Source organism: Echiichthys vipera, assembly GCF_963691815.1.
Source record: "Echiichthys vipera genome assembly, chromosome: 17".
Lineage (NCBI taxonomy): Eukaryota > Metazoa > Chordata > Actinopteri > Perciformes > Trachinidae > Echiichthys > Echiichthys vipera.
The window spans coordinates 7,656,960-7,779,459 of NC_139842.1; the positions used below are offsets into that span (position 1 = coordinate 7,656,960).

General features: G+C 41.4%; 3 protein-coding genes across 3 annotated transcripts in view; all 3 read right to left on the reverse strand.

The window, feature by feature from the left end:
* Positions 1-4,105: 4,105 nt before the first annotated feature.
* On the reverse strand, positions 4,106-24,573 carry LOC310959766 (uncharacterized protein). Its single transcript, XM_083931225.1, has 19 exons — positions 24,051-24,573; positions 21,827-21,932; positions 19,674-19,722; positions 16,435-16,479; positions 16,241-16,329; positions 15,884-15,980; positions 15,564-15,703; positions 14,570-14,742; positions 14,381-14,484; positions 13,734-13,904; positions 13,216-13,379; positions 11,925-12,030; positions 11,743-11,806; positions 11,577-11,619; positions 11,194-11,487; positions 10,712-10,861; positions 7,562-9,715; positions 5,822-5,915; positions 4,106-5,704 (listed from the first exon to the last, which is right to left on the reverse strand). Exons 1-19 carry the CDS (start codon positions 24,214-24,216, stop codon positions 4,361-4,363), a joined length of 5,553 nt encoding a protein of 1,850 aa, XP_083787351.1. The 5' UTR covers positions 24,217-24,573; the 3' UTR covers positions 4,106-4,360.
* A 17,902-nt stretch (positions 24,574-42,475) lies between these two features.
* On the reverse strand, positions 42,476-70,448 carry cacng3b (calcium channel, voltage-dependent, gamma subunit 3b; the record flags this gene model as incomplete). The annotated part of the gene is made up of 4 exons (XM_083931474.1): positions 42,476-42,987; positions 45,493-45,633; positions 49,110-49,193; positions 70,232-70,448. 4 exons carry the CDS (start codon positions 70,446-70,448, stop codon positions 42,476-42,478), a joined length of 954 nt encoding a protein of 317 aa, XP_083787600.1.
* A 21,198-nt stretch (positions 70,449-91,646) lies between these two features.
* Positions 91,647-122,500, reverse strand: part of LOC310960221 (protein kinase C beta type-like) — a 92,851-nt gene continuing 61,997 nt past the window's right edge. Inside the window, exons 9-17 of the mRNA XM_083931851.1 lie at positions 121,333-121,473; positions 113,459-113,632; positions 111,439-111,530; positions 110,222-110,284; positions 108,802-108,940; positions 108,520-108,600; positions 107,571-107,678; positions 100,071-100,211; positions 91,647-96,501 (exon numbers count right to left, since the gene is read on the reverse strand). Coding sequence (XP_083787977.1) covers positions 96,325-96,501; positions 100,071-100,211; positions 107,571-107,678; positions 108,520-108,600; positions 108,802-108,940; positions 110,222-110,284; positions 111,439-111,530; positions 113,459-113,632; positions 121,333-121,473 — 1,116 coding nt within the window. The 3' untranslated portion in view covers positions 91,647-96,324. The remainder of the gene's footprint in view (positions 96,502-100,070; positions 100,212-107,570; positions 107,679-108,519; positions 108,601-108,801; positions 108,941-110,221; positions 110,285-111,438; positions 111,531-113,458; positions 113,633-121,332; positions 121,474-122,500) is intronic.

Consider the following 122,500-nt stretch of genomic DNA (forward strand, 5'->3'; position numbering starts at 1 on the left):
GAAAAGGAAGACAATGCAAAAAAAAAGAGAGGCTACAATAAGCACACAGGAAGAAACAAAGCGCAGCGGATGGAGAAATAAAGAAGGATGAAAGAAAGCGTACCTCGTTTTCTGATCCTCACCACACAGGGAGAGCAGAAGGGATGTTGCTCTTTATTGCTACAGGGTCCACCTGTCTGTGTGTCCTTGTCTGTGTGTCTGTGCATCTGTCTGCCGTCTGTCTGTCTGTGTGTCTTTCTGTCTGTCTTGCTCATATTTTCTAATGTGCCTTTGTGTTGTGCAGGGTCACTGCCCTGGTGTTTTTCACATCTTAATCTGCAGTGTATTGTTCTGTGTGACTACCTGTCTGTCTCCACTGGTCTGTATCTGTCTGTCTGTCTGTCTGTCTGTCTTACTCATATTTTCTAATGTGCCTTTGTGTTGAGCAAGGTCACTGTCCTGGTGTTTTTTACATCTTAATCTGCAGTTTTCAGTTCTGTCTCTCACATTTTATGCATCTTTTATCGCCTGTCTACCACATACAGATGTTACTTCTGCTACTGTCTGTCCGTCTGCAGCATCACCCCTTTTACAAACACAAGGAAGCACAGACTGACAGACAACCAATTTAGGCTAAATGAGATGGGTGGCAGGGAACCCGTGAAGTTTATCGGCCATCTTGGAGGACACGCAGCAGTGCACAACAAGCCTATGGGAGATAATACCTTTTGTTAAAAAAAGCACAAGAGATGCCCCGACTGTCCGGCGTGCACCCTCCGCCCAAGGTTTGGACACAAGCCAAGCCGGGCATCCCACACGACCAGATTTCCTCTGTTCAAACCCAGCATGCCTTGGCACGATAACGAGTGACTGCAGTCACAACAGCAAAACAGAGAAGAGACAGGGAGAGACACAGAGAGGCTGGATCTCTGCCAGGTCTTCCTTGTTGTGAGTTAATGAAGCAAGAAAAGCCTGGATACACTTCAAGCATCAACTTTCACGAAACACACACTGGGCACTATACCCCGAGGCGGCGCAGACAGCGGGCATATTGAACACATCTTTCATATTTATTTTAACATGTTCCCACCTCCTGCAGAAAAAAAACCCTCACAAGGCATACAGCCACCAACCTGTTCGGAAAACTGCACGTCTTTGTTTACGGTTAAATCGTGTTTGTTTGATGTCTCGATTAATGTTTTAGTGCTTTTCTAGTTAAAGCAGGATCATGGTGCAAAGAGGAAACAGTGAAAGCCAAGAAATGCATTTGTCGGGGAGGTGTTGTTGCAATCAGTGTCTGGCCGACTGTCTGAGATTTAGGGATGTCAGGGGGGATGGGAAGCCTACATGGTGTCGGAAATAAAGGGTGGAAAAGAGGAGGAAGAGGAACTGGAGATTAGAGAGATGACAACAAGCAGAGGAAGAGAGACAAAGAAGTGCACCAAGATGGAGGAAAGAGCATGTTACTTCAGGGGTAATTCATTAAACACTTCATCTGTAAAAATGTTTTTTCACCAGCTATTGTAGTCTGTATTTATTGATAATATCGGTTCAAACAATATAAGTAGTTGAATTGTTGTTGAGTAATAAATGCAAAATACACAACTTTAATCATGCTGAAACATAACTATCATTTGTAACCATGTTTGTTTTCATTTTTGTTTTGTTTATAGTGGTATGTCTCAACTTCAGTGATGTAGAAATAAAAAGTCCCAGACCTTTCAAAAGACAACACAAAGACCAAACTGTTCATGCAGAAACAGGGACAGACTGCAACAACTTCAAGAAAAGAAATCCATCAACCCTGGAGCCCGATGAGTGGGCCAGGAAGCTGAGCGACTGTGAGAAACAGCACAAGGTTGTAAGGTAGAGGTTCTGAAAGCTCACCTCCGGAGTGCAGAACAGCTTATTGCCTTAAGGACCTCTCCACCAGGCTGGAGACAGAGATAGATAGACAAAAACTTTACTGATCCCAAAGGAAATTCAGTGAAACAGAACAAGCCTCCCAGAGCTCTTGAAAGAGAGACCAAGAAAGAGAGAGCTGCCCATCGGCAACAACTGGAGACGATCAAGCTGAAAGGGTGAGTGAGGAAGTTATTGGTAAGCTGGTTGCCAAGCAGGAGACCCTCTGTCAAACGATGGAGCGGCAGTTAGAGGACCTGAAGGTAAGACCTCAACCAGGCTGAGAAAAAGCTCAGTCAGTCCCTCCAGGCAGAAACTGCTGAAAGAACAGGAGAAGACCCTTGTTGCTTCACAGGCCCTCCAACTCCTGCTAGAGGAGGACGTCTTTGAGAGGAAGGTGAAAAAAAGAGGAGCTTTGTGTGGAAAAGAATCACCTGCTTTTCTTGATTTGAGGAGGAAAGGTCCACCTCTAAGAGACTCCTCCACCTCAGGACAGACCCATGCTGTGTGTTCCTCTTCTTATCCACGAGGGTGTTCTCCAGTGCTGCCGTTCAACCGCGTATCCCACCAAAGCGTGAAATAGATCTGTTGGTCCACCTCGCAAAGCGTGAGTGTCCCATTTTATATATTTCTCGCTAGAAATTTTAGCCAACAAAAGGTGAGGGTTAGGCATGAAAAACACTTGGTTAGGATTATGTGCATGAATGCAAATTATAGCTCTCAAATATTAAGTGCATATAGCATCCACCAACGTTACCCATTAATCATAGACTGCCTTAATAAAAGGTAATGTTCTATTTTAATAGACATTTCAATACTACATAAGCAAACTTTGCAGCAAGGTGGAAAAACAGGTGCTTGTGATTGAGAGGTGGTTGTGCACCATAGGTGCGCACATGCTACCCCTCTGGCCTTTTGCTAGGTGCTCTGTGAGCTGCTTTTGATGTAAAAAGTCATTACATTTGTACATTTTTGTGTATTGTTTTTCCAGTAAACCCTTGTGGTCTTGTAATGTTATTAAATGTCATGGTCACAATCTTAACATGCTAAAATTTGCCATAACACTAGTGTGACAAAAAAATATGTGGAAATATAAAATAAGGTGGTGCAGGGGGGCACGGTGGTGTGGTGGTTAGCACTGTCGCGTGGTGGTTAGCACTGTCGCCTCACAGCAAGAGGGTTTCTGGTTTGAATCCCGGGGCTCTTCTGTGTGGAGTTTGCATGTTCTCCCCGTGTCTGCGTGGGTTTTCTCTGGCTTCCTCCCACAGTCCAAAGACATGCAGGTGTTAGGTTAATTGATGACTCTAAATTGCCCGTAGGTGTGAATGGTTGTCTGTCTCTGTTAGTCTCTATGTGCCCTGTGATAGATTGGCGTCCTGTCCAGGGTGGACCCCGCCTCACGCCTAAGGTCAGCTGGGATCGGCTCCAGCCCGCGACCCCAATAGGGACAAGCAAATGAAGATGGATTGCTAAAATTAGGTGCCTACTCGATAAAATGACGATATGGAAGTCAGAAATCAGAGATAAGATGTAGTGCAAAGTCCCTCCCCATCCAGTGGACCCCATAGGACCTTATTTCAGAAAAACACAAAAAACTATAAAGGCAACAGTTTTGATTTTGCTCCAACTTTTCATGAGCTGAAATCAAAGCTCAAAGACTGTTTCTGTATACACAAAAAGCCTATTTCTCTCATATTCTGTTCACATATTTAAATCTGTGTTAGTGACCACTTCTCCTTTGCTGGGATAATCCATCCACCTGACTGGTGTGGCTTTTTACAGAGCCTGATTATTGCACAGGTGTGCCTTAGGCTGGTCACAATAAAAAGGCCAGTTAGAAATCATAAGGACCCATGGCGATACGCTGTATTACAGAACAAAACAAACACATTTCATGGATGTTTCTTTTAATTTCCTTCAAAACAGGAACAACTAAAATTTCCTCTGGTAAATCCATCCAGCAGTTGTTTTTTAAATTAAACATTTACAAAAAAAAAACAAAATACAGCACAGAGGTAAATGTTCACAGTATGTTATAAATTAATCACAAACTATTTTCAGTAGTCTTCTATACGCACTCCTGTGCTTCTGTGAGAGGCAAATCAAATTACTGACTCACTTTTGTCTAAATGTAAGGTTTCCTCCATGCAAACTGTAACAATGCAGCTTCAGTAAACAACCGTAGTTGGTGGCAGCCATGAGCAAGTTTAGAGGCATGTGCAATTTCCTTGAACTTAAAAAAATTCAAGAGGTTTAAGGTTAACATTTGCTTTCAGTCACATTCATTTTCTTGTATTATATATTAAAGTGCTTTTCCTTCACAATTTGTTCACTTTGATATACAGTAATGCATATTCAAGATGAGATGTCTTAATGTGATACAAAAAGTATCCTGGGAAAATAAAATTGAAAAATTGAAATCCAGGCACTTTTTGGACAGAGAAAGGAAAAACATCATTCAAGTAAATTTATTTTTCAGTCAAGACCACATGACTGAGCAGAGCGTGGTGCGGTCGTCCACCTCTCCGCTGCTCTCCTCTGCCCTCCCATCTCTGCTTCTCTTTGAGGTCTTTTTCTTGTGTTTCTTCAGCAGCTCCGGGGCGGCTCTTCTCTTCTCCCTTTTGTGCATCTTATGTTTCTTCTTCTCCTCTTTTCTCTCGTCGTCCCTGTCATTCCCCTGGCTTGCTGATGAAGTGCCGCCGCTGGGCCTCTCCCCTTCCTCCAGATCTCTCCCTCCCTCCCACTTAGTCTGTCTGTCCGATTCATCGGCTTTGCCCTTCCATCGACTACCTCCTTCTCTCTCAGCTGCTGTCTCTAGATTTTCTCTCCTCCCTTTTCCTTCGTTCATTAAGTGCCTCAGCTTTCCCTCCACTTTTTCAACCTTGCTGTGATTTCTACTTCTGTTCTGTGTGAATTCCTGACCAGGGCTTCTCATTCTGGGCTTACTGAGCTCTGACCCGGAGGGGAGTGAGTCTCTCTCCTTCCCTTGGATGTGAGAGAGGCAAAGCGGGGAATGGTGGGTCCCTGCAGGTTTGTCTTGGTGTCTGTAGTTCCCTGATGGATCTTGATGATTGTGGTGGTAGTGGGGAGGTTCTTTGTCTTTAAATTTGGAGTCCAGTGATGTGTCTCGATATGATTTCTGTGTACTTTGATCAGGTGGTTCAATAGCGTTGCTTGTCACGTTTCTTTCCCTGTTTCTGCAGCCAGAGAATTTGACGCCGGGACCGGAGGAACTCTTGTTGCCGCCCGGGTCACCCCCTTCCTGCCTGTCTCTCCTGTCTGTGTGATGTGATGTCGAATAAGAGTAGGAGTGAGAGGAGGAAGGGGGATTCCTCTTCTGGGCAGAGGCAGTCCTGCTGTGGCCCCTCTCTCTCTCCCGGTGTCTCCCTTTCTCTTCCTCCCTTGTTCTCTCTTTTGATCTTTTGCTCTCTTTCTGCCTATCCCTCGGTCTCTCTCCGTCCCTCCGTCTCTTCATGTCCATCTCCATCCGTTCCCCCCCCTCTCTGTCTGTACACAGGGTGCTGTCAGTTCTCTCCTTGCCGCTAGAGGGAGCCACACTTCTGTTTGAAATGGACAAAGTGGATGGTTTCTCTCTCTCCTTGTCCCTTCCTCTTTCTGTTGCTCTAGCCTTGTCTCTCTCCATTTCCACTGACCTCTCTCTCCTTTCGTCATCCTCTGATTCCCTGTTGGTTGTTGTCTCTGCTGTCACAGACACGGATGGCGAAGGCAGAAACATCGCAGGAGCATCCGCTTGAACTTTGATCACTCCTTTATCCCTCTCTTCTTCCTCAGACGCTTCCTTCTCCAATTTGGAGAGAGGGACCTGAGACAGAGAGTGAAGATGTGACTGAGATGTCATGCAATTTTTGCTCAATCCGTTCCTGTAACTCATGATGCGTTCAAAATAATCTGGGTCCACAGACTGCACTCACTTACACACCTGTATGAGTTTGTCCTCTTTGTCTGGAGGTCTGTCCTGGGTGTAGTCCTCCAGAATTTTCATCACTCTTTTCTTCTCCTGATGATCCTCGCAGCTACTGACACACACACACACACACACACACGCAAATCAGAATTAGATAAGTCTGTTCATTGAAAGGTTTTATGTGTAGTGAGGAAATCATTTTTTAACTGTGCCCTAAACCCAAGTCAGGTATTTACCCGATGAGAGTTGATTAACATGTTAATAGTATCATTGGTTGCAGATGTTCGGGGTAGACAAGAAACTGAATAATAACAATTTATAGCCTGCATTTTTTCAGGAAAAAATTATTCAATGCATTTATATTTTGTATTTACCTCTCTATGTCTTAGTTTTCATTGTTAGTGGTGAAGCCCGTAATATTTCACTCTCTTTAAAAGTAATAAGCGTATTAAGTCACAGCTAATACAATCTGAAAATGTCCTTCCACTGCTGGTTGACATTATAAGCTCACCTGGCAAAACTATTTTATCATTTTCTGCATCTTTTGACAGCAGATCAGTTTTAAATATTGCATGGTGTAATGGGAGAAGAAGGAGCAGCCACAGCGAACTGTTAAAAGTGTAATTCCAGCGTAAAATCATCCTGTGAAGCGGATCTAACCGATTTCTCTGTTAATAGTTGAAAAAACTGTCTTGATGGCTTATTTGATGTATGTAAGTGCCGAAAAGACCATGGGATGATTTTACGACGGAATTACACTTTAAGATGGCACGGATCAACCGGGGCCAAGTGTGAGTGCGCCCTCACATTATCATTAGAGTGTGAAGAAGTAACAAAGTGTCAAAGAGCTTTATGTATTGTGCTGCAGCAATATCTGCTGAAATTAGCATGCTAACCAGCTAGCCCCAACCTGTCTTGTAACTTTGCTTGTGCCTTGAAAGGCAGTGAGTGACTGCAGTGTCCAGTCTACCTTGTGAGAGGATTAAGAAGTGGAGCTGCCCCGGCTCACAGAAGCTGTACAAAGTTTGCCGCTTCACACCTAAAACTAAAACGACCTACACCTGAACTGAGATTCTGCGTTTATGAGACTGATACAGTGCACGGGTCCCCGGAGAATCCAACTTCATCCAGCTGTGTGCAGCAGGTTTATGTGGGGCCGCTCTCAACTCTAGCTTAGATCACCTGGCTGGCATCGGCCTGCCTGTCCCTCCTCTCTGCTGGCTGTTGGGTCTGTGTTCGCTCTGCTGAGCGAGTAATCTCCGCCGGGATGGAGCTAGACTCTCTGGGGACCCTTCCATTTGCAACAGTCTCTAAAATACAGAATCTACTTTTTGAGGACATTGCGAGGTTTATTGCATGTCTAACTGTACACAATCTTAAAGATGTACTCCATAAGATTTTCATCTATTTAATTGTCTTTTAAGTTTCTTTATATCAAAGAGCGGTTGGTCTGCAGACCTTACTAGTCACTAGAACTTCCACCTTGTGTCAGGCTTATAGTAAGGGCAGAAGTGTAATAGCAAGATTTGTGTGTGTAAGGATTTAAGAAGGTGGAGAGCTCCGAGGAACAGGCTCGCCTGCAATTACATCTTACTGCGAAAGACACGCTAGAAATAACGTATCTCAATTCTTATGGAGTACAACTTAAATCATGAAATTCTTGCACAAGATGAAGAGGCTGTCCCCTAATTTTTGTGGTGGTCAGTAGCTACACATTGCACCTTTAAAGCGTATTTAAAGCAGAAGCATTCTGACCTTCCATCATTCACCGGGGTGTTTGGTCTGTCATGATGGCTCCCCTCCATCGGCTCTTCCTTTGGGTTTGACTCCCCCAGGGGGATTCCCCTGTTGTCTTTACATGTTCTTTCTCCCTTCCAGGTACCTGCGACTAACTCTCCCATCACTTGTCCTTCCTTTCCTCCCCTCACGCTCCTGTTGTTGTCTTGTTCACTTGACACCTCTTCTCCTCTGCTGGCCTCCATCCCGTCTCTTTCATCCCATTGATTTTTACTCTCCTCCTTCTCCTCCTCCACACTTCTGAGGGCGCTATGACACAACTCAATGTTCTCCTCTTTTTTCTCGCTCGCAACTTTTTCCAGCACCTCTGCCTCATCATCTCTGAAGGTGGCTTTCTCCCATTTCTGTCTTGCCCCTCCTTCATCTGGTTTTATTTTTTCTTCTTCTGTGAAGCTGCTGGATTCCTTTCCAGTTGCCTCAATGTCTGTCTCACCTCTGTTCAACTTCTTCTCCTCTCGATTACCAGCCTTCTCGATTTCTTCCTCTCTTGTGACACTCTCTATATAAGACATGTCCTGTATTTCGGTTTTCTCTTCCTTCCCTTTTGCTTGCAAATTTATGTTGATGCTTATCTTTTTCTGTTGTTTCACCTTTACTGATCCCTCCCAGATGTCTCTTTCTGTCAGAGGGAACGTTCTCCTCTTTTTATTCTCTGTGCTTGGTTTCTTTCTGTCGAATCGATTTGGGGATTCACTCTTGCGGCTTGTGGGGTCCTCTGCAATATCAGTTTTCTGGCATTTGCTGCTTTGAGTGCCCACAGAGCTTCTCTCCAACTTCTCCTCTCCTTTTCTTTTTCTATTCTTCTCTGATCTTGAGTCAGAAGCTCTGCTGCCTCCAGGGTATCTGTCTGCATCCACCCTGCCTGCCTCTCTACTCGGCTTTTCTTTGTGCCGTCTCCTCACATCCTGCCTGGAGTCTGAATGTTTGCCTCTTCTCTGTCCTTTCTCCATTTCCAAATTCCTTTTGTCTCTCCTTTTTCTTTCATAGTCTATGTCCAAACATTTATCTGGTTTCACACTTGGTTGAACTGATTCCCGTGCGGGGCTGCTCTCCTTGCAAGCATTTGGTTCAGTGTTGTGCCTCCTCTTGTCCTTTCCGCTCCCATCGGTTGAGTCTGCAGAATCGGGGGATGATGACTCCTCTTCATTTCCATCCATATGTTTCTTCATGCTCTTTCTATCATGTTTTAAGGAGCTGAGGTTCTCTGAAGTCTTTGTGATTAGCTGCTTTTCATCTTTACTTCCTTCTTGCAGTTCCACTTCCTCACTGCCCTTTGTAAGTGTGATACAGCTATACTTCTCAGTGCATCCCTGCTTATAGGCGCCTGGCTTAGCTGCGTCATCTGATGGTGTGGAGCGTCCATCACCGGATGACTGAGATGGAGAGGAGCGACTGTCACTAGACAACTGAGATGATGTGGATCGACTCTCACTTGAAGAGCGAGATGGCGTGGATCGGCTCTCACATGAAGACTGAGATGGAGGGGAGCGGCTGTCACTGGCTGACTGCGAAGAAGGGGAGCGGCTGTCACTGGCTGACTGCGAAGGAGGGGAGCGGCTGTCACTGGCTGACTGCGAAGGAGGGGAGCGGCCGATCCGGGCAGTGCGTCTACCTTGGAGTTGGTTGCAAGAGTCCGAGTTGGCACGTGAGTATTCAGCACTTCCTTCTCTGTCCCCCAACTGAGGAGGAGGAAGACTGAGGAGGGGAAAAGGCATCTGGTGGAAGTGTCCGACATAGCTGCTGAAATACTTATCACACCACTCTTTGTAATCCCTTTTCCACCTCAGGTAGCGCTCTCTGTCCAACTCCTGGTCACTACACAGATTTGCATGCTGAGGATACAGGTAACCAGCTAAATTTACCCCTGAGCCTCCTGTCTCCGTCTGGGAGTGTCCCCCTTGCCTCCTGGAGCTGGAGCTGCTATGAGTTGATTTCTTATGGTGATGCCGACTGTGAGGGCTGTTTTTGCGGTGATTTGAAGGTGACTTGGAATGGTAACCCCCTCGAGGTGAAGATGACGAGGACGTTGCGGGGGAACGCTTGTAACCATAGCTATAGGAGCGGGAGGAATGACTGTGGCGGTCTTTGTGGCGGGAGTAAGTTGAGTTGTGCCTGAAAAGGAAAAGAAAAACCATTAAGTCGAGGCATTTGTCCCACACATTTTAAGGCACTATTACCTCGTTATCGTTTAAGTTGTTTCTAGCTCACTTCCCTGTCACCTTGTCTTTGAAAGAAATACAGCACTTTACTACATACACTTAAAGGGGAATTTCTGTATTTTTCAACCTAGACCCTAGTTCCTCATGTATTTCTGTGTAAATGACGAATGGCAACAACTTTTTTTGCTGCAGTAGTGAGCGTGATTGCTGCAGCCTGGCCGACGGGAACCGTAAGCGATTGGGGCATCTGCGCACCAAAAATATACGTCCACTTAAAGTGTTTTGGTTTTTGCCACTGACATGCTCAGATTGTTGTTATAACTGTCTGACTAAATTATGGAAAAATGGTGAAGATGCATTCTAAAATCTCTAAAATCTTGACTTAATGACTTGTTGCCGGTAGACAGTTGTGTAGAACTTGAAGGAGTGAGAGAGAGATGGCTTTGTTGAGAAGCGTAGCTTAGTGACGTATATTGACGATCGCTATTGCCTCGTTCGATTACATTGCGGCCCAGTTTGTGGTGGCCAGGCCACAGTCCTTTTGCTAAATGCTGGACCAGTCAATTAGTCACTTACGCAGAGTTACATGGAGACATGGGGTCCAGGTTGACAAAAGAAAAGAAAAAGAAATTCCCTTTAATGTGCCGTTTATTTTACTGAAAGTTACATTGGATATTTTGTCCAATGTGAGAGAGAGAGCACTGAAGTTGAACTGTAAAAACATCCCGCTCAGTATGTGGCTAAAGGGATCTTTATCTTGATTATTTCTATTATGTGTTTAACTTTTTTAAAAATGACTACCAGTACCAATAAATTGTTCGCTCTATAATATGTGCATTGCAGGTGAGAACCTGAGGTTCAGTTTGGAGATAGGGCAACACAATAAATCTAAGAAAATCAAATAAATCTAATCTAAAAATAGAATTAAAACAAACAAAAAACAAAATACCTTATTCTGTCATGGGACCGGGACCTGGACCTGGCCCGGGATCTGGACCTGCTAGAAGAGCGAGAGTAGGAGCGACAAGTCTTGGACTTAGAAGACTTTGAATTGGAACGAGAGGAGGAGTGTCTGTGGGAAGATCCTCTGTGAGGTGACCTGAGTGACAAAGATAGAGGAGTGAGGGGAAATTAATGTTTCATATTATTATCAGATTACTATCATCATACTACAATACCTCTGCAGCTAAATCTGTTTGGAAAACCCAATACCCAAAGTAATCTCCTTAAAAACAGAATCTGCAAGTTTTAACAAGGCCACTTTAAAGTGTCTTTTGTTGCCTGGAATTGAGGTTAAGACGAATTCACAAAAGAATATTGGCAAATTCATTCTCCATACAACTACAACAATATGGTGAGTCATATGGTTTAAAACATTTTTAGCAACTTACAGATATCCTTTAAAGGGAATGACTGCTTGGAAGCCCTTACCTTTCCTTCTTTCTCTGATGCCTGTACCACTCCTTGGGGATGAGGGCTGGGATTGAGGTAGAGGGGCACAGAGAAGGGATGGGGGCACCCTGGAGGTTTGGGAGGGTCCAGACGGGCGTTGTAGGTGGGTATCCGTGGGGGTAAGTGCTGAGAGGCTGCTGAGCGGTGAGGAATGTGTGGAAATGGGGGGAGGGAAAGAGAGGTGGAGGAGTTGCTGGGTATGAGATGGGAGGAAGCTGCTGGGGGTTAGATTCGTTCCGGCCTCCGGTTGGACGAGCTGAGGAGGAAGATAAGCTGCAGGGGAAAGAGGAAGGAAGAAGAAATAATAAATCTCGAATAAGTGGGCAAAGTCCAATACAGACTTAAACACATGCTCAACTGACCTTTCCCAGCACATTGATGGCCCAGAGTGTCTTGGTGCTGGACCTGTGGATTCAGGGAAAAGACGGTTTAAGCAATATTTCTCACATAAAATGACAAAACACATGATGAACAGTATAGACATGTAATGAATGGACATGAAAGACACACAGCTTCTTAGGCACTCACCTGAGGAGGGCTGCTGTAGAGTCACACTGACTGCTGGCTGCTCTACCACTGAAGTAAGGTTAACCTGAGCAGACACAAACACCACAGATTTAATGCAGAGAAAATTTGCATCTTGCGCGCGTGTGTGTGTGTGTGTGTGTGTGTGTGTGTGTGTGTGTGTGTGTGTGTGTGTCCGTCCTCACCAGTGGTTTCAGCTGTGATGGAGCTTCAGCGGGGTCTTTGGGTGAGACCGGTACAGATGGGGCGACAGCAGCCACTGAGTCATCGCGTGTGTTTTCTTCAGCCTCTCTGGAAAAACAGTGCAGACATCACAGTACCACATGAACACAACATCAGGGTGATTGTTCACCAGTTCTTCAATCTCAAATCCAATGTGCCATATTTTGATTGCACAAAATTCAACTTCTGCAGGTAAACAGAAATAAAGTTTTCAGACCGACGCTACCAAATGATTTATTTAGGTTTTATAATATTTTTTAATGTTAAAAACCAACAACAATTTCATGTTTCTTTCCTAATGTCAGTCCTGTGAGGAACCCTATGCCACACTCAGGCCATCATTTCACACTTAAACTGTAAAAAACAAAAACAAAACAAGACCACATATTATTAAAAGGGCAGTTTCATGTGAAAACAAACTTTAGAGGTAAGGTATGCAAGGTACTTTTCCCTGGAGACATCTGTTTGCATTTTAACACCTGAACAACATCAAATCTCCTTCTTCATCCTCTTTACAAAAGTGTGAGTCTGTTCTTAACTTTTCTGCCACACAGCCAACGGTTATGACTCAGAATACATTTGTCCTCACCGTCACCTTTTTACATTTCTGTCGTCAGACAATGTAACGAGTATGAAATTCTCATTTATTCAGAGAAAGAAAGATTTGACCGGCTTAGTGTGGATGTCAAATTAATTTGTTTGTTGAAGCTGCTGAAGGCAGGGCGAGGCAGGTGTCATTGTCCTCACCTCATCCCATCAGCAGTGTCAAAAACCCGAAGTGCTATATGAGCAAAATGGGGCTTTCAATTTCTCTTGCCAATATAGATAATTGTTTGTTTATTAAGTATTACACATTCCATATGTAATACTTTTTGTCATTTTAACAAAATGCAGTGTAGAAACGCAAGAGACATTTGAATCACTTTGCCTTGTACTCCAGCAGGGGGTGTACATGAAATGCCACCATGACCAGCTGCGGATTCAGTAAACTTCAGTCTTTGGTTGTTCTCTTTGATAATGTGAGCTGGAGCAAACGGACTATCCAAACACCAAATATTCTGAGATGGGTTCTTTTCACCACAGATGGTTAAATCACAAAGAAGATTAGGCCATTTGCTGCCTTAATTGTAATCCTTAATATTTCAGTCCTGGGTGATTTTGCATTTAAAAAAAAACATTAAATTCTTCAGGATTAAAACTTTAAAGAGAGACAGCAGAGCACCGCAAATCATTTGACTGTGCGAATATGTTTACGTGTTTAGGGACTCGTCAGGTATCTCGAGGTGGCTTTGCCCAGGCTCGAGGGACGTGCTTAGCGTGTGTGTAGCAGAGGCGGGGCGTGTTGCTTTCGGCGGAGCCGCGTAAACCTGAGACGACGGCGGTGTCTCTGCAGCCTGAAAGTGGTGCAGGAGAGGGTCCTAAAGAAGGACGAACAGAGAATATAGAAGAAATCAGGATATAACAGATAAGCAGGTGAAAACCATAAGCAGAGACATAATAATTAACAATTAAATCAACACGACAACATAGATGACAATATATGTACACATTTCTTATCAGTTAAAATATGGAGAACGCTGTTTAAATTGTGCAGTATACTGTGTTTTCTAACATTTGTGTCAGGGGTTTTTTGAAGAGAACTATCACTCTGAGAATAGACGACCTGATTGTGGAAAAAACCCAGCAATTATCCTGTTTGCTCCTGAGTCACCCATGTACAGTGCTACTCTTATTTCTGCCTACCACATGGAACTCATCATTATGAGGTTTACCTGCTGTCTGGAGGTTGGTAGGAGAGGTTTTTTGGGCTGGATTTGCATGGTGAGAGGGGGCAGGTTGGGCACAGGGCTCGGCATCGGGGTTGGATTTTGGGATTGGGAGATAGAGCAACCTCTCCTCAGACTTTTACTGGAGCCTTGCTCTTTTTTAAAATTGTCCACAGCCTGTGTTAGGAGAAACAGACGGACAGAAAGTCTGTGTATGAACTATTGACGGAGAAATCTGTAGAGTCGCTAACAGCCAAACGTTGAATAACACTGATTAGCTTAGCTTGGGGCAGCACGGTGAAGGCATTAAACCGACTTTTTTAACCACCAATACTGCTAAAGTAACACCAAATCCCTATATATAAAACAAAGTACCAACAACGTAGTTAGTGAAGCAGGGGTTTATTAAAAGAGAAGTAAAATCCATTTAAGTCGATTACCAAATGCAATCCAAAAGGAAGGAGCCATCCGTGCTTCGTTTTATGTGTAGGGACTCTTCCCATGCTACTGCAGATGTTTGGTGTTTTTTTGAGCAGTATTAGTGGTTAAAAAAGCTGTTTTAATGCCATCACTGTAATGCCCCGAGCTAATCATTGTTAGTAATGTACGGCTGTTAGCGACTCTCATGTTTATCCATCCATCTGTTAATTCACCTGTCTGAGAAATTTATTGGCTATCAGGGTATCAGGTGAGACATCTGATTGGTTGCAAGTGGGGCAGACGTGTTCCTCGGAATCCAGTAAGGCCGTGCGAATACCTGAGCAAGCGACAAAGACGGTTGACATGTAAATATGGAGCCTGCAGCACCTGTAATCGGTTCATATGTTTTGATGGACACTCACAGTCGTCGCAGTAGCTGTTTACACAGCAGGGTATGTTCACGGCGTCACTCAGCAGGTCGTGACAGATCAGACAGAGTAGTTCCTCAGGTACTGGATCCTCCTCGTCTTCCGATTCAGGCCGCTCCCGTGAAAGGAACGGAGGTCTCTCCTTCTTGCCAATGGCGTACGCCTGACTACGGACAGACAATAATATACACACTGCACATTTGCTTTTGATGCATTTAGAGGATGCCTTTAACCGGAATGATTCAAGAAGTGTGAGTTTGAAAGAAGGTTGGTGTGAACAGCAGTCTTGCTCATTGTGCCAGTGATGACTCAGTGATCCAGGCCATAAGATATCTACAATACTTATACTTAGTATAGTTAAATATTTGAGGGAATTTGCTTATTTGCTGTCCAAGAGTTTAATGAAAAATAATATCAGTCTGATGTGTGTATTTGTTTAAGCGAACATATGATGCTCATTTTCAGGTTCATGCTTGTAATTTGGCTGATACTCATATTTCACTCATACTGTCCGTCTAAATATACCTGTATTCACCCTGTCTGAAATGCTCAGTTTGACCGCCTGTCTCTTTAAGCTTCCCTCCTGAAATAGCCCAGTCTGCTCTGATTGGTCAGAGTTTTTCTGGGTCTTAGGCATCTGCACTCTGCACCCTCATTATAGCTAGGGAATTACTGTAACGACACTATAGCGCCACACAGTATTTATGTAGCACCTCTACCTGCTTTACTGAAAAGATATGTGTTAATTTGTGAACTTCAGAGGTGCTGGTGGATGGAATTTGTCACGTCTGGATAGATCCAGGCTGGCTCTTTAAAGTACTTATGCTAACTTAAGCTAACAGGCTGCTGGCTGTAGCCCATATGTTTAACGTACAGAAAGCGGCATCAATCCTTTAACTTCCAGCAAAAAAATGTACAAGCGTATTTCCCAAAGTTTCAAACCATTCCCATTCAAGAAAAGATATAAATATTGACTCTTTTGTCTCACGCGTCTATGGCAGGAATCGCGAAACGTCCACAGTTGGTCAGCATGGCTCCCTTTATGCTGGGATCGTCCACCTCTACCATGAAGGAACGAGGGATGCCTGTGCTTTTCTTTATTCTCATAGGGGCCTCCATGTTTTTATCCTGTTGTCAAACACACACATCTACATTTAAGGCTAGGTGTACAGTCAACACCTAAGTACATATTGGAACTCAGCATACAATACAGTGCATACACACACAAATGACTAAAATATGTACCGGATAGCAGAAATATAAAGACTTCTAGACTGCAACAAGAGATACCACATGCCCTGCTCTTACCCCAGTGTTGGGACAGTTCCTGATGTGGTGTCCAGTATTTCCGCAGCGATAACAGGTGTAGTTCGCAGGGAGCACAGTACCAAAATTCTTGTTGTTACTAGTAAGAGAAAGAGACATAGAGTGGAACAGATAAAAATAACTGTATATAGAAGCAGGGAGACTGAAAAACATCATAAATAATGTGCATAATATAGGAAGAGGAACAGAATGACAGAAAATAAGGGAGGAATATAGAGTGCTGGACAAAGATCAAGTAAAGTAATGGATGCGGAAAGAAAAAGTGAGACATGGAGATAGAGAATTTAGGAAAAGACATGGGGATAAAGGAGATTTGATATGATTACAGAAGTTACTCACTTCATGGAGTCATTGGTGGACTGATTATTCAAAACTTTGAGTTTGTCCTCTTCTGAAACATCCGCTTCAGCCATGTTCACCATCTGCATCTACACATTTGTCAGGTCAAACAGGAGGATCAGCGTTTAATTAAAACTGACTTGCATGATCCAGCAAGATAATGTACAATAACAGACAGAAAGGAGGGAGTATACCTTGGCGAAAAAGGGTAAGGCTCTAGAAGAATTCTGGTCATCCATCTGTTAGAATTAAACACAATCAGTTTCACTGGCGATGAGAGCATCCAGGTTTTTGGGAAAAGACTTGAGAGCTCTAGTTTCATAAATATTGTAAATATTTGATATTTAAATAAACTAAGAAGGGTCAAAGATTTGCTCCAAATCAAGACCAGTATGTCCTGCCAATCTTGATGCTTTACCCCGTACCATTGGTTGTTTCTTTGCTAACATGGGGGTACAGTAAGCTCTGAATGTAAAATATTTCCTTTATAACACTTTGAGCGGAGATCCAGCAGTGATTTCCATACAGTACAGAGTGGATAATACATGTCTGTTCTCATCCCAGGATTACTGCCTCAGCACCTCCAGCCACCTCTCATCCCTTGCTACCCCGAAAATGAAGAAGCCAAGGATATAAGGCTCCCTGGGATTTTTCACCTGTAAGGCCAGCATTTTGTTTGATAAAAAGCATATTTTCTCTAATCATCTAATGTCTACATGACAGAGGATGAGGCAGTTTTCTATGAATGGCAATGTTGATCTGTCAGCCCAGACTGAAATATATTACGCAAACATCCGTGGTACCCAGAGGATGAATCATAATAACATTTCCATCAGCCTCGGCTGTGTTTAGTGCTAATGACCAAATATTAGAATGAACAGAGTAAGATTAAACCTGATTAACATCAGCATGTTCGCATTGTCATTGTGAGCATGTTAAATGCTCACATTAGCATTTAAATAGAAATAAATAAATAGCATTGAGAAATCACATCACATACAGACAGTCAAGTATTGTGAATTTTGCTCAAATATCCACAACTAACATATAAATAAATCTTAAATATTATATACTTTAAAACTTAAAGTTGCAACTTAAACCTCAAGGCCCTTGTTTCAAATCGTTTAAAATCCAATGTGCTGGAGTACAGACTTACTGCACTATAAATTTTCAGTGCGACAGATCTTCCTGCCCTGCTGTATTAAAACTCAGCCACATCTAATGAAAAAAGCTATTGTGCTGCATTATGGGAAATGAGGGAGCCAGTGTTTTTTAAGCTTGACCCATACTAGTGCAAAAAGTAAAGATACCTCTTTCTCTGCTGCATCGATTGTAACTATTCTTTTTTAAATGTCGTTCCCCAACTATGTGAAAGTGCAATACTAAATCGCTAAAATACTAATTTAAGCTTGCACAATGTCCAGTAAGATTCCAGCAAATGTACTATTTTGTAAAGTTTAATTTGTCTTTCCTGTGAAGTGAAAACATCCGGATGTCAGAAACCGAACATCTCCAAAATGTCTTATCTGTGTGTATTACCGTCATTCTCTCCAGTGAAGTCAAACACATAATCAATACATAAGACAGCTTCATACAAACAACTTTATTGGCAGAGAAACACACACAAAAAAGAAAAAAAGATTGTGTAGTCCAACAGACTCAAAGTACTAAGAAGAGAAACCAGAAAGAAAACCAGGTCAGTGTACACTAATTCAAGTAGAAGCTTTTGAGGTGTGTTGGTCCGACGAGAGCATAAACACTGCAAGGATCAACCAGCGTAGAATAACAATGGCGCACCACTTGATGTCTGAGGAATGGGTTTAAGAGAGGCAGTGTTTATTTGCTCTGACATGAAACATGAAACCTTATAAATCCAGCCTTGATTAAAAGTGCTTCTTACTCTGAAGTAAAGGAGGTGGCGTACAGTTTTTATTTCAAAACAGTCCAAACGCTTCCAAGATATTCATGTCTTTACTGAATTTGATGATGTATTTCTCCAGCATGTGTTCACTTCCCCAGAGTACTCTAGTATTTTAGATTATCCTTATATCGAGTATTTTCTCGAAGACGGACTCCAGTCCTATCTGGGGACTGGGTGAGATCCAATATACTAAAGTACAAACTGCCTTTAATGTAACTTAAAGCCTTACACCAGCACAAGCTGTCAAAGGAGGTGTCTAATATACATCTCTGAATGTTACCATATGTCTGTGAGCAAGTGCAGCAGCCAATGGAGAAGAGGCTACTGGGCACTGACTGTTAGCAGCTGATAAAACAACAGTTGAGATTATCAGATGTGAATAATTGGCCTGCACGATAATGTATGACCCGCCCCAAGCAACTCCTACCACCCACAGATAGATACTAAATGATTTTCTGGTGACCAAGCAGCTTGTTAAATTCACAGCTGATAGCCTTTATTAGATATAACATGTACAAATATACTTCCCCTTATGGTTAATAATACAGCACTGGCTAAATTGTATACGTCCCTTTTCTACCTTGTACACAGTCTAACTGCAAATACTACTTTTTTAATGGTATTTTTTAAATTAATTGTCATTGTAAAATATGCTTTATTTCAGAGCAGCAGCTCCCTGTAAATCAAATCCTATGAAGCACACTACTTCCTCTTTCCAACAGGAGCTTACACCGCGATAGAGGAAATAGAAGCTTTCAATGATTTAGATCATGTTTCATTTTGTGTAAACCAATCACAGCGAATCATGCATGCAACTACTGTTCAAGCACAGATATTAGGCCAAGTACTAGTGAGTGTGTTTACATGCAGAGCAGTAAGTAACTGGAGTACGGTCTAAACCCGTTTAAGTGAATAACCGTGATATTGCAGTTCTCCCCGTATACATGAGAGGGGAAGAAAGGGAAGAACAACGGGAGTAACTCCGGGACAGCAGGTGGCGCTTTTCCTCCAGTTGACAACACCAACTTGGAAAGCGGGGGAGAAAATGGACGCCTTTTTGACAGAATTATGAAAGAAATAGCTCTTCTAGTAGTGAGGTTACTTGCTATGGTGAAGTCCTCAGTCGGTTTAAAGGTAAAGCTTGTGTTGTTGCTGGGTTTTTTTGACGTTTTTGACAGTGATGCTTCCTGATCTTTTGTATTTCCGGGTCATAAACCGCTGCAGCGGAGTTGGGAGGGGCAGTTAGAACCTAAGGAGACTCATAACCCGCGCCTACCCCGGTTACGGTGTATATATGGGCGAATACTCAGGTTATTAAAAGGAGTTACCTAGGTCTGATAAACCGGGTTATGACAACTCTGATTTTAACCTGGATATGGTGTTTACATGGAGTTTGAGAAACCGTGGTATTGTCTTAACACAAACATAACCGGGTTTTTAAACTGCATGACTGTGTGTGTCTAGTGGGGCTGCAGGAGAAGAGGTGCAGTGGGATTTGGTTTGGTTACGTACTGCTTTGAGGGCTCCAAAGCCTTGGTGAAGCTGGACGTTTGATCGGTCACTGAAACACAAAAAGAAATCATGTTTAAACCAGTTGTCCATGACAATATAACACCCTGGAAACTGGGGGGAAAAGTGGATCACTTTTAATTAAAACCAGCCTTGTTGTGGTTTAGAAAGTTTTTAAGAGCAGTCAGTGGGAACATTTCTTAGCTTGACCCTTACTGTTTGATTCTAAAGGGCACCAAAACCTGTTTACTGTTGGTGTTTTATTCTGCGTCATTACAGCATCAAAACCCCAACGTCTGGCCTAGCTAACTACAATAAGATATAATAATAGCACTCCACCCTCTAATAAAATGACCCATAAGTCTAATTTATAATCACTCATTTCTGTTTTGTGTTTACAGTGAATCTTCCTTCTTTCCTTTAGTTGAGTTATTTATTTATTTACTTGAGTTTAACGTCAAATGTGGATGAACAAGCCTTTAAAATGACTCCAAGTAGAGGCTTACTTAGAAGCCCTTTGAAGCTCAGTGACTGTCAGTCTGCTTGTGCAGGTGGAGAATTGATTTGCTGCATTTAATCTTGTGGGCAGCGTTGCACCACTCTTTATCCCCCCTTCCTCTCCACCCGTCTGCATGATGCTGACGGGGCTAATCACATGACCGCTGGTCTGTTCCAGTGAGGTCTTTTCCAGCTTTCCATGCATAAAACCCACACCACTGCCGGCTGTCCTGTCTAAGCCTGACTAATATCTGGGTAATCCCTGTGAACGTCACCATGGAGTTACAGTTCTACTCTTTCCTCTTTTCCTGTGAGCATATTTTATCTTTATTTTGCATAGTGTTATGCAAAAAAAACCCTGTTTAATCAACTGTCTTCAATCAACTGAAAGATTCAGGCCTCTGTGAGGATGTTTATAGCATTGTGATCCTGCAAACACATGCTGCTTCTCAAAACAATCCCAACAGGCAAAGCCATCAAGAACCCCTTTCATGTTAATTTGAACTTTACTTTTTATACCACTTAAAGACACGAGATTAGAGCATGGCATCTACATTTATTGTAAAGAATGTAATGCAGGCCTTTAAAGAAAATAAAACACATTTTAGACAATGATTTACAATCATTTTCTTAGTTATAAATGTTCTTATTATTGACGCTAACGACTGGGATCCATCATCAGCTTCTCTTTTGATTACAACATGATTGTTGTAACAGAACTCTCATTTTTATATTACAATGACAGGTAAAATGATACTTGTTGGAGTCTGACACCACAACTCTAAGGGCCCTTTCACACCTAGCTTGTTTGTGATCCGGGCTCAGATTGAGCCGAACCAGGATTACAGGTGTGAAACCGCCCCCAGACTAACAACTTGGTCCACAAAAAGAGTCGGTCTTGGTCAATATCAAATCAAAGCACTGTTTGGTTTGGTTCTTGTATGACATTTATTTAGAAGGTTCGAACTTTCGGACCAATTACAGAAGTTCTGGCAGGCAAACTGAGCTGCGGTAGCACATGAGGAGAGGAGACAAATGTTCAACTGACTGTTTAACTGGTCTGACGACTTCATTAAGAGTCGATTGAGGAAAAACTCACAAATTAAGACACTTTTCAATAAGTAGAGGGAGATGGAGAGAGAGAGAGAGAGAGAGAGAGAGAGAGAGAGAGAGAGAGAGAGAGAGAGAGAGAGAGAGAGAGAGAGAGAGAGAGAGAGAGAGAGAGAGAGAGAGAGAGAGAGAGAGAGAGAGAGAGAGAGAGAGAGAGAGAGAGAGAGAGAGAGAGAGAGAGAGAGAGAGAGAGAGAGAGAGAGAGAGAGAGAGAGAGAGAGAGAGATCCTCTACAAGCCAATCAACATCAAGTACCAGAAGATGCAGCTCACCTACAGTAGGTGATGACGACACAACATAGGATTGTCATGTATAGTTATTTAGTGTGTTTGCATTTTTTTTGTGAAACCAAAACTAACTGGATCACATGTATAAAATGTATCAAAAACGCCACCCTTGGCAGGTTTCAGGCGTAAAAATAGCCTACAGTTAGACTTCCAGGTTACAGGTGGTAGCAGGGTTTAGTCTCTGCAGTGGCAGGGCTACCAACACTAATAACAGAGTAGGAATTCAGCTACAGTAGGTGCCAAACCAGGATGTAAACTTACACGTTGCGGATCTTGCTGTTTGAGCTGGACTTTGCACCGATGATTGGGATTCTCCTGACGATGACGGAGGAGCCTTTGGGGATCGAACCTTCATCATCTGTGTACTCTGAGAGGAACAGACGGAGAAAGTGAGGGTTGAAAGTGTTATGGAACAGCGCACACAAAATGATCTTTGTGTGGTAATTGCTTAACATTATAAATCTCAGAAATCTCTCTCTCTTCCAGGCTGATTGAGAAATCATACAGTTAATGTGAGATTCACTGTTTGGTACAGACTTGCAAGACCAGTCTGGGACAGACTTTGGTCTTGGCTTGATAAAATGATGATTTCTTTCATTAGCGAGTAATCTTCCCTTTATATATTTTTTTCTCATGAATTGATCGATATACAGTCATTAAATAGTATAAATTATGAAATATCGCAATTATCAAGAGCTTGTTTTGTCTGACCAAACAGTCAAAACCCAAAGATATTCAGTTTTCTATCATAAAGGCTGAAGGCATTTTGCTTTAAAGAAAAGAAAACCCTATTCATACCAAGAGTTTTTTTTCCGTGTAAAATCTATTAACAGAGAAATTCGGTAGAGTAGCTAACATCCGGATGTGGCTAACAGTGATTAGCTCGGGGCAGTACAGTGAACGCATTAAAACGGCATTTTTAACCACTAATGCTGCTCAAAATAACACCAAATATCTGCAGTAGCATGAGAAGAGTCTCTACACAGAAAACAAAGCACCAACGATGTAGTTAGCGAACCCGGAGTTTATTAAAAGAGTGTTTTGAAAGACTGACCAACTGACCCTGGTACCAGCTCCTCTCATAGTAAAGTCCATTCAAGTGGATCACCAAAGTCAATCCAAAAGGAAGGAGCCCATTGGTGCTTTGATTTATGTGTAGGGACTTTTATCATGCTGCTGCAGTTTGGTTTTATTTTGAGCAGTATTAGTGGTTTAAAAAGCTGTTTAAAGCCTTCACCGTACTGCCCCGAGCTAATCAGTGTTAGCCACGGCCGGCTGTTAGCGACTCTCCTTGATTTCTTTGTAAATAGTTGAAAAAAAACAAAAACAAAAAAAAACCCTCTCTTGATGGCTTATTTGATGTATGTAAATGCCGAAAAGAACGTGATGATTTTGCGCCGGAATTACACTTTAAGTTTCTGTTGATTGTCTAATCTATTTATCGAGGGTTAGGGTTAGTTGTTTCAGCCGTAGGTGAATAAATTATACATTTAGTTAACTCTCATGTGTATATCTGCTCATTTCAATGGGTCAGTAGGATCATTTCTGATGTGATGCGAAAGATTTTAGATACGATACATTTCTTAAAGCAATACAAAAAAAAGACTAATTATTCTTTTTATAGCCTGGTAAACGGTCAATACTTGCAAACTACTCTAAATCACAAATTGGGAATCAAACCAAAGTGAAGGAGCACATTTCCACACTTTGGATCCTGCCATGTGGTCTTCAGGGATCCAACTGCAGCATGACACAGCAGCATGACACAGCAGCATGACCAGTCTAACTCTCTTAACCCTCCTTTAAATGCGCAATACTCTCTTTTACTTGTTGTTTTTTGAATTCTTCTAATGCAAACTTTCTACAAACCCTTACAGAGCAGGAGTTGTATGTGCATCTTTCCCTTACACAATGGGTGGGTTGCTCTGTCTGTGGAAACATTACTCAACTTATGATACTGACACACTCTGATGTGATGCTTATCATTCATAACTAATCATCATGTTTGATCCGCATGCCTTTCATTTTCTTTCTGCCTTCTTCTGATTTAATGAAGTGACTTTTTATGATGTTTCGCATATCGATGATGATGGTGTGTGTGTGTGTGTGTGTGTGTGTCTTGTCTTGTATCTTATGGTCATGACTATGCTGTGCTCCTACCTTACCTTTGCTATTTTTAACCTCTCCTGGGACGTCTACATGCATGGCACTGACAGGGCTGATCCACCACCGCCACCAGGCCGTTTAACTACGGGCATGAAGCGTACATGGAGCAGGAATGTGGCCCATTCATTAGACCCTTTTTGTTCTTTGCTCGACTTTTCTGGACCCCCACCCCCAGTCAAGCCGAAAGAGGTGACACAACCCTCTCACCGCACAGCTGTCAAACGTCGACCACGTGTTTTCTTTCAAAGTTCAAAAACTGTCAGGATAAAAAAAACACACTCTTAATATCAGTCCATACGTGATGTTTGTTTTCAATTACCTTCTTTGTTCTGGGCGTTTGTGATCTGCAAGTCGCAGTCGCCTGCTCGGAGCTTCTCCCTGCCCATGATCTGCCTCTTCAGGTCCCTCAGCGTGATTTGCGGACCGTCGACAACCACCGTGTCGTAGCTGAGTTTGGAGGAGAATTTATAATGAACATGAGTCATGGTGAAATGTACCAAAAGCCTCTCCTTACACTGTCAGAAGTCCGACAGCAGACAGTTTGTCCCCGGTGACAGAACACCTTGTTTTTGTAGTTGCTATGGGAGTATAAAGTTAGCTATGATGTTAGTTAGCTACGTAGCTGGCTGCGTCGAGTGTCACCGGTCTGCGGTTAACACGCCAGGTCGTGAATGAACAACTCCCCGGTAAAGTGGCGTTCACTGGATGACATTTGCCGGCGTCTGGTGGAACAGCAGCAGAGACTCAAAATAAAGCGCACTCAACCACTTTCGACTCTAGTTTGAACTTTCATTCCTGCTAATGCTGCTATCTATCTACCCGAAGTGTCTGCTGACAGAAACCACCAGCTGTTTCCACAAGCAACGGCTCGTCAGCACAGTGCACGCTCCGTCTGATGCTGCGTTCATGTGATCCCCGTACACTCCGACTTTCAAGTATCGGCGTTACTATTGCAAACACATCCCTCGATATAGTCGGTATAGTTTTATAGTGATTGTTGGCCTGGATGTATTGTTCAGTTTTAGTTTAGTTTTATTTTACATATAAACAATATACAACTCATAATGATAAGACTTAAAGGTAGCCTACATGTGCGGGTGCAACAGAAACCTTTGCAGGCTTATATGAAAACCACAGCCCCAAAAAACATTTGAATATTTAAATACAAAACATCACTGAAACATGGTAATTGTTTTATGCTTATGTGTTTTAAGAAACTGTCGATTTTTCAAAGAAGTTGTTATATATCTGGCGTTTTGTTTATTCTTTGCAAAAGCTTTACTAACATATAGGCTACTATTGTATTATCGTATTAAGGTAAAGTGACATACTGTGATTGTTCTGCAGCTTCGAAAAAAAAAAAAATAGGCCAATGCAATTTAAGCATGTGACAATGAGAAGTTTGAAAAACAAATGGTATGATGACGCACAATATCATTTAGTCCGGATAGCATGCTGAAAAATAACATTAAGCTAAGCCCTGTCTTATGCAAAATACAAGAGCAAACAATCATTTGTGATAGCCGGATGTCTAAAATCCCATATTACTATCTGCATGCCTACCCCAATATCGCTGTCCAATTTAGGATTTAGACTTTTACAGATTTTCTCAATACACTTGAAGGCAGCACTTTGCCTCTCTAGGCGCTGAGCAGTGCACCTGTTTGAGCTCAGGGGACAGCGGCAGTCTGGCTCTAAGAAAAACAGATTTACACCCGATAACGATTACATACATGCTTTCAGTTGTGCACCTCTCTGTTGGAGATCTGACGTGTGACAGTCTTAGGTTGAGGTTGATTTTTAAACTGCATTGCTGTCTCACCAGGAGTCACACTCCAAAGCAGCCGAACTCACTGATAGGCCTTCACTCACTGACTTTTTATTCACAATTTATGTATTTTTTTTGTACAATCTTTATAACTAAACAAAATTGTTGACTGCACTTTTTTTGCTTGTATGAACCTAATTATCCACTAGATGGAGGCAAAGCTCCATCTCTGTGTGTGTGTGTGTGTGTGTGTGTGTGTGTGTGTGTGTGTGTGTGTGTGTGTGTGTGTGTGTGTGTGTGTGTGTGTGTGTGTGTGTGTGTGTGTGTGTGTGTGTGTGTGTGTGTGTGTGTGTGTGCGTGCGTGTGTGTGTGACACGTTTGGTCCACTATCTATGGTTTGGTCCCATAGCCATGGCAAAACATGCTTGATTGTCCTTGACTGAAATCAAACCCTGTGGTATTTGACTCTAGACTTTTATATGCAAACCTCTTCTCTCCAGTGATGGAGGCTGTTTGAGGGGCAGGGGTGAAAGAATAAAAAAGTGCACCAGCTGCATGCAGTGGGGCATCAGAGCGCAGAAAGTTCTCTAGCATAGGGCATTAGAGTGAGTGTGTTTGATGACAGTATCCTACAGCCATGAACTAATGTCCCAAATCATTCCTAAAATCCATGACAGTTGTATTTAATTTAAGTCTTCATACCAGTAATTGCATTCTTGATAAGTTGAATTATCTGCATTATTTAATACAATTCAATTACATTCTTCACTGTAGAAACATTCCTTATTAATTTCAATAAATATTCTTAAGGTAATACACTGACTTACACTTTTGTAAAAATATTCTTCTAACCTTTCTTGCAGAGAAAAGTGATAGGCATTCCTCTCTCATGTTTGTACCATAGAGTAAGATGGACGGCTTGACAGCTCCCCAATAGTGAAGCCAAAACATCTGGATCCCCCCTGGTGGCTGGCTGCAGTATAGGTCATGTTAGCAGATGGGACATGGGCCAAACTAAAAAATCAAAGTACACCTCATATATATTTTTCCCAAAGGTTTTTTTTTTGTCGATGTAGATGGTTCAAGTGATCATTTTTCTGATGCAGTTGGTTTTTAAATTAGTATTAAAAAAAGCTGTGATCCACTCATGATTGGTTAGGCGGGTGTATGGACTCGACTGCAGTGACGTGACTCAACTACCCAATCACTCCTGCACAGACTCTGGTTGCAAAACTACAACATGTCAGCCCCCATATCCGAGATATTTTGGCTTCACTTAAGAGGAAGTGGAGCCGCGTCATCTGTTGTTATAGTTTAAGGTTTGTATGGTAGATAAGTAGATACAACTAGCAGTGGGTTATGGTAAATGGTAAAATGGTAAATGGACTTGTACTTATATAGCACCTTTCTAGTCTTCTGACTACTCAAGACGCTTACACATTACTTGTCATATTCACCCATTCACACTGACATTCACACTGATGGCATCCACATACCATCTAATCTAATGTAACCATTCACACCACATTCACACACCCATGCGCAGCACGGGGAGCAATTCAGGGTTCAGTGTCTTGCCCAAGGACACTTCAACATGCGGACTGGAGGAGCCGGGGATCGAAACAACCGAAACCACCGTTATCTTAGCTTAGCATAAAGAGCTAACAAAATAACATGTCATATTTCAGTTGTTTAAGAACCCAAGTGTTTTACAGGCAGTAATCTGACAGATTTGGCTGTTGCCAGGCAACCAGCGGAGACTCCAGGAAGTTATCGCTCCCAACCAAGAAACAGGCTGTGTTCGAAATCACTCCCTACTTACTATACAATGCACTACAGTATATTTACTGTCCACAATGTCCATTAATGAAATTTATAGGGGCTGGTTGGTGGATTTAATTACCTTGGGACAGAGCCAGACTTGATGTTTTCAGTCGTTATGCTAAGCTAAGCTGCTGTTGTAGCCCCCCTTTATGTGGGCTGCACAGAGTCAATCTTCTCATCTGATTGTACCAAAAAGCAAATAAGTGTTTTTCTCAAAATGTCAAACTATTCCTGTATCCAGTCAAAACTGGACTATAACTAATTCTGACTGAATTTCTTATATGGACATATTCATAACAATTAAAACATCACATCACGCCAAAGAAAAATTAGCTCGCCACAGATTCATGTCAGTGCACTGAAGGTGTAACGTCAGAAATGTTGCCTACACAAATCTTGTGGGACAAGAAGTGAGGAAACAAGAGGTGCAAGCAAGTAGCTTAGGAAGCAGGAATCTTCTCTGACATAATCAACACAGGTTGGTGGGAAACACACACACACACACACACACACACACACACACACACACACACACACACACACACACACACACACACACACACACACACACACACACACACACACACACACACACACACACACACACACACACACACACACACACACACACACACACACACACACGCATGATGCAGCTAGAAGACAGAGGTTTACTGAAGACTGCAAGCTGATTGGTTGGATTCAGATAAATGGAGGGATAGAAAGGAGTGATGAAAGAGGAGTGTTTGAGGAAGTGTTTTGCACTCACTCCTCTCTCTCCTCGGCTCCTCAGTCTCTTGCTCGTGTCTCTCTCTCTCCTGCCTGCTCTGCTCAGAGGAGGGATTTGCCCTATCTTCTCTGGCTTAGCACACCATTGTGAAAGCAGTGGGAGGATGGAGAGATGCAGAAGGAGAGAGAGGAGGAGAGGATGAAAGGGAAACAGCTGCTGCCTTTAAACTGATGTTCTTCTTATCGTGATATGATACAGGACATGTTCAGTGACTCAGCCATCAAAGAGCTGCTTGGAAACAATTATATCCTCAGCTGTGTGTGTGTGTGTGTGTGTCTGTGTGTGTGTGTGTGTAAATTTTGGATAGAAAATGAAGCGTTAAAAGGGGAGTGTATTACAGTGTTCATGTGATGTCTGTGGAGGCCCATTACTGCCAGATAAAAGAAAAAAAATAGATCTTTGGTATATGACAGGAAATCACGATTGTGACACGGTAAATCAAAAGTTGCATTTATTAGTCATAGTAAGTCAGAATTTCTACTTCCTAATAATTTTAACTTACCATGAGTATTTTCATTTTGCCTAATTCTTCAGTATTTGTCAAAAATGGACTTCCAGTACTGCCTAAAGGTGCTCGTAACATGTATAATAATACATATTAATAATATAAATGAAAAATGGTTGAATCTCTTCGATCGGGACACTCATTTAATTAATCAGAAAAAAAAAGGTTGCATTCATACGGTTGCATACTGTAGGGAGCACGTTTTGTTTTGGGCGTCTTATGAAGTTCCACGACTGAAACGCTTCATCTTTAATGAAGTCAGTGCTGGAATTCAGCCAGTTCTTTCACAGGATTTCATTTTCCCACCAGGTGTACAGAAGATGATGATCGCTTTGAACATTTTAAATGAATCAGTCACTTTTTCAATTCATTGCCAAGTGTACAAAATATTAAAAAAATGACGAAACATGTAAATCACAAGTATAGAAGTATACTTATAAGGAGGATTTGTTCAGATTGCTGATTTTGCCCAGCCAACAGGTAAATCTAAAGATTTCACTTTCCGTTAATCAAATCATCACATGTGAGCAGCTTGAACCAGAGAGTTTGACATTTTAACCGTCAGTTATTTAAATTTGGGTTGATTAACTTGCTTATCATATTGTTTTCCATCTCAGTGTGGCAGGAAGGCCAACAGAGAGAGAGAAAATCCACTGAACAATGGGCTGATTCTATTTTTTTTATTTCCTTTCTTTCTATTCTTCATCCCTCCATCTCTCTGTATCTTGTTCTTTGACTTTCGTTTCTTTACTGTATCTTGATATCCCTGCTCTGAACACTTTTTTTCCAGCTCATTCTTTCTCTCCTCCTCCTCCACTCCACTTTACTCTCTCTCCTTCTTGTCTTTCTGCTTGAACAGCATTCACAGCTCCAAGGCTTCTTTTTTCACACTGCAGATGAAGGCACACACACACACACACACGCACGCACGCACACACACACACACACGCACGCACGCATGCACACACGCACACACGCACGCAAGCACCATGAAGCATTGCTCTCTTTGTCATTGACAATGGTTCAGAGTGCTCTTCACTCAGTTTGCCCTTCTTAGAGAGCAGAAGTGTCTCTAAAAAAACTCAACTTGGAGAAGATTTGTCAACCCAGTCACAGATTTGATGCTTTGTGTCTTCAAGTTCAGTCATCAACAAAAGACTGAAGGCCCTGACACACCAGGTCAGTGTCGGGATGTCGGTGAGTGTCCTAGTTTTTGGGGTGTGTCCCGCGCCGTTTGCACTAGTCGGCCCTTGTTGGGATGATTCAGCATATTGAATGGGCAGAGGAGCCTGTTGGTAAGAGGAACCACTCTGATTGACAGCTCAAAGCAAATCAGTGAATAAGAAGCGAAACGGAAGTGAGGAAAACAAGCCAACGCCTAAAGTCAAGCATGAGAATGGCCATCATAAACTTAAATCACAATTTACTTAGCTCTTATACATTCTAAACTTTGAATAGGTGCCTAACAAAAACACGTTTATTAAAGATTTATGACTTGAAAAAGTTGACACAGTGCTGAGCTGCATCAGGTCCCCAGTTTTCAGATGAGGTATACCACCTGTATGTGGCATCTACTGTCGACCTGCTATCTGCTCCTGAACATCGACCCCCCTGTCCTCCACCCTCACCCCTCTATGGAATGAAATGAAGGAAAGTACATTCGATCTCTAAAGAACAGGTAGTGCAGATAATGAACTATGCACAGTGTTTCAAGTTTTAGGAACACAACACACTCAACAAAGTAAACAAAGGCATTCACATGGATATCAAGGTGTTTGCTGCATGTCTGTGGTGCACGCGCACACACACACACACACACACACACACACACACACACACACACACACACACACACACACACACAAACACACACACACACACACACACACACCGCACACACACACAGACACACACACACACCGCACACACACACAGACACACACACACAGACACACACACACACACACACACACACACACACACACACACACACACACACACACACACACACACACATGTCAGGGTGGATTGGGCGCTACCAAACCTACTAAAAAGCAATGCCAGCTCTGACTGTGCAAGCAGCTTCACTCAGATTTACACACACTCACAAGATAAAGGAAGAATAAGATAGATGGATAGGTCATCAAAGCAATTCTCCCTAAGAGCCCCATTCAGTCACAAACAGCTGTTCTTACAACATGCAACTGGGACACAAACACACACAAACACAGAAACATGTATTTGTGGGTAATATATCACTGTATATCCCACTGGCATATGTGTGTGTGTGTGTGTGTGTGTGTGTGTGTGTGTGTGTGTGTGTGTGTGTGTGTGTGTGTGTGTGTGTGTGTGTGTGTGTGTGTGTGTGTGTGTGTGTGTGTGTGTGTGTGTGTGTGTGTGTGTGTGTGAGAGGCTTAAGTTAGTTCGTTCTTGTATTGGATAACATGAACTCTAAACGTTTTGGATATTTTGTCCCAAATAAACTCACTGCAAATGACCTTCAGTATTCCGAACCAATCCTTTTCATAAATTCCTGTTTTATTTTTTGGAGCACATCGAGGTAAGACATTACTGTCTGGTACAGCACCATAAAATAATCTGATGTGCTGATTCCTGCTGGGAAATGCTCAGTGTCTTTTATGGGCTATTAGCATACGGGACCATTTTCTCTTATTGGGCCAATGGAGCTGAAGAAAGCAATTACTACAGTACCATACTGTTAGATGGGAGGGTGGCGTTTCAAAACAGAAAAATGTGGCAGAGAGGAAGATGTACTAAGAGGATCAGCAGAGAGAGCGAGGGTGAAAAGGGGAAAAAAGGAAAATGGAAAAATGAAACGTGGGCAGAGGAGATGAGCGGCAGGAGAGATTGAGTGACAAAACGGCACATATAAAGGCAGTTAAGAGGAACAAAAGGCAGAGTGGCAGCCAATCCCGGTGTGGCGGAGACTCTCTCATAATCCCGTCATCCGCTCTAATCTCTGTGATGACGACACGGGGCTCCATCGGTGACGTCGCAGTTATGAATATTCATCAGGTGAATCTGAGCGCTCCACTGAATCATTCCTTCTCACATTATATAAAGTTTTGCTGCGACATTATATTCCGTGTTAAACAACAGTGAATCAGGCACAAATTAGGCTTCATGTGCAAAATGGAAGCACAAACAGATCACTCGCTCCAATTACGGAGATGTTGAAAATATCGAAACATGTAATACGACAAATCTTGAGGAGTTAGAAATGGTTAAGACTGGAGATTGCTCAAAAACCAACTAGTTTGTTCAAAGTGTCAGTCAACCATGTTGACCTGGTAACAACCAAGTGTTTATACCTTTTTTGGATGGCTACACTCGAAGGCAGGCGCTCGTTAATCATTCCAATTTGGAATAACGGTGCAATCCTTCAAAATATGGGCTACCTCAACGATATTCGTAGTGTTGCACTTCTTCGTACAAAAGACAGAGATAATAAAAGGTTGAGCTAGCCTGAGATAGAAAAAGTGCGTACTTTTTCTACAAATTGACGTTTTGGAAGTCCTGAAATTAATCGGATGCATCCTTCGTATGTTGCATAGGCTGCTGCTTGATCCAGCAAGCTCTTCTGTTGAAGCATACTGAAGTCTTTAGCATGAGATGTCCTGACAGAGGCAGAAAAGCAGTTCTGCCCTGTCGATTAGCACCAGAGTCTTGAACTCATTGCCAACACCTTCCATGACCACTCCCAGGGTCACACTTTTTATAACGTGATGGATAGGTCTTGGTGCAGGAATCCCATCGCTTGAAGGAATGCAAACTCAGTGTTTGTAAGTCAAAACACAGATTTCATGTCAAGGAATCACAAGGAAGGTTCCTTTTATTATTCTCTACCTGGATGATCAGCTTGTGACCCCTTGTGTGGATCCCCAGGTTGGGAGCCACTGCTTTAAATGAAACCCACTGAAGGTTGTGTAAGCCACTGGTGAGTTGCACCAATCACCCATGATTCCTCAGAATAATTTGACAGGTTGCTCCTGCAACACCCTCTATGAACAGACGGAGACCGCCTGATGTGACACATGGATAAATACTGGACATGACTGATGCAGCGCTCTCACAGGGACACAGGAATAAATAAACAGATAGAGAGCCTATTATACTTATTATACACACACACTCTTTGCCCAACTTACATACAGTAGTGCTTTATAAGCTTTCCTCAATTTTTCACCTTCAAACACCTCAAATCTGTCCTGCGGCCTCCTGATTAACTTTGTCTCTCCCCTTTCCATTTCCCCTCTTAACTCTCATCTTCCTCCCGCCCTTTTTTCTCGTTCCGTCATTCAGACATCTACGCGGTGGCAGTGCAGATAAGCAGGGGAGTTATCTATCGGACAGCTAATTCAGAACGGTCGACACAGCACAGCCGATATGCATCTAGCGCGTCTGTATGTGTGTGCAGGTTTGTAAGTTTTCTCATCAATATCGTGCAGGTTTACGTTGGCGTGTGGCGAGGATTCTGATAAAGATAAGATAGCGTCCATATGTTGAAAAAAGACCACCAAAGTATGGGGTTGTTATCTGTGTATGTGTGTGTGTAAAATGTGAGATCAGATCACACAGCTATACATCCGTACATTCACATACACACATTCAAATACAAAATGAACCCACCACAGGCACTTTGAAAAGGTGACTCTTTATTTTCTAATCATTATACTGTATATAATATTCCTTCTCTCTAGATATAGGTAATCATATTTATATCATGTAAGTAAAAGTGTGCTTTTATTCACAGCATGTGTCCATGTCAGACTGCTGTTAGTTGGAGGTTTACATTATAAAGTATACAGTGAAACTGGCTGGCAGCTGTGTGTGTGTGTGTGTGTGTGTGCGTGTGTGTGTGTGTGTGTGTGTGTGTGTGTGTGTGTGTGTGAGAGCGATGAGCTATACAGTCAGTGTGCCTGTTTATCGAAAGACAGATGTGAATGCCAGCATGGTTCTGCATGCATGTGTACTGTATGTATGTGTGTGTGTGTTTGTGGAGGACTAATTAGCTCAGAGGTACGGAGCAGGATAAAAAAGATGCCCATTGACACAGATTTCAAAACAGTTGATCACCTTCAACCTATAAACACATCACCCATCACCCTACTTTTAGGTGTTTGAAAAGGATGACCCACAGTTTTTGGGGTATTTTATCTGTTAATGCTGCTCCCGGTTCCAGCTGCATATTTGTCTTCAGGCTTTTGTTTTTCATTTCCATCACCGCTGCAAGGCAATGCAAATGTCACCCCTCAAACCAGAGAGTAACAGCTGTTTGCTATTTACTCTCCTCATCTCCAACTGAATAGTTTCACCTCAAAACAAACTACTACAATGCCGGCAAGATACACTCCCTGAAAAAAAAAACTTCCGCTTTTTCCATGTCGTGGCTACACATTTAAAGACGATGATATTGAAGTATTTTGCTTTGCTTTTACTGATATTCTGGACCTTTTACTCTGCTCTTTTGTGGTAGGGACTGCTCCATCTTTGTCACTGTACACTGTGACAAAAGAGGTGGATTAACTAAGACATGCATAAAAAGTTAAAATGTCACTAACATATCCATCTGTTCTCCTGAGTTTGTGTCCTGGTATTTGTTTTCTAACAGTCCTCAGGTCAATTTGAAATGGACAAAGTCAGGTTACTATCATTTACCACTTAAACCGTTTGGATTTTAAAGGGAGAGTTCACCCCCCAAATCAAAAAAACACATTTGACTTCTTATCTATAGTGCTTATCATTGTTTTCGTGTGAGTTGTCCATTGTTGGGAATGTTGGCCTAATTCCATTTTATTCTCTCAAATATAATGGAACTAGACAACATTCAGCTTGTGTTGCTTAAAGAGACAAAAATTACATTTGAAAAACCAACAGCAATGTCTCTTTACAGAAGCCATGACCCAGCTGTTCTAAATGATCCACACACCAGTTATGAGTAGTTTCACAAAGGAACTATTTTCTTTCTACCAAACTATACCAGCCAACCATATCACAGTGCAGAATGAAGCATAGTCATGGATGAGACTGATTAGCACTACAGGTAATCTGGGGGTGAACTGTCCATTCAAATAACGAGTCTAAGAGTCCACAGCCATGCTAGCGGCTCTGTGAGGCTGCACAGCGGTACTTTGAGTTAAATGCTAAGATCAGCATGCTAACATGCTCACAGTGGCAATGCTAATATGTTATGTTAAGCACTTTTTTGCTAATTAGCACTAAACACACAGTGCAGCTGAGACTGATGTGAATGTCAATAGTTTTGATGGTATTTAGTCATAAACCAATGTATTTAAAATTGTTACCATATGACGGTGTCAGATAAGAAGTTAATGGATCACCAAAGTTGTTACAATTCATCCTGAATGTTTGTTAATAATTTCACTCCATCCAGTAGTTGTTGAGATATAAAACAGCAGACATCAACCTCATGGTGATGCTAGAAAAAAAGAAAAGTCAAGAGATCCTCAAAGTCAGCCGGATTTATCCTCTGGGCACCACGGATATCTGTACCAAATTTCATAATATCCATTATAGTTGTGAAGATATTTCAGCCTGGACTCGACTAGAATGGCTAAAAATCCTAAAGCCTGTGTAAAAATATCAAAATTGTGATTGTTCTGTGTAGCTTTCACTGGTCTCCATGCCTGGTAGCCTGACTCTACCCATTACAACATGGCTCAGTAGAAGGTGATGGGCAATTTATTCTCTTTGGGGCATGGCTTTCTCAGATGAGAGTTTGACTCATACAAAAATCTGTAGCAATCCAATAAACGTGATGCAGAGCGAAACCCTCAAAGCATGGTTAAACACCCTGCCATTTTGGGCCTTTCATCCTTGGCCAGTCAACCATGCCAGCTTCGGATATGTTCTGCATGTAAACAACCCTGTCTGAACGCGGGGGCTTGAGGCAAAGCCGTAAAAAGCAGATTTTAATCGCTCTGTACTTCCTGTCAAAATAATACGTGTAAAATGCAAGACAGGTACAAAATGTTTCTAGCTAAAGAGCTAAAGCCTGGCACAAAAAAACAGGCAGGGGGCAGTCTGGTAAAACAGGCTTAATAGGTACCAAGGCCAGAATAATTCATGAAATCTTGGCTGCTATTTAAATGATAGATTTTGATCAGGGAACTTAAACCAACAATTAACCTCTCCAGAATTTCTCTGTATATTGTTCCACATTAGAAACATTTAATTCGCTTTCATGTAAGAGCTCCTATAGACAAAGCCTCAGCAACAGAATAGTTTTCACAACGAGCTAGTCCCCTTTTTTCTCTTTTTTTGGGAAGCTTGAGAACACAACCAGGGCTACACACCAGGGTGTGCTGATTCAAGACCAGCTGTCATTAGGGACTCCATAGATTATTGTCTATCCCGCTAAGCCCCCTCTGCTGATCCTGAATCATTCTAAAAGACAGAGACGACAAGTTAGATCTGAACAGCAGGTATGTCAAAATAAAAGTCCAACAGTCCAGTCAGACCTAAATTACTTCCTTTTAGCCTTGTCACATAAATTCATCATTATTATGTACACAATTTCCACCAAGAACCATTGACTCCAAAACAGTCCTTGTATCTTGTATGGCTGCGTCTGCTGAGGAATGATCGGGGCAGTTAGCTCTAAAACTGATCCCAGTGCAACCGTTAAAGGTCGTGGGAATGCACTGGAGGTTATTCTGGAAGCCCCATGGCTGATCTGGGAGCTCTCTGAAGGCAGGACAGGCAGGCACTGGGTGCATGGGTGAGGAGAGGCTAACTATGCACACACACACGCACACACAAACACACACACACACACACAAACACACACACACAAATATTAACACACAACATGCAGGCACATAACTCCACCCGTAAGCCCTCCTCACACAGTAACCTTGTCTATGTTAGTGTATGTGTGTGTGTTGGTAGTGCAAAGTGTTGAGTGCTTATAGCATGTGTTTGTCTATTCCATTAAATTCACATTTCTCAAACAGTTCTTCTGGTCCTCCGTGTTTGATTAGCTGGCTCAGTGTACTTGAAGTCCCATTGATGAGCAACACATCAGCGACAGAAACAGTTTGTTGTTTTTCTCCCAAAGAAACACTTACAATGATTTTTTTTTTTCCAAACATGACACAGTGATTTTTCTTTTAACAGGACACACTTATCCCCACACCGCACTGGCTGAAGCTGTGAGTGTGTGCTGCAAGAGTGTTTCTGTGCAAAATGAAAGTTTGTGTATACGTTTGTGACCATTAATGAGTGTGTGTATTGCAATGTGTTGTGTTCTTTTGTTACTATACTTATGAGGACCTATATCCCACCCCTCCAAAAAAATCTAAAATAAGGATTTTTTTTTAGGGTCATATTTTGTTTTAGAAGTAAGTGAGTTCATTGGATTTGGTATTCTAATATCCCAATTTACTAGAAACTTGTGTGATTAAAACACAATTTGTGTGCTCCAGGCTTCCTTTGGAGCATCAAATTTCCATGGTGAAAGGGAAGAATTTAAGGTGTAATAACATTTTTAACCATCTTAATAGGTTTACAAACAGCAAAATAAACTTCTGTACAATGCAATCCATCATGGCAGTCCTGCAAAAATAAAAATAAAAGGCTTCTTTGAAATCTAAACTGTTAATTATTTGGTGTTCAGATCGATAGTCTTTTTGAGGCTGAGGCTGAGGCTTCTAATAATTTACCCGTCGGTCTTGAAAATTAAAAATGAATACTTTCAAGCTTCATAAAAGCAATTGTTTTTACAGAATGCTGCATTGGATTGCATTATTTTCCAGGAAACAGAACTTTTGCCGGTGGTGCACTGGATGAATAAATCCTCAAAAGTATAGTAACCTTACTTGGAATGCATGTATGTGTGTATTGCACTTTCAGTGTTGAGAGTCCCGCTGAACTGTAAAGTTGACCTCCGGTACCAGTGAGGTGAGGTTAATGTCCACGAGAGATCGTCTGAGCGCTCCACTGTCTCTTCCTCTCCTCCTGTCAGAGGCTTCAGATGTGATCAAAACAACACAATCTCACAAACCACATCAAAGTAGAAAATGAAACTAGAATAATATAATATTACAAAGACTACAACCCCTGCTTCCCAACTCTGCTCCCTTTCGATCAAACCCCCCAATAATAGATTAATAACTATAATATGTGACAGAGTTTGTCATCCTCTGCACAGTGGCACCTTTAGAGTAGAATATATATATATATATTTTTTTTTACTAATAATACAATTATTTGTTGTTGATATCAGAGTATCAAAGCCGTATGGCCGTAAGAAGAGATAGACAGAGGTCTAGTCTCAAAAAGCACCCTGTGCTCTATTGGAGTAAACATCATTAAACACAGCACAGGCTTACGGACCCACACCCCCTTGTAAGGCGTCTTGAATGTAGCAGTCCAGTATCCCTTACGGAGTATAGAGATTAGGGTGCCATTTGAGACTCGATTAGAGATAGAGCAAATGTAAGCATTGGAAGCGGATGGATATGGCATGCATGGTTTGAAAGGTCAATGCTGACATGGCTCATGGATGCGGTTCTGAACTCTGACCCCTAACAGAACCTCAGGATCCGAGGGGCCTCTCATGTGCTGAGCTACATAGCTACTGCTGCTGAGTCAGTATACTGCAGGAGATCCTATGCAAAAAAGAGTACTTGGAGCAGTGATCTAAAGCTAACCTGGAGGCCATGATATACAGGAAACATTTTGAGTAATATTTGGCACCAAGTATGATGAACAGTATTTTAATATATGTCTGATCCTTAAGCTAACTCAAATAATTCTTAATCAAAGTTATCCTACCTCTGCTTAAGGCAATATTCTCTTAATTACGTCAGAAAGTTACTCATCCAAACTAAAGTTAGCCAAAATAAAGCAGCTAAAGGCTAACCTGTAGCTAACGTGAGTAGGAGAGTACAGTCTTTTTCTCTACTTCTGATTCTCTTTTGCATGAAGCTTGTTATATCGTTACTTAGCTTTTCAGCTGGTTTAAAACAGTTGTATCTGTGCAAATGTACTTTGCCTTTCCCTCGACATAACACCCTTAAATGATGCCTCTGCAGCGCTGAGCATAAAAAGCCCTTGTGTGCTCCTGTCCTTTTAAAAATTAAAAGCCCTTGCTTGGAGAAAAAGCATTTTTTCCCTTCCACAGCCCATGACAACTGCTGATGTTGTAGCTAGCTTGCAAAATTAATATTTACATGTGGAGGACGGCGAGAGCAAGAGCTTGGTGATGCACGTTTGTCCCTTTAAGCTCCCTTTATGGCGTAAAAGACAGCGGATAAAACAGCAGCGTCATAAATTAAACAGTATGACTGAGATTTAAAACATCTTTTATTATCAGGGTAATAACTCTCAAAGTAGTGGTATAACGGCTTCAGCTTGGTGATGTTTCATGGTTTATACAAAACAGTGCAATGGTGGCTTAGGGAGGTAAAGACGGAAACAAAAATGGCATTTTTTTCCCTCTTTGAGTTTAACACTCACTTTTTCCAGAAAAACTTTGAGAAAAATGCTGTTAACATTTACGCTAGCTCTGCTCTCTCTCCACGACTCTCCCTGCATCGCTTTCCCTTTCTCTGTTTTATAGCAATTTGGTTCCTCCCCTTGTATCTGTGTGTGTGTGTGTGTGTGTGTGTGTGCACGTTATCCAGTGATGTTATAAATGGTTTAATGTGAATTTGGACGACACTATCTGTAATAAACTGTTGCCTTTTGGGGTCTTTGTACGTGCCGCAACAACCTACTAATTCTTTGCCAACATTTACATTGGACAGAGGTAGATCACCGATTGTTGGGAGATCAAACAAAGTGTGTTTAAGTACTTAAAGAATATGATTTCAAAAGCAATAAAAAAAGCCTGATACCATGTATTTAGGCCTGTGAATATTCTCATTTGTCCAGGTCATCGTTATCCCCAAAGCAATTTCAGTCAAAAGCAACTGGACTTGGTTATTTGTCTAGGAAGATGTTTTCACCTCTCATCCAAGAGGCTTCATCAGTTCATGTACGCATCTGACCAGACTGGGACTAGTCCAACTAACTGGTGTGGAGATCCAGGTATTTAACCTCTCACAAGGTCGATGATTTCACTGGAACCCTTTGTGCTCCAAGTGCCAACGACCGTCGTTAGAGTGGCAGTCGTTGGTAGGAAGTTGGTTTGGACTTTGTTAGTGCTCTATCGAGTCTTAATGGCAGTCGTTGGAGTCACAGGAGGCCATTTGTGAACAGTTGTTCATTGAGGTTGGATTGTTGAATCTCCTGGGAAGGGATGAAAGGGCTGCATTTTAAATTGGAGATAAGTGGTGTCTCAGACCTCCTCCTCTTTATAGTGATGGTTTCTCTACTTTTGCATAGATGGCTTCTTTTACTCCTCTTTCAAACCATCTGTCCTCTCTGTCCAGGATGTGGACATTGTTGTCATCAAAGGAGTGGGCTTTCTCCTTGAGATGTAACAGCTGTGGACAGCAGAGTTGAGGCCTGAGGTGTTAGCTCTCCTGTGTTGGGCCGTGTTTTTAGGTTTGTTTTAATGAGGAAGTGTTAAGTTCCTAATAAAAAATGTTTCTCCTCTTATCTAACACTTTGGCTATGTCTGAAAACACTTACTTTGAACTACATCCTTAATATACGGTATATACTCTTACCATTCAACCTACTTTTGTGTAAATAAACAGTAGTATGTATCTTTTTGCACTGAGCTGTAATTTCCATCTCACTTCCTTAGAGCTTCCTTGCTGGTTGGAGATGTGTAACCACTGTCTGTTTTTTTATGAATGAACATCGTTGTTACTACCCCACTGCATTGTGGTATATTTATGCTGTCGTAGTGTCCAGTGTTTGCACACTGTAATGTTTCACAGAAAAGTTTTTAGATTTATGTACTATTGGTTTCATTATAGGGTTTCTATTTTCACTGAATCTCTGACACAACCCTTGTCTTATTCGTCCATTCACGGTAGGGCTTTAATACAAAATGGTGCCAAAGAGAGTGTCAGAGAGTGCACCAACTTTGTATTCAATGTTTTTGTGTATATATATATATATATACATGAGAGAGAGATAAATGTAAATGTATTATGTTTCTAGAATGTGTCATAGTAAAAACTGCACAGGTGTTTGAAATATGATAGGACCATGACTGTCTTTGCATGTCACAGCCAGGAGACATGGTTATATAGGCTTGTATATGTGTGTGTGTGTGTGTGTTTGTATTTTTGCAGATGTATACAGTAGGTGCACATGTCAGGGAGATAAAGAGGAGGAGAGGCTGTGAGTGACAGCTGAATGGATGGAGGACAAATCCTCTGAATAATACATGGGACTTCTGCCAATTCAATCTATTTATCTTTAAACTGTGTGCTACATACTAATTCATTTTCAGCAGATCCTCCATTGGAGAAGAGAGATGTGTACTTTAGACTGAAGGGAGCATTTTCTCAGTCTTCATTTCTGCAGCTGAAATTTTTTGACAGTGGCAGATGGCAAGAAAAGACAACTTTATATTAAATTCATCTGAAAGATATTCACCGAGAGGTAGTGGGCGAACAAGAAAATGTCCTTCTGTTTGTTTAATGTCTTTTTGGCTCTGCCTTAAAGCATATTCACAGCTCAGCGGTCTCCTCTCCACAGTACCCTGAACCACCAAGCTCCAGAAACCCTAACTAGTCTACGAGCGACACCAACGGAAGACAGGACCTAAAAGACAAAGAGAGGGTGAGAGGAGGTGTGCAGAGGTGGCAGTGAGATGGGTTATGGGGCTACACAGAAAAAATGTGGAAGGTGAAAGGTGATAAGCGAAGGCAGACAGACAGACATGTTTGATAATCTCTTTAAGTTCTAGGTGAAAAGAAAAATAAATTAAGAGATGGCTCGAAAACAGGGGTTAAAGGAAGCACCAATGATCTAACGTCACCATCTAAAAGAGATTCATTAGCTTTGCTGAGTCACACTTACCCCCCCCCCCCCCCCAACAGCTGATCTGTAGACAGTGTACCCATTTCCCTTCATCAAAAACCACTACGCAGGTTTAACAACTGACCTGGGACCGGAGAGATGGGGATGGTACCAGGAATGAGCTCAAATCAGTTTCAGTTCAGCTAGTGATGAAGTGAGCGTTTCCATCAATCAATATGAAAGGAGTATATATACAATATGTATAGAAAATAATAACTGGTGCCACAAATATGCTGCCATAAATGGACAAACTGCATCTTCAATTAATATTTTGTATCCAGCTGAACTGAAAATGAATCAATCTCTATCCTGACGTGTTAACTAATCAGAGAGACAGCTCGGAGCTCTAAGGCTGTTCCCTGCACCGTTCCAACTGCTATCCCAGAGGGCAGAGGTCAAAAGGTCAAGGATCACACAGTCTCTCACCTCTTTCCTCTTCTCCTTTAGTTGACATTGTTGTCATTTTTTTTCCAGAGAAGTTGCCCCAAACAGCAAACCACTTACGATATGCTTTAAACCTTGGGTCAATCCTGTTTCTCCCTTGAAACAGCCAGAAAATCAATTTATGAACATAACACTCATGAACATAAATTGAATGTGCCTTCATATGTAAGGAGTTACAGGTATAACTACAGTGATATGTGGTAAAGTGGAGTTGGGAACAACTTCTCCATCAAAACCGACCCTGCTACACACACTGAAACTCTCACAGGGCTCAGGATTCACAGTTCAAAGGCTAAAAGTTCACAGTTCACAGTCAAAGTTTATCAAATCCCCATTCCCACCCACGTAACCCTGTGTGTCCCCTGCTTTTGCTTGCACTCCCCCTGTATTTATCATCATCCTCCTTTGATACTCTGATTGGGTGATATCTGCAGCTGGCACCTCTCAGACAGGCGTGGTCCTGCGGTTGGGGTCCTTGCTGTAGTCTTTAGTGAGCGTGCTGCTCTGGAGGAACTCCCTCTCTGAGTTGAGCAGCCCGCCCATGCCACTGCCAGATTTGGTGCCGGCGTTGCCTGCTTCGCGTGGGTTCAGCGTGTACATGGGCATCTCAGAGGCAGCAGGCCCTGTGTAGCCGCCTTTACCCAGCGGTGAGGCGTCACGGCTCGGGGCCTCGGAAGAGCGCACGCTGGAGCGACGCCGGAAGCGGTAGCGATAGGAAGGGATGCGGCTGAAGGCAGACTTTTTAATGAGCTCGGTGCGGGACTTGGCCCGTAGCTTGCGGTGCTTCTCAATGAACATGTGCACGGCCAGCACGCCCACCATCTCTGCCATGATGAAGGAGAGGGCACCAAAGTAGAAAGACCAGCCGTAGGAGTAGGACTTTTTGCTGTCGCTCTGGCCCGGGTCTCCCGAGTTGGCTGAGATATAGACAATAATTCCTATGATGTTACTGAGACCTGGAAAGGAAGGACAGAAAGAGAAGATGAGAAAAGGAGAAGAGCTGGAAAAGGTTGCGAGTGTGACTTACTCATCCAGATAAACAGCACACGTCAAACATTGCCAGAAACAGAGAACCGTTAGTAAGTAGTAGTGAAAGCACAAATATATACAAGTATAGCTAATGCACAAGAATCAATTGAAACACAAGACTATGCATCTATAGCCATGCTAGCAGCTCTGTGATTTTGGCATAGCAGTGCTAAAGCTACATTTTCATGCTAAGGGCGATTTTGCCCTGTGCCAGCGTATTTTTAGTGCATTAGTGTCATCACTGTTGCTCCTTTTCAAGAAACTATCACAACAAAGAAAGGAAAGCCTGTTTGCGGAAGCCGATTGACTGAATGTTGCTGGTGAGTGTTGTAATTTTATCACCATACAGGTTGTAAAGCTTGTTGTTAGCTGTGCCGTCAACTTCCTGTTAATTTTGCCATAAGCTAGCTACCTAACTAATGTTAATGTTGATGTGTAGAAGCAAAACCCACGGGCAGTGATTCGAAGCACTGGGATGAAGCGCTTCACAGAGGCCTACCGACGCCTTTATTCCAGAAAAAACTAACAATGCTAACATGACGATGTTTGGCAAGTATAATATTAGCAGCATTCAACATCTTAGTTTAGTGTGTTAGCAACTTATATCATTAATTCTACAGGCATTTGACTACTCTTGCCCATCCCTAGTCTGCACCAAAGTGCATGGAAATTTATTGAATAGGTACTCAAATATCTCTGTCTGAACCATAGTGGTGGACCAACAGAGACAGTTAAAGATACGATAAAGTAGCAGATTAGAGAATTCAAATTTGAGAAAGAAAAAAATGTCATAGCAAAGCTTTGAGAGAAATGAGAGGTAAAAAGGGCGACAGAGAGACAGCCAAATAAAAAAAAAAAGCAAAGTAACAGGCGGAGAGCATCAGAGAGAGGAGCTTGATAGAAACATTGGAGAGAGTCATTGCACACAGCTGGGCTCTCTTATTCCATATCATTAGTCCAGAATACAGTGCTCATGCACTGCGGTGAAACGCACAGAATGGGGACAATTAGCCAGCTGTAATTAACCAGAATCAGCCCCACACTATTGTGGTAAATAATTACCAATTTGGCTCCATGAATTTACTACAAAACCCAATGGGACCCTACACATCCCACTGAACAGCAATTACTGTACAACCCTTTGTGTGCGTCAGGGGTGAGAGCATAAGTGTGTGTGTTTATGTGCGGCCAAGTGTCAGCATCCATGTGATAGATTATGTGTGTGAGCATGTATATGTGTTGACACTCTCACACCCTCACAGTGCATCACAGCGGCAACATGGTATTCTTGCTGATTGATTAATCAGCCGCTGAGCCCAGTTTGCACACTCTGGCTCCTCACACAGGCACTTTAGTGTGCTTTAGATGCCTAACGGGCTGCTTCTACAAATATTTGAATGCCACAACTCCTCTGTTTTAGAATGGCTCCACAGTAAATACACACATACATAGACACACACACATACACACACACACACACACACACACACACACACACACACACACACACACACACACACACACACACACACACACACACACACACACACACACACACACACACACACACACACACACATGTACAGTAGCCACTTATCACAACCTCAAATGCAGCATCCTTGTATTGGAGATAAGCCATATTTGAACCTGGCACGCTGCTCTTATCAGGTCAGGGTATTATTTTAAGTCATTCGGTCGGTACTGCAGCTAAAATGGCTGCTATATTGTGTTTAACACTGTTGTCATGGAGATGAGCATTAGCACACTTACATATTACAGCTTCATGCAGCTCATGCTCACAGATAAAACAATTCTCATTTCCGCTACAACCACATACACAGTTGCCATTTTAGGTGCACGGAAGGAGACTACATAGGGCTCTTTTTTCCAAGTCTGGGATTTTATCAATGCTTTACATATCAAAAATTTAAAAAATCACATTATCAAAAGTACATTTAAAATTGAAAGTTTAAAGAGATCTGCTCCATTCAATCAAATTTAAATCCCCATGCTAAGAACCTATTTACTTATTTCCTGGAAGGAAATTAGGTCACTGCAATGGCAAAAGTGATAGAAACATAAAAGGGGGAAAAACAACAGCAGCTACAGATACAAGCAGAAAACACAACACAAAACATTTAATTAACAACATTAGCAAACAAAATCAATCAATACAATGCAGATATAAAACAAGTGCAGCAAAGAAGATTACAATTTGGGCTAAAAAGACAGCATTCTTGATCAATATCTGATGAGTATTTTTTAATCAAACAATATAATAAACGTGTCCTTCGGCGGAGAACAACAGCATCCTGCTCTAAATGCAGGAGCTACTTTATGTACACTGGTGCAATGATGACTGATAACGACTCTAAAAAAGAGGAAATACTCTCATTCTAGCAAAAAGACACACACATGCAGTGCAGACTAACCTGCAGAGACGAAGAAGATTCCTGCACTGAGGATGACATTGTGTCGGCTCCGGTAAAACTCACTGGCAGCCACACAGAGCCCCCCCAGGAATAGCAGACCTACACTCATGATGGGGAAGATACTGGAGGCACGCACAGCACCTGTACACAAACAAAAAAGAGTTGAAACACATTTTTTTTTATCTGAAATACTTTTTTCCTGTGAAATATATTTCCTTTCAGACTCTGCAGGATGAGACTTATGAAGGATCATTTGTGTTGGAGGAGGGAACAGTCCTACAATATATATATATATATATATATATATATATGTATGTATGTATGGAAAATAGCCTGATTTCAATTTTCATATTTGAAAAGTTGGGTAAAAGGAAAGGTAGAGATTGCCCACTAGATTAGAATATGGTTTGGAAGATGAGACCCAAATGGGAAAAAAAAATCCAATAAAAGGGGCAAAGTAAGTGTTTAGATTCGAATCTCAGGTAAGAACCTCCTGTAAATGTGTGTCTCATTTTATTGTTGACTGGGTCCCTTATTTTACATGTGCTCCTTGTATGCATATATTTTTTACTTTGTACACCATGTTTTGTTGTTTGTACTAATGTCGTTTCCCATGACACTAAATGGATGTAAAGACCTGCTGCCATGTATCAACCTTGTCTTTGAAATCAAAATGTTGCCTGTGATGGATAGATTCCTTCAGAGACATTGCTATAAAGTGTAATTAAAGAACAAAAAAAAGGTCACTGAAATACTGCCAGCAAATCTGCTGGTTTGCTTCACAGCACCATTCGGGAGGATGACACATCTCAGAATACTAAGTGATATAGTGTAAGCAATGGTACAATGGAAAACAACACGTTTATAATATTTGTAGAAAGAGAAAGAAAGGGAGACATCAACCATACATACAATACATACAATTCCTACATGGGATGGATATGGACACCCTCAAACACTTTTACAGCTGACAGTCAGTACTCTAACATCATAGCCATTGCTTTAATTCAAATCCACACACACACACACACACACACACACACACACACACACACACACACACACACACACACACACACACACACACACACACACACACACACACACACACACACACACACACACACACACTCACACACATTTTCGCACATGTATCTTTGTGAGGACATTCATCGACGTAATGCATTCCCTAGTCCCTTACCCTAACCTTAACCATCACAACTGAACGCCTACCAAAAATGTCCTCACTCCGTTGGAAAAATCCTAAAGCTGGTCCTCACAAAGATAGCTGTACAAATACATGCACACACACAGTGACCAGTGTGCTGCTACATGCTTGACTGACTCTGAATCCTGAACATGTGAAAGCATTCAGAGGCCTTGCTTCAGAGCGAGAGAGATGGATGCAAAGGGAAACGATGGACAAAAACCAGGACAGATGGAGAGTCACACTGACACATATGCAAAGCAAAAATAATGAATATCTGAGATGAGAGATGAAAATGGAAGCGAGGCTGCAGTGGGAGTGAAATATTTGTCAGAACCCCATATGTGTACATGATGTGACACCATATTGAAGGATATTTGCAAACAGCCTGTCATGCAGATCTGAGCTGTGCGGTATGTTTGGATATGTTGAACAGCTGATGTGACTCACACATCACAAACCCCCCCCCAAATGTCTTCTCTTTAGCTGCAGTCTTCTTGCTTTCAAAACATTCCCAGCATAATTGACAGTAGAAGTGACCAGTGGTGTTGTGGGGCTGAGCATATAAGCCCCGCCCCCATGGCCCACACCCCTGGGCTGTATGAAATGCCGGTCACTAGGTCCTGGCTCCCCATTGGCTGGCCAGTTCTGAGGCCTCTGATCTAATTGGCTGCCTCTGGGGATGTTACTCTGTGTTCAGCGGAGCAATGATAAAGAAGCACAGGCTGAATCCATTTTCCTTTTTTTTTGTTGTTGCTGTTTTCTCTCTCCATCCATCTTTACTCTGTGTTTACTGGGGAGAAAGAACAGAGCGAGCCCCCTCCTTTCTGTTATCCACTAAACCACCTTCTCTCTATCTTTGTTGCTGCATCCTTTTTACTTCTGTCCTATTACTCTCCCTCCGTTCTCCTCTATCATTTTATCATCATGGTAAAACATTTTTCTTCTCATTTTTCTCATGTATATTTGCTGATAAAACCATGGGATCCATTATAGTCTCCGTTCATTTATCTGGAATGAAATAAGAGCCTGGGTATCTGATATTTCTCCTTATCATACCTATAACACTATGAATAACTAGCCATACACTGCAATACAAGAAAAAGGTTGTTTCTTTATTTTTTATATCTTCCACGTGATGAAATGGTGAGGAAGCTGATGTCCTTTAGCATGACATCATGTACGTATCCAAAAAAGGCAAATTTGAGAGCTATTTTACGAGGTTCTTGTTTTAAAACAAGCCACCATGAAAAGTCAGACAGTTTTAACCAACTTATGGAACAAATGTTAGCTTAATTAACCAGGAACAGCTGATAAAATGTTAGCCACTTGTCTTGGGTAAATCTTTGTAAACTACATATGTGTTAGGGAAAGGAAAGCTTGAAAGGCAAAGCAACAGTTACTAAGGGGGACCATTATTCTGGAATGGGTTTGTGTATTTTTATTATATATCATGATCATTATTAAGGTCTTATCACATGGATCTAAACGTAACATTGTCACTACTCTTACAGTGAGACAATCCAAGGGTGTAACAATACACTGATTTGATCTTTAATCATTCAATGATCAAAGCAAAGTGAAAATATCGATAATTGTTGTATTCTTTGAGATGCACCTTTGTGTGGAAATTTCCACTTCATAGTTATTCTTTTCATTAAAAATGATAGTTTGGTTTTCATTTCAATGTCTTGAAGACTCAAAAAATCATATCATATTTTAGTTGCTTTTCGTGAGTTGATATAAATGTATCTGATCGTGTTAAACGGGCATGATATCGTTTCATATCGATCGCAGGCAGAGAACCACTTTTATATCCTATTGTAATAAAACTTGTGATTTACACCCTTCGTGAGAAATTGATGTGATCGTTTTCTATATCCCAGATTTTCTTGACTCAAGGTTGTGACCATAAAAATTAAATTGAGAGGTAGAAGTAGACATTTGACTGGTGTTAGATAAAATGGGGCTCAGCACTGTGATTTGGGTATAGAAATAGAATGAGTTAGCCAGCGACAAAGGTCCTAGTTCTTTTGCAATGGCAACAGTAAAAAAGAAATGGCCATCGCTCTCACCATCCTGCTATGTTGATTTGAATGGGAGTGTCCGTTCTACTCTTATTCTATTTCTATGATTGGGACCTTTAATTGGGGTCAGAAAATGTCCAAGATGAATACATTGTTCATCGTTTGATTTCCTAAAAACAGAATTGTTCTCTGTCCTGTATCTCTGTTCTCTTGTGGCTGTATTGCTCATTACATTATCAAAATAATGCATGGAACTAGATATCCCCTTTGTCTCCAGCAAGGTTCATACCTTCCTTGGCCTGACAGTGACACCAGATAAAACGTTTTACTGATAAATATATGTTTAAAAATGGGCCTGAAATGTATCATCATATCAGACTTACGGAGGAGGTATTCAGCAGCATCTGCTTCATAGTCTGCATCCTCTGGGAAGTGATCAATCTTCTTACACACGCCTCTGAATGTTCCTGCGGAGGAGAAACACAGTTCAGTCAACTTTAATTTAGATATTTATTCTTCCACAAGAGAAAATGAAATACTCTTAACAGGAGAGACTTAGGAGATCAAATCCAAAGTATGATAAAGCACATGAATAGCAGGCAGAAAACTTTATTATAAGAGTAATGTTTCATTGTCACGTGTATCTTCATCAGAGTCAAACAAGACAAAGAATTATTGCCTCTGAAATAACCTCCTATAATTTGGGACTGATTCATCACAGGCTGGAAAAGTTGGGGAGGGACAATAGGCTGACTATAGGCAGGGTTCACACTATTTCAAAATAGAAAAGGTACTACATAAATAACCCCCTATATTGAAATCATTTCAATGCAAGAGATATACATTAGGCATTCAAATACTACTTCACAAAAAAGAAATGAATTAAGCCTTAAACTGGAAAGTATAGTTTATAATAGTTTGGGATTTTAGGGAAGGAACAATAAACAGCATATACAATTATACAGAAATAGAAAAGAGAAAAAATATTGCATAGAAAACCACATAAAAATGTATAGAGGTAACATTAGTAATATTCCTATTCATTCCAACACACACACACACACACACACACACACACGCACGCACGCACGCAAACACACACACACACACACACACACACACACACGCACACACACGCACACACGCACGCACACACACACACACACACACACACACACACACACACACACACACACACTTTTCTACTTTCTGCTGCTCATGGTTACGGTTATATTAGTTATATTATAAATCATGCAGACAGGTGAAGTCTTGATATTTGATAAATTCCCAGTCAAGGTTAGTTATGAAATGAAGAAGAGCTCGTTTCAGCGGGACTTTTGTTCCCTAAGAAACAGAAGCCCAGAACAATCAGCTGATACTGTTGTGAGCTGGGATAATTGCATCAATGAAGATTTCGTGTACTGTCTATAGCTGTATGATTCTGTGTACCGGCTGTGAAAACAAATCTCCCGCTGGGACAATAAATCTGAAATCCTGAATTAATCATTCATTATGGTTTTGATTGAACGATTAATCATCTAATCATGAAAATGTCAATTATAATAGCGGGGGAAAATCATTGGTATTGGAGCGTGATTGCTTATGTCAATCAATAATCAGTCATCTTCTCGTGTGATTGTGCTGCATCAGAACACATTTTCAGGAAAGTGAACATGTACATATAATGTACGGTGACATGAATATACATCAAAGGCAGAAATAAAACGAGAGAGATAGAGAGAGATAGAGAGATGACAGATGATGCAGGACAGGGCTGTAGCCTTCAGGGTACGAGTGGGAAACACCAATGAAAAGCCATGTGTAAACACACATCAACCAAGCTCATTAAACTGATACATGAACACAATCAATCATGCATGTAAGTCAAAGCCTTCTGTATTTAGATTATCAGTGTATGTCAGTTTGTGAGTGTGTGAGTGTGTGTGTGTGTATGTCAGTTTGTGAGTGTGTGAGTGTGTGTGTGTGTGTGTTTGTGTGTGTGTGTGTATTTGTGTTGTATTGACTAGGATGCAGGCCCCTACGAGTGTGCTGTGTGTCAGGCAGAGTGACTCATCCTCCTTTGTACAAGTCCTCCACAAACACACACACATAGTGTACAACACACGCACATATGTGTGTGTGTATGTGTGTGTGTGTACAGTGCATGTAGCTTCATTCCCACCAATCATTCAGTTCCATTCACACATGGTCAACACCACAGGAGAGAGAGAGAGAGAGAGAGAGAGAGAGAGAAAGGGAGGGGGAGAGAAGGGGAAGAGTGAGGTGGGATGAGGAGAGAAAGCGAGATGGGGTAGGATGAAGAGAGAGGAAGTGCTGGTGGAAGGAGGTTTGGTGGTAAAACGGTGCGGGAGAATTAGAGAAAAACGGGAGGATAGAGGCTCGGGACGAACAACGGACGACTCAACCTAATGGCTTATTTGCATATGAAGAGGTTCTTTCCAGTACCCACACTCAGAAAATCATTCATAAATTGATTCATCCAGCTCATGCAGTCAGAGATAGTAACTCACCTCTGACTGACACCCGGATTAACAAAAAAGTCATTTATAGAGTGTTTGATATTTAGATAAAGTATTAATCCGTCAAATGTTCATATGAATCAAAGTCTGTTTTGCTACACTGACAGATGTACAACTCAAATCAACAAATACACGTGATGACATGCTTAGTATCATCCTTGCACTCCCTCGTATCCTTTTCATACTTTCATTAAGGATTCTCTGCTTTTTGGCTGAAAATGCTGGCTCATAGAGGAAGAGTTAAAAATACATTTATATCTGGATTCGTCACTGTACACCAACACACGATTTAAAAATAGATATGGTGGCTGCATTTGCTTAAATCTGTGTCTGTATCTCCTTTTCCTGCCCCCCTTCTCCATTCTCTGTCCTGTACAGTGGTGACCCAGTGTTTCCAGACTGGGGTAAATGATTACGATTATTTTGATAATTGATTCATTGTTTTGAGTCATTCTTTAATAGAAAATATTATATATTATGTATATATATAACTAAACAAGACATTTGAGGAAGAAGAAGAACATGCTTTTTAAGAGGGGCTATTAAAACCTCCATTCTCCAAACTCCATTCCTCAAAACAGGCCAAACACCGTTCATCTGAACAGACTTGCCACATTGCCATGACACAGAGCTGGATTAAAATTGATAAAATATCTCTTCAATTCACACAGGAGTGTAATAATAATAATAATAATGTATTGGATTTATGTAGCGCTTTCTAAGGCACTTTACAGGGTCCAGGGTCCATTCATTTACAGTCATACCAGTGGTGGTAAACTGCAATAGTAGCCACAGCTGTCCTGGGGCAGACTGACTGAAACGTGGCTGCCATTCAGTGCCTACGGCCCCTCCAACCACCTCCTCAAACATACAGCAGTCATCATGAGCCAAGGTGGGTGAAGCGTCTTGCCCAAGGACACAACGACCATGACACAAGTGGCCGGGCGGGCATCAAACCCTTCGAACATTGGCGGACCCGTTCTACCACCTGAGCAATGTGTAATAAAATATGCTTTACCATGTGGTGATTTCAGGACTATGCGTTCATGAAATGAAATGACTTGAAAACATGCTCTATCATGATATATATCGTAGGAGTACATTTTTTGAGACTATTTTCAGCTGGAGATTAATACACATTTGGTGCGCTAGTGAGTATTAATGAGCAGGATGGTGTATGTGGGATTGACGCAAAGTAACCTTTAGTGCCCGTGTTCACTGTAATAAACAAAAACAAAAAAAAGTCAGTAAATGCAACAATTTGGCTCTCTGATGTGTTATTTGGATAACAATTGAGCTCTATGACACAGGAATAATAATAATAATAATAATAATAATAATAATGTGGCCTGGTTTGACTGGTCTTAGCATCTCCTGTTGGACACATCAAAGTATGAAGAATCATCAATCAGCGCTCTGCCTTTTGTCCGCCAGCCAAGAAATGTATTAAACCTCCTGCCTTTTAATGTATCGAACCACCCTGATGTATAGAGCACCAAAGAGCTTCACACAATGAAATACCAATGAAGTGATCGCACGCACACACACACACACGCGGACGCACGCACGCATGCACGCACGCGCACACACACACACACACACACACACACACACACACACACACACACACACACACACACACACACACACACACACACACACACACAAACAAGGGAACAGAGAGATAGATGGCTGCTTTTATTTCTCTCTTAGTGGCTGAGAATCTAAATCACAACTGAATAAACACACTTAAAAGCACACACACACACACACACACACAAACACACACACACACACACACACACACACACACACACACACACACACACACACACACACACACACACACACACACACACACACACACATGGATGTACACCCTCATTAATTCTGTGTTTGTGTAGCTGATGATGTCACACTATTACTTTCTAGACAATAAAGATCGTCTGCTAAAAATACTCCCCCCTCCACACACACAGAGTCATTAAAGCTGTTGTGTTGGACCTCCAGGTCAGCATGTTCATCATGATAATGTGTGAGTAACAAACAGTGCACTGGGAATCTTTAAGACAATGAGACACCAACACATGTTCATGTGCACACACACACATGCACGCACACACGCACGCACGCACACACACACACACACACAAACACACACACACACACACACACACACACACACACACACACACACACACACACACACACACACACACACACACACACACACACAAACAGACATACAGCACAAGCAGTTCTTAAAGCCCGAGCACTCTAATTCAACCTCTACATACAAGGTAACAGCTAGTATGCTGCACCTAAGGATGCTATAATGCGTGAAATATGGATATAAATAACAAAAAAAGAAAGCGTCTTGATCATTTTGGTGCTTTGACTACTGACTGTCAGCTCATTCATCCTGGGAAGAAAACATAAATTTGTTTTAGTTAAATAAACACATTGCTTTAGGCAGAGCACCCAGTTGAAATTCAGAGCAGAAGTAAAGCTGTTTATTTATAAACAATAAATAATCCGATCCCATTGCAAGTTTTAAACATATTGTAAAGCAAGCAATCAGAAGTTAATAGAGCTGGGATTCTCAAAGTTTTGATGACTGACTGCCAATTTAAGGGGAGCCAGCATGTTAAAGATGCACAAATCTCACTTCAATATTAAACTGAGTTGTCCACCAAAAGGGCTCACTTTGGCTAAACGCACTAGCATGATGAAATAACGTATTCCTGCAACACTTGCGAAGTGCCTCTAGTGACCATGTAACCAACAGCTTTATACAAGTTGTTATTCCTAACAGTTTCTTGCTAGGTTGTCGCAGTTTGCGGCTGATTAGTGTATTTAATGTAAGCTATCGAAAGTGAAGGTATTGTATGGGCTGCTGATATTTAAAATATAATGCATGCATTTCATGTCATGTTCAAGGGCCTCACAACATGTTTCTGAAGAGTGCCATTGGCCAACAGGCCACCCTTGAGCAGCTATGTATTAGAGGAGCTGCTTAGGAGATCGCTTCACTTGGTGGTTGCTGCTTGGGTCAATCTTTGCTTTAAGGATTACTTTATTATCAACAAACTCCATGAAAAGCACACTCAAATCCAGTATCTTGTTCCTCTGTGTCATAGAGCTCTCAATATGTCTGCAACAGGGTGGCTTATTGATGGGTGACATGTTCCTTCAGTGCCGTGAACACACACACACACGCACATTTATTTTGACTGAATCCCACGAACCCAGTCCTGCTGCCATAAATATTTAACCTGACGCGCCAGATGGTTTGCTACACAGAATCATCTGAGAAGCAGACATTGGAAAGTATTTTGAAAAGCCTATGCACTCCCAAAAAAGTACTGGTGACAGGTGATTGGATGAACCAGCAGTCATCAAACTAGTTGGGAGAAGAGCGAAAACATCTTTTTCATCGAGAAAAGCCTTGTGTGACATTCTTACTCTTCTTTCAATGAAGAAATACTCTCCAGGTCTGATAAAGCTGATGCAATTGCAGCATATACGCTAACTTCTTTGGGAGCTGCCAGTGTTGTTTTCAACAAAAAGTCGCCTCTCTGTTTTTGTGACACACACCTAAACTAAAGGATAAATATGGACCTAGGGCTGTTTCGCAGTGAAAGAGAAGCCCACAATCTTCAAATGAAATTCCCTCAAAATAGTTCACATCAGATTTTCTGTGAAATTTGAGTGTGTCATATATTTCTCAGCCCATACTGAAGTTTTGTAGAGCTACCTCCAAATGCTATATAAGTGAGTGAGTCAGTAGCTGTCACATATACTTGTGTCAAGTGTCATACCCAGCCTATGATCTCATCAAGGAGAAACCAGTGAACACACACACACACACACACACACACACACACACACACACACACACACACACACACACACACACACACACACACACACACACACACACACACACACACACACACACACACACACAGACACACACACACACACACACACACAAACTCACACACGGCCATATAATGTATTGCAGGTGAACAACAGTTTACGTACAAACCTGAACTTAATAAAATCCTGCACTCAATCAGTCTGTAGATTTAATTCCATCCCATCTACCTTTTGTTCTTTCCTGTGCAGTTTTGTCAAACTTTCAACAATCTTCTTTTGACATCTGCTTACTCAACGTCTTCACTAGATTCTTTCACTTTAACCTTCTCAATGTACTTTTCTTTCTCTCTCTCTCTCTCTCTCTCTCTCTCTCTCTCTCTCTCTCTCTCTGTCTGTCTGTCTCTGTCTGTCCCTCTCTCCCTCACTCTCTCTTGTGCGTCTCCCAGCAGTCTGTAACTCATGCATTGTTCGTACAGAAACAACAAAAAGTAATGTGCACGGTAATTTATGCATTTTCCACGTATTTACTTTGTGTGTATTACACTTAATGGTAGCTTTGGTGCCTTAACCTCACCAACACCAAATCAACCATCTTGCGGTCAACTTCCTTTCACCGTTTTGTAAGGTATCATACAAATTTTTGTGCAGAACATTTTGTGCTTTGTGATTTTCTCCTGGAAATATATATTCCCCCTTCTCCTGACTGACTTGGGTGAGAGTTTATTAGATGGATGGTTCAGTAGAACACCTCCAGAGTAGACAGAAAAAGACAGATATAGAGAAAGACCACCTAAAACCTTTTAGCAAAAGTGAATTGATTATTTTAGTGGAAGTCTAGTTGTTTAAGTCAATGACATTGCACAGTATCACCTCCTATAAACAATTACAAGATCACATTTATCTCATGAACTCAACGTAAACAAATGCTAAATCGGCATAACAACACATACATGAGATTGTTTTTGAATGGAAATACGGAGGATGTGGCTTATACAGTATACTCCACTGCAAGGCACTCAAGTGGAGGGTCAAAATCAAGAGCCATCAATACACATGGGCTTAACATGTTTTCTGTCGTAAGATATCCCATTATTAAAATCACTGCCCGAATCTCATCTCTGTGATCTCATTTGAGAGATACACTAGCAAGACACAAGGTTTGTCTCATTCTGGATTAGAGTACACAATTAATCAATAAACAATTAATTTCCAATTAGTGACTTTAAGAGTCTTTGAATTGTTGGAATTTTACTGAACCCTGCATCCAAATATCTCTATGATGGCTGACTGACAAGAGCCTTCTAATTACTACACCTTATTGAGATGCAACACAAGTAGCAGATTTTGACAAGCTGTTCACCGCAGCAGAGGTTATTGCAGCGATAAAGGCCTTCTTCTACACCAGGCAACCATCTCTCTCATACTGAGAGACAAAGATCAATTACAGTAAAGTAATTGCTACTTCCATTATTAAATGTGCACTGCAGAATTCTAGTGAAATGGTATCGGTGGCCTTTTGGATGTACTTCCCAATATAATTTCCCCTGATCAGGTGGAGTTTATAAAATGATAGGACTACTTGTTCAGTGTCCTTGAAAGCGTTGGGTTTGGACCAATGATTGCAGACTGGATTAAGACTCTATTGTTTATACCAGAGATCTTCAACAGGGGGTCTGGGTAACATGAATCCAACATTATTAGCGAAGATGCATCGCACTATTCGTAAAAAAATTACAAAAATAAAAATGACATAACATTGATGATAGGCTTACTGACCTATAGGTAAGGTAGCCACTGGTTCTTCCACATGTATGTCAGATTAAATAACATTAAAACATGATTCAAATGTCAATATATTTTTGTTTTACATGTAACTGCATGTAACTGTAAGCCCAGTTTAATATGTAACTGAATTTAATACATTATATGTAGTAGGGGGTCCTTGCTCCCCCACTCTTCCAGCTAATATAGGAGGTCATTGGCCTAGAAAACACTAAAGAGACCTGGTTTATACAAATAACAACATAACTCGACAGTTCCATTCACAGTGTGGAACTAGACAAGGTTGTCTGTTCTTACCGTGAGTATACGACATTGTGATTAAGCCACTAGCCATAGGAATTCATAGCAACCTGTATATAAAAGCCAAAATGGTGGTGCAGTTTATAAAGTTAATAAATAAAGGTAAACTTACAAGAAAGCAAACTGCAAATGTCTCTTAGACTGATTCCTTTTAAGCTGGCTCCTAAATTCAAATACTCTATAATAAAGACAACTAGACCCTAGACATCTCTTATGGGCTAATTTCCCTAGTCCAGTTTTATTACAGCTCAAACAAGACAGAAACTACTTGGATCTGCTCGCACTATAGAAAGTTGGCAGACTAAACACCGTCAATATTTAAATTGTGCCTTTAAAGCCCAACTCAAATCCCATTTTTGCCGTCTAAAATAATGTCCAAGTATTTCTAAAGTTAAAGTACTAAAGTTGTACTTTGATATTATCACAGTTTAGAGGAAACAGTATGGAGATTATTTTTCTTACAAATACGTATGAGGGTCTAGGCACAGTAGGATACATTTCTGTGGACTGGCTTGATTCTATCGACACTGATTTTCTCTTCTGTTTGTGTCAGATAGCACTTTACATGCAAATGCACATGATCACGAGCAATCACACACACACATTAATTTGCACAAACTGTACAATAACATGAAAGCTAATTTGTCACTGGGACTGACTAACTGACTACGTCACACTGCTGGTTTATTACTCTAATTCGGTGCGCCTCTAAGGTCATGTATGTGTGTGTATGTGTGTGTGTGTGTGTGTGTGTGTGTGTGTGTGTGTGTGTGTGTGTGTGAGAGAGAGTGGGTGTGTGTGTGTGTGTGTGTGTGTGTGTGCTAAATGCATGTGTGTCTAAACCAGTGTTTTTCAACCACTGTGCCGCGGCACACTAGTGTGCCGTGAGAGATCGTCAGGTGTGCCGTGGGAAATTATCCAATTTCACCTAATTGGTCTAAAAAAATTTTTTGAAAACAAAACTTTACCAGCAGAACTAGCCCCTGTGTTGGATGATGTGGGCATGGTAAACTTTGTAAACCCACGACCTGTGAAAAGCCGCATATTTGCGTCTTTGTGTGAGGAAATGGGAGCGGGGCATAAAGCCTTGTTGTTTCACACGGAGGTCCGATGGTTGTCGCGCGGCAAGGTGCTGGCCCGTGTGTATGAGCTGCTGGAGGAACTCAAGGGCCCTCATTTATCAAACGAACGTACGGCAGAAAATCGTGCGTACGACCATTTCTTGGCGAATGTCTACATTTATCAATTTGGACGTGAGCGGGAGCTACGATCAAATCTCACGTCTGGTCTGAGGTTGTGTACGCAAATTTCAGCCTGTGGATTTGCGGTGCAGCAAAACCTGGCTGAAAATAATGAACAAACCTCAGCTGTCATTAAGAATAAGCAGTCACATATTAAGAACAGATCAAAACGGATTCTTAAAACGAATAAAAAAAAATATAAAAATTGTGGTTGGAGCGATTTATTGCACTCATGTGCGTCTGAAGGCACCATCCATGAATGATTACACATTCATCAATCGCAAAGACTACCACTCGATAAATGTACAGGTGATTTGTGATGCCAAGCTATCGCTTTTAACCGTGGTGACCAGGGGGAACACACGATTCTTTTATATTTCAAAACAGCTCGGCTCCAGCCCCCCGCGACCCCGACATTGAATTAATGAATCAATGTGTTGGCGCGCGGCTGCAGCAAGACGCACTGCAGAGCCAAATTCATCTCCTCGGTTCGTGGCTACCCTCGATAAATTGCATTAAATCAAACAAGGTATCAGATGATTAACATCTTGGTATGGTTCTTTTAGATGACAAAGGTTATCCTCTTACGGAATACCTAATAACCCGCCGGTAGCGCCGGTGTTGTGCGGTAGAGTAGTAAATAAACTACTCCTATAGGTGGAAACAACAGCCTTCTGATCCAGAATATCAGCTATAATGCGAGGGGGTACATTTCACGGCAGGGGTGCTGAATACGGCACACCTGTCCAACAGTGCGCACAGGCGCACACGGGTCCCAGTGGAGCGCTGCCTCGGTTTGACTTCCTCCGTTATTCTTATACAGCGTTTTTATGATGGGCCCCTTTTATTCCACTCTTAAGACTGGCAAAAAGCTCAGCTTTATTTTGCTCCATCTCGGATGTCAGGATGCTGATCTGTGTGTCGGAAAAGTTTCTTTTCTAACCTGCGTTCTTCCTCTCTGTGTTTGACCTCAGTGGGCGAGGACTCGAACCAGGAATATTTAAGGGCGTAACATGTTAATGACGATCGAATTCAGCCGCCGCATTTATCAAGGCCCGCTCATTCATACGCTGAGATTGGTCAGGTACGAATGTTTCATAAATCACACGTGGGTCCTGTCCTACGACCAATTCTGCGCTCAGATCTGCGCCCGTTTTCACGCAAGATTGATAAATGAGGCCCAATGTGTTCCTGACAAATGAGGGGTCCGATTACGCAAAACTGCTTGCAAGTGATGAGTGGTGTGCAAGGCTGGCATATCTGGCGGATATTTTTCATCATCTGAATGAACTGAACACACGAATGCAAGGCCGGAATGAAAACCTGCTCACAAGTACGGATAAAATAAATGGCTTCCGTTCAAAGGTGCACCTCTGGCAACAACATGTGGAAAGTGGCAACCTTGAAATGTTTCCACTCACCAAGAAATGGCAAGATGTTCACACTGCTGCACTGTGTGAGATCATTAGTAAACATCTGAAAACTCTCCAGGAGAAGATGTCATTTTATTTCTCTTCAGCCTACACTGATGGCCTTGACTGGGTTAGGGACCCATACAGCTCAGCAGTTTTTGGAAAGGACATGACTTTGCAGGAGCAGGGGGAACTAACTGAACTGAGACAAAATGGTGGTCTGAAGCTAAGCTTTGCTGATCTACCTTAGGACAGTTTTTGGTTGACTGCTGCCAAGGAGTTCCCCATTCTGGCAAACAAAGCTATTGTGACATTGCTCCCATTTTCCACAACATATCTGTGTGAGGTGAGCTTCTCAAGCCTGACTGCCATCAAAACTAAAAACAGAGAGCGACTGAGAGCTGTTGAGGAAGAGCTTCGTGTGTGTGTCTTTCTTCAATTCCTGCCAGGATATCAGCTCTTTGTTCATCCAAACAGGCACAGGTTTCACACTGAGTGAGTAAAATACACTGAGATTGACATTTTGTACATGTAACTCTTCATATTTCTCAGTGTAGAACAGTGAAATCTTTCCCAAATATTATTGCTTCTGTCATAATAAGCACTATATTTCTGTATTCCTGGTAATTTGTGATTTTGGACAGAATTAGAGTTTGCAAAACACTTTGACGTTTTCTACTACCTTTAAGACCACATTGTTGTTTCATTTGTTATGTTCAAGCTGTATTTTTAAAGTGGACATGTTAAGTGCACTTTTTATTTGAAAGAAGAAATATAAATGATGATAAAGTCCTTTATTCTTTGTGTTTATTTGATTCCTATTCAAGACACTTTGATGAGAATGACTATATTGTTAATAGAGTATCATTTTTTAACATGTTTGGCTGGTGGTGTGCCTCGAGATTTTTTCAATGAAAAAAATGTACCTTGGCTCAAAAAAGGTTGAAAAACACTGGTCTAAACCACAAATTTGTGTCTAATTAACAGCAAACTAATGATAACACACACACACACACACACACACACACACACACACACACACACACACACACACACACACACACACACACACACACACACACACACACACACACACACAGTGGGAGCATCTATCAGGAGACATTTGCCTCACAAAGGTCAACGTGGCCTGAGGGCAGCTGCGACCACAGCCGCAGCAAGGCATTATGGGACACAGCAAATGAGTGTGGGAGTCCAGTATGTGCATAATTGTCGGCCTGTGTGCATCTGTGAGTCATGTGGTTTAGTTTCTTCTACTGGGCCCAGTATACTACTGCTGTCCCATATGTATAAACACACACACAAAATATGCACAAACACGTGCACACTCCCTCTATGTGCTGTGATGTGAATGTTGAGAAAGATCAGTTCCAGTTAAAAAAACAAACACAGTAAAGACAGAGGAACATGTACTACTATTACTAATAATAGCAGCTGTATCCCCAAACAGGCTTGTCTGGTCTGAAATTAGTCATCACAGAATATTAACGTAGGCCTAATGAAGACCTTTGTTTGAACGTCGAAAAACCTCACTTAATAGACAGAAATTAAAAGCTCCTCTTTCCAGCTCTTAGGATGGACACACAAAAACACACATGCATTTTAATGTTGTGTACGAAAACAGTAGTATAGCAAGTCCGTGGGCTGAAAGACGAGAAGTAGAGGAGAGACACTTTCCATTTCACTGACTCCTAACTAACTGTTGGCTGTTCTTAAGAGTGCTGAGCTACAGATACACTTTTATTATTTAGCTTAACAACACATCTTACTTTTTCCTTTTGCACCTCTATACCTCTGTTTCACTCTCCTCAGTCTCTCGTTGGCTCTCTGCTATCTCTAACTTTTCCATATCGGCCCTGCTCTCTCTGCTGTCTGTCTTCCAACTATCTGTTTAATCATCCTATTTAACTTTAGTAAGTTTATTTCCCTTCCTATTCTGCTATCTGTATTCAAAATTGGTTAAAGAAACTATTACAATAAAATAAAGTCATGCTTTACAGAATCGTATTAAAATGTCACATCAATTCAGGGAAAGAAAATCAATTCAGGTTCAACTCTTTCTAGCAGCAGTGTTGTACTGATTAATTACACAGTGAACATCAACATAAGCAAACTATAACCAGATAGAGCATAGGTGTACGACTCTGACCAGTTAACGTACTTATTGTATTTGTGAAATTATGGGCAAATGCTACAGTATGCATACTAAACAGTGAAAATATTCTATTCTAAAATTAGTTGCTTAAATCAAGGTTAAAAAGGAGACAAACACAAACAACACTGTGTGTCCAGATGCCCCCACGGATGTGACGAGCTGGTCATGAGATGCCAGCAGTCTGTCCTTGATCCAACTCTCTACCACACACACACACACGCACACACACACACACACACACACACACTGGTATGTATAGAAAAGTTACAGGTCACACACTGAAACACCGTAAATCATCATAAATTACAAGACCCTAGTAAAATACACAGACAACTTCAGTAACAATAATCAACAATCATGCTCTGGTATAATCAAATATTCAAGTTAGTAGTTACAGTAACAGTTAGGGGGGGAAATCAGGTGACGCTCTTAAAGCAAAAATAACATGAGAGGGCACTTGCTTGCAGCTTTAGTTTCAATGTTGGAGGAGAGCCTTGAGTCTTTTGTGTGGAAAATCTTTAGCAGTTTGGGCAAAATTGACCTAGCATATCTAATTTCCATAACAGTAAATCATTTGCAATAATAGAAATTGAATCCGAGTTCTAAATAATGCTATTTTAGTTTCCCAAATATTGTTACTAGTTAATTAAGTTTATGTGAGGGAGCATACATTTTTTTCAGCATGACAAAAAAAATAATATATGACAACTCAACCCCAGTGAAGTAAAAGGATTTTAGCTTTTCTAGAATGCAACTGAAACTAAGCATTTGCACTAAATGGGTTCCCAGAAACAAGTCCTCCATACTAAATGGCAAATCAGTTAATTGATTCATATGATCCTGTCCTTTATTGCCACAGTTACAGGTGGTCAGAGAAAGATCATGGTTTGATCTGCAACCATGCTAGCAGCTGTGGAGATACTTGGGAACAGCAGGGCGATGAGCTGGATACTAACGTCAGCATGCTCACACGATGTTTTAGCAGGTAATGTTTACCGCGTTCCATGTTCAACATCTTAGTTTAGCATTTTAGCATGCGGATATTTGCTAATAAGCACTTATCATAAAAAGCAGCGGAGGCTGATGGGGACGTCATAAAACAAATGATCCGACCAACGGAAATTATGACCTGATGATGGTACTAGATGGAAAATGAGGGGCTCACCAAAGTTGTTGCAATTCATCTTGTGTGTGCACCAAATGTCATGGCAATCCATCAAATAGTTATCGAGACATTTGCTCAAACACACCATTGTGAAAAATTCAAAAGATCGACAAAATTAAGTTCAGGAATTGGTCGTGGTCATGGTTAAAAGAAGCCGACCGTTACTGTTGATAGGAAACACATCGAAACAGTGATCACGGTCTGCTCAACGACCCGTCCTAACCTCCTCCCTGCAAGGTTTTCCGTTGTTACAGTCGGTTTCTCAGTAAAGCATAAACATAGGTCGTTTCAGCCATTGGAACAATTGGCCAGTGCTGCGGTTATTGTGGCGAGGACAGCCTTGCTCCCAGGAGAGCTGTCCCTAATCAGTTGATGTGTAGTTCAAAAGCTGCATGTGAATGGCGCTGTCTCAACCAAGCCACATGCACACACAAACACATGCAGAATAAAGCATTTTGTTAACTCGAAAACAGAGGAGAAATAGAGGAGGGAGAGGAAAGGAAGTTGAAAAGCAAAGCAAATTGGACTGCTTGTTTCCTCAGAACGCCTCTGACAGCTCAGTGTGGGTGACTCTCTCCCCCCCCCCCCCTCTCACTCTCTCTGATAGCCTCTTTCCAGGCAAAGGAGAGAAAAGATGGGGAGAGGGAAAACGGGGAGTGAGCTAGGAAGAGGCTAGTTTCCACGGTGATGGCTGATGAAAGAGAACGGGACAGGTTCTGCTTGATTGCACACCTCTCCTCTTTTTCTCTTTTCTTTCCCCCTTTTCGGACTCTGTTCTTCCTCAAACGCCCATTTTCTATTTCTCTCTCTCTCTCTTTCTCCAAACTTTCTCTGTTCCTGTTCCAAATCTTCTCATCATCCCTCCTTTACTCTTTCTCCTTTGCTCCACATTCCCATTACCAAAACATCCATTCATTCCTTTCCCGGTCTCCCCTTCATCTTCTCTCATCTCTTCTCACTTTTATACATGCTTGATTCTAGCCACATCTCATTCCCAAACAATGGACATTAACATGCTGCTGTAACTGTTACTTTCTGGGAAAGTTGTCCAAAAGGTTTTGAACCTGGCTGCAGCTGTTTACCCCATTCAGCCACTAGAGCATTAGTGAAGTCAGGCATCGATGTAGGACGATGAGTCCCGGTTTGCAGGCCGTGTTCCAGGTCAACCCAAAGGTGTTTGATGTGGTTGAGGTCTGAGGTCTGAGGTCTGAGCTCTGTTGTTGTTCTAAACCAAACTTGGAACATTTCTTTATGGGCATTGCGGTACTGAAACAGTTTCCACAAAGTTGGAAGAACACTATTGTCCAAAATAGTACATGCAGTTGTACTGTTGTAAGATTTCCCCTAACAGCCCTGGACTAAAAACACACAAAAGTATGTGGAAAACGGTGACTGCATCCGTCTATATGATAAAAATATATAAGGAAGTAGATAGAGGAAGATACAGAACTTCCAAATACCCTCTTTCTCTCTTCCTTTTGCTCTCCATCTCTACCATTCATTCCTTCCTCCACCTCCCTCCTATCTCCTTTTCTCACAACTACCTGGGGAATCATTTTTGTCCCCGTCTGTTTAAAACCCTCTTCCTTCTCTCTATTACCAGGCGATCATTTAGATCCCCGGCGTGGTCAAACACTCCCCAGAGATTCACCTAAAACAGAGGCCGTGCCCAGCTCATCCATCACTTGCCACACACCACCCCTCTCCGCCCCTCTCCCCCTGCCTCATTCATGCACATTCTGGTCTCGCTTCATTCATGCTGTACCTCCCCCCTCCTTCCTTCTCTCCTCATTTCCTGTCCTTTTCATGCTCATTTATCACAGTGGAAACATAACACCTCAGTTCACCTGCACAGACACACAATGACAAATTCACCGCATGCAAGAAATCCCACCCTGGTGCTACATTTACAGTAACATAGACCCAATTTACACCTGGTATTAACAAGTGATCTATATCTGAGAAGGTTATAAGCAAGAGATTACGAATTCCTGACAAATTCTATTTGGATTCAGCGGACACTTTTACACTTCTGATGTTGTATTTTCCTATGTTTTCTTTGGTGATCAAATGGAGCAAGCATGTAAGTTATGTATGCAGAATTTGTACTTTTATGGTGTGTTCAGCATGGCAGTTGACTAACAGCCAACACCAGCAACAACATGGAGCGAGCAAATACTCAGCTGTATGGAGGTATTTCGGCTAGTTCAGTCAACTGAAATACAGAAATAAAGATACAAATGTACAAATTATAATGTGTTAACACCACTGTAAAAATAGCCTGTGCTATGATCTTTTTTTTTTAATAGTTACGAAAAATGACAATTGGCATGAATGCTAACTTAATATTGAAAATGCCATGGATGTGCTAGCGCTATTAGCATCTAGCCCAGTTCATGTTTTTCCACATGAACAGTTTTAATTAAGTTTCACCAGGCGAAATTTTACATATTCAAATTAAATATAGATGGTTACTTATAGACATGTGTTCCTTAAGGTACAGCTGAGTGGACAAACAGCGCTGCACTGTCAAAACTCACTTAAAAGGGGCAGCACATTGTTATTTAAGTTACTTTGTTATCAGATTCAAAGGCTATTTTTTATTTAGAATCCCTGTTTGTACTAAATATTTACAAATAAGTTTCATGACTGTTTGTTATTTAAGTTACTTTATTCTTCGGTTCAGCTGTCACATTTTAAGCCGGTGCACAATTGATTATTTTAATAACAAATGAATAAATAAATAACAATTGAGTACATTTGTATCTATGTGTTAATTAGTTACATTTTGTTTAACAAAGTTATGGAAGTAATATTTAAGTCAAGCCTGATGCCCCAAGTCTCTTCCACATGGTGAGATGTACAGCTTATTAATTCAACAATGGTATCGGATCTGTATCTGGTTTCGACCAATATGCAAAGCCCAGGTCACATTTTCGGTATCAAGAATGAAAAAGTTGGATCAGTGCGTCCCTAGTTTTAACAGGAAGTACAGCGCTGCTTTGATTTTACTGTATGTGTTGCACTTAGGCTTCCAGTGTTTCTTCTTTATGTGATGTCAAGTTAAATTAAATGTATTGATATTTTTGCATTTTGGAGCTTCCATTTTATTTGTATTTTCCAGGCACAGGCATAGGATTAGAACTGTATGGAAAGGATATTGAGCTTTTTGCCATATAGTTAATTCAATAGTATAAAACAAAATTGCGATTTTCTTACTTTGCGGCCCCACGTCAGTGTGAGTGTGCCGAAGCTCGCAGGAAGGAGAACAGACAGTAACCAATGCTGCATGAAAGCATGGTGGAACCAGCAAGCAGTGTAAGGCTGGCTAGTTAGCCAGCGTGCTACCTTTGTGTATCGGTATGGTTTTGCTGTAATATTTAAAGTGGGAAGGCAAGTTTTTAAGTAGTTGGGTAGAGATTGTTTATTTTAAGAATGTGGTCAAACTGTACAGATTGCATGCGCACCTGGCTGACACAATTTAGTCACTTTCAGCTCCTTTGTGAATTATGTTTGGTGCAAAAGCCATCTTTATATGTATATGTATATATATATAAATATATATATAATATATATTTTTTATATATAATAGGAAGATTCTTAAGGCTTTCTTCCTCTTGCCCCATATCGCCTATGAAAGAAATTGTGTCACTGTAAAATGGGCTGCATGCTTTATGTTGTACAATTCATATGCATGACTGCTCTTTACATTTACTGTAAGAATACTGCATACATGATGTTTTTCTACCCCCCTCCATCTCTCATTCACTCACTCTTGGATGTCAGGCAGACTACAAGCCACATGAACACGAGTCAGAGACATCCATTTCCTGTCAGTTTATGAGGCGTTTATGAATTATAAAACCGTGACAACCAGGGACCTAGAATGAGTGAAGGGGGGATAAGATGAGTAGAATGAGAAAAGAGATAAGAGAAATTATTCACTTTGGTTGTGTTATTTTGTGTGTGTGTTAGTGTGTGTGTGTGTGTGTGTGTGTGTATGAATGAATCTGCATGTTTTTGTATTTGTTGCATGTGAGCCTGTGCATATGTGCATGCACTGACATTGTGCTGACATTGTGTTAACTTGGTGTACTGCTCCCGCAGCTGTGTTTGTTTGGTGGCTTGGGAATATCCTAGAATTTGTCTATTTATTCATTCAATTACAAGTGTGTGCGCATCAGAGTGTATGTAAATGAGAGCGTGTGTTCAATAAAGCCTTATACCTGCGCCATCTGGCCCTGTAATAGCCTTCTCTGCCCCCCAGAATGAGATGGTTATGTCTGGCTGCATCTCACACACACACACACACACACACACACACACACACACACACACACACACACACACACACACACACACACACACACACACACACACACACACACACACATACACACACACACACACACACACACACAGTACATACATGCATGCTCCTACCAGGGGCAATGCATCTTTTTAATGGTAATTGAAAGCAAAGTTTACTTTACAGGATCAAAGTCAAATAATTGACAGTGAATTATGCGTCATTTCATAATGAAGATAGGAAAGATCTACATTTACTATGACTTTTGACCCCACATGGATGATAGACAACTTACTCTCAGTCTTAAAGAATCAATCAGATTTGACAGCTTGTTTTTATCTTTATGTGTTGAACAAGGGCTGGACAGTATAAACAGTATAGCAAGTACAACAGTATGAATGTGCCCTACGGTATGAATTTTGACGATACTTTGCTGACAGGTAGAGCCTTCATAAATGGTAATGACTCCAGCCGGTCCCACCAGAGCGCAGTGCCATTACACGTGGCTATTCACTCTATCTATCCTCATTAAATCTCCTACCACAAAGACCATTACAGACATCAGACGGCTCGGATATAACACGACTCAGCCAGACATTTCTCCAACGCGGGAGACGGATGAGATAGCGCTGCAGTGTAGACTAGCGGCAATTCTGCTCATTGCTTAATCCTGACAGACATTTAGCCCAACATTGTTGAAACAGCAGCTAACATAAAAAGAGAGACTTACTGTACCAGTATTTTACCCCTTCTAAGCGTTAATATTGAAAAAAAAAACAAAAAAAACAATATATCGCAATATACCCTTACTGTCCGTGCTTAAAATTATACTGTGACACACATTTTTCTGCCGTACCATCCAGCCCGAACACACAAGGTACATCTTTAATCTTCTCATCTGACTCCTGCTTAGAAACAACACAACTTATTTCTGAAAGTATTCTCTAAAAGATAGAAAAAAGTGGCAGTAGTGAAGGGAAATAACATCCTACTGAGGAACACACGACTGACAGCACTACTAATACTGACAGACACCCATCCAAACCACAAAAATGTCATTATCCAGGAGTCAAATCCAATCATGTGTTTTGGATCTTTGGTTGTCTTGGATGGTAGCTCTGCTAGCGTGGACACAGACAGACATGTTACTCCTACCAGGCAATCTATAACTTTATCATAAGCACTTCTATTACTGTCTAACCAAACTTAAATAAACTAGAAAAATATGGCCAGGTGTTAATAAGTAGCTACGGAATATTCAAAATTCATCCTTGTTTTGAGCCATTTAAGTTTGTAGGGTTTTACACATTTGGCTGGATCAATGTTGCAACCTCAAACTACTTCCCTTGGTGACGCAACATGAAGTTCCCCCACAAACACATTTACCAATCCCTGTGCTTTCCGTCATATTGTATGGTCACTTTGTTTTCTCCTAAGATATAAATGCTTTCATCCACTGTTTCAAGTTTGGCGCCTCATAAACATGCTGTATTAAAGTATGCTTTAACTGCTCACTGATTCAAGTAAACACATGTACACTTATCTTCGTCTAGATTTAGGATTTCAATTTTCAAGATCACCAGATAGGCACAAGAAAAACCATGATTGAAAACCAGATGGCTTCATGAAGCAGAGAGCTGATCCAATACTGTAGTCAAGGTGCATGAAGCTTCTGACAACGGATGAGTCTCTCAAGCCAAGTGGCATTGGAGTTGCTTGAAAAAAAATTTGATGGAGGGTTTATGATCTCACTTAAATAATTAAATGGTGCACATTAAGGACACAGCCTGAACAAGATGTGCCAGAAGCAATGTGAAACTCAGTAGAGGTTACGGTGACATCACTACAGAAAAGACGTTACTATTTTCCTGATTGGCAGCAATAACTATGAAGTTGGCACTAAGGCAACATTCTCGGAGGTGAAGCTGCAACGACGTTACATCAGCTCTGACTGGTGAAGCCGATATGAGGTATAAGTCAGATGCAGAAGGAACAAGCAACAACCATCACACCTGTGTGATGAATGTGGAAGTGCTACTCCCTGTGATGACTGCTAGATTTTGGCTCTGAAAACAGCATTAATAGTCAGTGGTAAGCGTCAAACTTATCTTCAGGAATACAAAGTGTTCCTGCAAAGAATCCCCACTGGTCACTGTGCATGTCAGTCACCAAATCATAATTTCTTATGCTTGAATCGACAGGTTTCTCTCAACTCTAGTAGTTGCCAAATGCACACCAGATCCCAGCACCAACTTAGGCTATGCCACGCTGCCTAAATTTGTACGTAAAATGTCTTAAAAATGATGAATTCCTAACAACACTGCATGCAAGAGTCCCGGCAACAGTGTGAAGATCCAGGTACTTGTTGGTGGGTGCAGCTGACTGGCTAATAACACTGCCAGCTGTCTCTGTTTGTGCCTGCTTTATTTGTACCTTCAGCAATGCAGTGGAATGACAACAAGAGCAGATCAATAAATATTCTATTATATTGTATCGTGTTGCAGAGGAAGGGATGTGAGGGTGAACTCGGGAAAGGACAGCTTCTTAAAAGGGATTATGGGATGCTGTCACACACACACACACACACACACACACACACACACACACACACACACACACACACACACACACACAGAGGCAGGGAGACCGCTTTAAAAGAGAGAGAGAGACAGACAGCCAGTCAGTCAGACTGATCACGTACCTTCCAGACAGCAGGTTCGCCAGAGGCCGGAGTGCGTCATCACCTCCTCGTTCTTGCGGCTCGTGTCGTTGTCGCCGCTGTTCTTCGTGCGGCAGACCCCGCGCGAGTACAGCCAGTAGTCTGTACCAACGGCGATGGTCATGAGGCTGAAGGCGGCGAACGCGCCCACCGTCGTCACGAGCATCTGGACGCCGCGGTCACACATCAGCATCTTCATATAGGCGGCTCCTGTTTGTCCTTATCTCTTTTCCTCCTCTCTTTTAGGTTCACCCTTTTATTTTTCCTTTAATATCCCGCGAGATTTGAAGAGTCAGTGAGGGGTTCGACAGACAGGCACTGGAAAAAAAAAACCCCGAATAAAAACAGAAAAATGTATAAAGGTGGTGGTTTTTATTTAAGTATGGAGCGGAAAATGAAGTACTTGGCTGCCTTGTCCGTTGAGTTGAGAAGAGGCTCGTGGCAAAGGGCGGGAAGGTGGGAGGGCGGCACGTCACTTTCTCGCGCATCAAAAACCGGTTTTTACCACCACCACCCTCATACGCACGCACGCGCGCGCGCACACGCACACTCACCGGAGGTTTTAACGACCACCGGTTGTCCCCGACTACCCGTCGCTGCCCTCACTCAGTCAGAGCGGAGGGTAACGGCGATGCCACATCCTGCTTCTCCTTCCCTCCTTCCGTGTATCAGTCCCGGGGTAAGGCAGGGCGAGATGCGTAAAAGCCGCGTTATCCACCAGTAACCGGGGATCTTCTCTTCTTCTCTCCCTCCTCTTCTTCTTCTTCGCTCCGTTTCCCTCTCCTCTTCTTCTTCTTCTCCCTCCCTCCTCCTCTTCTCTCTTCTCAACTTCTGCTTTTCCAAAACAGCTCCCCTATTAATCTGTTAAGCATTAACAACCGAGCTCTGCGTGGGGGGACTCCATCTTTAAAACAACAACAAAAAGGGGGGTTAGTTTGTTTTCTTGACTGATGAAAGCGCACAACATAAGTCAAGTGAGGAAGGGGCTTCTGCTAAAACACCATCGTTCAGGCGGCTCGCCCCTAACTCACCGCTGGATCTGTTGACCTGTGAAAGGATGTCCTCCGTCGACAATCGTTCTTGCAGCCAAAATGTGAGGTGGTACAGTGGGTTTCTTCTTATTTGGTGTTGCTGTTGCTCGGTTTCCTGCTGAATTACTGAATGAATGAACGGATGAATAAAGCTCATACGTCAGCTATGAAGAGAGAGCAGAAGCTGACCGAGATCCGTCGTGTGTTTTCCACTCCAGCTGTTGACTCACTGACATGTTTTTTTCCCCTTCCTCCTCGATGTCCAGAGTAGGCTACAGGCTACAGAAAGTCGTCCAAACACGCAGCCGCTGATATAAATTCAGGTTTTTTTTTTCATCATAGCCTAAATTATCTGCAGTGGAGAGACGCACAGCACGGGTATTTAAGTTGAACGGGCTTCAAATAGGCACCAAAATGAGACCTAGGCAGAATTAATGAAATGTCTTCTACAAACCAGCCGTCTGCGCTCTTTCTTACCGCCGATGATCAACCACAATCGGGACAGACCGTCCGATAAGACGCCTGCTGACGGAGCCTGTAGGACAGTACACCCGCCTGGGCTTTTGCTCCCGAGAAACGTGCCCGTTGGTACAAATGAAAAAAATGACAGCCGTCGCCTCCTCCTCCTCCTCGTCCTCCTCCTCTTCGTCTTCCTCCTCCTCCTCCCCTCGGTCCAACCAACACAAACTAAAACTAACCGCGCGTCTCCTCAAACTCCGCCTGAGGCCGCACGCTCGGCTCGGATTGGGCCCGTGGGTGACAGCGCCCTTCAGGAGCTAATCACGTACACTCACTGCTGCATGTCCCGCCCACCGCCGCATCGCCGTCAGTATATAAAGCACAGGGGTGGACTCCAGCTCACAGAGGAGAGAATATGTTGAGTTAGAGTAAGAGTAAGACTACTTCTTATAGTGGGGATACCATCAAAGACATTTATGTTTCTGTAGTCAGGCAAAGTAGACATCCAAGTGGAGACAGAGCAGGAGACAGGAGATGGCCAAACTGTAATTAGATACTGGACTTTATCTACGTAAAGATGTAATAAAACACTAATGTTGATCTGATTTATTCACAAACCATCTGCTTCTAATGTCTTAAATGCAGCTTTCAGTGACTGGGGACTTGCCGCTGTCGCGTAGGGAGCTTCTGCCGCGTCTGGAGAGCTGTCCGTGGTGCTGACTGGAAGCGCAGCGGTTCTCCCCTCTGTTTTACCCTGTCCTCCGCCTGCGCGGCGCCAGCAGCCCCTGCACCGCACTGATTAGTAAGAAGATAGAGTAAAGGAGAGAGAGAGAGAGAGAGAGAGAGAGAGAGAGAGAGAGAGAGGGAGAGAGAGAGAGAGAGAGAGATTGGCAAGCGATGCATGAAGGATCGCGCCCGAGAGAGAAGCAGAGACGCCACTTAAAGAGCCACGGACCGTTTTTAATGATTCCACTCCAGCGAGGCTTCCACACAAGGCGGTCTGAGCTTCACAGTTCACTTAACACCCGGGAGTGCGCGTGTGTGCGTGCACTGTAGGCATGTGCCTGTTTATGTCCTTGTTCACGTGACTCTGCTGTGTGCAAATGTCTGCATATAAACATGTGTAAGTGTCTTGTGAGGCGTTTTGGGAGAAGAGAGAGAGAGAGAGAGAGAGAGAGAGAGAGAGAGAGAGAGAGAGAGGCAGGGGAAAGAGAGAACAAGTGTGAGCCTGCTTGTGTATGCGTGTGTATGTGTGTGTGTGTGTGTGTGTGTGTGTGTGTGTGTGTGTGTGTGTGTGTGTGTGTGTGTGTGTATGTGTGTGTGTGTGTGTGTGTGTGTGTGTGTGTGTGTGTATGTGTGTGTGTGTGTGTGTATGTGTGTGTGTGTGTGTGTGTGTGTGTGTGTGTGTGTGTGTATGTGTGTGTGTGTGTGTGTGTGTGTGTGTGTGTTAGTGTGTTTAGTTCACTTGATACACTATTCTGCCTCAGGACCAGTCTGAGAACAAATCAATCAGAGTTAACCAAATTATAACACACCAGAAACAAAACTACATCACCAATTGGAGCACACAAACAAAAGCACAAAGCAAAATCCAGTGCAATCTGGCCCTAAAACGAAAATACAGTGTGGCAGATTACCCGACTACAGTGACCAACACGAAGCAAAAGAACTACTTTGACAAAGTACAGACTCAGTGAGCACAACCTGGCCTATCGAGATAGTAGGATACAAACGTGGCTCCCCAAAGAGGAGTCCTGCCAGCTGTGGGAGGAAGACTAAGACATTTAGTTTAGTTTAGTTAGTTAGAACTAAATGCTAAACTTTAGTTAGTTTAGCATTTAGTTAGAAAAACTTTAGCACAAAACTCCAGCCAAACTCCAGCCAATTCAAATATTTCCATAAATTCGAACCCAAGCATCCTGAATTTGACCACATCACCGACATAAACAAAACACCAATCCTGCTGGGAGAGCACAGAGAGTACATCTTTACCTGCAACTCTTTGAGGAACAGTGAAAAACATGCCTCGGCCCCTCTCTAATAGTTATTTGAATATGTTTATTTAGTGATAGCTTTTTTCTTTCTTTGTCTTTATCCTTGCACATTCAGACCCATATTCATTAATCAATAAGAATCAGCGTGGCTCTGTAATACTCAGTGTGCATGTTAACGTGTGAATAAACACACTCACACTCATGCACATACAAGAAACTGATGTTTCTCTATCTCTTTCTGTCCTTCTGTGCATGTTTGTCAAGGTGACAAAAGACAGACACATGGACAATGATGCTTAGTTAAACTGTTAAGTGTCGGTATTTTCAGCAATACAGCATTATGGGATTAGCTGTATGTTGATGTCAATCGGCTTCAATGGTAATGTGCCATAGCTGACTTACCGACTGCTTTATTGACTAGTGAGTGATGAGCCGACTGGCTGACTGTTTAGCTGATGGAATTGGTGCTTGTTGGACAGACTATAAAAATAAACAGAGGAGGAAACAGAAGAATTAAAGCTATCAAAAACAAACAGAGAGAGAGAGAGAGAGAGAGAGAGAGAGAGAGAGAGAGAGAGGGAGAGGGAGAGAGAGAGACAAGTGACGAGCGAGAGGGAGAAAGAAGGATTACAGTTAATAATTAAATAATTGCATGAACAGATCAACAGAAAGAGCAGTGACAGGTCCTATCATCCTTCTCACTTGCTCTGCACCAGTGTGTATGTGTGTGTGTGTGTGTGTGTGTGTGTGTGTGTGTGTGTGTGTGTGTGTGTGTGTGTGTGTGTGTGTGTGTGTGTGTGTGTCCGAGGCCCTTGCTGCCTGCGTTATCTCACAAGGAGACTCATTAACATAGAAATGACTTCAGGAAGAGAAGTACAGCGTTTCACCTCTGGTGAGAGACAGGAGGGAGGGAGCGAAGCTCGAGAATGGAGGGAGGAGGGAGGAGTGACAGCAGGAAAAGAGTAGGGAGGAAAAAGAGAGGAAGAGAGAGGTAGGAGAGACTGTAGTAGGATTAAAATGCACACAAATTGTAGAGAGGTGGTGGGGGTGGTTAGTGGGTGTAGGTTTGGGCAACCAAGTACTTTTTTGTGTCTAGTTCAAGTCCACCATCTTGTCCTAACCTTAGTTGTAATTAATTATAATAAGAGTAAGAAATGATCATAATTGTCATAAAATCAACCCCATTTATACTACTTATGATCTCCATTTTTCCTGCAATAGCCATTCAGTGTATTAACATTCAGCAATATTGTCTCTATATAGCAACTTTTAGTGTTGGTGGCAGAGTCCGCCATTCCTACACTGGGTTTCAGAATGTCTACCTAATCCTTCCTTTAACCTATCACGATTTCATCTCATTGATATAAGCCTGTCTGTTTAGTGTTCGCTGCCTTTACATCGTGTCATAGCTTTATCTGTAGTGCTAAAGCAAACAGAACATTTCCTACTGCTTCAAATGAAAAGCACCAACACTTTGTGGCATTTATTGTGAAGACACGCAGGAAACCCAATGCATTTGGGTCATGGTTAGCACTTAATATCAAGCAACTATATGAGATATAATGAATATATGCAGTTATTTTCCTTCTTATGTTTTTGTGTTATTTTCTGTGTCGTGACTCCTTCTCTCTTTCTGAAAAGAAGTACAGTGTAGACTGCTGACAGCAACTTTCCTGAAAGATACAGTATTACCATCTCTTAAAAGCCTGACTTCCATTTGGCTTATGACCCTGGTGTTGCTAGGCAGCGGGGTGGGGGGTGGGGTCATGGGTCGATGGAGAAAAGCATCATGGGAAATGCAGTTTGAAATCACTGAAGTGTCTTGCTCTTTCTCTCTCTCAGTCTGTCTCCCTTTCTTTTCCGCATGTCTTACTTTTCTCTTCTCTTCTCGGTTGTTGGCTGTACAGCAGGAGGATGAGGAGGACAGGATGGTTGTTGAAGAGAGGAGGAGGAGGAGGACTGCAGGGTTTCTGCTCGGTGAGCTGGAACCTTCTCACGCCTCTGGCCAGTGCTCAGATACTTGGAGGAAGAGGAGGAGGAGGAGGAGGAGGAGGGCAGGCAAGACAAGAGAAAGAAATCAGAGGAAGCGGAAAACCACGGAGAAATTAGAGAGTGAAAGATAAACTGGAGGAGGAGAGAGGAGGCGAAAGTGCAAGATGACTGACAACACAAATAGAGTGTAAAGTGAGTGAGCTGGATACATTCACAGTCAGGGGGGGGGCGTGGGGCATGAGACATATGCATAGACACATCATTTATAAAGTGTGAGTTTCTATAATACATTATAAGAACTGGTTTATGACTATTCATGTCTTTATATGTGTGTGCAACAGGATCATATGTGCGTGTATGTGCGTATAACAATGCATATCTTTGCCTGCGCACAGTATGTATGCATGTGTGTGTGTGTGTGTGCATCTGTGTTTGTATTTGTGTTTGTGTGTTTGTGTATGTTTTACCAGATGGGAATGACTCCAGGGCAGAGAGAGGACATATGGTGATGTGGCATGATTATGGCATCATGCTAATATGTCAAAACTGTGATTTATGACTTAGACATCCACAGACACTGCCCTGGGAAATTCTCTACGAAAGAGTGTGTGCGTCTGAAAGTGAGAAATTGTCATATGAATTGTGTATTGCCTCATTTGACAGCGGAAAAAAAACATGGTTTCCGACCAGATTTAAATCCCACATTCCAATTGTATCTCCATTTTGTTGGAAGTTAAAGCGTTTGTAATAACGTGTGTCTGTGTAAGAGAGGACACTTTGAGATAGACACAAGGTCAGTGTCAGGAAAGCGTTTCTAATGTGCGTGCATAATGAAAATGTAAGGGTGTTTGCACGTGTGTGTGTGTGTTGGACACTGATTTGGCGAAAGGACTGACAGAGTGATTGATTAAGAGAGAGGAAGTGGCGAGTGAATGAAGGGGAGACAGAGAAAGAGATGTATTTTAATTGTGAAGGCACATGTCTGATGGTGTGAAAGTGTGTCTAATAAATTTGCCTAATGAAAATGTGTGTAGAGCTGCATGGGAGAGAGAGCGAGAGAGAGTAAAAGAGAGAGGAAGTACACAAGAAAGAAAGATAGTGTGAAATAAATCCAATAAGCTCCTCCGTCATGCTCCCCTCTTGAGCGTTAAGATCCACTGAATGAAATAAATAAGAGATTCTTTTGCTTTTGTCAGTTTCCCTTTTTCATCTCTCTCCAGTGTGCTGCAGTGCCCTGCTGTCGTTCATTTCAGCCTCCATCTTCCCTTTCCATCGTCAACAGCTGCTAGCTTCTTAGCTAGCTAACCACATAATCAATTCAGAGAACCTTAAACATTGAAAACACAACTAGCTGACAGTTCGCTAAACCATATTCCCCAAAGCAGCATTAGAGAGGCCAAGTCCCTCCCCCTCTGGTGGGACCTAATTTCAGGAAAATATGTATGGTAGTAGGGCAAGAGACGAATCATTTTTTTATACTGTTGGAATTGTGCCATGAATTACACAAATGATGCTGGTCAAAGTCACAGTTTGTCATACTATCATTTATCTTTTACGTGAAACTGCTCAGGGAACTACATCTCTCACAAAATATACGTCACATTGCTTGCTCGCTAGCTAATTAGGTAATTTAGCTATGTTCCTCACACAAACGTAACATTTTCTGAGCTGATGTGTTTTTTCCAGTGTTGTTTTATCCGTTGCTCGTGTCAGTAGCATGACACGCACAGGCATTGTAGCTTCAGTGAGAGAGAAAGTTATGACATCAGATATGCAACTTTTGATTATTTAGTCTTTTTTAATGACTTATTTTCGCACATTATACTTCAACAGTTTTACGAGAAACCGCTACTTTCCTGACAAACACTCCAGCCATTACACAATTAAAACGGCATCAAAAACATTTTCTCTTTATCTCTCTGTTGATTACAGTAAGTAACTTTTTACAAAATAAGGTCCCATGGTGGACCACAGGAGAGGGAAGGGACTAAACCTCTCTCTTGTCCAATCATAGCTTAGCCACCATAACTAGGCACTGTAGGACTGTTAAGCTTTGTGTAATTATTTTGTGGAATCTAGCATTACTTTAATTGCATAATACAAAGTTTAGGGTAATGTTATTGGCTATATCCTGCTTACGTAATATATCCTTATGGTTTTCCTGAAATTTACACTCCAGCAACCCAAGATATGTGACATGTAGGACAGCTTTAGCCTCAGTCTTTTCGTAATCAAGTGCCTATTACAGACGCTTTTACAGTGTTCTTGTTTGGAAGAGTTAAAAAGTCAACCAGAGAGTTTTTCAACTGACCCGTGAAGGTAACATTAGCTTAATTAAATAGCTACAGCTGATCAAGTCTGCTAGGGACAGCATTTCTTTTGTTTACTAAGTCTGTCTGAAATCAAGGACCAATTGTTTAAAAATGACACCACACCGCATATGTGCCATGCAAGAACAGAAAGCTTGACTCTACATGCAGCCTTTAAGCTATGTATGTAGCTTGTGTGTGTGGGCATGCAAGTGTGACTTTGGTTCGTTTGAAAAATGTCATCGTCTTCAGGGAAGGTAACTGTTTAGCAGGATAGAACACAATGTTTCTGTTTGTACAGATCTTTGTGTGTATTCTCATATCTTTGCCACCCAATACTGTTGACACATCTGACATGACGCTGGAGAAAATACTGTACTTGATGCATACTCTCCCACATTAGTCAGTTGAAATGCACATCTGAATGGAGACGAGACAATGTGAGATCTTTAAACGTGATTTATTATTACACAATTGGAAAACATCACAATACGTATTTTCCTATCAGTAATCTCACAAAATGCATTCTTACTCTTCTTTTGCAGTATTTTTGCTGTTCTCTGCATGTAAAAACTATCTTCAAGTTAATGTTAGTAGCTATTTGTTGATTAGCATGTGAGCCCGGCTGAAATCAAAGCAGTTATACGCTCAAGAGGCAAGCATCAAATGTAGTGTACTAGAGTATTAGTTCGTCATATTTCAAGTTTAATGTCAAGTAGCTTTAAGGCTACAGATCGCAAGAGAAACGGGAGCCATATAAAGAGAAGCTGTATGGGAGATATGAGAGGAGAATGAAAGAATGGATTAGAGATAAGAGGAAGTAAGAGAATAAAAACAAGCAGGAAATGGATCTGGAAGAGAAGAAAAAGGGAAGGAAAAAAGGTGGAGAGGGTAAGCCAAGAAAAAAACCTATAGACAGGTGTAAAGGTCAAGAGAAAAGAAAATGAGGTAAGAAAAAGACAATGAGGAAGCTGAGTGGGAGAGGATGAAGGAGGGGAAAGGTCAGATGAAAAAAGAAAAAGAAAATGACGGATGAAAAGAAAAGGTTGGAAAGAAAGAAAGCAGTGAAGGAAGGATGAGTTTTAGGCCATCATTAAACCTAAATAGGTTGGCGTGAGGTTAAACAAGTATTATTTTTAAATGCAAAATGTAATCATATTTTGAGTCCTCAGATATTTTTCTGTTTACTATTGCAACTCATATATATAAATTTGCCCCTAAACACATAATCATCTCTGTATATAAATGTAATAATGGAAATGGAAGACTCTTACCCCTAAAGAGAAAAATATTTATATATGTACAAATGAAGCAGAACAAGACCTTTGTGTCATATTTCATAAATAGGTAACAATGACATGAGCCCCACTTTTATCATAAATTAAGAAACATATACCCTATTAATGTCTAATAAAGTAATTATCACACACCAGTCCATCAATCAACGCTTAATATAGGATAATTCCATATCACATGGAACAAGATATGAAAGAGAAAGAGAGAGATCATCACATGCATGCACAGAATAATTCCTTATAATCCGGATGTGGGATTTTTAACAACATAACATAACCATGCCTGATAACTGTGTAACCGGCTCTTAATACACTGAGAATGGAGCATCATGGGGAAAAATACGTGTTAATATATGTGAAACTGTAGACGTGTAGCTCTCTCAGGTCGGTGCTGTTTGGTCAGGTTGATAAAGAGGCTCTTAGCTTCCGTCTTTTTCATAAAAGAGAGATTTCTTAAAAGAATCAAAGACATATTGAATTGTAAAGTACTTAACATATCTGAATTACATTAATGTTCAGTTACACACTCATTCATTCACTCACACACACACACATAGGTAGACACAGCTGTCGAGTGCTATTGAATGCTTCAGGGTCGACGACTCCCAACAGCAGATGTTAAGAGTAGGCGTGATTAACATAAGGAGATATTTACACCCTTGACCTGAGCAATACACAGCTCTACGCTTGAGAAATGCCAACACAAACAACATAAATTATACTTTATATTTGACGTTATACAACATTGTGAAACAAAAGAATAGGACAGCAGTCAGATCCAGTGAGTTGGGAAGGATCATTTCATCATATTTATGTATGCTTATATATATATAAATATGTACAATATATGCATATGTACCATATATAGTATACATGAGGGTACTGTTTGTGCTTATTAAAGAAGGGAAACATTCTAGGCCTGTGTAATGGACCTACAGTATATGTCTTGTAAGCCTCCAGGAGCAAACATTTCACAGTCATTGTCCGCCTTGTTATGCTTCACCTAATAATTCCAACCCTCAGTCATGGATTGGACTGTATAGATGTCAATGTGTGTGTATGTGTGTGTGTGTGTTTATAGTAAACCGAGTTAGCTGGCATTAGCCTGTAGCCAACGTAATATGGTTTGAAGTTGGAAGGCAGATTTGCTGAATTTGAGCTGAATTTGAAATAATTGGCTTTATTCAATGAAGCCTTATAAAACACACACACACACACACACACACACACACACACACACACACACACACACACACACACACACACACACACACACACACACACACACACACACACACACACACACACACACACACACACACACACACACACACACACACACACACACACACACACACACACACACACACAGTTCTTACATGTATTCTAGCATGTGGACATTCGTCATTAGGTTTATGCACACAGCACTAACACACGCAGATGAGTGATGAGAAGTGCAAAAATAAATAAATAGAGAAAAGCAACATTTTCTCTTGTTATTATTGCTGTGTACATGTGTGTATGTGTGCATGATGCACCAGTGACTGCGGCATCGACAACACTGTGACACCTACATACTAGGCTGCGAGTGAGGCCTTGTCAGAAGTACGGATTAGAGCCAAAACAAATAATAATAAGAAAATTAAAAATGACAGACAGGACTGGCAATTGGGGAAGGGAGAAAGGAGAAGGCAAGAGCCAAAGGAAGAAAAGGGACAAACAGATTTGACAAGCTGTGAAGTTTGCTCATTAGGCATATTCCTCTGTGATAGCCCAGTGTGAGACATTCAGTCTGTGTTTGTGTCAGCACTTGCACATTGCAACTCATGACAGTGCACAGAATGGTTAAAACAGGCAACAATGGTCAAGAAACACAAACTGAACTGATACACAGCAGTACTCATGGTGCATGTTAAGATGGCTACCAGTGGAGGCAAAGCCTGCACACTTAGGTATCTAGATAAATGGCTGGAGAAGATACTACTGTCACCATGGATGCACATGTGGATGCAGTTTGTTAGCTTTAGGAAGTTATCATTGTTTACACCTATACAGTTTTACAAAGTGACGATGGTAACAAGATTAAATATATAAAACGGTTAACATCATGACTGTGCCATGTTGAAAAATGTACTCCAACACATAGTCAAGACAATTCTCCTTTTAACATTACTCATGGATGGCAGCCATTTTATCTGCACAAGGCAAATCACACCCAAGAGACTGTTGCTTGTATCCATTCAGATTTGTTTAACATGTCATGTCACAACTCAGTGATTAGTTACCCTCCTTCCATGGGTTTGGTTTGTGATGTTGAGATGCCACAGTGATGAAGTTTAACTTGCGGAGCAACACTAGAGAATACGTCACAAATACTTCAATTAAGAAAAGTGAAAATAGATAAGGTTTGTTGATTGATGATTTGAGCAGACTAATGCAATAAACAGGACCAAACCGATTATATTGCTATTATTATTGGGGCTTAAAATTAAAAATTTCAGATAGTAAGCAAGACTGGGGTGGCGTGGATGTAATCTGGGCTGCCCGTATCATTGTAATGTATTGTGTTTGTAAATGGTAAATTATCTTTGGGAATTTACCGTATATTGTCCCATCAATCTCGCATGTATACTCTCCTGTATAAAACACATTTGACAACTTGGGCATTTTTGATACAATACTTCAAAATCTTTGGTATCCAGTCTATTGTGCAAGTCTGTTGTTATGATACCTTTCTTGTGCTGAAGTATTGGACAAATCCCAGTGTGGCCTCGAAGAAATGCAGACATTTACTGAACATAGACAAAATAAAGAGGTGTTAATTTCGAGGAGCCACATATTCTGGGTTAGTGTAGGAGAAGCCGAGGAAGTCGTCCTCGTCCAGATTCATGATGACGAGCTTGTCTGTCGGCGTCAAGTCCACCGGCATCTTGGTGAACTCCTTGTCAAAGTTACAGGTGTCCCGACGATTCTTCTGCAGGTACAGTATATGAGATAATGAGGGAGAGAAGGTATGATGGGAGGAGGAATTGAAGAGAAAGAGGAAAAATAAAAATGGTTGGAAGAGAATGGGATGATTCAGACAGGAGAAGAAGAGAAAGAATTTCTGTTAGACACCTAGGACAATATCATCTGCATAAAAGAGCATCTTCGTTTGGACTTTCCCTTTCATGTTGGAGGTACATATATTCCGATTTTTTAGTTACATAGTGTCATTACACTTTCCAAACAAAGATTTTTTAATGCAACCTTGTTATTGTGAAATTGGCTCATTTATGGTATAACCATAATTATTGTTGAAGGAATAGTTTAGCATTTTGGAAAATACGCTTATTTGCTTTCTTGTCGGGAATTAGATGTGAGGATCAATATCAATCTCATATCTGTCTGTTCAATATACATAAGCCAGCAAATGATTAGCTGAGCTTAGCATAAAGACTGGAAACAGGGACACCAGCTACCCTGGCTCTGTCTTAAAGGAAAACAAATCGGCCTAGAAGGCGCTGGTAGATGGATAGCTGATTACCCAGTCTTTCCAGTCTTTATGCTAAGTTAGTTGTTTGTTGGCTGTAGCTTCATCTGAATCGTACAGACATAGGAGTGGAATCGATCTTCTCGTGTAACTTTCCTCGATAAATTTCTTAAATTGTCAAACCATTCCATTAAAACTACTGGCTTTTGAAGTGTTGACGCCATTTCGGGCAACTCAACTTGGATTTTCTTTATTAAAGAATGTTTTCAAAAAAAGCAAATACAAAGCTACTGCAAATATCTTACAGCACTTTATCTCCAGTCCACCTCTCTAAGTGAATTTGAAGTGCTGTTCTCCATTCAGAAGACTTGTATGTTAGTTCCCTTTATTTCTCACATGAATATCCAATATTGCTCCTTCACCAGACAATGTAATTTTTTCAACATTATCTCTTTAATGCCAGAATATTTTTATAGTTTAACAATGAGCTCCCCTTGTCCGCTGTGACAGGTACAAGACTACAGAAGACATACCACATCTGACAAGGAAAGATGTGGGCACAGTTGCCTGGATGTGCTAAGCGAGAGAGTGAATCTACTAAAAATGCTGCTTTTCTGGAGTTTCACCATTGAAAACTAGGACAGCAGTGTATTCTGTCTACCTGCTTTGCTGCTGCTGGTCTGTGGGTTTACAAAGAAAATAATAGGAAAGCATCTTGCTCTTGCCCTTTAATTACTGTGACAGTTCTTTTTATTTGTGCGATTGCAGACGTAAACTTGATGTGATAATGACTTGCCTAATGTTACAATGCAATAAGTAGCACCTGTATGAATGAGGACAGATAAAAGGAAGATAAAAAATATAGGGAGGGCGTAGTCATACCTCGTAGGCTACCTTGAAAAAAGTATAAGAAAAGTGTCAAAATACCAAGTGGTGGCAGGCAACTCGTAGTAGAAGAAACATCTCAAAACAGAGGGAAAATAAAAAGACATTAATTATATTCAAGGGTAAAGTGGGAAAGTGAGTAAAGGATAAAGGTGGTGCAGAGGAGAGTCAACACCGTGATAAACGGATGAGAGAAAGATGCTAAATGACATGAATGAAGACACAAAAAAGAGAGAGTGAGTACGGGCAACAGTAACAGTGACTTTGTGTAGGAGGTAAAGGGAATCTGTGTGTGTGTGTGTGTGTGTGTGTGTGTGTGTGTGTGTGTGTGTGTGTGTGTGTGTGTGTGTGTGTGTGGCAGCGGATTGTTTCTCTGGGGCAGGGCATTGTTAATGCTTGGCTCAGTTGGTGGATGGACAGAGCAAAGGAAAGAGTGAGCTGGCTGTTAAAGATGGAGGAGTGTATGTTAGTGAGTGGGGGAGGGGGAAAGCTAGATGCGGTAAAAGAGAGCGGCAGCTATTTCATTCACTGACACTGACATACTCTTACTGTTGGCAAGTTAATTCTTATTGGGGCTACCGATGCTTTATGCCCTCATGATGCTTTAAGGCTGTGTGTATAAGAGCAAACACCGAAGGAAAGGTGGTATTCACACACAGAGTACTGTATGTCATATATGGCCTGTAGGATGTTCAGCCAAGAGGAGAATGAAGAGAAGCGTAGACAGATTGTGTGTGTGTTTTGTCGTGTGATTTTGCTAAAACTCATGGAGCAGTATTGGTTAGAAGCATCCATACACTTCATGTTCAGGGCATGTGTGTCACTCAATTTAGTTTGTGTGTGTAACAATCAAAGGTTATTTTGTGGCCATTTGGCCACTTTCATCTATCTCTAGATATCTCCAGCACAGAGAAAGCAGTAGATGGCTCATTGGAAACACCTTTAAAGCTAATGAGGGTTTAATGCTGTGTTCATGTCATAAAGGAATTATCATTATTTCAAATTTTTCAAATTGTAGATAGCGTTCATGTCAACGTCTAATTTGTAATAAGGACAGAGATTGCTCCAGTATATCCATCTTGGCATGTCTGAAAACCAAGCAAACAATTCCATCGCTTGATTTAATTATCATTATTGAATCATGTTCACGTCACAAGAAAAACCATCTTGTCAGACTCCAAGTAATGCGTTTGTGCTTCAATCAACCAATCAGCATCCTGTGAGGAGCTATTGGCAGCTGAGGGGGGAGGGGGGCGAAGACGACACGAGAGCCGATCGCTTGTTCAAAACAAGAATGACGGCTCCTAAAGAGATTAGCTTAAAAGCTGAAATAGCATAAGTTTTATCAGAACTGGAGGAAGAGAACAGCACTCAAGGATTTTCCGGATGGAAAAGATTTTTTCTCTGTTCTTCTGATTGACTTTGACGAGAGTTTGATAGAAAGAGGTTCATCCAATCATTTACCAGGTATGTTTTTGTACACGCCTGCTGTTTCCAAATCAGTTTCCAATGACGCCTTCTCAGAAGGTTCTGTGAAACAAACCATCTGATAAATCAGGTTAATCCCATATGGCATGAATGCAGCATTAAGCTTTCCTCTCTCTGTTCACTCTTAAGTTAGCTATCCCTATATCATCGACATTTTTTTAAATGTTAGAAAAAAGGAATAAAACATTGCATTGCCAGACATACTGGTGAAAATCAGATTTTAAAAGTACAATTTGAAGGACATTCTCAATTGTGCTGGCCCAAGTTGTCTTGCAGAAAGATATAAAAGTTCTTGAATTAAATATCATGCAAATTCATAATTCATGTAATCTTGTCATTGTAAAAGACACAGAAAATGTTTTTATTTTTTAAAGATTCTTTTTTTTGTCAGTTTACAAGCCTTTTATTAGATAGGACAGACAGGAAATGGGGTGAGAGAGAGGGGGGGAGACCTTCAGCCTCTTTACATGGGGCGACTACTCTAACCGATGTTCCACCCGCTGCCCCGACAGTAAATGTTTAAACATGTACGAAGACAAATACGCGTTGAATGCTTATGTTTGATATATTTGTTTTCTACCGTGTGACATAATGTAATTTCATCTCTTGTCATTTGCGAGACTTAAGTTACCATACATAGAGCCCCTTATTTTGACCTCCAGACGTAGTGGCACTATGAGATGAGAAATTATTGAGAGCAGATTAACTCTGAATTAAACCCTCTACTTAAAAATAAAAGAGGTGGGCTACAAGTCAGTGACAACAATATATAATCCAAGATTGAGAGATAGAATCATGAGGTAAAGGGGGATAGAGGGAGCAGCAGAAAGGGAGAGAAGGAAATGGTTCAAATAAAAGCTGGCCACATAAATATTCACATCACTTAGCAAGTAGTGGTCACAGAGAAAACCACACAAGGGGTGATCTCAGAAAATCCACAACCATAAATATATCCACAAAGTCAACAGTCGGAGCCTCCAACGACGTAAACAACAAACACAAATAGCTGAAGCCACAGTTCAACTCACAGCAGGAGGAAGGGGAAGAAGAAGAAAAGAGGTGAAGAGAGAAAGAGACAGGACTAAAGAAGAGGAGAATCTAGCAAAGTAGATTATAATGTTGGTTCAACGTTTCTAAATGTAAGAAGTCAATACACGCTTGCCTGCTTCTACTATTTGAGCGAGGCAGAGGAAATAGGGGAAACAAACAACAATAAAAGAGACAGAGAGGGACAGGAGAGCTTCCAAGATCACAGGAACCACAAACCGGCGTTGCATCTCCTACCTTCATCTGCCAACTCTCCCATTGCCTGAGTGGAGCTCCCTCCATCCACAGGGACACACCTGCCACAGCTGGCCCAGATCCACCTCACGTTCCTGGGCATGATATCCATTCGGACACCTCATCTCAAAAGAGGCCTGGTACAACAGTGATACTGGTGTGGTGTAATTTCCAAATGATATATCAGAGATATGTTAAGTGTTGTTAATCTAAGATGTATTTAACCTCGTCATTCTACAGTCAGTATAAACGTGTGCTGTGCAGCCGAGCATCATTCAAATCCACAGAGCTTTAGTTTAAACTGTAGAGATCCCAACGTTTCCAAAGATACCAAATATGTCATTTTGGAGAGTATGTTTAAAATGATGCACAAGTTGTCCAAAATATTTTCATTTGATGGAATGGGGCAGCCATAAAAAATAGCTTCAATGAAGAGATGGAACAAGCTTATACAGAACGTGTATGATGTTGCCAGACAGTGGGGAATAAGACTGATTTGAGAAATGGCTGACTGTGATAATTTACTTTGGGCTTAATAATAAATGTGACTGTTATCTATTTAAAGACTGCAAACCCACATAGTTGTTTTTAATGTGGTTGATTAGACTTGAAGATGTGTGGAGCTCGGCTGGAATTAATAGGGCAGAATGACACAACAGTCAGTTCTCCTAATTGTGTTTACAATACAACTATCTGAAAGGATGCTGACTTTAACCTCATTCTTTTAGCACAATATCATGTTTGCAGAGATATCAAGTGCATGTAAGACCCCTTTTGCTAGTGTGACCAGATGTCAAGTGAAGTGAAATATTATTTTATGTGTCAGAAAGAGTAGACAACAGAGCCGACCGGTTGACGTCCCAATTGTGCTGTGCTTGTTATTTTCCAACCCATGAAATAGATGTTTTGTTTCAGAACTGCTCCCATTTTTGACTGCTGAACTGGAAATATCCATGTTTTTATTTTATGAAATCCGTCCTGTTATTTGTGGTCTGTTTCACAGAACCTTCTGATTTGGAAAGGACAGGCGCTTTTCAAAACATGCCGGGCACGTGATTGGATGACTCTCTATCAAACTCACTAAAGTCAATCAGGAGAAGACAGAAAATATATTTTCTATCCAGTGGTGCAGTTCTCTTCTTTTAATCAAGATTGAATTGCAGCATCTAAGCCAACCTCTTTAGGAGCCACCACTGTTGTTTTAAATGAGCGATTGGCTCTCGTGTTACCCCACTCCCCCCTCAACTGTCAGTAGCTCCTCATAGGACATTGATTGGCTCACTTTTAATCTGAATACAGACAAATTACTTGAAGCCTGACAAGATGGATTTGAACTTGCAATTCTCACTAGATCTTGTGATATCACGATAATTCAGCTGCTGTGCTAGGTAAGGTGAAATCCGCTAGTGAAAGTTGTCATTTCAGCTGACAATATCGATGGCCGCTGGCTTGAAATAAGAAACCTGATATTATTTACCTTTGTCGATAATCAAGGACCCATTGTTTCAAGATATCTAGCTATGAAGGGATAGATAGGGAAGATTAGGGTAAGATTAAAAGACAGGGTTTGGGTTAGGAGTCACTTCTTCATGTATACTGAATTATAAATAGATTACTGCTGCGTTTGGCTTCATATTTATTCACTACAACTTTACATTCTAGCAGGGTTCACCGTCTGTGTGTTGACGCCTGCACACTATGCCCACGTTGTCGTGCCAGTTGCGTTTCATACGAACATTCTAGCATCGACCGTTATCAGGCACGACAAGTAAAGTAACAGTAACGAACAGTACCAGGGCTTAGCAAATGTGAGTATAAATCCTCATCACTAAAATTATGTCCTGAAGGGATATGCATGGAAAATGTATTCATCCATGTAAGTAGGCCTACTCACTGCTGATCGATGCTGTCAAACTGAACCTAACTCAACTTATGACTTGCAGTTTAAACAATTTATCTGGCTAGAAATATAAATACACAAATAAAGATGGGAATACAAGTTTTAATGTTTCTAAAATCGTGTAAATGAAGCCTTATAACCCCCCCCCCCCCCCCCCACACACACACACACACACAGCTGCCAGCCATGCCATGTAGGCCAGCTCATAATGTGTTCCATCTCAACACGCTTCAATTGCAGTTAATGCTGTGAGGCAGAGAGACAGAGATATGGAGGGAGAGAAAAAAGAGAGAAAGAGATGCAGCAAAGGACAGGGAATGAGATAAATATCAGTGGCCCTTGGTAAAGATGTATAGATAGAAAGCTTGGAATATACAGTAGCATCGGGGCACACACACAATTGTTTTTCACATCACTGTGTTCCAGAGGCAGTGGTTTTAATAGAGAAACATGTCTGTGAGTCTTTAATTTAGTCTTTGCCTCTTTATACCTCCCTTCCCTCTCTCTCTCCCTCTCCTCCTCTCTTCTGCCTTCCTGCCTCACCCCCTCCACCTCTCCCTCTCTCTCTCTCACTCCATCTCTTTTCAGTAACGAGAGGATTAGCGGGAGACGAGCCTATGTCAGCTGAGGATGTGGGGAGAGTGGGAGGCACAGAGGAAAGGGGAGGTGAAGAGGAGAGGAGGGTGAATGAAAGGCGGTATCGAACGCTGACCTGTTTTGCGCTGATAAGCGCAGGCTGCTTTGTGCTGAAGCCACTGGCTTTAATTTGGGGGCCGCAACATTTGGAATTAATTATCACACACACTCCAGCACTGCTGCGGCTTACTGTGTACATGGCTATTACATCCCCTCCAATACAAACTTTATACAGCTTATTTGCTGGAACTTACTGTTACACAGGAGTTTGTATTGCTGTTATGGTAAATTTGCATAAGATACAGCTGCACCACAATGTTAGTATACAGTTAACAAAGAGGAAAGTGGGGTAGGCTATGCCTTCTATGAAGAACTGTATGCAAAGCAACAGGAAGCCGTTCTTTTTCAACACTGAACATTATGTAAAATGTATTAGCTACAAGTTGAAGTTGAAAGCAGTAACCAGGGAAATGTACTTCACTGAATGTAATTCATTTTCATTTCCAAGGTCTAAGTGGTTTGCTTAGGATTAATCATTTATCTATTGTCTGAAAGTAGGCTACTATATATCGATGCTCGATGTTCTTCAGCATCCCTGCTGATCTGCTGGCTAATTAGTTACTAGTTTCCATATAGCATAAAACTTAATAACGTGGGCGTTAATTGCTTCAATCACTGAAGCGAAGTGTACCAGTGCCTACCTTTTGAAAGCCAAAAAAGAGGTTGTACTATCTTCTGTGAACTTTAGTGGTAGTGTAAAAAAAAGGGTGAAAACTAAACAGAGAGAGAAACCCAACCACATGGTGCAGGATGAAGAGAAAACATTGCTTGTCAGTTAAAGCGTGGTCTTCATTTGACAAACACAGTTAGCACTTTACATGATGATATACACAACTTAATTTTACGGTAAATCTGAATTAGTGCTAATGGCTTCTGTAAATGTCCAGATTGACAGAAGACTACACATTTATATTTGTATGCTCTATCTAACCAGGTTAGAACAATAGCTAGCTAGTACCTCAAGTGTGTTGCTGGTGACACCGAGAGCTTTTAGAGGTTTTTTAAATCCAGAGAACTAAAATTTTACTTATTTTTAGCATCAATGCAACCAGAACCGGTGTATAATTGAGACATGTGTTCATTTGGCAAAATGTGTAGCCACGCCTGATGAGTAAAATGGACTCTGTTTAATTGGGGCTCGGTTTTTAATTTAATTTTTGCTACTGAAAAGCTAGCTTAGCTCTGTCTCTACAGGAAGTCCCTGCACCCAGACAAGTACACATCAACATGACTCCACACAAAAACACAAATAGCTGTTTTCTCATTTCTATTGGTGTATATTGCAAACAAGATACAAAAATGCTAATTAGGACGCTTTAGAGGTGCTGACAGACAAATTTGTTTATACCTTTGGTCAGAGCCAGGCTAGCTGTTTCCCTCAGTCGTCATGCTAATTGTAGCTTACCATCTCCTAGCTTCAGCTTCAAATTTAACAGACAGATATAAGAGTAACATTGGGCTTCTCATTTAACTCAACAATAATGTGAATAAGCAGATTTTTCAAAATGTCAAACTACACTATTTAGGCATATTACACAGCTGATTCAAACCACACATTAAACAACTTAGAGAGAAACATTTCTTTGGGTTTTTGTTATAAAACAGAGTCCTGTCTTGATTAGAACACATTACATTACAGGACAGGGCTGACACACGACCTAATGTGTATATTCAGAGTATATCCGGCCTGGGTTGAAAAGCAATAAACCTGCTTGGGTGGGACATGCACAAGGTTTGTCGAACAAAAAAAATTGTGGAGAGTCGCAGCCAACAAGTATCCTATTAATCATTTGGACAAATGCTTAACTTGTATTAAAAACCATCTGAGCCAGAAGTCACACGCCTCAATAATCCACCGAAATATAAAAAACTTAAAGTTCACCGCAACACGTTCGGCTAACTCTATTAAAGTTGAATCTCAAAGGCATTGTTTGGATTTTGAAGCTCACTTGTTTGCACCAGTTCTGTGAACACAGACAGCAGTATTCCCAGTAGATAATTGGTGTGTTGTAGACACTGTTTTCCATCACAATGTGCCACGGCTTAGAGCCACTGCATCTAGTTTGTGTCATCACTTGTACATTATATTGTACTAGGGATAGTAAATGGTGCAAGATCCAGTAACCCCTATTAAAAGTAAATGTGCAGCACATTGACTACAGTGGATTGCGAGCAGCTTTAGAGGCAGCCTGAAGCAGCTGAGTGGCTCAGCAGGGCTGTGTGTATGTAGGCCGTGTTCTGCATGTTATTTCCTTGAAATCATCAGACCTACGCTCCCCCATCAGGGAAAGGCTCTTATGATAAGTGGCAGCCATGAAATATGCACAGCCTGTCGTAGCCGCCTGCCCCGCTTCACAGAGCCTCGCTTTGCTTCCTTGTCCCCTCGCTTCCTCCTTTCCACTGTCCCTTCTCATACCTCTGCCTCTCTCCTCCCTTCATTGTTGAATTGCTTCCCTCTTCTTCTCTTTCACCAGTTTTCATTTGCCTCTTTCTCCTTACCTCTTTTCCTTCTCTCATCACAGCCAGTTTTAATCACATTAAAATTTACAATGAACATCATATAAACACAAAAACAACAGCAAACACCCTCTAACACATCTTTTAAATCCTTTATTTTACTTACGCCTGTTTTTCCTGGAAAACAAAATAATAATAATAATAATAATAATTTTGGCACATGGAAAGCATTGTGAGAAGCATTTTCCCCTCTTTCTTCTAGATGTATTATTTTCACACATTGCACACACAGTAGCTTGGATCACACTTATGAAGCAATGCAGACACAGAAAACACGAATCACCCATATATGTTAAATGTATATAAAACCGAACTACTAAAAAGGTAAAACATTTTTCATGCAGAGTTCATTTCGCTTCTCCTTCAGCAGGAAGGAATCTTAGAAACAAAAACACAAATCCTGGAGTAAGATTTCTCCTCCTCTTGTCCTTTACAATACTGACCACATGGTGTAAATATAAACATTTGACACAGCTATATATGTATATATAGTTATTTGTTGTTGTTATAATACAGGAGACACTTACTCTAATAAATACCAACAATGGAGGTACGACAGATAATGGACGAAGATTTAGCTTTAAGTCACAAAAAACACAGATGTTGCATTGTACTTTCAGGATCATAATTTTGGACGAAATGTGAAAGCGCTAATGCTGCTCTTCTGTGCTGAACGCATCAGCAGTTTAAAGTTTAAGACTAGAGATAACAGACAGGACCAACTTCATCCAGATATTCGTTAAGACTGTCCCTAAATCAGTGACACCCCCCACATCCATTAACCCAATCAAAATGTCAAATGACTTCAACGAACTGATCTCAATACCACCAAACATCATAATGCATTACAGAGAGCTATGTGATATAAACAATTATTCTTGCCATTCCCAATCAGGGATCGAGCCTTCACTCCCTCAGATGTCTGCTAACCCTTTACCATCTGGCCCACTTCTCAGGAATAAGCTTTTTGGGAATTATGGGAACTACAGCCATGATCCAAAATCATACATGTTGTTCCTATGGTCCAAAAGTATTAGTTAACATGAACAACTCTGTGCTAAAGCTGATAATTGGGAAAGATGTTATAGAGGACACATAGAGAGCACGAGACCCCAGGGGAATGTTATACATACATTTTCTATTTCAGAACTGACAACACTTCGAGAACATAAAGCTCATTTAGGAATAAAAAAAGGAAGCAATCAAAATCAGTCTCCCGTTCATTGTCTATGGAGCAGCTCCAAACTTTATACTTAATGACATCACACAAGTTTGAGACTTACTTCTCTGGTTTCTGGCTTTGAGAAAGTAGCTCATGTTCACAAATATTGATTGTATTTTCCTAGGCCATGGAAATAACATACTGGAATTCTTAATTTAGTTGGTCTTACCCTTTAACTGTAATTGCAGATTACATTTTCTAATGTTATGTTATGATATCATATTCAAACTGTCCATAGTAACACGAGTGTATCTAACTGTTGCTATCAGACATCTGTATATGAAGAACCACTGCCCTCTACATTAAAGTTACAACAAATATTTGGGGTAATCTGAATTAAAAAATGTTTTGCTTTGAAATGATCGTTCGTATTCGCTATTGATCAGCATGGATACACTGATCCCCCCATTCAATTTCAGTCACTTCCATACTGCAGATACCCTAAGATATCTAAGATCTAAGTTATACCAGTTACCGTATTCATGATAATGTACTATCAATAGGCATGCTTGGGGAAACCCACAGGAGTCCCACACCTGTTAGCATTAAAGATAACCGTTCAGTTGAATTAACTGTATTATATTGTAGCATTCTTCTTCTTAACCTGCAGATACTGTATAACTTCATGGCACTACTACTGATAAACACCAGTGCACTTGAATGCACCCAACCTGCAGGAAAAAACCTCTCCCCTGATGTCCCTGTGTGATGAAGAGGAGTGTGATATGAAGAAGTACTTCAGCCACTTCCACATAAATAGCTGCACTCTCTGGGCCCGATACGTTTCATACCCTCTTGCATGTGAATTAATTACAGTCCTAACCTGCCTTCAGATGGTTGGTTCAGTACTAATCCTACCTTCCTGTCAACAAGATTATTGCTAGCTAGAGAAAACAAGAGACAAAACACACGTTCTTGCTTCAGAAGGCCTAGCTTTAACCTGCGTCCTCATTTGCTGCTGTAGTTCCGATGGACATTCTTATTGGGCACGCAGATGTCAACTTGAAAAACACCAATCACAGTGAGTCGAGCCTGAAATCCTTTCCCACATAATCAAAAAACTAGATCAGAAAAGTAAAGCTGCATGGCATGTTGGTAAATGAAATCCAGCTAGTGGCCTTCCCCCAGGCCAGGCTATAAAAAAAAAACAAATCTAGTACTGTGGTGGAAAGTGGTGCTTTCCAGGAACTATCGAGGAGGACATACTTAACGTCAATGATGATTCAAACACAAGGTTTAGGACACTTACGTATATACGGCGTTCATTAAGAGTCCAAGTAAGCACTCATTCTCTATAGCATCACTATTCTGTAGCTGACATTGAAACATATTATTCGATAATTGCTTCAGTTTTCACGATCATGCATCCCTTTTTCTCTACATCCATCCTCTTTCTCTTCTGCCACTTGTGACTTCTGGTTGGAAGTAAAGTAGATCATACCAATACTACTTGATATGAGGGCGGGCAGACGTTCACCATGCAAACAAATGAAAACACAAGGCTAGGCGAGGTATTGACCCACATACAAAAATGCAAACGTGCGTCTTCATACACATCACTCGTTTGCACACATGTAAACATACTTGTGCATACATACACGCTGTAAACAAACGTCCAGGTATCTGAATCATGCTTTTGTAAAACACAAAGAAATGAACCGCTAGTCTCTTTCATTGCCTATACTGTATACTAGAGAACAGAAAATGAGAGTATAATAAGTATTATTAACTATTTAACTGACTCAAAGCCTTTATAAAGACTACATTTCCCAATAGCATTTTACTATCAAGATCCCAGTGCTGAACAGCAAATAAGACACACTGAAAATCGGATTATTGTGGTCTTTTAGCACAAATCTTCCATTGCCTCAATAGGTCAAATAATACACCAAATGTCTTTTTTAAATACACATGTTGATTACCATGAAAAACAGCCACACAACGGCAGCAGAAGGGTGCAGAGATAAGATGCTAAAATGCTGCTGGGAGACAAAGTTCAGGGCTATTATTGATATAGAAATCCATGCACAAGTGTGTGAGGCATTCCAGTTTTAGCTAAGATAAGAATAAACATACAGACGCTATTATTATCACACATTGAATAAAAAGCACACCAAAAGTACAGGCCGAATTCAGATTGCGCTGGAATAGTCGAGGAATGAATAAAAGAAAAGTTAAATCACAATTTCCACAAAAGTAATAAAATGGAATGCTGAAGCTATTTTACATGTGAATTATGTTGTTGTGTATGTGTGTGTGCTGGGATTATCATGACTTGACTACTAATCTGGCTGGATTTCCATTTACTGCATTTGTTACAACGGAAAAAAGTGTTCTAAGAATCATTTTGGTCCCTCAATTTAAAGTTTGGATTTGAAGGACTTTTGAGGATCACCATACATTTTGAAAGCTTATTCTGTTAAGGTCTGGTAAATTAAACACAATTTGTTCACACTGTGAGCAACACAAGCATCAAAAACAGACGTCTCCAAATTCACAATTTAATTTGACTTTCGATTTTAACGTCGAAATTCAGTTTGAAAATTTTTTCAGCAAGACGAGCCATGAGATGGAAGAAGTGTACTTTACAACAAGTTTTTACGAGGCACACATGAATGCACCATGAGTTTATGAGGTGCAACTGAATGCACCATGAGTTTATGAGGTGCAACTGAATGCACCATGAAGTCCCGTCTGCGGCCACACGCGTTACCGCTCGTTGTTTGGTTACATAACTCACAGGGAACGTTGCCACACTGGTGACTTCAGGGAAGCAGGAGGATTTAACAGTTCGGTTGTTTGTCCATCATCTTCCGACTCTGGCAGTGACTTGTGTCTTGAAAAGTGCAGCTGCAGGCTACTGCTAAGGTAACGTTGTGCGGTGTCTTTAGCTGAATGCTACTGCCTGTAAGATATGCTGTGTTTTTTTTCCTCCCAAGTGTGCAAGTAGTCACGGCTGACGAGAAAAAGAAAATACTAAGAGAATGTTTTTGTTTTTGATGATCGAAATTGAAAGCGTATTTCTATTCTAAATCGATTCTGGGTTTAGATTTCACAATGCCGCTACTAAATAGTAACATATTGACCATGTAGATGCGCGGAACACAGGATTTGTTCAATCTAATTATCTCAATTTCGCAAAAGATTTCTCAAAACGTATGTTCGTAGTGGCACCGGAGTGTTACATGTATTCAGGCCATTTTATACTACACATGGACTCTCAGAAGAGGCAAGCTCATCATCAAGGTTGCAGCAGTGTGAACAACTAATGTGTATACGGTATGTGTCATTGTGTATATGGCATGTCTGAGTATGAGTTTAAGTCATGGCTTCTTGGTTTCTGTAACAGCACAAATCATTGACAGGATATTTAAGTTGATATGTCTGTGTGTGTGTGTGTGTGCGTGCGTGTGTGTATCCCAGGGTACACAGGGCTGATACTAGGGAGAATGATTATGTACTGTATATATATTTTGTATGTGTGTGTGTGTGTGTGTGTGTGTGTGTGTCCATGTGTCCGTGCATGAGCTGAAATCAAGCCTGCTCGGCGGCAGGGGTGGTAGCAGCAGTTCCTGGGAACTCTGGGTTGATAAAGGAGAATCCCTGGAACTCGTCCTGGTCCAGGTTCTGAATCACTTCCTCATCGGGAGGGGTCAGCACCGGCGGGTGGCGCGTGAAAAAACGGTCAAAGTTCTCGGCATCCCGTCCACACTGTTGAGGAGGGCGGGGAGGGATGGAGTTCAAGGGAAGGGGCAGATTGGGAAAGGGGAGGAGTGGGGATGGAGAGGAATGGATGGATTGGGGGGAGGGGGGGGCAAAAGAAGGGGTATGGTGGGTTGAACCAAGGTGTGAGATGACATTACTTGAACATGGTTTCAAATATTAAAACAAGGTGCCAGTACTTGAGGTGAGCTTGATTCCACTGTCCATTGTTACTACCTTCAAAGTGATACAAAAATACCACTCAATCAAGCACACCTCGCATATGTTTTCCCTTTTCCAATATTTGAAACATATTCAACTCCAATTTTAAACAGAACAAGGTCACTGAAGTCTCAAAGGGCATGTGGCAGTGCACTACATTGTTAAAGTGCAACGCATGGCACTAAAACGTTTTGGTAACTAACATTTAACTCAAAAAGCATCCCACTAGGCCTGTTAGAAAATACCCCAGAACTATTTTCCTTCGTATTTCATCTCGATTTTTTGGTTGTATTACTAGGATTTAATTGGAATTGGAATAGGCTCAAAGCCATGAGATGATTATGGTGTAATTGTGGGTTAATTATATGCTGGAGCTGTGGAGACTTGTTAAGATATGATAAACTAAATCAGACAACAAGCTAGTATGAAGAAGAGCACTGGGAATAATGTTCTTCCGATATTTGCTGAGAAAATATTTATCTGACTTTCACGATCCTATATTTTGAAAATGATGTCATCATATTGAAATTAAATCTACTGATAAAAATGTTGCTGTTGTTGAGAGTATACATTTAGCAACAGACGATCAGCTATCACTGCAGAACCAAACTCGTGGCTATCTCAAGTTCTTACAAAGAGGTGACAGATGACAGAATTGAACAGAGTAATGTGCCACTCAGATTACGTTAAATGTCTCAAGGAGCAATTTGAAAAATACGTCATCGTTCATTTCAGTTCAGTTCAGTTCAGTTCAGTTCATTTCCTCGTTCTGACCACTGGGAACCCAAAAAGAGCTTATATACCCACGAGATTTGTGCGCCCGTCTAAGTACATAAAACAGGTTATTAACCTGAAAACTATATTTTCACGACAGTATGCCTCACAGGGACTTTTGGGCCGAGCTATTCCTTCTACTTCCCATCTCCATCACTGCACTAAGCTTTAATTAACACAACAAGGATTCAGTGTCCTCTGACAACATCACCCAGAGGAAAACTACAAACTCATTAAATCTCGATAACTCGCAAAACCAAATGAAATTAAGTCAGAGTGTTTATAGTTTGGGGAAATATGTGAAATGAGAAATACACCAGGGTCAAATTGTATTCGCAGCTAATTACTTGTGTTTGTTATAACCTTCTTAGGTAACCAGATGGGAAGTATTTGGCAAATAGGGAAATCAAATAAATGCCTTACAAAGTATCAATTCAGTACACCTTCGCCAAGAATTTGTCAGTGGTAAGCATACCCCATATCGTACTCTAATCAATGGCTAAATACATTTTTAATAGCAAGGATTCAACTGGGTTTGTTATGATGAAATGCCCTTTGAAAAAAATTAAAATGTGTTTTTACTGTATTTTATTTGGGCCAAACTATGAGACATTTAGATTCTGCGACAGGGTGAAAGAGTCAGATTTTTCTGTAAGATTGAAAATTCGTTGGTTTTGATTTTAAATAAAAGCTGTTATACTGTGATGTTGAACAGTAGTGCACTCCAGGACAGGCTTCATTTGAGACTGAGCTTCAGAGCATGCAAATAAACAGAAACAAACATGAGAAAACAGTGAACAAACACAGAGAGGACAAATAAAAATGTGTGAGGACAGATGGGTTGATGCATGGCAGCAGCAAACAGTGAACAGATGGATGGGTGGATGGAGCCTTTAGGTGGAGGATGGATTCATGGATTGACAACAGATTGTTTGATGGACAGACGGCTGAACAATGATAATTAAAGACAATAGCTGTAAATGAGCATTCTTTGTGTCGGATGAATCAATAAACTGACCGTTCCATCACCTAGTCACACATGTAAAAGCTCATCTTCATCAACCATCAGACTCTTCAAAGGAAACCACAGTGTGAAACCACAAGCAGACCATAATCACAAACAGTTAGGAAACCAACTCCTGACCAAAGCACCTCCTCAACCAGTGATATGGATTTTGAAAGCATCAGACATCCTTCATAAACAAGCATCTGCACAAAAACACACATCACATACTACTCTGAGGAAAATGTTCTTTTTTGTAGTTAGACATACACACATTGCTCACCAAAAAAGATCCAAGAACCACCTTCAGATGCTAAACTGACCTCTAAACTTTTATGCGGGGTTAACAAAAGGGTTCTTCAAAAAGAATCAGAACCTTTACTTGGTCTCAGTAGAAAGACCGACAGAAAGATAGATGGATAGAGGGAGAGAGAGAGAGAGAGAGAGAGAGAAATAGCAAGTGACAGTGCAGAGAGGTGAAAGACAAGAGATGTTAGAAAGACGAGATCAAACAGAAAGAAGAGGCCGATACAGAAGGAGAGAAGAAAGAAGAAGAGACAACATTTGTTAGTAGTCACATCGCCTGCAGAAACACACCTCAATGTTAAAACATAGTCCGGTCCTAATGGTGACCCCTAACATCTATCAAAGCAAGAGACACACAGACCCAAATACGCACAGAAACAGGCATGCACGCACACAAACACACACACACACACACACACCAAAACCCCAGCGGGCCGAGACAGCTGCATAAAAAGCTCAACTCAGAAAAACTCTTCAGCAGCAGTGTGGCCTGAGGCTGTGTGAGTGTGTGTACAGTACGTCACTGAGTGTGTGTGTGTGTGTGTGTGTGAGGGAGATAGACTCAGTGTTAGATGACACCCTTCTGACTCTAGGTATGATCAAACTAGTTTTGTTGCGGAAAAGGGAGAGCACAGCAAAGAAAAACACAGTTGTTTCAGGACGCCGTCGCTGAGACAGCATGGACGTCCACTCACTCCCTTGAGGTTTGTTCGAAACTCAATATAACCCCCAACGAAAGCGGCTCATGCAGAATGCAACTGCACCAACGTGGGGATACGAACTCAAAGCTGGTCTCCAAACTCTAGAAATCATCAGCGCCGCAGTCGCCAGTGTTACCTTCGTCAGCGTAATCGTCATCATTAGTGTCGTTCTTGGGCTTTCACTACACTCAGAGTCTTCCTCACCTGACCTGCATTCATCGCCGCACCTTTGTCATCATCCTCATCGCCCTCAACATTGTCATCAGATTCACCATCATCAACATTTCTGGCATTATTATCATCACCGCCATCCCTGCCCTCATCAGCATCATCGTCATTTCCTAACTTACCTGCGTGTGTTGTCCCATACAGAGGAGAGGAAAGAGACAATCACATTGGAAGATGAGTAAAATAACAGGAAGAGACGAGAGACAGGCGTCGAAGGAAAACAGAGCAAGTTAGACGACAGGGTAATGCTGTTCAAAGCGGCGACTAATTAGCCACGCGCACCACTCGAGGAGATTGTATTTCCTTATTTGGGGTCAGGTCGGGTTCAGCGGGGTCAGACTTACAGCTCTAGGTTTGAATGGTGGCTGCACTTCCTTGTTCTCCAGTTTCTCCCAGTCCATGTAGCGGAAGAAGCTATGCTCCCTGATGTCTCTCTCCCCCTCCGGAGCACAGCCCAGTCTTTTGGCTGGATGCTTCGTCATCAGCTGGACAGATAGAGAGAAGGGAAGAGGAGAATTACAGTGTGTCCTTCCTTCCTTTCTTTCTTTCCTCTATCTGACCTTTCCTGTCTCATGGTACGTGTGCTTTGTTAATTTGTTTCCTCTATTCTCATGTCATTGATTTCCATCCACTTTCCATCCTGATCTGGAAGTTAATATTTATCCATACGTCTGTCTTGCCCTCTAGTCCCCATCCTGTAACGAGACCAAGAGTGGGCAGCCATGCTAGGATAAATACGACATGCTGATGTTTTGCACGCAAGAAGTTTAGCATGCTCACCATCTTTGTTTAGCATGTTAGCATGCTAAGATTTGCTAATTAGCACTAAACACAAAGTACAGCTGAGGCTATCGGGAACGTCACATATGTACACTGGAGAATTTAGCCTTCAAAGTTTTCTGCCAGCAAGGGTTTATTTGACCACACACCACTATCTTTTCCTCGACGTAATCAAGTGGTTTTGTTGCCTAAACTTAACTTAGCCAGCCCCAAGTGGCCAACTGTTTTTGGCACTTTAGTGTCAAAACCAAAGTATCGGAAACCATTACAATTTTGACCTGATGATGGTGGTACGAGACGAGTTAAGGCATCACCAAAGTTACTATAAATCATCCAGAGGGAGACATTAAAGGTTGAATATGTAGGATCTTTATTAAAAGCTATATTTAAAATAATAATAATACACCCACAGGGCGTTTTGAGGGGTACAGAATGAAAGTATTGCTTTTCTATAAAAATATATATATTTAGTCTGAATTAATATTTAAAACATTTTTGACGGGTTTGACAATGACTTTCTGTTTCTCTTTCACGTTCTGTTTACATCGTACCAGCCAGCATTTCGGTCTGTTGCTGGCTACAGAAACAAGGAATCATTTTGAGTTGAGAGCTAGTTAATCGATTACACACCACTTGAAGAAAGACTGCCAGTTGAAGACTGGCTAACGTCAAAAACTCTAAAATTAATTAATCAGTTGAAATTAGTCGTTACCTTGTATGATTCATCACTTGACGCAGCTGATTGCTTGACACTCAGCAACAAACCTGGGACCCGACTGCTGGAAATATTTTTTTGTTGTTGCGACTACGATCTTGAGACACTAGATGGCAGTGTTCTGCTCATTCTCCATATTTAACCTTTAAAGTGCTAATTTATGGCAATCCATCTCATAGTTGTAAACATTTTTCAGTCTGGATCAGAGTGGTGGACTGTTTGGCTGACAGTGCCATCCTGCTGCTAGCGTGGCTAAAAAGTGAAACAAGTTGAATTATCTTCTTTATAGCACCTTTGCTGAAGGAAAAATGTGGCATTTCAGTATGTTCACAAGTCACAAACCCTGATCATATGCAAGCGCTGCTCCACTAAATCCTCACACAAAATCAGCAACATTAACAGACACAGTGGCATGAGTTATTGGCTTGCAGGAATACCACATAATAATAATGTTTAGCGTGGTAAATGCCTTTAATTATTACATTTTAATGATGTGCGATGACATTGCACAATTACATATGCTTAACTGTAGGCATAATCCTAAATTACAAGACAGGCCTGCATCTGATCTACACTCAACAGTGTGCTGCTGTGATGCCCCATAGTTCCCCTCTGGCATCATCAATGTTTCATCTCATGTATTCCTGTCTCTTTCCAGCATTTCTGTCTATGGTTCCTTCTTTCATTCATCTCTGTTCAAAGATAAACATCATTACTATAATTTTCTTTCTCCACCTTCATTTTTTCTTTCCTTCCTTTGAACCATCCTTCAGTTTTACTATCTATCATCCTAGACACCTCTTTCTGAGGACAAAATATAAACCAACAAACCACCGCCTGCAGATAAATGAACTGTTGCTGCTGTTTTCCAGAGGCATAATTAAGGACCGTTTACGATGTCTGTCCACACAAAACCTTAAGAACAGCATCAGGGCAAGTGACGTCACTGTGTGAGTGTGTGTGTGTGTGTGTGTGTAGGTGGGGTGTGCCTCCCTCAGGAGTAGCAGTCATAACTCATTAGATTAGAACTAAAATAACATTTTCCACGGGTCAGTCAACCTTATACTGCGCACGCACGCACGCACGCACGCACGCACGCACGCACACACACACACACAGATCTAAATAAACATACATGCAAAGTCAGTCAAACAGTTAAGTTATGAATATTTGATACAACACATTTAATTGTTGGTTTGGAATATTTTCCACAGACGCAACGCAAATCTCTACCTTTATGCTTCCATTCTTCCTTCTCACCGTTTCTCATCTTGTGCCGTCTACATTGATATCTTTCCGTCTCTTTTCGCTGGACTATGGCCTCAGTGAGTCAATATTCTTTACTGACTGTCTGACACACATTATTGAAAACCGTTGCAAAGCGACCCAGTGTGGGGAACAGTGAAACCCGCAGCTGTGCTGCTACAGTAGATTTAACATATTTTAAGACCCCCTTCTTTGACTTGTTCTTTTTTTTTTTTACAAGAGTCTAGCGACAAATCTGCTCCGCATTTTGGGCAGACGGTACAGTCACAGCAGCCACTTCCCTTTGAAGAGAGTCTTGGTTAATCTGCTGAGGACCCCAAAACAGTCTGAACAGACTGAAACACGTCACTGATTGCAGGAAATAATGGCATATGTGAAGACGGAGTGGTTTATTTGTTCTGGTAGCTCAAAATGAATGTGCTGCATTCATTTTTAAATTCCCTGCAGGCTGGCAGTAGAGCTAACAACGTCATCAATTCAATGACAGGTAATTTCATCTTTTCCAAAAAATAACCATATAAAAATGATCCTATGCTATTTAGCACATTTGTGACTCTGCTTCTATCAAGGTGGTGTTGAAGCAGATGTTTGTGTTAATGCAGATCAGATGGTGCAGTGTGATTTTGGTTCACATACTGGCATAAAAAAGAGATTTTCTTTTGTGGCTGGAACTATTTCCATCTATTCGTATAATATATAAACGGATTAAATAGTTGAAGCCACAATACTGTAATTCACTTACACTGGATATCGAAATTAGAGAACAAGTTATTGATACTTGAATTATTCTGAAATGCTGTTATTTTTATTGTTCAGAACCCTTTATTTCTTGAAAAAAACAGTGAGAAAAATTAGAAAAAGAAGTGTCATGGTTTAGGGGATGTTTTCTGCAGAAGGGAGCTGGGCCTCTTTGGCAACATGCAATGCATTCCTTGTCACCCAATCAGCTGCAATTCTAATGCAAGACAATGTTCCCTGTCACACTGCAAAACGGGTTAAGCAGTTCCTTGAAGCTAAGAATAATGAAACAGTGAAATGTTCAGCCCAGAGTTCAGATCTAAACCCCATAGAGAATCTCTGGAAAATCCTTGGTGACAAAGTAATGTCTAAGAAACCCACTACAGTTACTGAACTGTGGAAGAGACTGAAGAAGAATGGACCAAGATCAAACCAGAGCAGTGTGAGAAACTAGTGATGTCCTGTGGGAGCAGATGTGCTGAAGTCATTCAAAGCAAGGGCCTCTACACTTCCTGTTCATTTTTTAATCCTATAGCCCGAAGAAAACCTTGTTTAAATCGTCTCTTCTGACACCATGGTTACTGTTTACTGTTTTTCACAATACAAATATTTTGTTGAAGTGCCATGGTTATTCAAAAGAACATGCTAGTACAGCAGTGGTATAGCCACAGCAGATATTCTATCAAATTCTGAACAATAAAAATTAACAATATCTCAGAACGAATCAAGTATTAATACTTTGTTCTCAAATTTTGATCTCCAGTGTATAACAATAACGTATTTCATCTGCAGGGTCGAACAGGAGGTGTACATGACACAAGAATTAAAAAAAACGTGTTTTTGTTTCAAGGTGTATTTACAATTACATTATTGCGGAAAAACAGATCTTGTGTATGTCTCCCCTAATGCTTTGTTGTGACGGCTCTGCGTGGATGTCTGCTGACCTGTCTGACCTTTCAAAGGTGACAAGAATTTTTTACTTTAAGCAAAGAGCACTCAATACGCTGCATTTTCACACGCAGGCACCTCTGCTCTGACTTTGTACTGGTGATCACACCGTTTCATAAAAACTGAGCCATGCCTCTTGCATTGCAGATCTGTCTGTGTGTGTGTGTGTGTGTGTGTGTGTGTCTTTGAATGTGTAATGACATACTTGCACAATTACTCTTTGATGTAGAATCATGTGGTTGAAGACATCATGCATCTAACACTACAGAATATACTGCAGTAGCGGCTTAAACATGCGTGTGTGTGTGTGTGTGTCAGTTTGGCCCATTGCTAGCTATGAAATATGGATGCTGGTCAGGGTGGAAGCAGGGGAGTGGAAATGTCTCTGATCACTCCTTTCCACACATGTGCTTAACACACACGCAAACCACAAGCCTACTGAATACAGTACATGACCTCAGTACCGTACAGTGTGCTGGCAGGGATGGAATCCTAATGATACGAACAGAAATATGCACCTTGAACACAGACAACTGGTGAAAGGATGATGTTACATTGTGCTGAAAGGTAGCAGTTACAGTTTGATACATTGTTTTCAGTGATCTACAGAAACATCTTCAAATGTGGTGGCGTCGGTCATTCAGCACCAAACAACCAGAGCTTTTTTCTGAGACCACTACACAGCATCATTATTTTCCACCCACAATAAACCTTAAAAACACACTCACACTAAAGGTTAATACTAATAATATGTAAGATGATTGTTGTGTTACTTATGAACTGTTTTTTTCTGTTTTCAAAATTGGTCAAAAGTCAAGTCATTTTCTTTGCCACTTTTACACCAAAATTCAACAATTATATGGGAGGGTCATGGCACAAAGAGACCAGTGTTTATTTGGAATTCAGCACCAAAATACAATGTAGTCCAACCCAAGAGAGAGGGCTGCAATGAGCTTTGACTAGAAAACATATTGGTCTCACGGGATAATCTTTATTTGACTAAACTCCCGCTCTGACTAAAGATCCACTCAGGATATCTGGATATATTCTGTCTGTTATCTAATAACAGCCACACCTGCTCTTACAAAATACATTTATAGCACTAATTTAAAGCAACAGCTCTCATCAGGCTATTCAAACTTCAGTTTAATAAAATACCATCATGTTTACAGGCTGCACTGTAAAAAAAAAAAAATTACCTTACATTATAATTTTAAAATGGAAATATCCTGTAGCATTTCAAAAGGAAGCATGTATTCAGTCTTCAGACACACACGCACACGCACACGCACACACACACACACACACACACACACACACACACACACACACACACACACACACACACACACACACACACACACACACACACACACACACACACACACACACACACACACACACACACACACACACACACACTGAGGTAATCCAGGCAGTGCTGGCAGGGTGCAGTGGGAGCTGTGGGGGTGGACGGAGGCGAGCGTTCATGCTCCACTGAAGATCTAGTGTTGGAGCACTACAACCCAGTAATCATCACTAATACATAACATAGCCTGTATGTGTGTGTGTGTGTGTGTGTGTGTGCTTGCGTGTGTGTATGTGTATCTCAGTGAACATATTTATCATAGACATGTATGTCTTAATTCAAGCTTGGAATGTACGTCGATGTTAATATACTATATGTGTATGTGTGTGTGTGTGTGTGTGTGTGTGTGTATGTGCTTGCTTGTAGGTTATTGCAGAGCTTGTGTAAGGACGGAGCTTCAGAAACAATTTGTGGAGGTATCTTTCCTTTTCCTCCTCCACGCATACTTAATGAACCAAAATCTTAGTTTTATGTTTTCAAATTGATGATTGTAGATTGTTAATCGATGTGACTTGTGAGTGTTTCACGCGTGTGTTTGTGCATATGTGATATACAGTTAAGAATGGGAGGGATACTCTAGAGCAGGGTCAGCAACCTTGGCACATGGCAGATTAACCAATGGCACACAGGCAACAAAAAAAGTGTGCAAAATGTTGTAGTGCTTTCTCATCCACATGCCAACTGTCCTCTTTCACAGTCGTTGGTAGGTGCACTGCCTGTTATTTACTGACTTTTTCACGAAGCATTTTCTTTATTTTATGAAGCCACTAGATGGCGCTCTTGTTTTAAAGGGAAAAGGCTCAAGGATTGCTAATTCTGTGCCTTCAACCCTTTGTTGAACAGTGAGTGCCATCTAGAGGGAACAGAAAATAAAGAAAATACTTTACATAGCTTCATGAAGCTTTTGTTTGGACATCACTACCTTTTCCCCATCCACATTTGTGAAGGCCCGGCCTACTGTGCCTTTGATTGGCTTGTACTTGTTGCAGAGAAAATGTAAAAATGGCACAAAAAAGTTGCCGGTTCCTGCTCTAGAGCTTTAAAGCAGAGCTCGGCAAGTCCTGGAAGCAGATGAAATCACTAGAGAGGGATGACCTGTGTATCTAAACATACTGTACATCCAAGAGTGTGTGTATGTGTTGTCTGTTGTGGTCAGTGAAGTGTAGAGTTAGGAGTTGAGACAGTGAGGTGGTTGTTTGATAGAGAGGGCCTGCTCCGTTTATAGCAGTAATCAGCACACACACACACGCACACGCACACGCACACACACACACACACACACACACACACACACACACACACACACACACACACACACAAACACACACACACACACACACGCACACACACACACACACACACACACAAACCGGTCTTTTCTGAAGAGGAGCTTCCACAGTCAACTGAACAGGCTTAGGCTATTAGAGCAGTGCAATGTGTATGTGTGCACATGTGTGAGCGAGAGAGCGATAGAAAAAGAGAGAGAGAGAATGTGTGTGTGTGTGTCTGATAGAGATAGACAGGATGTACAATAAGAAAAAAGCAAAACAGCGGCTTAACAATGAACACTGCAGAGAGAAGGATGGGAAAGTAGAGCGTTGTGACAGAGAGAGACAGAGAGAGAAAGAGTGAGAGAGATGGGAGCAGGACAGATAGCGGAGAGCGGACAATGTTGTTTCACTCCAAATAAATTTTCCCCCACAATGGTTTTAATTATGCAGATAATTTTGATGTCCCTCTCTGCTTCCTTCTTTCTCCATCCTCTGTTCCTTCTTCTTGTTCCTGCTTCCTTTCCTTGAACAAACGTAATACCCTCCCAATTCTCTCTCTTGGGGGTGTGTGTGCCTGCATGCATGTGTGTGTGTGTGAAAGAAAAAAAGAGTGTCGAGGAGAGAGGGATCAAGACATAAAGAAAGAGAAATTTTAGAGGAGGGAGCAAGGTTGAGCTTGTGAGACGGACAAGGACTTGTGTTGTACAGAGTTGTTCAGTGTGTTCATGTGTGTGTGTGTGTGTGTGTGTACACTCACCCCTTTACAGATAGCGACAGCCTCCTTGGACATTGACTTGGGATAGGAGACGTGATGCTCCATAATGGACTGAAATAACTCATCCTCATCTTCACCGTCAAATGGAGGCTGGAGAGGGGAGGAGAGGAGAGGAGGAGGTGAGGAGAGAAGGGCAGAGAGGAGGAGAGGAGAGGACGAGTGAGATGGAGGGAGAAGGAGGAGAGGAGAGGGGGAGGTGAGGAGAGAAGGGCAGAGAGGAGGAGAGGAGAGGACGAGTGACATGGAGGGAGAAGGAGGAGAGGAGATTTGAGGAGGGAGAAGGAGATGTGAGGACAAGGGAAAAGAGAGGAGAGGAGGATGGAGGAGAAGAGAGGAGAGGAAGGAGAAGGACAGAGGGAAGAAGGAGAGGAGGGAGTGAGGAGAGAAAAGTAGTGGACAGTAGAGGAGGGAGGAGTGAAAGTGTGGAAAAAAGAGGACAGGAGAATGGAGGAGAGGAGAGGAAGAGGGAAAAAGAGAGGAGAGGAGGAGGGAGGAGAAGGGCAGGACAGGACAAATGGAGGACATTTAAATTGAATCATTAAAAGCTTTTTTTGTCTGAACTCCTTAGAATCAAAACACTGCAGGCTTGTAACATTACCCAAACGCACAATACACACTCCAAATGAGATGTCCAGGATTTGAAAATGTCACATCCACTCTTAATAATTATTAATGCCATGAGAGAAAAACTCATCAAGCGGTATAATTTGATAGCTAACCTTTCATTACGCAATGTCACATTTTAAAGGCTACGATCATGAGTGTTTGTTTTTTTTGTCACATTCAGTCATGAATACAAATGCAGTGAAGGAGGAGTTTCACTTGTTTTACCAGGTTTAATAATTGTTTTTTAAAAACGTATCACAGACACACAGACACACACGCACACACACACACACACACACACACACACACACACACACACACTGACCTGTCCAGCCAGCATCTCATAAAGCAATACTCCAAACGCCCACCAGTCCACAGATTTTCCATATGGTTGGTAGGCTATGATCTGAAAAATGAGAGACTTGGTTCAGGAAGGTTGACGCAATCACTTTAATCACTGAGGCAAGGCAGTATACAAAACGAATACTTACAAGCTTTTAAAATACCTTGAAGTAAGTACTTTAAATTGAAAATAATTTAAAAAGTTTTCAACAACCAGCTACAAGCCAGAAACAAGGACCAGAGCACATGCACTGTCACACTCTACCTCAGGAGCTATGTAGTCTGGTGTTCCACAGAAGGTCTTGGTTGTGACTCCATCATTCATATTTTCTTTACACATGCCAAAGTCTGCTATCTTAATGTGGCCCTCACAGTCCAGCATCACATTGTCCAGCTTCAGGTCTCTACGGGAGGGAAACGCAACGTTAACAGGGAACAACACTCAATATGACAAAATATGGACCACGAAGACGTAATCACCCGTTTCTACTAGAACTTGTTTACATTCTGTTTGTCTCTATTCACCCTCTGTCTGAAACGCTCCATTTTAGCACCTGTCTCCTTTCCAAAGAAAGCCCAGTCTGCTCCGATTGGTCAGTGTTTCTGGTTCTTCTGCATCAATGCTTTCAGCATCTCTGCATGTCTGTGCAACTGGGAAATGACTGTAACAGCACTAAAGAAGCCCTTCTTACCTACAATATATACTGTATAATATGGTTGTGACATGAGCGACTTGTTAACATCCAAACTTTCCAGACTCACAAAACATATGTAGTGAAGAAGGTATTTCATATAAAAGGTATTATGTGTATTGCACAAATCTTCAACGCGGCAAAACAGAAGATCTATACAATCACAACAGTTTCAAGATGAGTGTCACCAATTCAGTATCCGACCAAATGTCTCCCCTTCTGTTCCTGAGTTATGGTATTAAATAATGGAAATATTATGATGTTACAGTGAAGTTGACCTGTTACTTTTATGATATAAAATGTCATCATTTTTTTATCCTAATAGACATTTTTGTGAAATTTTATCATAATTAGCAAATCATTTCTTGAGTTATGGACAAAAAAAGGGTTTTGCGAAGTCACAGTGACTAACATTTAACCTTCGAACCTAATCAGTTCCTTCTTGGGTCTTGGGCATTTGTGCCAAATTTGAAGAAAATCACTCCAAGGGTTCCTAAGATAATCTCTTTTATTAGTGTAAGGGGCCTTCAATAGGGGATGATGCACTGTTTAATCCGAGATGTCAGGCTTCAGTAGCACCAAAGCAGATGACAGATGTGATTCTGATTTGCAGTTGAGGACTACATCATTTGTGGGGGCATATTCTCTGCATGAAATTAGAAACAGCAGGAACCAGTTAATTGCAGATGAAGTCTAAAGGTCAAAAACCTACTTTTCTTCAGTGGCTCCTGGGGGTTATAGTGTATTATGATGTTCAACTCCTTTCCTGAAGTGCTGACTTTAAATCTAATACTTGCAAATATGGTTGTTTATTATTATTATGTATATTTTTTTTACAAGGTGCTTGCTTTTTACACCTGTATCAAAACGAGAAGAAGTCTTAAACTGTATCTCCCAATGCTATTAATAAGAAAATTAACCATTCAATGAATTGACAATTGAATTGGTATTTTGTAAATGTTATATTTTTGTATGTTGTGGGCAGGAGGTTACCTGTAGATGATGCCCTTTAGATGTAGGAAGAACAGACCAATGGCTATCTCTGCTGCATAAAATCTACACACACACACACACACACACGCACACGCACACGCACACGCACACGCACACACACACACACACACACACACACACACACACACACACACACACACACACACACACACACACACACACACAAAGGGAAACAAAAACAGTGATTAGAGTGAGTCTGAGAGAAAGGACGGGAGGAAAACAGATGGATAATTTGTGTGTGTGTATGTCTGCATAAAAGGTCAGCGCTGTCTCTTCAAGGCCAGAGAGCAGCTGATAAGATCAACAGGAGAAGTCTGGACACACCGACCACACAGTCAGCTATGTTTGCGTGTGTGTTTGCGTGAGTGTGCATTATCAGCGTCTGTTTGCAAAGTGCACCTACAAGATGTCAAGTGGCGTTGAGAGCAGCGTGGGATACGCAGAGCCAAATTAGAGCTTTTTCGTGTTTTTATCTGTGATGACGACCAGATTGGAATCGCCGCAGCGGAAAGCTAACACGGCTTTAGATACTAAGCATATACAAAGACGTACAAAATACAAAGAGATGTTACGATAAAACCAAAGTTCACGGCGCCATCATCCTCCACAGAGCAGACTATCCTGACTACTGTCTAATAAATAAATTAAACAGAGCAGAACAAGTCGATAGCCTTAGATAAAAGAGTTCCTCGCACCGTTCGACTTGCCCTTCAGCAGTCTAAACCTTCTGCCAGAGGGAAGAAACTCTAATTCCTTATAAAGCAGATGAAGGGCAAACTCCTCCACGGCTCTCGCTTTCCCCGACAGCCCGCTTGTCAAATATGTCAGCCCGCTGGTTTGACTTGACACCAGTGATCTCGCCAGCCACCTTAATTATATTCTGCAGTTTTGGAGGTATTCTACCACACACTGGAAACTTGCAGGAGCTGCTGGATTACTTTCATTTCTTTGAAGTTCTTCAGAGCAGCAACGTGCATTGGGGCGAACAACATACTTCACTCCCCCGGGCTCTGCTAGGATTGCTCATCCGTCACCTGAGGCCGTCAAACTGCTGATGGCTTATTCAGTATGATTATAAGAAAGCATTAACAAAGTGTGAAACACCTATAAGCATGGGATTAAGATTTGTGTTATGATGGCATACAAATGTATATGAGCCTTTGTGTGTGTGTGTGTGTGTGTGTGTGTGTACTCACACAGCATGGGGCTCTTTGAACTTGCCAACCTGCTGAATCTGATACATGAGATCGCCTCCGTTTATGTACTCCATGACAAAATACAAGCGGTCCTACGGAGATAAAGAGGGGCAGAAGAGGAAGAGGTCAGAAAGTACATAAAAGCCGGTGAAACGTCACACAGAAATGGTATGATGGTGGGGAGGGGGGTACTATAGAGGTATTGCTCAGAGGAGAGTGAGGGGTCAAATGAGAGAAGATTCAAGGAGAGATATAGACAAAAAGGATGGAGAGAAAGGGAGACAGTGAGAAGGAGGTGATGAGGTTGTTGTCCAATCAGTCTTCAACTGAGGGAATACAGCAACATCAATTTAAGAGTTAATTCTCCTCCATTATCTACAGAAATTGCCAATATGGTAGAGTATGTGTGAGAGAGAGGAGGGATTTGTGTGCATGGCCATGTGTGTGTTGGGAGAAAATATTGTGTTAGGACTTTCAATGTGTGTTTGAGAGTATACTGCCTGATGAGTGTTGTGAACAGTTGTTTGTGTGCAATTTGTGCTTCATGTGTGTTTGTCCGCAGTGTATGTCTGATTAAGATGTATTTGTGTGTGTGCACCACACAGCATATGCAGTATGTACAGTATGCATGTGAATAATTGCATTGTGTGTGTGTGTGTGTGTGTGTGTGTGCCTGCAAAGTCCCATAAGTACAAAAGCCCTCCTCTGGTCAGAGAATTAGTTCTGAGGAGGATTAACTGACTCCCTTCTTGTTTGTGTGTGTATCTTGTATAACCTTAAATCGTTACCTCAAACGGATTAACAACACGTTATGATTACTGATCAATGAAAACATGTATGAACAGGTATGTTTTTGTAGCATGTGAATGTAAATGACATGTACTCAGTGTTAAATAAAAGGCAAGTGAGCTATATTTACTCCTCTGTTGACTCATCTTCAGTGTAATTTGACTTATACGTCAGAAGATGAGCATGAATCAAATATGAATCCAGCCTGTGTATTCCAGCTGTGAGCTGGTGACAGCAGGCGGGGTGGCTGCTGTTAAGACCACAGCGCTCACCAGCAGCGAGGCTGTGCCCTTCAGCAGGACACCGCACTGTGGCTCCCCTCAGATCCAATATAATGTGAAGCTTTAGGGGCCTATGAAGGATGTCAGTTTATCAGCTTGCAAAGAATGTAAAATGGATATAGTTTTTTGGTTTCCAGTCACTGTGCGTTTGTGTGCGCATGTCTATATACGCAATTAACTAGGCAAACCTTTCCCCATCAAACATTAGTTCATAGAGTCCATAGAGTCTGAGCAGCAAATGAAACTCTAAGAAACTGCAGCAGATGACCTCTCACAGAATCATAACGTGTTGTTTTTAACCGCTAGCTGTTTCTCCCTGTTTCCAGTCTTAATGCTGAGCTAAACTAAATGTTTACTGGCTGTAGCCTTATATGTAATGCACAGGTAATGGGTCTGATATGAACTTACTGTCGGCAAGAAAGTGAATAAACGTATTCCCAAAATGCTGAACTACTGCTTTAACAAAGAAGAGAAGACATCAAGGCAATTATAAGTCCCATATTATGATCATTTTCAGCTCCATAATTGTATTTTTGGTTTCCACTAGAGTATGTAAATATGTTACGGTAAAAAAACAACAACATGACCCTTCTTATATTGTCTGAATATACCTGTATTCACTCTCTGTCTGAAACACTCCGTTTTAGCGCCTTCCTCTTTATGACCCCCTCCCAAAAAAAAGCCCAGTCTGCTCTGCTCTCATTTCAGGGTCTTCCGCATCTGCGCGTACGGTCTCTGCATCGTCATTGCAGCCGGGGAATGACTGTAACAGCACTCTAGCTGCACTTTCTACCTATATATAGTATATTTGTGACATCACAACCGTACAAAAGCCTTGATGGCTCGTTTAAGGGCACAGTTTCTTAATATGAGCTGTGTGCATTTCTCCGTGGATATTTTATACAATATCTTACAACTTTTGTTAACGTGAGCTACTTCTGCCCACCTACCATGCTCTGGAAGGTGGAGTGTAGCTGAGTTAAAAACGGTGGCTTTCCAGCCAATGCTAAAACTCTTTTCTCCACCATGGTGCATTCCACATCATCATCCTGGATCACGACGTCCTTCTTCAGGATCTTTATGGCGTACAGCTCCTCTGTCGTTTTACGCTCTGCCAGCATCACCTAGAGAGAGGAGAAGAGAAAGGGAAAGGAAAGGACAGAGAGGGTAGATGGGAGATACAAGGAAGAACACTTTCATCAATATTCAAATTCTTTATGGCACACAGCTTCTGTCATGCCTTTACAGTAAGTAAGAAAGAGGCCATGGAAGGGAGGGAGGCAGGGAAAAGGAGGAGAGATAGAGGAGGTACTGTAAAGAGCAGGGATGAAGGAGTGGAAGGTTTCTCTGTTTTTGGGTAAGACAGTCAAAGTAGAAATAAAGCGACAGGGAAGGAAAGAGAAAACTGACTCATCATCTTTCAAGATCTGAGAAGAAGGGAAAATAGAAGAAATGGAGAGAAATAGAAAGGCAGGACAGAGGGAAAGGAGGTGATAAATGGCTCGTACAGTATAGTGTGATTGCATGTCACTGTACGAGATAGGTCTAATAAAATCTTGGTCATAATGTGTCAGACTGCAAGATATCATTTCTGAAGCACATTACATTGTGAGATAAATTGGTGGATCGTCAATAAAAAATGAAGGCAGACATGTCATCACCTTGCATTAGCCCATTGTGCTACTCTGGTTTTAAAAACTGTATTTTATTTTTGACACACACTTTTCACAGTGTTGTGTCTGTCGGCTAATTTTGTGTAACGTCATGCTGATTCTGACTGGTTGATTTGTTGACATCGGTCACAGAAAATGCCACACTGTCAGAATTGACTGCTTGTAACACCTTGACGACCGATGACCATCCAGTCATGGCTTTGCAACTGTTAACTTTGGATTTCTCCACATGTTAAAGAGGTGCCCTTCCTCCTTTCTTCCTCTTCAGTGAAGCAAAGGCAGAAACCAGCCGCATAGAGAATGCTTCATTACTCGCATGCACACTGTGCGAGTGTGGGCTGAAATCTTAAGTTGTCGATACAAAATGTTAACGATAGAGTGCAGATTATTAAGCAGTTTTGTAAGATTTTTACATTGTTAAGCTTCTTTTTGCCCAAAAGCAGAAGAGAAAGATTAAGAACAGAAAAGAGGCCATTTTTCTTTAGGGCACACAGTGTGGGGGGTGGATAGAGACAGAGGAAGGTGGATGGGTGAGGAGAGAGGGATTTTAAAAAATTAGGGAAAGACTGAAGGAGGAATTGAAGGACATGAAAGAATGGTGAAGAAAGAGATTGGCAGCAGCCAAGCAATCCAGAATCCTATTTGTTTTAATTGTGAAGTCAGGGAGCACATCTGCTTCTAATTACACGTATGAGACACCCACACACAAACACACACACACTAAAACCCGCAAAGACACCATGGTCGGTGGTTTCATATATAATCTGTGGCTGCTAATTCCCGTGAAGGTCAATCAGAGAGATGCCAATAATGCAACCACTATGAGAAGCCTCTATGTTGCTGTGTATGTGTGTGTGTCTGTGTGTGTGTGTGTGTGTGTGTTTGTGTGTGTGAAGTCAGCAGTTTAAATGTCTTGTAGCCAAGGTGAGGCTCGTGCCGCTTATAGTCTCTCAAACACTTTTTGTCTCTTCTTCTTGCTGTTCATGTCCTGCTCTCCTCTCCTTTAGCATCACCAGTTCTTCACTCAAGTTTCTCAGTTTCTCTATTTCTTACTTTTCCTCCTCTTTCTTCTCTCCTGTCCTTATATCTTCAAGAACCCAGTAGCTGCTGCAAATAGCAGGTGAAATGTAGGTCAAGTCTCAGCTCGCGGCCTGTGACCAAGTCAGAAAAGTTCAACTCTCTGGATGGAAATCTGTAATTATATAAGCAAGTGTAACTATTAAAGGTGTCTGTTCTGTGTTTATAGCAAACTGTGGAGCTTTAAACAAATAGTTCAACTTTCAATTTTGGGAATTTATTTGCTTTCTTGTGGAAAGTTAGATGAGAAAATGGATATCTATTCAATATACACTCACCGGCCACTTTATTAGGCATACCTGGTGCTTAATAAAGTGTCAGTGGGGTCTTCTGCTGCTGTTCCCTATCTACTAGAAAGTAGGTGGTGTTGTGTGTTCACAGATGCTCTCCTGCATTCCTCTGTTGTAACCAGTGGATATTTGAGTTACTGTTGCCTTTCTATCAGCTCCAACCAGTCTGGCCATTCTCCTCTGACCTCTGGCATCAACAAGGCATTTGCGCCCACAGAACTGCCGCTCACTGGATATTTTCTCTTTTTCGGACCATTCTCTGTAAACCCTAGAGATGGTTGCGTGTGAAAATCCCAGTAGATTAGCAGTTTGTGAAATACTCAGACCAGCTCGTCTGGCACCGACAACCATGCCACGTTCAAAGTCACTGAAATCACCTTTCTTCCCCATTCTGATGCTCGGTTTGAACTGCAGCAGATCGTCTTGACCATGTCTACATGCCTAAATGCATGTGGTTGCTGCCATGTGATTGGCTGATTAGAAATTTGCGTTAACGAGCAGTTGGACAGGTGCACCTAATAAAGTGGCTGGTGAGTTTAATATCCAGGAAACATTTAGCTTGTAGGTGGATTTTGTTACCTTTGGACTAAGGCGGGCTAGCTGTTTCCCCCTGTTTTTAGATCTTTATGCTAAGCTAAGCTAACCTAGTACTGGCTGTAACCTTACAGTATATTAAACAGACAGATATGAGAGTGGTTTAAATCTTCTCATCTAAGCTGGAAAGTATTACTAGCTAGCAAACAGGCTAGGTGCAAAGAATAAAGATAGGAAGTCAGATGCATCAGAACTCCATATGAAAAAGCAACAATGAACCGTAAATATTTTTAGGAAACTTAATTTTAAGAAGTTATATTAAAGCTTGCAATTTAAAGTTAGTCGTGTTTCTCGACTTTTATTTTATGTTACTGTGACGATACGTGAAATCTTCTCTAAGGTCCCGTGCTTCAGAAAGTTGGAACTTGTGTAAATTATCAGCGCAGATTAAGTCTCTTTTCCACATGTGAGACTGCTGATGAAACAAGTTGACTGACTGCATAGCCTTCCTCATCCTATCACTCTAAGTGCTTTTTATCATAAAACAAGGCAGAGAACAGGCAAGGAACGGGAGAATTTTACATTACATGGCTAGCATGGTGTGTTTGTACTTCCCACAAGGCTAATTGAGTTTTGGGACCTCAACAAAGGATCTTTCATCCAATAGTATTTCACATTAAAAAACTTTTTCTTATGTTAATTTGCATAAAAGACATGGTGAATGAATAATTTGCGACTGCTCAGTTAAAGTGAGTTTGAACGATTTATTGATGTGTTTAATATACTGTTCTTCTGGGGAAGCAGATAGACAGCTGACGTAGTATATGTGAATGTCTTAATGGTGTAAATGGGAAACATATCACACTCATTATTCTTCAGAGCAATAAGAGTGACCTTATATCCACTTCATATTTTTTTCACCCAAAGAAATCTGAAACATAACAGCTTTGCTGTTTATGCCATATAAATATTCAGGTATGATAATGTAAGAGGGGTTACTGGGTTTGGGATACTACAGGGAGTGCAGCGCAGATGGACAGAAGACACGCCTGTGTGTGTGTGCGTGTTTGTGTGTTTGCGTGTTTGTGTGTGTGTGTGTGTGTGCGAGACAGAGAGAGGGGGGGGTGTACATGTGTGTTTGATTAGAGCAAACAGATAAAGAATGTGCATTACAATCTTAAAAGCATTTAAGTTTCGATATCTGTTGAAGTCGGGTCTATGCTTGTGCTATCCTTTGAAAAAAGCTGGTGTAAGTGTGAGAGAGCGAGTGTGTTCGTAAATGTGTGGTCTCATCCCATATGGTGGCAGTGTGACTCTATGTAAATACAAACTCTATAAAGTTGAAACAGAGAGGAAGGACACCATCTGGCCCAAAGCTCATTTTATGCACCCACAAGGACAAGACACACAAGGTAGAAGACATGATAAAACCACAGGGTTTCATCCAAAATCAGAAGATACACAGGACACAAAGCGACAACAGGCGCTGTTTGGCATCATTAAACACGATCCATGGTTACAAAAATAGAGTAGAGAAGCGTTTTTTATATACCTTTTACACATCATTTTAGGCATTTTAGCTTCTGACTTACATTTCATGATCTCTTCGAGCTTCAGTGTCGTATTCAAGGTCATTTTGGTCACAGTTGTCATTCCCAAACTGTCTACTCTTCTATGGATTGTGGCGTTTGTCACTATTGGCAACGCCTTTTTATCCACGAAAGTTGTTCAGGGTCATTTGACAGAAAAGCAGTCCTCAGGATATTAACTGTCATATGTCGTAAATGATGCTACTGTGGTTCTCTGCTGACCTTGCAGAGTGAATTTACCCAGGGAAAACAAATGAATCCACACTCGACTGCACTGCACGGCACTGCATGATACTGTTCCATGATGTATTACAGTGGGCTGTGCTGTATTATTCCAAACGGTCATATATCATGTAGTCTATATGGTCTGTCGAGATCCACACAGATGGTCACTGTAGGACACAGTGAGGCTGCTAGTTACCGAAAACATTTCATGTTTTTAATCCTAAACAGGTTTTTGATGATCATTTATTAGACTTTTATACAGTATGTCCAAATTGCACTTCTATGTGCTAGCTTTTTCCAGCCACATGGCATCTCATTTCGTGTTAGAGCAGCAAACACAGAGGACCACAATGAGATGAGATGCATCAAGTTTGTATGTGTGTTATACGTGTCATGTGGCCATGTTGATTAAACCCCCCTGAAAAGTTGGTTTCTATTCCTGAGCACATTTAATCTTCATTAATAATTAAGCAAAGGTGAAAGTGAAGGTTCTGAAATGTCCTTAGTTATTATTAAATGTTTAACATTAAAAAAACACTTATCTGCTTCATCTTGACTCTATGTGCATGGTTTGATCAGATGTGGCGACAGTGACCTGGCAATAAACAACCCATATTTGAATAAAATGTTGCTAATTTCGCATGAGATATTCATGTATTTTTCTTTTTCTTCAAGCTGTTTTCACTACTTTAAAAAAGGTGTCACGCACTTTAGCAGCATTTTAATCAAAAACAGTTGACAGTTGTGGGGTTGTTGTTGTTGCGGTTAAGACGCGGATTGAGAAAACTGGTTCTCATGGCCTTTAAAGTTGAATAGCTACAATGCTGTAAACTTTGGATCGCTATTGCCAGCTTCAGGAAACATAAGTCAAAAATCTTGGTCCTGACACAGTCCTATGTAATAAAAAGTTGGGAAAACACGTTCACAATTTTGAGGTGGTCAAATGGCCCTACACCAACAAACCCACAGCTGATATTGCAAAGTTATCAATGGCAATAGCTAGCTAACTAGCTAACAAGGTAACTAACTACTTACTAGGGTTTGCTTTGATCATGAGTTTCTAACATGCATCCATATCAGATTCATATAATAATCATAACTAGTGTCATAGTATAATAACTTAAACCAGTGAGTACACATTCTGACCGGTCACCATGACTATTTTAATAGCAACATGACCTACTAAACCCAGTGTTGTGCAGAATGCCTATTTAAATTAGTGCCACCATGTCGAAAGGCATGAAAGAAAGTCTCACACTGTCTCCCAGATCTAGAAGCGCCCCATGCTGTATGTTATAACTATAAAACTGGTCATACCTTTGATAAAGCACTTCCTTGGTTCTGGGACGTCAATAAAAAAATCTCTGAGATGTTTTGGCTATGAGCGGCGCTGTCCATGGTGCTAAGATTCAGCTGTATCTGTAATGGTGTGTGTGTGTGTGTGTGTGTGTGTGTGTGTGTGTGTGTGTGTGTGTGTGTGTGTTCAGGGACATGGCATGAGAGATCAGGCTGAAGCACGCACTTGCCCGTGTCTGCCCATGAGATACAAGTGAGTGTGTATGTCTGTGTGTGTGTGTGTGTGTGTTATTACCACAATGTAAGAATGTCCGCAGAGAAACGTTAGCAGCAGTATTGTGATGCAGATGTCCTCAGACACTGAGGCAGAGAGAGCAGCTCTGAAGGTACCAGCCTCCCACACACATTCAGGCACCATTAAAATGGCACACACGTCACATGAATGCCTGGTTGTGCATGCGGTTATGTGTGTGCATTTCTATCTAATGTACTGTGTGTGTGTGTATTGCGTGTTTCTCTTTCTAAATAATCCGAGCCTGTATTTTGCAAAATATACTAGTGTGTGTGTACACAGAATAGGCCTGAATGGGGAATGTGTGTGTCTCTGTGTGCCCCAACATTGGCTGCACGTGTGTGTTTATGCATATCTGTGCATGTTGAGGAATCTGTGAGCGTGCATGTGTTTGTCGGGTATTCCAGTAATGATCGACCCTCTACTCAGTCTCTCCACATTGACGCATCAGTATTGCTTTAAACGCCTGTTACCATGGAAACAGGCAGCCGGCATACAGGTCTGGTACACAGACAATGGTCTCTCTCTGTCGTTCTCTTTCTGTCACTTTCTCTCTCTCCACCACTGCTGCTCTACCTGTTGTCTCCCCAAATTTTCTCTCTCGCTCCCCCTTGTTCTTTCTCTTACATCTTTCAATTCTTCCTGTGCATTTATTTTCATTCATTCACTTCACTCTCCCCTCTCCAAGCCCCCCCCCCCCTTCTCCCTCCTCCTCTTTTCATTCGGGCTGACGTTTTTACCTCTCTTTCAATTCATTCATGTCAACGTTGCCGCCATGCTCGAACATCTCTGTCTCCCTCTCCTTTCATCACTCTCTCCACTTGTCATGTCATTCTCTTGGTCTCTCTCCCTTCATCCATCTCTGTCTACCTGTGCTCCATCTCCTTCTATCTCTGTCTTCTCTTCCTGTCCATCTTTTCTTTTCCTCTAAGCTCTGTGTGGGGATAGAGAGCGCTGATGCTTCGTCAAACACACACGTATGCTCACGAGGTATTCATCTTAGCACACTGCTAATGCACCAATATACTTGTTTATACTCTTTGCAGATGCATGGTGGCAACTACGCATATAATACGTTTGTTGGGAGTACTGGGTGTGTGTATCTGTCTAATGTGTAAGGCACAAGGTGCCCTTGCTTGGACCACACCCAATTTCAAACGCACCCTTCATTTTGATCTCAACTACACACAAATAATGTTTCTTGACTGTATTTTGCATGGTTACAACACTATTGTGGTAACAAAATCTAACAGACAGACAGAGACGGATAAACACTTGGCAAAGGACTCATATCTGTCTCTGTGCTAGCTCCTGCTACAGAAGATGTCTCCAGGAACACATTTTGCCATGACGACACACAAACAGACAAGGTGACAATAACTACTACTAAAAACGAATAGAGGCTACGGCCTGACATGGTTTGCTATGAGCAATAGCTCCTGGCGGCGAACGCTACAAACTTTAGATAGATATTGCTGTTTAACTCACATTACTTTGACTTCAAGACTATGTTCTACTTGTGCTCCTGCAAACATATTTCCATCTTGCTGCCGGAGTGGTGGTTGATCAGCTAAAGTTCCATACTTTAAAAATAACAATATAATAACCTCCTCAAGTGTCACCATTATGTTTACTTTGTGCAAAATGTCAAATTCTTAAAAAAGATCTCTTCTGGTGTCAACCGTTTATGATTCTTCTGCTGATTCCTCTGCTGCCTAGTGGATATACATTTTAATCCTCATCCGACTATGTAATCCTGCCAGCATCACAGAATCCAATAGAGATGCACACCTGTGGCACACTCATATTAGCAGACAACAAACACATACATCAAAAACATGGTCTCACCTTGCCGAAGCTGCCCTTTCCAAGCACCATCAGGAAGTTAAAGTCAGCCAGCTTCATGCGATCTTGGTTGCCATTAGAGTCGAACCGGGCGGCATTGGCTGACTTGCCTTCTGTGTTCTTGCCAGGTCCAATCTTAGCTCTCTAGATGAGAGAAATGGACAATAGGGGACGACATTAGACCTCCAACTTTCAAAGAGACCACAGGCTGGAAGTGGAATAACAAGGAGCTGGCACATGAATATATTTATACATATAAATATCCGCTGGTGATATAGGGCCTTTCAACAATATGTGTTGTGGGGAGTAAGAGATTTAATTATTCACTTTACCTGCATTTGTTCCTACCACAATATTGTATCATAAACAACAGATTGGTAGGCCTAACCTTGCTGTTGAAGGAGCCTTACTGTAGGTCTACAGTGTAATGGTTTCAGTGTTAAATCATCTGCATCATTTGTATAATGGTAGATGTGAAGAAAAGGCCAAAAAACATTTAAACAATTTCTCTAGCTGGCTAAGAATAAGGGGCCAAGAATAACATCATTTTTGTGAACCATTAACATTTATGTGAAGTGTTGTCACCTTTTCAGAAAGTCCCATTAGGAATGCTACTAATTATGCGGACCCAACTGCTAAATACGCCAGACATATCAAAACATGTTGTCGGCTGAGAATTCTTCCCCATTGAAGATCAAGATCATTAACAACACTACATTGTACAAAATATATGAGAAGCTTTACATTTTAGAAACACACATCACACACCTCAAAGTTATAAACAAAACACAATAGAAATGTGAATATCCCTTTAACGCTCAGAAACACTTTTTCGAAATTCGGTGCATTTTAATGTCACAAAGAAAAACCTTTTTGTTAGAAAGACAGGAGTGAAAGTGATAAATATGTTAAAGGGGTAAAGTTTTTAGTCATTTGTTTCATTCTATTCTATTTATTCTGCGCCTGCACTTCACGCTTCCCATAACAAATATGGCTTCCCTGTGAGTCTGCCACTCTATTCAATCATGACTGTCACCACTTCCCTTGTTCCTGTCCTTCAACCACTCACTGAAAGTTTTAGTACCATTTCTCTTTCTCTCTTTTCTCTATAATTCATTTCTACTTCATCTTTATGAATGTGACCTGTGTCTCTGACTCTCCATTTATTGAT

Excerpts from the sequence above, each read along its gene's own strand:
- LOC310959766 (XM_083931225.1), bottom strand. The coding sequence starts at position 24,216 with ATGACTCATGTTCATTATAAATTCTCCTCCAAACTCAGCTACGACACG. Across the intron at positions 19,723-21,826 it reads AACAGCAAGATCCGCAACGT|TGACCGATCAAACGTCCAGC; the intron begins GTAAGTTTACAT and ends TTTGTGTTTCAG. Across the intron at positions 13,380-13,733 it reads TACCAACCTCCAGACAGCAG|GACCCTCTCCTGCACCACTT; the intron begins GTAAACCTCATA and ends GTCCTTCTTTAG.